The sequence below is a fragment of the Mus musculus genome, chromosome 7 (genome assembly GCF_000001635.26).
Source record: "Mus musculus strain C57BL/6J chromosome 7, GRCm38.p6 C57BL/6J".
Taxonomy (NCBI): domain Eukaryota; kingdom Metazoa; phylum Chordata; class Mammalia; order Rodentia; family Muridae; genus Mus; species Mus musculus.
Window position 1 is genome coordinate 39106945 of NC_000073.6, and position 121896 is coordinate 39228840.

At 41.4% G+C, this 121896-nt stretch overlaps 2 protein-coding genes, 1 long non-coding RNA gene and 1 pseudogene across 7 annotated transcripts; 1 reads left to right on the forward strand and 3 right to left on the reverse strand.

Moving 5' to 3' along the window:
- Positions 1 to 30896: 30896 nt before the first annotated feature.
- Positions 30897 to 32853, reverse strand: Gm1982 (annotated as a pseudogene).
- A 6690-nt stretch (positions 32854 to 39543) lies between these two features.
- Positions 39544 to 98946, forward strand: Gm33067. Of its 4 annotated transcripts, none has more exons than XR_882041.1 (5): positions 39544 to 39563; positions 49288 to 49486; positions 73466 to 73612; positions 81466 to 81674; positions 98530 to 98946. It is a non-coding gene; the product is annotated as a predicted gene, 33067 (long non-coding RNA). The 4 variants fall into 4 exon arrangements; XR_391374.1 differs by lacking the exon at positions 39544 to 39563 and adding an exon at positions 44699 to 44792; XR_391373.3 differs by lacking the exons at positions 39544 to 39563; positions 49288 to 49486 and adding an exon at positions 72984 to 73152.
- On the reverse strand, positions 63093 to 72853 carry Gm1988 (predicted gene 1988). Of its 2 annotated transcripts, XM_006541325.2 has the most exons (4): positions 72703 to 72853; positions 66556 to 67311; positions 64245 to 65360; positions 63613 to 63829 (listed from the first exon to the last, which is right to left on the reverse strand). In XM_006541325.2, exons 1-4 carry the CDS (start codon positions 72707 to 72709, stop codon positions 63678 to 63680), a joined length of 2031 nt encoding a protein of 676 aa, XP_006541388.1. In that variant the 5' UTR covers positions 72710 to 72853; the 3' UTR covers positions 63613 to 63677. The 2 variants fall into 2 exon arrangements, with proteins under 2 accessions (XP_001472012.1, XP_006541388.1); XM_001471962.4 differs by having other exon boundaries at positions 63093 to 65360.
- Positions 98947 to 112228: 13282 nt separating the features above from the next.
- Gm6124 (predicted gene 6124) lies at positions 112229 to 118027 on the reverse strand. The gene is made up of 3 exons (XM_001472000.4): positions 117818 to 118027; positions 115466 to 116227; positions 112229 to 114241 (listed from the first exon to the last, which is right to left on the reverse strand). The coding sequence occupies exons 1-3, from the start codon at positions 117822 to 117824 to the stop codon at positions 112428 to 112430; spliced, it is 2583 nt and encodes an 860-aa protein (XP_001472050.1). The 5' UTR covers positions 117825 to 118027; the 3' UTR covers positions 112229 to 112427.
- Between the last annotated feature and the right edge of the window lie 3869 nt (positions 118028 to 121896).

The following is a 121896-nucleotide window of genomic DNA, read 5'->3' on the forward strand; positions in this document are numbered from 1 at the left end:
ATTATTCCTCTTTTATAATGCTGTATTCCCCTGACAACACTCTTGCATTGGTTCTCCTTGCTTTCTTTCCTGATCTTCACTTACTGTGACTTGGTAGAGAAATGCACCGAAGGAACTTCTGGTGGTATTTTTGCTGCTGCTTGGTATGTATGTGGACTCTTGCTGATTTTCTGAGGCTTTCAGTTTTTTTCTGGATCAAGATCTTGGCATTTATTTGTGTTTGTTTGTTTGTTTGTTTGTTTGTTTGTTTGTGCTTGTCAAATGGACTGGAGTGCTGACAGTGAAGATTGGAATTGCCTCCCCAAAATATTTCTAAGCAGCCCCATAACCAGTTTCCTATTAACCATTAGTTCGTTTTACCTACCTCTTTTAGGTGGTGGGATAGGAGGCAGATTGAAGTGTTAAAGAACCATGCTTTAAAGTAGCCTTTGAAAACTCTAAGCCTACAGGTTTCATGTTTGTTGTTAGCATAGAATTGATAGTCTCCCCCATTTTCTTTTTTTTTCTTTCCAGTTTTTTATTAGGTATTTAGCTCATTTACATTTCCAATGCTATACCAAAAGTCCCCCATACCCACCCACCCCCACTCCCCTACCCGCCCACTCCCCCTTTTTGGCCCTGGCGTTCCCCTGTTCTGGGGCATATAAAGTTTGTGTGTCCAATGGGCCTCTCTTTCCAGTGATGGCCGACTAGGCCATCTTTTGATACATATGCAGCTAGAGTCAAGAGCTCCGGGGTACTGGTTAGTTCATAATGTTGATCCACCTATAGGGTTGCAGATCCCTTTAGCTCCTTGGGTACTTTCTCTAGCTCCTCCATTGGGAGCCCTGTGATCCATCCATTAGCTGACTGTGGGCATCCACTTCTGTGTTTGCTAGGCCCCGGCATAGTCTCACAAGAGACAGCTACATCTGGGTCCTTTCGATAAAATCTTGCTAGTGTATGCAATGGTGTCAGCGTTTGGATGCTGATTATGGGGTGGATCCCTGGATAAGGCAGTCTCTACATGGTCCATCCTTTCATCTCAGCTCCAAACTTTGTCTCTGTAACTCCTTCCAAGGGTGTTTTGTTCCCACTTCTAAGGAGGGGCATAGTGTCCACACTTCAGTCTTCATTTTTCTTGAGTTTCATGTGTTTAGGAAATTGTATCTTATATCTTGGGTATCCTAGGTTTTGGGCTAATATCCACTTATCAGTGAGTACATATTGTGTGAGTTCCTTTGTGAATGTGTTACCTCACTCAGGATGATGCCCTCCAGGTCCATCCATTTGGCTAGTAATTTCATAAATTCATTCTTTTTAATAGCTGAGTAGTACTCCATTGTGTAGATGTACCACATTTTCTGTATCCATTCCTCTGTTGAGGGGCATCTGGGTTCTTTCCAGATTCTGGCTATTATAAATAAGGCTGCTATGAACATAGTGGAGCATGTGTCCTTCTTACCAGTTGGGGCATCTTCTGGATATATGCCCAGGAGAGGTATTGCTGGATCCTCCGGTAGTACTATGTCCAATTTTCTGAGGAACCGCCAGACTGATTTCCAGAGTGGTTGTACAAGCCTGCAATCCCACCAACAAAGGAGGAGTGTTCCTCTTTCTCCACATCCACGCCAGCATCTGCTGTCACCTGAATTTTTGATCTTAGACATTCTGACTGGTGTGAGGTGGAATCTCAGGGTTGTTTTGATTTGCATTTCCCTGATGATTAAGGATGTTGAACATTTTTTCAGGTGCTTCTCTGCCATTCGGTATTCCTCAGGTGAGAATTCTTTGTTCAGTTCTGAGCCCCATTTTTTAATGGGGTTATTTGATTTTCTGAAGTCCACCTTCTTGAGTTCTTTATATATGTTGGATATTAGTCCCCTATCTGATTTAGGATAGGTAAAGATCCTTTCCCAATCTGTTGGTGGTCTCTTTGTCTTATTGACGGTGTCTTTTGCCTTGCAGAAACTTTGGAGTTTCATTAGGTCCCATTTGTCAATTCTCGATCTTACAGCACAAGCCATTGCTGTTCTGTTCAGGAATTTTTCCCCTGTGCCCATATCTTCAAGGCTTTTCCCCACTTTCTCCTCTATAAGTTTCAGTGTCTCTGGTTTTATGTGAAGTTCTTTGATCCATTTAGATTTGACCTTAGTACAAGGAGATAAGTATGGATCGATTCGAATTCTTCTACATGATAACAACCAGTTGTGCCAGCACCATTTGTTGAAAATGCTGTCTTTCTTCCACTGGATGGTTTTAGCTCCCTTGTCGAAGATCAAGTGACCATAGGTGTGTGGGTTAATTTCTGGGTCTTCAATTCTATTCCATTGGTCTACTTCTCTGTCTCTATACCAGTACCATGCAGTTTTTACCACAATTGCTCTCTAGTAAAGCTTTAGGTCAGACATGGTGATTCCACCAGAGGTTCTTTTATCCTTGAGAAGAGTTTTGCTATCCTAGGTTTTTTGTTATTCCAGATGAATTTGCAAGTTGCTCCTTCTAATTCTTTGAAGAATTGAGTTGGAATTTTGATGGGGATTGCATTGAATCTGTAGATTGCTTTTGGCAAGATAGCCATTTTTACAATATTGATCCTGCCAATCCATGAGCATGGGAGATCTTTCCATCTTCTGAGATCTTCTTTAATTTCTTTCTTCAGAGACTTGAAGTTTTTATCATACAGATCTTTCACTTCCTTAGTTAGAGTCACGCCGAGATATTTTATATTATTTGTGACTATTGAGAAGGGTGTTGTTTCCCTAATTTCTTTCTCAGCCTGTTTATTCTTTGTGTAGAGAAAGGCCATTGACTTGCTTGAGTTAATTTTATATCCAGCTACTTCACCGAAGCTGTTTATCAGGTTTAGGAGTTCTCTGGTGGAATTTTTAGGGTCACTTATATATACTATCATATCATCTGCAAAAAGTGATATTTTGACTTCCTCCTTTCCAATTTGTATCCCCTTGATCTCCTTTTGTTGTCGAATTGCTCTGGCTAATACTTCAAGTACTATGTTGAAAAGGTAGGGAGAAAGTGGGCAGCCTTGTCTAGTCCCTGATTTAAGTGGGATTGCTTCCAGCTTCTCTCCATTTACTTTGATGTTGGCTCCTGGTTTGCTGTAGATTGCTTTTATCATGTTTAGGTATGGGCTTTGAATTCCTGATCTTTCCAAAACTTTTATCATGAATGGGTGTTGGATCTTGTCAAATGCTTTTTCTGCATCTAACGAGATGATCATGTGGTTTTTGTCTTTGAGTTTGTTTATATAATGGATTACATTGATGGATTTTCGTATATTAAACCATCCCTGCATCCCTGGAATAAAACCTACTTGGTCAGGATGGATGATTGCTTTAATGTGTTCTTGGATTCGGTTAGCGAGAATTTTATTGAGGATTTTTGCATCGATATTCATAAGAGAAATTGGTCTGAAGTTCTCTATCTTTGTTGGATCTTTCTGTGGTTTAGGTATCAGAGTAATAGTGGCTTCATAAAATGAGTTGGGTAGAGTACTTTCTACTTCTATCTTGTGAAAAAGTTTGTGCAGAACTGGAATTAGATCTTCTTTGAAGGTCTGATAGAACTCTGCACTAAACCCGTCTGGTCCTGGGCTTTTTTTGGCTGGGAGACTATTTATAACTGCTTCTATTTCTTTAGGGGATATGGGACTGTTTAGAAGGTCAACTTGATCCTGATTCAACTTTGGTACCTGGTATCTGTCCAGAAATTTGTCCGTTTCGTCCAGGTTTTCCAGTTTTGTTGAGTATAGCCTTTTGTAGAAGGATCTGATGGTGTTTTGGATTTCTTCAGGATCTGTTGTTATGTCTCCCTTTTCAGTTCTGATTTTGTTAATTAGGATTTTGTCTCTGTGCCCTCTAGTGAGTCTAGCTAAGGGTTTATCTATCTTGTTGATTTTCTCAAAGAACCAACTCCTCGTTTGGTTAATTCTTTGAATAGTTCTTCTTGTTTCCACTTGGTTGATTTCACCCCTGAGTTTGATTATTTCCTGCCGTCTACTCCTCTTGGGTGAATTTGCTTCCTTTTTTTCTAGAGCTTTTAAATGTGTTGTCAAGCTGCTAGTATGTGCTCTCTCCCGTTTCTTCATGGAGGCACTCAGAGCTATGATTTTCCCTCTTAGAAATGCTTTCATTGTGTCCCAAAGGTTTGGGTACGTTGTGGCTTCATTTTCATTAAACTCTAAAAAGTCTTTAATTTCTTTCTTTATTCCTTCCTTGACCAAGGTATCATTGAGAAGAGTGTTGTTCAGTTTCCACGTGAGTGTTGGCTTTCTGTTATTTTTTTTTGTTATTGAAGATCAGCCTTAGTGCATGGTGATCTGGTAGGATACATGGGACAATTTCAATATTTTTGAATCTGTTGAGGCCTGTTTTGTGACCTATTATGTGGTCAATTTTGGAGAAGGTACCATGAGGTGCTGAGAAGAAGGTATATCCTTTTGTTTTAGGATAAAATGTTCTGTAGATATCTGTCAGATCCATTTGTTTCATCACTTCTGTTAGTTTCAGTGTGTCCCTGTTTAGTTTCTGTTTCCATGATCTGTCCATTGGTGAAAGTGGTGTGTTGAAGTCTCCCACTATTATTGTGTGAGGTGCAATGTGTGCTTTGAGCTTTACTAAAGTTTCTTTAATGAATGTGGCTGCCCTTGTATTTGGAGCATAGATATTCAGAATTGAGAATTCCTCTTGGAGGATTTTACCTTTGATGAGAACGAAGTGCCCCTCCTTGTCTTTTTTGATGACTTTGGGTTGGAAGTCAATCTTATCAGATATTAGGATGGCTACTCCAGCTTGTTTCTTCATACCATTTGCTTGGAAAATTGTTTTCCAGCCTTTTATTCTGAGGTAGTGTCTATCTTTTTCTCTGAGATGAGTTTCCTGTAAGCAGCAAAATGTTGGGTCTTGTTTGTGTAGCCAGTTTGTTAGTCTATGTCTTTTTATTGGGGAGTTGAGACCATTGATGTTAAGAGATATTAAGGAAAAGTAATTGTTGCTTTCTGTTATTTCTGTTGTTAAAGTTGGCATTCTGTTCTTGTGGCTGTCTTCTTTTAGGTTTGTTGAGGGATTACCTTCTTGTTTTTTCTAGGGCATTGTTCCCGTTCTTGTATTGGTTTTTTTCTGTTATTAACCTTTGAAGGGCTGGATTCGTGGAGAGATAATGTGAGAATTTGGTTTTGTCGTGGAATACTTTGGTTTCTCCATCTATGGCAATTGAGAGTTTGGCTGGGTATAGTAGCCTGGGCTGGAATTTGTGTTCTCTTAGTGTCTGTATAACATCTGTCCAGGCTCTTCTGGCTTTCATAGTCTCTGGTGAAAAATCTGGTGTAATTCTGATAGGCTTGCCTTTGTATGTTACTTGACCTTTTTCCCTTACCGCTTTTAGTATTCTATCTTTATTTAGTGCATTTGTTGTTCTGATTATTATGTGTCGGGAGGAATTTCTTTTCTGGTCCAGTCTATTTGGAGTTCTGTAGGCTTCTTGTATGTTCATAGGTATCTCTTTCTTTATATTTGGGAAGTTTTCTTCAATAATTTTGTTGAAGATGTTTGCTGGTCCTTTGAGTTGAAAATCTTCATTCTCATCCACTCCTATTATCCGTAGGTTTGGTCTTCTCATTGTGTCCTGGATTTCCTGGATATTTTGAGTTAGGATCTTTTTGCATTTTCCATTTTCTTTGATTGTTGTGCCAATGTTATCTATGGAATCTTCTGCACCTGAGATTCTCTCTTCCATCTCTTGTATTCTGTTGCTGATGCTCAAATCTATGGTTCCAGATTTCTTTCCTAGGGTTTCTATCTCCAGTGTTGCCTCACTTTGAGTTTTCTTTATTGTTTCTACTTCCCTTTTTAGGTCTAGTATGGTTTTGTTCATTTCCATCACCTGTTTGTATGTTTTTTCCTCTTTTTCTGTAAGGACTTCTACCTGTTTGATTGTGTTTTCCTGTTTTTCTTTAAGGACTTGTAACTCTTTAGCAGTGTTCTCCTGTATTTCTTTAAGTGATTTATTAAAGTCCTTCTTGATGTCCTCTACCATCATCGTGAGATATGCTTTTAAATCTAGGTCTAGGTTTTTGGGTGTGTTGGGGTGCCCTGGACTGGGCGAAGTGGGCGTTCTGGGTTCTGGTGATGGTGAGTGGTCTTGGTTCCTATTAGTAGGATTCCTATGTTTACCTTTCGCCATCTGGTAATCTCTGGAGTTAGTAGTTATAGTTGACTCTGTTTAGAGATTGTTCTTCTGGTGATTCTGTTACCGTCTCTCAGCAGACCTGGGAGACAGATTCTCTCCTCTGAGTTTCAGTGCTCAGAGCACTCTCTGCTGGCAAGCTCTCTTACAGGGAATGTGCGCAGATATCTTGTTTTTGGACCTCCTCCTGGTCGAAGAAGAAGGCCCAAAACAGGGCCTCTCTCAGAAGCTGTGTTGCTTTGGCAGTTCCCAGAAGCTGTCAGCTTCTGTGGTGCAGACTCTCACCTGTGCAGACTAAATTCCTAAGTTCCAGGGAGTCCTGGAACCAAGATGGCGACCGCTGCTGCTGAGGCTGAGGCCGCCTCCCAAGCCAGGCGGACACCTGTCCTCTGGTCCGGACAGTGGCCGGCTGTCTGCGGCCCGCCAAGGGTGCTGCCTCAGCGGCTCTGTGCTCTGTGCTTCTGCCTGTCCCAGAAGCTGTCCGGTTCTATGGCGCACCCTCTAACCTGTTCAGACTAATTTCCTAGGTCCCGCGGAGTCCCAGAACCCAGATGGCAACCTCTGCTGCTGAGGCAGAGGCCGCCTCCCAAGCCAGGCGGACACCTGTCCTCTGGTCCGGATGGTGGCCGGCTGTCTGCGGCCCGCCAAGGGTGCTGCCTCAGTGGCTCTTTGCTTCCGCCCGTCCCAGAAGCTGTCCGGTTCTCTGGCGCACCCTCTAACCTGTTCAGACTAATTTCCTAGGTCCTGCGGAGTCCCGGAACCCAGATGGCGACCCCTCCCCCATTTTCTTAATGTAGTCACTCATTACTACGAACTTCCCTCTTAGCACTGCTTTGTGTCCCACAAGTTTGTAAGTACTGTTTATCATTTTTTCTTAAATTCTAGTAAATCTTTAATTTCTTTCTCCCTGTCTTGAAATAATTTTTTCATTCAATAAAGGTGTGTTGAGTTTCCATTAGTTTTTAAGCTCCCTGTTGTTTCTGTTGTTTAAATCTGGATTTAATCTATGGTGGTCCAGTGGGATGCATGGTGTTATTTCAATGTTCTTGTGTCTGTTGGTTCCTGCTTTGAGTCTGCTATGTGACTAAGTTTAGAGAAAGAACTATGTGTTACAACAATGAGGGCATATAATTATGTGTTTGGAAGCAATGTTCTGTAAATGTATGTTAGTGTAAAATCTTAATACCTGAGGTTAATTCTAATATATTGCCTCAACCTTCATTTTGTAGCTTATGATCTTAATGTGTCCTAATGTTTCTGCCCTGACCATAAAGTCTTATTGTTGTTCTTTGTCACAGAGCCTGGTGGACTCTGGAAATTTCTTATCCTCACCACCTCTAGACCCACCCAATCAGCTTTAATGGCAGATAACACTACTTTGTTTAGATAGCTTAAATGTTGCAAATGTACCTGTTTATAATTTTCCTATGTAAAAACTGGCCCTGATAAGTAACTGCCAATGGTTGCATCTTGTTCCCTATTCCTGGCTGTGTTATTGATTAATCTGTCTTGAATATGTGATCAATAAACGAAACATATCTGACTGAGATCATTGCCTGGGTCGTTTCTGGGACTAATGCTGAACCTCACTCAGCACTTGGTGGTGTGTTGTCCAGAAAAGTGTCAAACCATCTACTACCCCTCAGTCAGTATCAATGAGCACCGACAAGCCAGTTGGCCCTTCTGAACCTAGGTAGGTGATTTTTTTTTTTTTTTTTTTTGGGCAGGAGGGGATTGGTTTTTTTCTAGTGATTTATACCCTTTGTTGGATTAAAGAAGAGAAACTGAAAGCAATATTGGGATGCCTTAATTCTCCATTAGGTAGAAGGGCTCATATCTCCATCTCCATCTTTGCACTTGGGAGGGAAACCCGACCAGGTCCTTTGCTTAACTCCCATTTCTGCCACAGCTTCTGCCTTGCTTTCCCATTGTTTCTTAGTCCTGTTATTCTCTAATTCATTTTTCAATCTCTTCTTCATCGTGCTATTCTTCTTCACTCCTCATTATGGGCCAGTCTTCCTCAACTCCTGACATCCTTGTTGAAGCTTTTCTGGGCCATTTCAAAAATTTTCAAAAGGTCATTGCTGTTTTAGATACCCAAGTTTTTCCTGGGAGGCTCCATACTCTCTATGAGCTCAAATGGCCATCTTTTGTACTGGTTGTCCCCCAGAGGGCTGATTTGACTCTGCTCTTCTTCTTACCATACAAGCTCTAGTTCTCCACCACGCCGGGAGACCCTGATCAGATCAACTATGTCATGGCCTGGCATTTTCTTCTCTTTGACCCACAGAGGAGGAGAAGGCATCTGCACTTTCTGGGAATTTTCAAGACCAGATCGGACAGACAATGGCGATTATCGAAGCCATTAAGGAGGCTGTCCAAGACTGCATCAAATGAGGTTCTCCAATCCTAACCCTATTGGGTGACAAAGATCCCATGCTTCCTCCTTACTGAGTACTCTAAGAAGCTTCACACCTCTGCCAGGCCACTTCTCTTCCCTCAGCTCTCCCTTCCCTTCCTCACTTGACTGTCTCCTTCCATACTAGGTCAGGCACTTCCTTCCATCCCTCAGTGGAAGCACCTTCCCTGCACATCATAGCACTTCAATCTGCTTCACATGAGAGACCTTTTATGGTCTACCAGTCCTTCTCCACCTGTGATATTCATAACTGGAAGGCTGATAATCCCACTTTTTCTGAGAAACCTCAAGTTCGATTTCTCTTCTTGAGACTATATTTCTCACTCACCATCCTTCTTGGGAGGGCATCTAACAATTCCTTCAGATGCTGTTTACTACAGAGAAACAGGATCACATTGTGTGGGACCCACAAGTTGGTCCCAGAAAAGGACAGCAGATGTTCCAAGAATCCAGTAGGAAGTTGATGCTGCCTTCTCTAAGACCATTCCTGCCTGGGACTCCAATTCAGCTGAAGGTAAGGAAGCACTTAAAAGTTTTAACAAGATTCTTATGAGAGTTATCCAGGTGACAGCCAGGCCCACTACAAATTTATTAAAGGTGGGTGAAATAGTACAGAGCCCCCAGTCAACTTCCTGGAGTGACTCATGGATGCCTACAGAACTTACACATTGATTGACCCAGATGTGACATATAATCAACAGGCCATCAATGTGGACTTTGTAGGTAACTTGGTTCCAGATATCCACAAGAAGATCTAGAAGATTTAAAGCTTTGAAGGTAAGAATTTGTCTGAAATCATGGAGATTGTTCAAAAGACGTTAACAACTGGGGATGTCCAGTGGACAAGTAAGCTAAGAAATTGTCATGGATGTGGGTGGCAGCCAAGGGACAACAGGGAGGATGGTGAAAGGCTTCTACTGACACTAGGTCAGCTCAAATAAGCCTGGTTATTCACCACATTCAAAGATCCTTAGAGACCAATGTGTATCCTGCAAGTAAATGGGGCACTGGAAGGATCAATGCCACCAGAATCCTGTGAACTTCTAGGAGTTAAAGCCTATTCTGGTACTCTCTGACTAGTAGAATTGGGAGTTGAAATCCCCTCCATAGCCCAAGGTAAACTTAGAAAGATGACAGTGCCCAGTGAACACTCTGTTGGATACTGAGTCTCAATATCCAGTCTTCTAGAGGCCTCTGTGACTCATGATGACCCAAACTACCCTCAATCAAGGTTCTATGGGTACCTACACTATCAAGCAGTGTGTAGACTTGGGCAAAAAGACTATTATTCACTTTTCCTGGTGATTCTGGAATGCACTTATCCCCTGTTAGTGAGAAACCTCCTGACTAAAACGGGAGCTCAAATTCACTTTTATCCTGGAGGCAAGAAAATGGACCAGGAAAACCCACCTCTGTTCTGTGTCTTTTCTTTGAAGAATGAATACCTGCAGCGGCCAAAGAAAAGTAATGGAGCCCTTTGCCATCCCCCCCAGAATAATATATTGCCCTGATACCTCTAACCTCGCTTCTCACCTATGCCCAGTTGTGGTATATCTGAATGTTATGATACCTCTGTAAGAATAAGCAAGTACCTTTGTTCACTGGAAGCCCTTCAGGGTTTCTAGCCCCTTATTAATTGACTTCAAGAGTGTAGAATCCTCATTCCATGTCAGTCTTATAGAATATACCCCTGATATAGATGTCTCTTGTGAAACTAGGCCGGGGCTTAGCAAACACATAAGTGGATCCTCACAGTCAGCTATTGGATGGATCACAGGGCCCCCAATGGAGGAGCTAGAGAAAGTATCCAAGGAGCAAAAGAGATCTTCAACCCTGTAGGTGCAACAACATTATGAACTAAGCAGTACCCCAGAGCACTTGACTCTAGCTGCATATGTATCTAAAGATGACCTAGTCGGCCATCACTGGAAAGAGAGGCAGATTGGACATGCAAAATTTATATGCCCCAGTACAGGGGAACGCCAGGGCCAAAAAGTGGGAATGGGTGGGTAGGGGAGTCGGCGGAGGGTATGAGGGACTTTTGGGATAGCATTGGAAATGTAATTGAGGAAAATACATAATAAAAAAAACTTTAAACAGGGGTGAAAAAAGCATGGAGGGAAAGACTGTAGATCAATCAAGACCTGAGGTAGGTGAATAAGATGGTAGGAGACATTCATCCAACAGTCCTGAATCCTTGTTCACTTCTGAGTTCCTTACCACCTGTAGTGGCTATTCCTGGTTGTCAACTTGACTATATTTGGAATGAACTTCAATCCAGAATTAGAAGGCTCACCAGTGACCCTTATCTGGAGGCTTGGAGATCCTTATCTGGATCTTGGTTTGGAGATCTTGAGCCATAGTGGCTATGGATTCCAGAAGATTGAATCTCCGAGTTTAAGGAACACACCTTTAATCTGGGCTACACCTTTCATCTGGGATTAAAGGTGTGGTGGAACACACCTTTAATCTGGGCGACACCTTCTGGAGACAATATAAGGACATTGGAAGAAGGGAGTCTACCTCTTGCTCTTGCTCCTTTGCCTGCTTGCTGCGTGAGACTGAGTAACTGCTAGATCCTTGGACTTCCATTCACAGCTGCGACTGAAGCATTGTTGGGAATTGGGCTGCTGACTGTAAGTCATCAATAAATTCCTTTACTATCTAGAGACTATCCATAAGTTCTGTGACTCTAGAGAACCCTGACTAATACACCACCCAACAGGCACATTTACAAAGACTTGGACTTAAATGGTACCTTCTTTAATATTCCCCTAGATAAAACAACCAACCACTTTTCACCTTCAAGTAGCAAGATATGGAAAACAGGTTCACTGTACAGCTAATCTGGACAAGACTTCTGCAAGGATTTAAGAACTTGCCCACCATCTTTGACAAAGCTCTCCATCAGGACTTATGTGAGTATTGACAGGCCATGCCCCATATTTACTTCAATATGTAAATGATTTTTTTCTGACTGCCACTGATACAGACTCTCACATGAAGGCAACTAAAGTCCTCTTAAACATTACACTATGATTGGGATATAGAGTCTCAACGGAAAGAACACAGATTTGCATAACTGAAGTAATCTACTTAGGGTTCAATTCAAGGGTTGGGGGCAAAGAAGCCTGCCCCAAGTCTGTAAGGGTACCATCCTAGACATCCTGACAAAGACTCAATGCCTAGTGTGAGAATTCTTGGCATCAGGTGGATTTTGAATGCTCTGGATCCCCAGCTTTGCTGAAATAGCTAAGCCACTCTATGAGGCTACCAGAGTAAAGGGTCTGTAACACTCTCCATGACTAGTATCATGTATAGATTCATTTTATTATGTTCATGGCTAAGACGTACAGAGCATTCAGTATTGGAGATTTCATAATTGAATCTTGGGGTAATGTAAAATAATCATGATTTTGGAGGTGTTTTGCATTCGAATAAAAACATTTTACATTATGAGATAAACATAAGCTATTGCTGGCTACATAAAAAAGGTATGAATTGACTAAGTATCTGCCAGAAGCTCTTGTGCTTGAAAATTGATTATGAGAACATGGTGCTACTAATGGGTCTTAGTGTAAGAGGTGACGAAGTTAGTCTGAGACATTTATGTCATTGAGTGTGTGCCCAATGTGTGGGATCTCGGGTACCATTTCTTTTATATGAAATTACCTCTTCATGCTTATGCTTTATGTATGCTTTTTCTAGATTATGACACTCTTTTGGAAGGTTTTAGAATCTTTATAAGATGGGTTCTAGGTTGTCAAAATAAACTACTGAACATATTACTTTTAGAGAGATAGTTATTTTTGGAGTTGATTTCTGTTGATCCTTGCTTCTATCAGTATATCCCAAAATAATGAAATGTTTGTGTCTTAGTTAGGGTTTTACTGCTGTGAAAACATACCATGACCAAGGCAATTCTTATAAGGACAGTGTCTAATTGGGACTGGCTTGCAGGTTCAGGGGTACAATTCATTATCCTCAAGATGGTAGCTTAGAAACATCCAGGCAGGCATGGTGCAGGAGGAGCTGAAAGTTCTACATCTTCATCTGAAGGCTGCTAGCAGAATAGTGGGTGCCAAGCAACTAGGGTGAGGGTCTTAAAGCCCATACCCACAGTGACTTCCTACAACAGGGCTATACCTTCTAATAATGCCAATCCATTGACTGAGCATATAGAAACCATCACATTCCACTTCTTGAACCCCATAGGTTTATCCAAACATATTAGTCTATAAGAGCCATACCTAAACATAGCACAATTCAAAATACATTTAGTCCAACTTCTAAAGTCCCCAGAGTCTATAATAGTCTGAACAATGTTAAAAGTTAAAAGTCTTTTCTGAGATTCATACAATCACATATCTGTAATCCCCAAAGCAAGACAGGAGGTCATCTGGGCACACTCCAGACTCTACATCTCCATGGCTGATGTCAAAGCAGTCTTCAGATCTCCAACTCCTTTTTCATCTTTGTTGACTGCAATAAACTTCTTTCTCCTGGGCTGGTTTCACTCCCTACTAGCAGATTTCCTCAGCAGAAAGTCAATGGCTTGATGGCTCTGGAATCTTGAACATCTTGGGGTCTCCAAGGCAACTTCAATGTTACAGCTTCCTGTTTCAATGTCTGTGATCCATACATGATGTTCTGGGCTCTGCCAAAGGGTTGGGGCCATTTCTCCAGCTCTTCCCTCTGTAGCATTCTAAGCCCAGGTTGATCTACTCTACTGCCACTGCTGTTCTTGGTGATCTATCCAATGGTACTGGCATCTCCAATATACTGGATTCTTCTACTGCAACTAGCTTCACCAGTAGTCTCTTATGTGCTCTCTTTATGGGGCCAAGCTTCAACTCCTTTGTATGACCCCTTCAGTCCTGGGCCATCAACTGCAACTGAGGCTGTACCTTCACAATGGCTTCCCATTGACTCAGAGTTACTTTCCAATTAACTTCCTGATGCCCCTTTAATACTCAAACCATATATTTTACATTTTACTTTTCTCAGTTTGCTATACTTGTTTAAAATGTTCTTCATGAAATTTAACCAGAGAACAAAGTTTATGATGGGTGGTTCTGAGACTTCCTTTGTCAATGCATTTAATCTGAGTCTCTTCCCCTTAGTCTCAGACTCTTCAAACAATGGCAAAAAGTAGCCACAATCTTTTTCAAAATACCACAAAAACTGTCTCTAGGCCACATACTGAAGTTCTTTTCCACTGAAACCTCTTAGGCCAGGTCTGCATAGTTCAGATCACTCACAGCAACAAAGTCTTCCATATTCCTACTAGGATAGTTCATTAATCCCCATGTTAAATATTCGATGACTTTCTAAATCCAAAGTCCCCAAGTCCCTATTCTTCCAAACAAACACATGGTCAGACCTATCACAGCAATACACTAGTCGCAGGTACAAATTTCTGTCTTAGTTAGGGTATTACTGATGTGAACAGATACCATTACCAAGGCAATTCTTATAAGGACAACATTTAATTGGGGCTTGTTTATAAGTTCAGAGATTCACCCAGTATGATCAAGGCATGAGCATAGCAACATCCAGGCAGTCATGGTACAGGAGGTGAGAGTTTTACATCTTCATTTGAAGATGGATAGCAGAATACTGGCTGCCAGGCAGCTAGGGTGAGGTTCTTAAAGCCCACACCCACAGTGACACACTACAACAGAGCCACACATTCTAATAGTGCCACTTCTTGGGCTGAGCATATACAAACTATCACAGTTTGATACATATTCTTGCATACAATAACAAAGTGCTAATTCTGCAATTTATAGAAAATTGGTAAGACAGTGTAATATTAAAATTGAATTGGTGACGAGGTCATATTTCCTCAAATTCATCTTGTTGATTTCTCCCGATAAATATGTGGGCTAATTATCAGCTTTTTCTCTGAGAACTGTGAGGAAGAAGGGGAGCAGGAAAAGAGAATGAGTGGGAGTAGTGGAAAGATTTTCTCATACATCTGTAGGGTAAAACATAATTTCTACTAGTTAGTTCCAAACTACTGTGGACAAAGTAAACATAATCCTTAAGGAGGAAAAGCTTATTTGGTTTAGTCTCCAAGAGTGAGCAACGTGTGGTTAATCAATAGTGGTGAGAGTTTGTACTGGATACTCCCTAGTATTTGGTGGACCGGTATTAAGAGTGTGGGACCAGTATGAGGAGAAAGATATAACCTTCAATATACTATCCAATATCTATTTTATTTCCTATTCTGAGAAAGATTCAAAATCCTCCCTTAGGCCCTCCGTGTTATGGAGCTTCTTTGAGTACTGGATTGTAGCTGTCCTGTATTTTGTGGCTAATACACACTTATAAGTGAGTACATACTATGTGTGACTTTCTGGTGTTTAGTTAACTTACACAGGATTTATTTTCTAATTCCATCTGTATGCCTGCAAATTTCATGATATCCCTGTTTTAATAGCTGAGTAGAATTCCATTGTGTTAGATATACCACATTTTCTTTATCCATTGTTCAGAAGAGGATCATCCAGGTTGTTTCCAGTTCCTGGATATTATGAATAGAGCTGCAATATACATAGTTGAGCAAGTGTCCTTGTTTATAGTGGGATATCTTTTGTGTATATATCCAGGGGTGGAATAGCTAGGTCTTGACGTTTCTGAGAAACCAGCAAATTGATTTCCAGAGTGATTTCAAAAGTTTTCCCCCACACCTGAAATTGAAGAGTGTTCCCTTTGTTCCACATCCTCTTAAGCATGAACAATCACTTGAGATTTTATCTTAGCCATTCTGACAGGTGTATGATGAAATTTCAGAGCCACTTTGATTTGCATTTCTCTGTTGACTTAGGATGTTGAACATTTCTTTTTAAGGCATTTTTATTAGATATTTTCTTCATTTACATTCAAATGCTATCCCCAAAAATATGGTACAGAGCTAAACAGAGAATTTACAACAGAGGAATCTCTAATGGCTGAGAAGCACTTGAAGATGGCCTAGATGGCCATCAATACAGGAGAGACCCTTGGTATTGCGAAGATCATATGCCCCAGTACAGGGGAATGCCAGGTCCAGGAAGCAGGAATGGTTGGGTTGGGGAGCAAACAGAAGAAGAAAACAACAACAACAAAAATAGTGGCCTGTTCCTTCACTATCTGATGACAACATTCTCTTCTTCAAATTCCACTCAAGGAAGTGCTGGTTCTCCAAAAAAGAAATCTCCTAATTCTCCTCCACTTGTTTGGCTTTTGTCTACAACAACCCAGCCTCCCCATACACGGCAACTCAGAAGTCGTTCTACAAAATCTTTTTTTTTTAATTTTTTAATTAGATATTTTCTTCATTTACATTTTAAATGCTATCCCAAAAGTCCCCCAGATCCTCCTCCCACCCCACTTCCCTTACCCACCCACCCCACTTCTTGGCCTTGGCGTTCCCCCATACTGAGACATATAAAGTTTGCAAGACCAAGTGGCTTCTCTTCCCAATGATGGCGGACTAGGCCATCTTCTAATTCATATGCAGCTAGAGACATGAGCTCCATGGGTACCGGTTAGATCATATTGTTGTTCCACATGTAGAGTTGCAGACATCTTTAGCTCCTTGGGTGCTTTCTCTAGCTCCGCCATTGGGGGCCCTGTGTTCCATCCAATAGCTGACTGTGAATATCCACTTCTGTGTTTGCTAGGCCCCAGCATAGCCTCACAAGTGACAGGTATATCAGGGTCCTTTCAGCAAAATCTTGCTGGTGTATGCAATGGTGTCAGCGTTTGGAAGCTGATTATGGGATGGATCCCTGGGTATAGCAGTCTCTAGATGGTCCATCCTTTCATGTCAGCTCCAAACTTTGTCTCTGTAAGTCCTTCCATGGGTGTTTTGTTCCCACTTCTAAGAAGGGGCAAATTGTCCACGTTTTGGTCTTCATTCTTCTTGAGTTTCATGTGTTTTGCAAATTGTATTTTGTATTTTGGGTATTCTATGTTTATAGGCTAATATCCACTTATCAGTGAGTACATATCATGTGAGTTCTTTTGTGATTGGGTTACCTCACTCTGGATGATGCCCTCCAGGTCCATCCATTTGCCTAGGAATTACATAAATTCATTTTTTTAATGGCTGAGTAGCACTCCATTGTGTAAATGTACCACATTTTTTTGTATCCACTCCTCTGTTGAGTGTCATCTGGGTTCTTTCCAGCTTCTGGCTATTATAAATAAGGCAGCTATGAATATAGTGGAGCATGTGTCCTTCTTACCAGTTGGAACATCTTCTGGATATATGCCCAGGAGGGGTATTGCGGGATCCTCCGGTAGTACTATATCCAATTTTCTGAGGAACCGCCAGACTGATTTCCAGAGTGGTTGTATAAGCTTGCAATTCCACCAACAATGGAGGAGTGTTCCTCTTTCTCCACATTCTTGACAGCATCAGCTGTCACCTGATTTTTTTTTTTACCTTAGCCATTCTGACTGGTGTGAGGTGGAATCTCAGGGTTGTTTTGATTTGCATTTCCCTGATGATTAAGGATGCTGAACATTTTTTTCAGGTGTTTCTCAGCCATTCGGTATTCCTCAGGTGAGAATTCTTTGTTTAGCTCTGAGCCCCAGTTTTTAATGGGGTTATTTGATTTTCTGGAGTCCACCTTCTTGAGTTCTTTATATATATATATTGGATAATAGTCCCCTATCTGATTTAGGATTGGTAAAGATTCTTTCCAAATCTGTTGGTGGCCTTTTTGTCTTATAGATAGTGTCTTTTGCCTTAAAGGAGCTTTGTCATTTTATGAGGTCCCATTTGTCGATTCTCCATCTTACAGCACAAGCCGTTGCTGTTCTATTCATGAACTTTTACCCTGTGTCCATATCTTTGAGGCTTTTCCCGTCTGTACCCTATTTTAAGTTGGGTTATTTGCTTTGGTGGTGTCTATTTTTTTGAGTTTGTTATATATTTTGGATGTTAGTCCACTATTGGTCCTAGGGCTGATGGCTTTTTTCCTATCTTTAGGCTGCCTTTTTGTCCTATTGATGGTGTCCTTTGCTTTACATGGCTTTTCAGTTTCAAGAGGTCCAATTTAGTCCTTATTGATCTTAGTGTCTAAGCTTTTGGTGCTCTGTTGAGGAAGTTATCTCCTGTACCAATGCATTCATGTCTATTTTCCAATTTCTCTTCTATCAGGTTGAGTGTGCCACTTTTTATGTTGAGGTTTTTGGTCCACTTAGACTTGAGTGAGTGTTGTGCAGGGTGATAAATATGGATCTATTTGCATTCTTCTACATGTAGACATCCAGTTAGACTTGTACCATTTGCTGAAGATGCTTTCTTTTTGCTGTGTATGTTTTGGGCTTCTTTGTCAAAATTCAAGTGTCCTTATGTATGTGTGTTAATTTGTTGACTTTGATTTGATTCTATTATCAACCTGTCTTTTTCTATACCAGTAACATGCAGTTTTTAATACTACTGTTCTGCATACAGCTTTGAATCAGAGATGGTGATGCTTCTGGGTATTCCTATATTGTACAGGATTGTTTTTACTATCCTGGGCTCTTTGTTTTTCCATATGAAGTTGAGAATTGCCCCATCAAGTCCTATAAAGAATTGCATTGGAATTTGAATGGATTTGTACTGTACATGTAGATTGCATTTGGTAAAATGACCATTTTTTACTATGTTATTCCTACCAATCCATGAGCATGAGAGATCTTTCCATCTTTTGATATCTTCCTAAATTTCTTCCTTCAAAGACTTCATATTGGTTTTTCACATGCTTCGTGAGAGTTACCTCAAGGTATTTTGTGTCCTACTGTAAAGGATGTTTTACAAATTTCTTTCTCAGCCTGTTTATGGTTTGTATACAGGACGGCTACTGATATTTTTTTTTAGTTAATTTTGTATCCAGTGGCTTTGCTGAAAAGATGAAGTAGAAATTTCTGGTTTCTTTGGAAACAAAGTTGTGACATGAAATGCTGTTTTGTGGAAGTTGTCTTATGAGAAGATGTGACATGTGAAAGGATGTTTTGCTAGGCAGACATGCATGAGGATGTTTTGCTGAGGCACACACATGAGAGGCTGTGTGATGTCTGAAAAGAGTGTAAGCACAACCCAATAGGCCCTGAACAGTACTCTTGCATTGGTTTGCCTTGCAAAGCTTTGCTGGTTTTTGCTGATCTTCATTTCTCATGACTTCATAGAGAGAAACGCACAAAAGAACTTTGAGTTGCATTCTATTCTACTTCAGTGAAATGGACAAGTAGTGATTTGGTGGACCCTTGCAGGTTCTTCTGGATCAAACTGTTGCTACTAATAAATATTTGGTCTTTGCCTATTGGACAAGGTCAATGCTACTGATTTATCTTTGATATTTAGGACTGTACTGCTGATATACTGACAATGAAGATTGGAATCATCTAAAACAAGTACTTCTAAATAGGTGTACCAATGGGCTAGAAATGAGGTTTGAAGCATTTAAGAACGCTAACTAAAGTCAGTTTTGAAAAATCTAAGCCATCAAAGGGTAACACATTTTCTTTAACCATTTTTCTCAGTTCCCCTCAACTGAACATTTAGGTTGTTTCCAGATTTTGACTATTACAAAGAATGCTACTATGAACATAGTTGCGGAAGTGTACTTGAGGCATGGTGGAGCATCCTTAGGGTATATGCCCAGGAGTGGTAGAACTGAGTCTTGAGGTAGATCCATTCCCAATTTCCTTAGAAACTACCAAATTGATTTCCAAAGTGACTTTATAAGTTTTCTCTTCCACCAGCAATGTAGGAGTTTTCCCTTCGTTCCACATCCTCAACAGCATGATCTGTTCCTTGAGATTTTACCATGGCAAATCTTATCATTGTAAGATGTAATCTCAGAGTAGTTTGACTTGCATTGTCCTGATTGCTAGGGATTTTGAATGATTATTTAGCTGCTTCTTGCCCATATGAGATTTCTTTGTCAAAAATTCTCTGCTTAGATCTATACCCCATTTTTTTCTTGTTGTTTCATACATCTTTTTCTTTTTCTTTTCATTTATTTATTCACTTCACATCAGAATATTACTTTCCTCTCTACCCATTTCCCCCTTACTCTCTACTCCAAGAAGGAGTTGTCTCCATCCAAGGCACCACTACAGTCTGGCACATCAAGTCACTGCAGAACCAAGCACATCCTACCTAACTTAGGCTAGACAAGGCAGCCCAGCCAGGGAGATAGGAACCATAGGGGAGCAACAGGTTAAAAGGCTGGCCCTGCTTTACTAGTTGGGGGACCAACATAAAGACCAAACCCCACATCTGCTACATATGTGTGGTGGACCCATGCCTAGCCCATGCTCCCTCTTTGGTTGGTGGTTCAGTCTCTGGGAGCCCCCAAGTATCTAGGAGAGTTGACTCTTGGTCTTCCTATAGAGCTCCCATTCTCCTTGGGTCTTCTCAGTCCTTCCTCCAACCCTTCCACAAGACTCTCTGAGCTTATTCTAATGCTTAGTTATGTGTCTCTGCATTGGTTTCCATTGCCTGCTGGATGGAGCCTGTCGATATATCCTTGATTTCTTAACTGGGTTATTTGATTTGTTAGTGTCTGGTTCCTTGAATTCTTATTTTGAGTTATGTATTTTGGATATCAGGCTTCTGTTGGATGGAGTGTTATTGTAGATCTTGTCCCATTCTTCAGGCTGCCATTTTGTCTTTTGATAGTGCCTTACAAAAGATTTTTTAGTTTCATGAGGTCCCATGAGGTTAATTTATTATGAATTAAAAATGATTTCTTATTGATCTTAATTCTTGAGTTCTTGCTGTTCTGTTTAAAAAGTTGTCCTCTCTGGATATATGTGTGTGTGTGTGTGTGTGTGTGTGTGTGTGTGTGTGTGTGTGTGTGTGTGTGTGTGTTTGTGTGTGTGTGTATATCCCACTTTCTCTTTCATCATATTTAGTATATCTGGTTTTATGTTGAAGTCTTTAATCTATGGAGATTTTAGTTTGGGAAAAGGAGATGAATATAGATGTATTTGCATTCTTCTACAAGCAGATATCCAGTTTGATCAACACTATTTGTTGAAGATGCTTTCCTATTTTCTACTGTCTAATTTTGGCTACTTTGTCAAAAATAAGTATGTGGATTTATTTCTTGGCCTTCAATTCAATTCCATTGTTCAACCTGTCTGTTTTTATGTGAATGCTAGGTAGTTTAATTACTATTGCTCTGTAGTACAGCTTGGTGTCAGGAAGGATGATAACTCCATAAGTTCTTTTATTGTACAGCGTTGTTGTAGATATTATATGTGATTTTTGTTTTTCTATATAAAGTTAAGTAGTGTTCTTTCAAGGTCTGTAAAGAAGTGTGTCAAAATTTTGCTTGGAATTGCATTGAATCTGCACATTACTTTTGGTAAGATGGCCATTTTTTACTGTTTTAATCCTACTGATCACTGGGCATGGAGATCTTTCCATCTTCTTCAATTTTTTTCTTCAAAACTTGAAAGTTCTTGTCATTTGGATCTTCATTTGCTTTATTAGAGATACTGCATATTATTTATAGCTATTGTGAAGGGTGTTGTTTCCCTAATTTGTTCTCAACCTATTCATTGGTTGTATATAGGAGAGTTACTGTTTTGTTTTTTAGTGAATTTTGTATTCAGATATGGCACTGAAGGTATTTGTCAACTGTAGGATTTCCCTGGTAGAATTTTTGGGATCACTTGTGCATACTATCATATTCTGCAAGGAACAACACTTTGACTCCTTCATTTCCAGTTTGTATACACTTGATCTCTTCTAGTTGTCTTATTGCTCTTACAAAGACTTCATGTATTATATTGAGTCAAAATCATCGTCTAGTGAGATGATAATTTTTTTCTATTTCAGATAGTCTATATCGTGTTTACATTGATATATTTGTATGTTGAAGCATCCCTACATCTCTCCTTTGACTCTGACAGGGTGTTTCCCCCACCCCCTCACACATCCACTGCTAACTCACTTGCCCAGCATCCTCATTCCTTGGAGCATCAAGTATCTATAAGATTAGGGGCAACCTCTTCCACTCAGGCCAAGCAAGGCAGTCTACTGCTACATATGTGCCTTGGGCATGGAACTGCCTGTATATGTTCTTTGGTTGTGGCTTTGTCTTATCCCAGAAGGCCAGGAGGATTAATGGAAATATGCAGCTTCAGGGGGTTAGGGGTCACCTCTAGAAAGTCCCAGAGTTGGATGTGGGAGGCTCCCAGGACACAATGGGGATGACCTTTTCCAAAGTGCTCAGCAGTGTTGGAATGTAACCTGAAGAGACCACCTTCAGTAGTTAGACACTGCCCTCAGTGGAGAGATGGGAACACCAACCCACCTTCATATTTTTTGACCCAGAATTATTCTGTCTAAAAGAAATGCAGGAACAAAAATGGAACAGAGACTAAAGGAAAGGGTGACCAGTCACTGCTCTACCTGGAATCCATTCATGGGCCAGCACCAAACCCTGACACTATTACTGATGCTATTTTGTACATGCAAGTAACAGCTTAATATGGCTGTCCTCTGAAAGGCTCTACCAGCAGCTGACTTTAAACCAACCACTGGGCTGAGATCAGGGACTCTTATGGAACAGTTATGAGAAGGATCAAAGGAGCTGAAGGGTGTGCCAACCCCAAAGGAAAAACAACAGTATCAACTAACCAGGACCCCTCAGAACTCAGTATAATTTTTTATACCCACACTCTTGTGTCTGATTTTGTGAGTTTTGATATTCTCTCCCCACTGTTTACTTAGTTTGCATAAGTGTTTGCTTATCTTGCTAATTTTCTCAATGAATCGCCTGTGATTCATTGATTCTTGGTTTGTTCTTTATATTGGTTTCACTGATTTCATCACAAAAAGTGATTATTTCTTACAGTCCCTCTTGGATGTGACTTCTTTTTCTTGTAGAGATTTCTTGTGTGCTGTTAAGTTGCTAGTGTCAAATAGTTCTACTTTATTTATAAAGGCACTTGGTGCTATGAAATTTCCTCTTAGTACTCTTTTCATTGTGTCCCACAAGTTTGAAAATGCTGTTTATTCATTTTCATTGAAAGTCTTTAATTTCTTTTTTTGCCTGGCCCATTTTTCATCCAGTAGAGAACTGTTCAGTTTCCATAATACTTTAAGCTCTCTGTACTTTCTGTTGTTTATATCTAGCTTTAATCAGTGGTGATCTGGTAGCATATAGAGGATTATTTCAACATTCGTGTATCTGTAGGGAGTTGCTTGCTCTCTCAGAGTATGTGGCCAGGTACTAGTATTCTGCTTTATGTGGTAGGATGGAAGAAAGAGGAAGAGGCTATGTGAGTCAGTTTTTACATACCCTCCTTTTGAAGAAACCACTTATTACCTACACAATTCTAATGCATATGAGATTTCCTGGTTTGCCAGGTATGCCTCTAAACTAAGTTATACAAAGGCTCTGAGAATCCTTCAAAGGGACAACTCCATAAAATCTCAAATAACAATCACTGAAGAGGGCTACTTTGAAGCCTATAGGTCATCACTCTGGAATTCATGCCACATATGATGGCTCTTCTAAAATTCTGCTACATTTCCCCCTTTTGTCTAAGCTATGCTTAATTATGTTGAGGAGATTATTGTTTAGCTGGTGAGTTTCCTTACCTGGCTCTGCACTTGGACTGCTAGTATAGTTTGGTCTTGAATTTATTTTAGATTGTACACTATTTAATATTCTTTTAGAAATGACTTTCCATTGGCATTGTTTTACAGGTTGGGTATTAGTATAAGTAAACACCATGAAAGCAAATTTCTCTGTATCTTGTTCCTTTAAAAGGATAGTGAAAGAAATAATCATGAAAAAATAACCATAATAGGCAAATCTTTAGGTAATAAAGAAAGTAAATGTATCCCATGCTATAAAGACAAACTTGATTGAATTACTTTGTTTACAGCTCTCAAATCAGTTGACAGTCTTGATTTTCCAGATTTCTTTTTTATTATAAATTCAGAAGAATTGAAAGACTAGAAGTTTCCTCTAAATGATTAGCTTCTAACTGTTCTTTTATTAGCTGTTCAAACATATATAATTTCTTGTTAGTCAAGGGTCATTGGTCTACCTAAACAGGCTTACAAGTTAACGATTTTAAAGGGAGGGCAGTTGGTATGTGAATCATGGCTCCTACTCTAAATTTGGGAAGCCAATTCCTATTTTTTTCTGCTGTTGGACAAACTGTGTAGGCTGTGATATTTTGATAATTTTTATTTTTAAGGAATGTATCCCATTTTTTATCATTTTATGAGTTGTTTCTGAAATTGAAGGTGTGATTTAAGCCTCAGATTCCACATGCAAAAGATCTGATGTGGAAGGGTAATTCAGGGGATGGGATATGCAGAGGCTGTCTCTGAGTGTGGGTGAAAGGAAAAGAGAACAAGAAAAAGAGGCACTGGCTTTTTATAAGGTGAGTAGTACATGTGATTGGGAGGATACATGACTCATGGTGACAGTGAAAATGTGTCACATCTTGGCCACTAGTGATAATGTATCCTGCTGTCACTAGGTCCCTGAGAGCAGGCTGGTAGAAATGCCTGCTAACATCCCTATTTTTGTTTATTATTTTACAAAATGTAGAATCTGAGACGGGTGATGTTAAGGCAGGGAATGAGAGTGCTGTGCTCCTTATACTACTTCCTGCTGTCATCTTCAGGGCAATGTTGATCCTCACCATCAGAGAATATTCAAGACAAATTCAGTAATCATGTGCCTCCAGCTGTTACAGGATATTTGAACCTGTTTTAAAAGTTAGGGTGTACTTACCTCTTAGCACATAACTTTAGTCACTCTGACAGCAATACACATAAACCCTTAGAAATTACCTTTAATCCCAAATAATGAAGGAAGTAACCATATTTGAAAATGAAGCGTGAATAGCAGGAAAAATGATGAATCAGTGAAAGGTTTGATAGAATAGGACACACCCAACTCTCATGGGAAGAGAGACGAGGGAAGCTACTTAAGGGAGAGACATATAGTACAGGAAAAGAGAGCACAATAGAGGAATACTGTAAAATTCATGAAGAACAGTTGATTTGAGAGGTAGAGAACAGAGCAGCACAGACATGAGGAAGAAGGCAGTCTTACCAGTAGAGTTTTAAGGAGACAGATTGAAGAGAGAACAAGCTAGATAAAGGTAACCAAAGAACAAGCAAAAGAAAGGGAAGGAGCCAAAAGATTAAAAAAAAAGATTTTTAGAATTTTTGAAGTCAAGCAAAGCAATTCAAAGGAGGAGAAAAAAGGCCAGATTTGTAATTCAGCTGGGAGATGAGTTTGAGCTAGAACACATGAGTTAAATCAGCCAGTCAGAAATCAAAATGTCTCAGAGGCTGAAAATGTTCTAGGCCTAGATGAGATTTTACAGAGGCTAGAAGCTTTTAGGACTAGACCAAGATTAGCTGATAGAGGCAGTAAACCTTGTAGAAAACACAACAGGAAAATAAATGTTAATATTACGTCCAGCTCTGCCTAGTGTTTGGTAGTTGTATAATTATAACTGATTGTTTAGGGATTTGTTTTTAATTAGTCATTGGAAAATGTAGAGAAGAAATTTCTAAAGCATGGTTTGATTAGTAAAAGCAGAAAAATGAGAAGGGTCAGGAAAAGAAGTGTTCACTTACATATAGGGTCCTCAAATGTCCAGGGCCTGGACGGATTGAGTTGTGCCTTACCTTTTTAGAGGTTTGTTTGTTTGTTTGTTTGTTATTTTGTTTTTACTAAACCTGATTGGTTAACATGGAAGCAGCATTTCTCAGGGAGGAAGAGACAAAGGCCATCTTTTTCAGCTATGAGAAGATCTAATCCCCTTTAGTTTTTGGAATACCTCTGTAGCCAGGGATTCAATTTGTCCTTGAAAGTGAGTATGGTTTGGCCCACCTGTTACAGTTCCTAGATGCACTGGGAAGAAAACAAATGATACATTATCCACAAAATGGACAGTCCTGCTGTCCATGTGACAACACATGCAGTTATTTCTATGACAGCCAGGAGAAGCAAGATTTAAGCTGCCTTTTTATTATGTCATGCATCAATTGAGTCCAGGACGGGAAGTGGTACAGCCTCTTCTCCATTTATCCCCCCCCCCCAATTTGGGGAAGATAAATAGTATGATGCAACAAACTAGCAGCGCAATAATAAACTTGAGTACCATAACAATCAAGGTATTATGGACTGTAGGGCACTGGGGATAATAAGGTATCAAGAGTTAAAGTTTTATGTAGTCTAGAAGATTTAATGTCCCTACAAAGTGTGTCCTGAATGCCTTGAAGCAGGTTGCCATGCCAAAGAGGGTAAATTGAAAAAGGTAAGGAGTCATGACAACATAGGGATCAGGGAAGTTGGTGAATGGTAAGGTAAAGAGTTATAGAAGAAGCTTTAAGTGACAGTTGTGAGCTTGTTTCAGGAGGAACAGATTGCCAGAAATCTCCAAATTGGCAAGGTTGTATGACATTAAGGAGCCAGTAGGCCAAGATTAGAGTCAAAAGCAGGAGATAAAATGACGGGTTTATATTATTTATGATAAAGTGTTAAAGAGGTAATAACCTTGGTAGTATGTATAATTATGTCTTCTACTCCTATATTCATGGGTTGAGTAATTAGGATATTCTCTGGATATTGATCATGCTTACTGGATCCCAAATGTTGAAGAAACAGTAGAGTTTACCAGCAATACCTGTTTCCTACTTAGGATTGTATTGGTCTTGGATATAGAGGTAGAGAGTACCCTCTTTTCAACAGAGGAGGGAATCAGAGTGAGGATGCACATGTGACAAATAGTATTGACAAGACCACTGTGGGAAGCCTCTACTCTGTCTGGCTATTCTTTAAAATAACTATTTGTCTGGTCACAGAGGACAAAGACAGAAAAGTCATTAAATGAAGGAAGGGGCATGGATACAGGAATAATGGGAATTCTAATTGTTCTATAGAAAAATTCCCAAGACCTATTTGGAAGTACTTTTTATTATAAGTGAGGGATTTTCAATCCTCAGATCTTAATATGTAACAGTTACCCTAGACAGATGCAAACGGGGGGTGGAGGGGAATCTATGGCCAATCCAGTAGAGTTGAGCATAGCTTATAGAGTAAAGCCTCATTTTTCTGGAACTGGGGAAAAGGCGTTTGATCTTGGTGTCCTCTGAGACATAAGGGAGTAGGGAAATTATCTTGAGATGGAAAGAGATCACATGGCGAGAGTACATGGCCTGAGAAGAGGTAGCAGCAGGTTTACCCAACTAGGGTGAAGTTCTTGGGACAGTTTGACAAAGATTATTTTAAAGAAGGAGATAGTTTGTTCTGCCTTTACAAGGTACTGGGGATGTCAAGATATGTTAAAGGATTTAGATAAGTTTTGAGAAATATGAGAAGTGAATTCAGGGCCATTCCAGTACCTACTACAACAGGAACATTCAGGGATCAAAGCCATCCAGATGATTAAAGTCCCTTGAAATGACATAATCCATAAAAGCCAGAGCAATATGATATCTTCAGAGCCTAGCTACCCTACTATGGCAAGCCCAGAATATACTAACACAAACAAAGCACAAGAAAATGACCTTAAATCAAATTTTACCTAAAATATGTAAAATAGGTGTTAAGACAACCTTTGTTACAATATGGAGTCACACACACATACACACTAACACCACCACCCTCAAAATAACAGCAAATCACAATGGACATTAATATTTCTCAACATCATAGACTCAATTCCCCAATAAGAATATATAGACTAATAGAATGGATGCAAAATACAAGATCCATTATTTTCCTCCATACAAGAAAGACACCTCAGTAATAGACATAAACATTGCCTCAGAGAAAAGGTCTAGAAAAAGTTTTTCAAGCAAAGGAACCAAAGAAGCAAGCTGGAGTTACCACTCTAGACTTTCAACCAAAATTAATCAAAGAGAGGTAGGGATGCACACATTGTACTCATCAAAGAAAAAGTATATCAGGATAATATCTCAATTCTCAATATCTATGCCTCAAACACGAGTCAACCCACATTTGTAAAAGAAACATTGCTAAATCTTAAACAATATATCAAACCCCACATAATAATGGGAGACTTCAACACCCCACTCTCACCAATTGACAGATCATCTAGACAAAAGCTAAACAGAAAGAATGGAACTAACAGTCATTATGAATCAACTGAACCTAATAAACTTTTACAGAATATTTCACCTAAACACACACACACACAAATGTGCCTTCTTCTCAGCACCTCATGGATCCTTCTCTAAAATTGACCATATATTTGGTCACAAACCTCAACAGACACAAGAAAAGTGAAATAAGACCTTGTATCTTATCATACTACCATGGATTAACGTTGGACTTCAACAAAAACAAAACATCAGTCCTGGAAACAGTCATGGAAATTAAACAACTCTCTCCTCAATAAGCAGAGGAAGGAATAAATAAAGAAATTGAAGACTTTATGGAGTTCAGTGAAAATGAAGGATAACATACCCAAATTTATGGGACACAATGAAAGCAGTGGTATGAGGAAACCATAAAGAGATTAGAAAGTTTCATACCAGCAATTTAAATGTACACCTGAAAGCTCTAGAGAGAGAATAAAGCAATTACACTAAAGAGAAATAGAAGTCAGGGAGTAACCAAACTCAGGCCTGCAATCAGTTAGAAATAAAACAATACAAAGTGTCAATGATACCAAGAGCTTGTCTTTGAGAAAATCAACAAGATAGACAAACCCTTAACCAAAATACAGAGGGACACTATTCAAATAAATTCAAATGAAAAGAGAGACATAACAAACACTGAGGAAATTCAAAGAATTATGTGCTCTTACATCAAAAGCACCGGGGTACCATGCCAGTGCCCATAACTGGAGTTAAAGCAGCACATAAGAAATGATATAATTAAAGATCTCCCTAATTTATGGCTTTCCATCATTCTCTTCTACCAAAATTTTCCCTTATGAGGATAATGTGTTCAAGTGGTGGGATCTTTAATGTTGTCCTTGTTAATGTTCCCTCCAAGGGTTGCTCTGGACAGCAAATATCTCTTGTTATACTGGACAGGATTGGGCCTTCACAGATGTTGTCAATTTGATATTTTGAAAATACCTAATCTATGAAAATCTATCAAAGTTTGGATACAATCAGCCAGTAAAATTCCAATGTCATTTTTCCCAGAAGAAAAGCAATCAGCACTAACAGAAAGTGCAAAATATCCTGGATAGAAAACTGGCACCCCATATGAAGTCATTTTGTCACTGCCATGGTAAGTAGGACAGCCTACTAATGGCATAAAAGAGATTTTAGATAAATGTATCTGAGTTGACTTCCAGTTGTAAATACATTAGTTAAATCTCTTGTTTTTTAGATAGATAAAAAATGCATTTTGGCTAAAATATTACCTCTTTCTCAAATGATGTGAAAATTGGATATTCTTATATAAAGAAAGAAACGTGATTCTGCATGGCATGGTGGAGTATTCCTTTAGCTCCAGCCCTCTGGAGATAGAAGTACAGGCCATGTTAGGCACAGAAGGAGGCAGATTCCTCTATGTTCAATACTATCCTGGTCTACATAGTTAGTTCTAGGACATCTAGTGCTATGGAGAGATACTATATTTCAAGAAACTAAAAGGAAACCAAATTTTATAAATATAGCTATAATTAGCTTGATGAAATATCACCCTGATAAAGGCCAATGCCATATGCATCAGAGCCCTTAATGTAACAAGTGTGAAACTGTCAGAGCACAGAGTAGCACATAGACTTCAAGGTACAGGGATAGGCAAGGATGTAGAAGAACCCCAGCCATGCAAGAAATCCTGACAGTTCACAAACTGTTCCTCAGGGTAAGTAAAGGGATCCTTCCCAGCTAAGAAAGGAGTTAATATGGCCTCAAGTACAGAGGCAAATATTTTCTATAGATATCTTAGAAGATTAGTATTTATATTATTTACAATTAGAAAAATATCAGCATCATAAGAAGAAAGGCAACTCACTTTGTTGAAAGCAAATAATTTCCCCAGACTCAGGAAGAATCAGAATTGTACAGTGAAACTTCAGGAAATGTCATCCAAAGTCCCTCTGAGGGAATGCACAGGAAGCTATGAGCTGTTGGTGGTGATGTGAAGTATTCCAGCCTGTTTGGATGTCAATTTGGAGGGTTCTCCAAAAGCCAAAACCTGGCCTACCAAATGGTTAAAGTATACCATTCTAAAGAACTCAACATATTGGAGAGGTCCTTGTGCATCAGTGCTGACTGCAGCCATATCTGCAATAAATTAGGGAATCAAGCTTGGTGTCCTGGAGAGATCCTTGTGCATCATTGCTGACTGCAGCCATTTCTGCAATAAATTGCAAAAGAAAAAAAAAACCAAGCTTGGTGTTCAAAAGCCTCATCATGGGTGAGGAAAACATGTTGGGCATAGATAAAGATGTATTTTCAGCCATAAAGAAAATGAAATTATGTTATTTACACAAATCTGCATTCTGCCTGGGCCAGGTGAGATGTCTCAGTATACACAACCGCATATTGTTCTTGGAGAAACCCCAGTCTGAGTTACTAGCTGTCTCATGGTGCCTTTCAACCTTCTTCAATTCCAGAACCAGAGTTCTGACACGCTTATCTTGCCTTTGTTGGAACTACACACACATGTTGCCAAAGAATATATATAGAGGAGACACACACTTTAAAATAAAGTATTTTCAGAAATGGATACAACTTGAGACAAATACATTTATCTAATTCAGTACATTTCAGAAACATATTCGTCCTGATAATATTTTTCTCGTGTATGAGTGCTAGGTTATATATAAATGAAAGCCTGTATTTCATCTCACAAAATACCAGGAAGCGTTCTGTTACAGAATAATGAGTAAGAGCTGGGGTGAGAGGAACTGGTAACAGCTCGAGTGTCTTCAGGTTACAGTATAAATTTTAGAGAACAAACCATGTCCAGTGATTAGTACAATGAAAATAAGCTCAAGGAGAATAAATTTATTACCACTATAGCTAGTGATGAATTGCTTTAATATTAAATTTTATCAGAATTTTATATCATATGATATAATATGTAATATATATCACTTGAGCAACCTAGATTTTTAAAAATTAAAGTCATGAGAATAAAAACAAATCCAGTATATACCATGAATTAAAGGATTGACTTAAATTTCTCCAGTCAATTTTACTGTTCAAATATTTACAAGTATGATAGAAAATTTGTCTGTCAATTTCTATAAACAAACATTTACATAACACAGATGTACCCATGTCACTACTACACATTCATATAATACTCATGTATACGTATGTATCAGTGTCTACATTTATCCTTGTCCACACTGAAAGATCTGGGCAGCTCTTACATTGCATAGCCATAGTGTCGGGAAATTTCCATATTTTATCCCTCTGGAGAAAAAGCTGCAGTTTCCCAGGAGAGGTGTACTTGGCAGCATTCTCTCGCTCCTGTTGAGCCCTCCTCTTCATGGCCTCCCTCTCTGGCCTCTGCTCTTTTGTGATGGGCTGTGAGACAACTGGTCCCACAATGTCAACTTTTCTCCATGGAATGGGTTGGCGGCTGAAGTCTTGCAACAGATATTGAATTTGAGGTTCAAGTGGTGCTGACACGTTGTTCTTGTCAGCAGAAAGAAGCTCCCTCTGGAGGGAAGTCTGAGATGGTTCTATATAGGATGTAGGCCTCAAGGTGCCTGACTGAGGCACAGTGCTAAAGTGGATAATGTTGGTTACATTAGATCGTGTGGCACTGGAAGAAATTGGCAGAGCTGACTTGGCAGAAGCCATCAAAGATTTGCTGATAGAAGGTGGTTGGGATGGCTTGAGTGTGGTAAGCTGAGCTGAGTGAAAATGACACCTCTCAGAGTAAGCTGTAGTGGGCCTGTGTGAAGCCAGATTGAGGGGCTTTCTAGAAACAGGTCTGGTTTGAGGCTGTTCTTGGGTTGGGAAAGGCAGAGCTACTAACCTGACCATCCCAGCTGGGGGCAGCTCATACTGAGATGGACAGTCCTTGAGAGCACTGCTCTCTGCTCTCTGAACCTTGCCTGGAGTTTTGTCAGGGCCCTGGCACTCATGTGGCATATCCTGTAGTACTGTTGTGGCTGGGCCTGGCTTGGGATATTTGTTGTTGCTAGAAGTTCCTAGAGCCTGGGAAGAAGTGGTGGCAGGTTTCTTCTCACTCTTCTTCCCCAGAGGGTGGAAGACCTGCACAGACTCCAGCATGTGCATGCCAAGGTGGGTTCTAGGCTTTTTAAAGCTGTTGTGGCTAAGCTCAGGTAGATCACTCTTTATCTTGTTCTTGGGGATGGTGGGCTTCTCTTGAGCTTTGACTCTGTTCCTTGACTTCTTGAACTCCTCTGTTTTCTTGGAATTATTTTCTCTGGTCCATTTGGTCTTGTCTTGCCCTTGTCCCCTAGCTCTGCTTGGGCATTATGGGTGACAATTTGGGAGTTTTGCCCTCCAAGTCCTTAGCCATGTTGTCAATAGCCCTGTCAATGACCCAAACACTGGCCATAGCCCCTTCTCCCTCCATCAGATCCCAGATTTGGATTTTGGCATGAGGAGCTCCATCAATCAACTCAGAGGTGGTATGGTCTTTCTTTCTCAGCTATTCAGAGAACCCACTGATGACTCTGGAGTTTTCCTGGGCCTGATCCCTCCAGATGACTGTGGAGTCTTTGGATTCAGTTACTGTTGAATCTTGGTATTGATCTAGGCCTGTGAGGAAGTTGAAGAGTTGGGGAAGGTGAATATCTGCCACCAATGTAGTGATATCTGCAAAGTCAATAGTGGACACCATCAAACTGTCCAGTGTTCCTTTCTCTTCCAGACCCAGGTGGATGCCTCCCAAGCTGGCATTGTCAGAAGCAGATGTCTGTCTTATTCTCCCAGTGTCAGTGCAGTGCAGAGTCTGCTGCAAGTCAGGGTGTGATAAAGGGAGGAATGGCGGGTCTTGGTTTTCTTTAGTACCCTCATAGGCATCCCCAGGCATCAAATGCTCAATTTCCATCTCATGCATGTTTTTAATCTCTGTTCGTTCAGAGCTTGGAGCTGCAGGCAAGGCGAGGAATTTTGCATGGCTAGGGATAGGTGTTGTTAATGGCCCATCCCCATCAACAGATGGTGTCTTCCTCTGGGAAACTGGGTTGCAAGTGATGTAGAACTCTGGACTCTGCAGCAGACAAATTATTTGGCCCCTAGATGACAATCCCAGGGATGAATCCAGTTCCACCACTGCAAAAGAGTCAAGGAAAAAAGTCAGTACATGGTAAACATGATTTTCTCCTTTTGTAGCATTACAGGAAAATTGGTACCAGCCTAGTGGGGTATTCCTGTGACAATCTGACCATATTAGTGGAAGGACTTAGGAACTTAGGCTAAAAGATCCATTTGGTGTTAAGAGCTCTGTGGGATGTCGTGTAGGAGCTTGGAAGACACTGTTGAGAACAATGCAGAAGATGGAGGCCTGACTTGTGAAATTTCAGTTTTGATTTCCTGGGACTGGATAATCACCTGTGATTTACAAGATACCAGAACCACTAAAGTGAATCTTTGTGTTACTGGGAGTATTGATGCTGGTTAGCTGGAGCCAAGAAATTATCGGTGATTAAACGGAGACCAACGGATCACGGGCACAAGCCCCTTACGGTCCCTGACAGCACCGGGGTAGCTTGGGCGCCGAGTCTGAAGACACCCGCAAGGTATACACAGGACCCTCCACGGGATATTAAGACCTCTGTGAGTGGATCACAACTTCTGCCAATAGGCAGGTTCGAACACCAGATATCTGGGCACCTTCCCTGCAAGAGAAGAGCTTATCTGCAGAGAGTACTCTGAACACTGAAACTCAGGAGAGAGCTAGTCTCCCAGGTCTGCTGATAGAGGCTAACATAGACACCTGAGGAAAAAGATCTAACCAAAGACAACTACAACAACGAAATCCAGAGATTACCAGATGGCAAAAGGCAAACATAAGAATCTTACTAACAAAAACCAAGACCACTCACCATCATCAGAACGCAGCACTCCCACCCCACCCAGTCCTGGGCACTCCAACACACCAGAAAAGCTAGACCCGGATTTAAAAGCATATCTCATGATGATGGTAGAGGACATCAAGAAAGACTTTAATAACTCACTTAAAGAAACACGGGAAAACACTGCAAAACAGGTAGAAGACCTTAAAGAGGAAGCACAAAAATCCCTTAAAAATTGCAGGAAAACACAAGGAAACAGGTGATGGAATTGAATAATACCATCCAAGACCTGAAAAGGGAAGTAGACACAATAAATAAAACCCAAAGTGAGGCAACGCTGGAGATAGAAACCCTAGGAAAGAAATCTAGAACCATAGATGCGAGCATCAGCAACAGAATACAAGAGATGGAAGAGAGAATGTCAGGTACAGAAGATTCCATAGAGAACATCAGCACAATCAAAGAAAATGGAAAATTAAAAAAGATCCTAACTCAAAACATCCAAAAAATCCAGGACACAATGAGAAGACCAAACCTTAGGATAATAGGAGTAGATGAGAATGAAAATTTTCGATTCTCCTTGTATCTCTGCTGTCTTGTGGTCGGGAAGTCCTGGGGAGAGACCAGTGCCTAGTATTTGCGGAAATAGAAAAACTTCCTTAAGCTGCAGTTGTTGTACTGGCCTCGTAGGACCTTCAACAGCTGGTCCTGTCACCTTCCAGGTGTTCGCCCGTCCCTGGAGGGCTTTCCCTCATCATTGGCTCAAGGCATCTTGGTTCCAGGACTCCGCTGAAAATAGTCTTCACAGGTGAGAGTGTGCACTACAGAAGCTAACAGTTTCTGGGAGAGGCGGGAGCCACAGAGGTTCTAAGGCAGCGCCCTTATCGGGCTCTAGACATCTGGCCATTTTCCTGAACAGGAAAGGTGTCTGCCCGACCCAGGTGGGCTGTCCCTCAGCATCTTCGGGAGTCATCTTGGTTCCGGGACTCCACCGAAAGTAATCTGCACATGTGAGAGTGTGCACTACAGAAACTAATAGTTTCTGGGACAGGCCAAAGCAACACAGCCTCTGGGAAAGGTCCTGTTTTGGGCCTTCATCTTCTACCAGGAGGGAGGTTTGAACGCCAGATATCTGTGCACCTTCCCTGTAAGAGGAGAGCTTGCCTGCAGAGAGTGCTCTGACCACTGAAACTCAGAGGAGAGAGCTTGTCTCGCAAATCTGCTGATAGAGGGTAACAGAATTACCAGAGGAACAATCTCTAAACAGAGACAACTATAACAACTAACTCCAGAGATCAACAGAGGGCGAAAGGTAAATGTAGAAACTATCTAACAGAAACCAAGACCACTCACCATCATCAGAACCCAGCACTCCCACTTATCCAGTCCAGGGCACCCCAACACACCCAAAAAGCTAGACCCGGATTTAAAACATATCTCATGATGATGGTAGAGGACATCAAGAAGGACTTTAAAAACTCACTTAAAGAAATACAGGAGAACACCTCTAAACAGGTAGAAGACATTAAAGAGGAAGCAAAAAATCCCTTAAAGAATTGCAGGAAAACACAACCAAACAGGTGAGGGAATTGAATAAATCCATCCAAGACCTAAAAAGGGAAGAAGACACAATAAATAAAACCCAAAGTGAGGCAACGCTGGAGATAGAAACCCTAGAAAGAAATCTGGAACCATAGAAGCAAGCATCAGCAACAGAATAGAAGAGATGGAAGAGAGAATCTCAGGTGCAGAAGATTCCATAGAGAACATTGGCACAACAATCAAAAAACAAAATGGAAAATGCAAAAAGATCCTAACTCAAAACATCCAGGAAATCCAGGACACAATGAGAAGACCAAACCTTATGATAATAGGAGTTTATGAGAATGAAGATTTTCAATTCAAAAGACTGGCAAATATCTTCAACAAAATTATGGAAGAAAACTTCCTAAACCTAAAGAAAGTGATGCCCATGAACATACAAGAAGCCTACAGAAGTCCAAATAGACTGGACCAGAAAAGAAATTCCTCCCAACACATAATAATCAGAACAACAAACACACTAAATAAAGATAGAATATTAAAAGCAGTAAGGGAAAAAGGTCAATTAACATATAAAGGCAAGCCTATCAGAATTACACCAGATTTTTCACCAGAGACTATGAAAGCCAGAAGAGCCTGGACAGATTTTATACAGAAACTAAGAGAACACAAATGTCAGCCCAGGCCACTATACCCAGCCAAACTCTCAATTACCATAGATGGAGAAAACAAAGTATTCCACGACAAAACCAAATTCACAGATTATCTTTCCACCAATCTAGCCCTTCAAAGGATAATAACAGAAAAAACCAATACAAGGGCAGAAACCACGTCCTAGAAAAAGCAATAAGGTAATCCCTCAAAAAAACCTAAGAGAAGACAGCCACAAGAACAGAATGCCAACTTTAGCAACAAAAATAACAGGAAGCAATAATTATTTTTCCTTAATATCTCTTAATATTAATTGACTCAAGTCCCCAATAAAAAGACATAGACTAAGAGACTGGCTACACAAACGGGACCCAACAGTTTGCTGCTTACAGGAAACTCATCTCAGAGAAAAAGATAGACACTACCTTAGAATGAAAGGCTGGAAAACAATTTTCCAAGCAAATGGTCTGAAGAAACAAGCTGGAGTAGCCATTCTAATATCTAATAAAATCGACTTCCAACCCCAAGTCATCAAAAAAGACAAGGAGTGACACTTCATACTCATCAAAGGTAAAATCCTCTAAGCGGAACTTTCAATTCTGAATATCTATGCTCCAAATACAAGGTCAGCCACATTCATTAAAGAAACTTTAGTAAAGCTCAAAGCACACATTGCACCTCACACAATAATAGTGGGAGACTTCCATACACCACTTTCACCAACAGACAGATCATGGAAACAGAAACTAAACAGGAACACAGTGAAACTAACAGAAGTTATGAACCAAATGGATCCAACAGATATCTACAGAACATTTTATCCTAAAACAAAAGGATATACCTTCTTCTTAGCACCTCATGGTACCGTCTCCAAAATTGACCACATAATTGGTCACAAAAAAAGCCTCAACATATACAAAAATATTAAAATTGTTCCGTGCATCCTATCAGATCACCATGGACTAAAGCTCATCTTCAATAACAATATAAATAATAGAAAGCCAACATTCATGTGGAAAGGGAACAACACTCTTCTCAACGATGCCTTGGTCAAGGAACGAATGAAGAAAGAAATTAAGGACTTTTTGGAGTGTAATGAAAATGAAGCCACAACATACCCAAACTTATGGGACAGAATGAAAGCATTTCTAAGAGGAAAACTCATAGCTCTGAGTGCCTCCAAAAAGAAACTAGAGAGAACACACATTAGCAGCTTGACAACACACCTAAAAGCTCTAGAACAAAAGGAAGCAAATTCAGCCAAGTGGAGTAGATGGCAGGAAATAATCAAACTCAGGTCCGAAATCAACCAAGTGGAAACAAGAAGAACTACTCAAAGAATCAACCAAACGAGGAGCTGGTTCTTTGAGAAAATCAACAAGATAGATAAACCCTTAGCCAGACTCACTTAGGGCACTGGGAAGACATCCTAATTAACAGAATCAGAAATGAAAGGAGACATAACAACAGATCATGAAGAAATCTAAAACACCACGAGATCCTTCTACAAAAGGCTATACTCAACAAAACTGGAGAACCTGCATGAAATGGACATGTTTCTAGACAGATACCAGGTACCAAAGTTGAATCAAGATCAGTTTAATGATCTAAACAGTCCTATATACCCTAAAGATATAGAAGCAGTCATTAATAGTCTCCCAACCAAAAAAAGCCCTGGACCAGATGGGTTTAGTGCAGAGTTCTATCAGACCTTCAAAGAAGATCTAATCACAGTTCTTCACAAACTATTCCACAAAATAGAAACAGAAGATACTCTACCCAACTTGTTCTATGATGCCACAATTACTCTGATAACTGAACCACAAAAAGACCCAACAAAGATAGAGAACTTCAGACCAATTTCCCTTATGAATATCAATGCAAAAATCCTCAATAAACTTCTCACTAATGGAATCCAAGAACACATTCAAATAATCATCCATTCTGACCAAGTAGGTTTCATCCCAGGGATGCAGGGGTGGTTCAATATACGGAAATCCATCAACGTAATCCAGGATATAAAAAAACTCAAAGACAAAAACCACATGATCATCTCGATAGATGCAGAAAAAGCATTTGACAAAATCCAACACCCATTCATGATAAAAGTCTTGGAAAGATCAGGAATACAAAGTCCATACATAACCATGATAAAAGCAATCTACAGCAAACCAGTAGCCAACATCAAAGTAAATGGTGAGAAGCTGGAAGGAATCCCTCTAAAATCAGGAACTAGACAAGGCTGTCCACTCTCTCTGTACCTATTCAACATTATGCTTGAAGTCCTAGCCAGAACAATTAGACAATAAAAGAAGATCAAGGGGATACAAATTGGAAAGGAAGAAGTCAAAATATCCCTTTTTGCAGATGATATGATAGTATATATAAATGACCCTAAAAATTCCACCAGAGAACTCCTAAGCCTGATAAACAGCTTCAATGAAGTAGCTGGATATAAAATTAACTCAAACAAGTCAATGGCCTTTCTGTACACAAAGGATAAACAGGCTGAGAAAGAAATTAGGGAAAAAACACCCTTCTCAATAGTCACAAATAATATAAAACACCTTGGCGTGACTCTAACTAAGGAAGTGAAAGATCTGTATGATAAAAACTTCAAGTCTCTGAAGAAAGAAATTAAAGAAGATCTCAGAAAATGGAAAGATCTTCCATGCTCATGGATTGGCAGGATCAACATTGTAAAAATGGTTATCTTGACAAAAGCAATCTACAGATTCAATGCAATCCCCGTCAAATTCCAACTCAATTCTTCAATGAATTAGAAAGGGCAATCAGCAGATTCATCTGGAATAACAAAAAACCTAGGATATCAAAAACTCTTCTCAAGGATAAAAGAACCTGTGGTGTTATCACCATGCCTGACCTAAAGCTGTACTACAGACCAATTGTGATAAAAACTGCATGGTACTGGTATAGAAACAGACAAGTAGACCAATGGAATAGAATTGAAGACCCAGAAATGAACCCACACACCTATGGTCACTTGATCTTCGACAAGGGAGCTAAAACCATCCAGTGGAAAACAGGCAGCATTTTCTTTTTTTTTTTTTGTTTGTTTGTTTGTTTGTTTGTTTGTTTGTTTTTCCATTTTTTATTAGGTATTTAACTCATTTACATTTCCAATGCTATACCAAAAGTCCCCCATATCCACCCACCCCCACTCCCCTGCCCACCCACTCCCCCCCTTTTTTGGCCCTGGTGTTCCCCTGTACTGGGGCATATAAAGTTTGCAAGTCCAATGGGCCTCTCTTTCCAGTGATGGCCGACTAGGCCATCTTTTGATATATATGCAGCTAGAGTCAAGAGCTCCGGGGTACTGGTTAGCTCATAATGTTGTTCCACCTATAGGGTTGCAGATCCCTTTAGCTCCTTGGCTACTTTCTCTAGCTCCTCCGTTGGGAGCCCTATGATCCATCCATTAGCTGACTGTGAGCATCCACTTCTGTGTTTGCTGGGCCCCGGTATAGTCTCACAAGAGACAGCTACATCTGCGTCCTTTCAATAAAATCTTGCTAGTGTATGCAATGGTGTCAGCGTTTGGATGCTGATTATGGGGTGGATCCCTGGATATGGCAGTCTCTACATGGTCCATCCTTTCATCTCAGCTCCAAACTCCGTCTCTGTAACTCCTTCCATGGGTGTTTTGTTCCCAAATCTAAGGAGGGGCATAGTGTCCACACTTCAGTCTTCATTCTTCTTGAGTTTCATGTGTTTAGCAAATTATATCTTATATCTTGGGTATCCTAGGTTTGGGGCTAATATCCACTTATCAGTGAATACATATTGTGTGAGTTTCTTTGTGAATGTGTTACCTCACTCAGGATGATGCCCTCCAGGTCCATCCATTTGGCTAGGAATTTCATAAATTCATTCTTTTTAATAGCTGAGTAGTACTCCATTGTGTAGATGTACCACATTTTCTGTATCCATTCCTCTGTTGAGGGGCATCTAGGTTCTTTCCAGCTTCTGGCTATTATAAATAAGGCTGCTATGAACATAGTGGAGCATGTGTCCTTCTTACCTGTTGGGGCATCTTCTGGATATATGCCCAGGAGAGGTATTGCTGGATCCTCCGGTAGTACTATGTCCAGTTTTCTGAGGAACCGCCAGACTGATTTCCAGAGTGGTTGTACAAGCCTGCACTCCCACCAACAATGGAGGAGTGTTCCTCTTTCTCCACATCCTCACCAGCATCTGCTGTCACCTGAATTTTTGATCTTAGCCATTCTGACTGGTGTGAGGTGGAATCTCAGGGTTGTTTTGATTTGCATTTCCCTGATGATTAAGGATGTTGAACATTTTTCAAGTGCTTCTCCAGGCAGCATTTTCAACAAATGGTGCTGGCACAACTGGTGGTTATCATGTCGAAGAATGCGAATTGATCCATTCGTATCTCCTTGTACTAAGGTCAAATCTACGTGGATTAAGGAACTCCACATAAAACCATAGACACTGAAACTTATAGAGGAGAAAGCAGGGAAAACCCTCGAAGATATGGGTACAGGGGAAAAATTCCTGAATAGAACAGCAATGGCTTGTGCTGTAAGATTGAGAATCGATAAATGGGACTTCATAAAGTTCCAAAGCTTCTGCAAGGCAATAGACACCGTCAATAAGACAAAAGACCACCAACAGATTGGGAAAGGATCTTTACCTAAAAGATAAATCAGATACGGGACTAATATCCAATATATATAAAGAACTCAAGAAGGTCGACTCCAGAAAATCAAATAACCCCATTAAAAATGGGGCTCAAAACTGAACAAAGAATTCTCACTTGAGGAATACCAACTGGCAGAGAAGCACCTAAAAAATTTTCAACATCCTTAATCATCAGGGAAATGCAAATCAAAACAACCCTGAGATTCCACCTCACACCAGTCAGAATGGCTAAGATCAAAAATTCAGGAGACAGCAGATGCTGGTGAGGATGTGGAGAAAGAGGAATACTCCTCCATTGTTGGTGGGATTCCAAGCTTGTACAACCACTCTGGAAATCAGTCTGGTGGTTCCTCAGAAAATTGGACATAGTACTACTGGAGGATCCCGCAATACCTCTCCTTGGCATATTTCCAGATGTCCAAACCGGTCAGAAGGACACATGCTCCCCTATGTTCATAGCAGCCTTATTTATAATAGCCAGAAGCTAGAAAGAACCCAGATGCCCCTCAACAGAGGAATGAATACAGAAATTGTGGTACATTTACACAATGGAGTACCACTCAACTATTAAAAAGAATGAATTTTTGAAATTCCTAGGCAAATGGATGGACCTGGAGAACATTATCCTGAGTGAGCTAACCCAATCAAAAAAGAACTCAAATGATATGTACTCACTGATAAGTGGATATTAGCCCAGAAAGTAGAATTCCCAAGATATAAGACACAATTTATGAAACACATGAAACTCTAGAAGAATGAAGACCAAAGTGAGGACACTTTGCCTCTTCTTAGAATTGGGACAAAGCACCCATGGAAGGAGTTACAGAGAGAGAGTTTGGAGCAGAGACAAAATGGTGGACCATCTAGAGACTGCCATATTCAGGGATCCATCCCATGATTAGCCTCCAAACGCTGACACCATTGCATACACCAGCAAGATTTTGCTGAAAGGACCCTGATATAACTGTCTCTTGTGAGACGATGCCGGAGCCTAGCAAAGACAGAAGTGGATGCTCACAGTCATCTATTAGATGGATCACAGGGCCCCCAATGGAGGAACTAGAGAAAGTACCCAAGGAGCTAAAGGAATCTGCAATCCTATTTGTGGAACAACAATATGAACTAACCAGTTCCCCGAGCTCTTGTCTCTAGCTGCATATCTATCAAAAAAAGGCCTCGTCGGCCATCAGTGGAATGAGAGGCCCATTGGTCATGCAAACTTTATATGCCTCAGTACAGGGGAATGCCAGGGCCAAAAAGTGGGAGTGGGTGGGTAAGGAAGTGGGGGGAGGTTATGGGGGACTTTTGGAAAATCATTGGAAATGTAAATAAGGAAAATACCTAATCAAAATATTAAAAAAAGAGGAAGGAAGAATGTCCAGTGAGACAGGTCTGATTGGGATCCATCCTATTGGCTATTACCAAAACCGGACACTGTTACTGATGCCATGTTGTACTTTCACACAGGAGCCTACTATGGCTGCCCTCTTAGAGCTTCTACCAGCATTTGACTGAGACAGATGCATACAACCAACAAGTAAACTGAAATCAGAGACCACTATGAAAGAGTTAATGGAAGGATTTAAGGAGCTGAAGGGAATGGTAGCCTCATAGGAAGACCAACAGTATCAACTAACACATATAACCCTCAGAGCTCCCAGAAGATAAGCCACCAACCAAAGAGCATACATGGCTGTTCCATGGCTCCAGACACATATGTAGCAGAGGACTGCCTTGTCTGGCCTCAGTGGGAGAGGATGCATCCAGTCCTGCAGAAACTTGATGTCCCAGGGGAGAGGGAAGTAGGTGTGGGTTAGGTGGGAGTTGGTGGGTGAGTAGGTGAGTGGAGAAGTACCCCCTCATAGGCAACATTTGGAATGTAAGTAAGTAAAAAATATATATATAGTTTCGAGATAAAAAATGGGGGAAGGACATGATTCCTCTATTCTAGAAACCTAAAAGAAAAATATCCTGTTGCTATGGGCAACAGATTCACATGTTTTTAAAGGCTAGGACAGATGCTAAATGATTAGAGTCCTTAGTCCAACCAATGTCTGCCTTTTAGAGGCCAAGACCATATACAAGGCAATTGGAAGGGAGAGGCTGCTCCTTTGTGGCAGAAGGCAGAGCCCCTGAGACTAAGTAGACATGGATGTCCAGTGAGTCCTGGACTCCCCAGTCCACATTCTGATCAGGAAGACTATGCAATAGTGGATGGCAAGACCTTTGGGAAATATTGGCATACCTCTGTTGCTCTGCTTTAATGTCAAAGAGCAGCATGTCTCTCCTCTGGCAGAGAAGCCTTTGGAATTTTTCTTCTGCATTGGCTTCTGACAATTATAAAATTCCAAGATCACAGCCTTGTGCTGCATATGGCTTTACAGTCTTGTTGGCTCCAGTCCAGTATGCTGCTTCAGGAATGCTCAAACAAAGGGCCTAGCCTACTAGATTCCCAGTTCCTGCTAAGAGATGTGGTAGTGTGGTTCACAGTTCTGCTCTTAGATCAGGGCCCTCATATTCCATTCCAGAGAGCCAATATTTTTGATGATTCATCTGCCTACCTACTGAGGCTCTTAAGTCTCTTCTGCCAAGTGTTTGCTATACCCAACTGACAAGATGTAAAAGAAACACTCACATGCTAATTGTGACAGTGTCCGACACTGCAGCCAGGTCAAACACTGACATCCTGTCCTGCTTCTTTGAGGATCCTCTACTGAGGATTCAAAATCATTTGTAATGCAAGATTTTTCTAAGCCTTGTAGGAAGGAATCTTGAGATATGGATGATATGGGTTATTTAATCAGTCAAAACCAGCTTAAAGGGGAAGGGAGCTGGAGATCTTAGGGAAATGAGCCACTCCAGCAATAGAGGAAAGGGGTTTCCAGGAAAGTCAAGTCCTTTGAGGAGGAATTCTGGCAGTGAGCTTCAAAGTCCTCTTTTCTTGGTTTTCAGCCCTGTGGACTCTGTGTGACTGCTCTTGGAGAGGTCTGCCCAACCCCATTTGTAGGCAAAAAGTGTGAAGTTTATCTTGGGAGCTACTCACTTTCAGCAACAGACACAGCAATGTCAAGTTACCTGGATTTCCAGGGAAGACTGGACAAAAACACTTCACAGTTGCATCCTGTCCTGAAAACACTCTAGTTTCCCTTCCTCTTGAGTTGGAGCAGGTACCTCACTGGGCAACAGGTACCTCAATTGTCCTTCATCTGCTGCAGCCCTCTTTCCTGAGGCCCAGTCTCTTCCCTGGGCCATTTGCTGGGTTCTTTTTGCACTATCCAGATAGTAAGGACAAGTCTGAGTCTAACTGCCAACTTTAGGATAATGTATCAATAGTGGACGGATACCTTCTCTGTGATAATATCAGGGAATCCAAATACAGAACATAATCTTTGCGGTAGTTTGAAGGCACAGATGGCTGAAAGAACCATCACTGATATCAGCACAATTTGTTTTTAAAAAATATATACGTGTTCTCTCATTTATGCGGAAGTAAAGTTAAAGATGAAAGTGGCCTTTTAAAATTTAGATTTTAAGAATATGTTGTCTTATGAGCCACAGGCAGAGGCTCTTCCCAACTGACAAAGCATAGCTGAAAACTCCAAATAGAATTTGTAACATCCATTTATGAAATGGGCTGGTAGTGAGAAGGACAGAGAAGCAGCATCAAGACCTGGTTTCAGGTGGGCACAGGCTGTCATTCCCTACACACTCTGATCCTTGATTTCTTTTGTGTACTTTTTTAAAAAACTTTTTATTTATTTATTTTTTATTTTTTAGTTACTTATTTTTTATATAATTTTTTAAAATTTGGTATTTTCTTCATTTACATTTCAAATGCTATCCCGAAAGTCCTGTGGAAGATGTCTTAGGACTATGTTGAGACAGGATCTCTGATCCATTTCACAGACCAGCTTCTAGTTCCCATCGCTCTATACTCTCATCTGGGCCCATTCTGAATCTCTCAACCCATTTATCCTTTATTATTGGCTAGCTTCTGGAGTACCCTGATGGCATCCGTCTTTTTCAAGGCTCGCTCGTTTTTTTGTCCCCCTACCCCTTTCTTTGCTTTGTCAGCAACTTTCTTGTTTACATTTCCTTTGGAAAAATTCAATATGTCCAAGAAACAAGGTACGCACAGCATCAATGAATTGCGACTGGATTTCAGATATGGCGCCTTACTGACGCCATTGACATGACGCCATCAATGTGTGTCTGTCTCTGGCAGCACATGCGCCTTGAGGTTACCTCCGGAGCTGATAGAGACCTGCGCTTTGACGAGTGGCAGCTGTTCTATGTGGGCAGTTTGCAACTGTCTCTTGCTGGAGCAGAAGGGCTGCAGGTCAGAAATAATTAAATATAGTGAGGCAGGCTGGCATAGGGAGGACGCAAGGGAGATGGGGACGAGGGAGGGCAACAGTGGGCCTGTGATATCTGCAGTAACGGCTGTAGTGAGGTCTTCGGATTCTTTTTTTTCCCCCTAGCAAGAGTGTGACACTGGGTGGCCTAGAATTTACTTTGAAATTATTATTCACACTTTGTTATGGTGGTAGGGGATTTAGTTCTATTTCTTCTACTAAATACTTTTTATGATTTTCTTTAAAGTTTACTTTACAATGGTAAAAAGAAAGAGTAGGTTTAGTTGGTGTTGCTAGCCAGAAGGTAGATGTGGATTAATAGTGTAGCTAGAAAAAGTTTATTTTGTTATGCTGAGGGTCTTTACACAAGGTTTACACCCTAAATTCTTAACTACAGTCCTAAGCCCATCTCTCCAAGGCTACTTGCCTGTATCATTTATCTTAGCTGAAGGTCAGGTCCAGACTCTAGTAGAAGTCTTTGACTCAAGGGTCAGGATCCTGAGGGAGATTCTCCAGTTTCAGGGCAGATCAAGGAGGCATCTCTCCAGATATGCAAAGCAGAGCATATCTTGGTCTCTTCTTATACACTGCCCAGTGGGTGTCATGGGATTCTAGGAATATGTCTTGTTATCTTGAGTGAGTGATGAAACTGGATACTGGTTAACAGTTTCAGCCATAGTTGTGTGCAGTGGGAGTCCTTGACTAAACTGTTTTCAAATGTCTAAAAGGCATTTGTTTACTGTGCTCACTACAGGTGGCATTGATGGTTCCAGCTCTTCTAAATTTATTAATTTTTTTCACTCTAAAGACAAAGTCTCCTTGTGTCAACCCCAACAACTGCTATGTAGTCGAGGCTGAGCTTGAAAGTGTAATATTCCTGTCTGAGCTTTACAATTTACAGTCTTTCCTACTGCACCTAACCCAGAAAGCATTCTTGAGACTCAGGACACTAGTTCTATCATGATAAATGGCAAAAAGTTATTCTAATAACTATACATCTGGGACACAAAGGCCAGCCTTTTCTCTAGCCCAGTTATTAGAGTCTCTTAATGGACCCTTTTAAAATATCTAGCTTAGCTTTGCGTGTCTGTCATTGTGCTCTGTGATTCTCAGGTGGGTTCCTTAGAGCAATAGTGACACCACAGTTGCCTGTTTGCTAAAATCTTTGCTTTTTAACAAGGATACAGGCTCACTTTGTCATTCCCAAAAATCAGTGTATGAAGAAAGATACCTATTAGAATTTTTGTGATTCTTGTTTATGAGAGCAAAGTACTGGGAACAATATTTGACAGAGATAGACTGAACAAATGAAGTATGCACTGCTTTATTTGATAAATTTATCGTGAGGGTGATAGTGTGCACACCTATAATCCAGCACTCATGAGGCTTGTACAGGATGACAGTTTGAGGCCCTGTTAGCATCCACATCAAGACCCTGTCTGAAAAGGCAGTCAAATGAAAGGTTTCAAATTTTTGATTCCTAGGCATCTCTTAGGAGAGTTACCTAGCATAAGAGTCCCCAGAATCTACATATTTTTAAAATTTATTATATGTCTTTGTTGTTTTGCCTGCATGTATATATTTATAAGGAGTCAGAATCTCTGAAACTGGGTTACACAAGTGTAAACTGCCATGTGAGTTCTGGGAAATAGAACCTGGGTCCTGTGGAAGAGTAACCAGCATTCTCAAACTCCAAGTCTTTCCAGTCTCAGAAATGGTTTTCTTTGAGAGAGAGAGTGTGTGTGTGTGTGTGTGTGTGTGAGCGCACATGTGTGTGTCACGTATCCATAGAGGTCAAAAGAGAACTCGGTTGGATCTGAAGTTACAAGTGGTTTGGTACCACGCAGTGTAGGGGCTGGAACCTCTGGATAAACAAGTTCACTTGTCACTTGAACCATCGTCTCAGTCCCCAGGAACTCTAATTTTCAATCACGTAATTTTATTTATTTATTTATTTATTATTTATTTATTTATTTATTTATTTATTTATTTATTTATTTATTTATTTATTTTACATCTTGGTCTCAGGCCCCCTTTCTCCCTCCTCCCAGCCCCACCCTCACAAATCCCTCCCACCATTATAACCTCCTCTTCTCCTCAGATAAGGCAAAGCCTCCCTGGGATATCAGCCTGCTCTGGAACATCAGGTCCAAGCACTGCTAAGTAGATTCTCCTCATCGAGATCTGATCAGGCAGTCTAGCTAGAGGGAAGGGATGCAATGGCAGGCAACAGAGTCAGAGACAGCCCTGTTCCAATTGTTAGGGAACCCACATGAAGTCCAAGCTCACATTTGCTACAAATATGTAGGGGAGGGCCTAGGCCCAGCCTATATATACTCTTTGGTTGATGGTTCAGTCTCTGTTAGTCCTCATGGATCCAGGCTGGTGTTCTTGTGGTATACTTGACATCTCCAGCTTGCTCACTCCTATCCCTGACTTCCACAAGACTCCTTGAACTCTGCCTGATGTTTGGCTGTGGTCTCTGCATCTGTTTCTGTCAGCTGCTGAATGAAGCCTCTCAGGAGACAGTTATGCCAGGTGCCTGTGTGCAAGTATGGCAGAGTAACAGATAACTTGGATTAGTTTATTGCTTCTCTAGTTATTATGGGAGTCTGTACGCCTGTGTGTATCACAGCATATGTGTGAAGGTCTAAGGACAGCTGCAGCAGTCGATGCTCTCTCTTCAGTATGTATGCCCTTGAACCTGAGCTTTTGTCATTAGGCCTGCCAGCAAGCACATTGCCCACTGCTTTAGCTAGGGTTTCTGTACTGTGATGAAGCACCACGACCAAAAGCAACCTGGGGAGAAAAGTATCCCTCTCACATATCCTGAGTCACAGTCCTTTGAGGGAAGCCAAGGCAGGGACTCAAACTGGAAAAGAATCTGGAGGTAGTAGTGGATACAGAGCCCATTGCTTTTTTCATCCTCTTTTCTTTTTAAAGTTTTAGTTAGATATTTTATGTGTGTGAGTGTTCTTAATGCACACGTGAAGAAAGAATCATATCCCATTACAGATAGTTATGAGCCACTATATGGTTGCTGGGATCTGAACCTAGGACCTGTAGAAGTCCTCTTAACCATGGAGCCATGTCACCAGCCAAACTCAGCCTGTTTGATTACAGACCCTAGTTCCATCAGCTCAGGAGTGGCACCACCTACAATGGACTGGGCCACCACATCCATCACTAATTAAGAAAATACCTTGCAAGTTTGCCTTCAGCCCAATCTCATTGAGGCATTCTCTCAGTTGCTATTCCCTGATCTCAGAAGACTTTTAGCTTGTCCCAAGTTGACACAAATGTAGCCAGAAAGCTCACTGAAACATCTTGCCAGCCCCTTAGTTTTTTTCTTGCTCCTGTGACTCAATGTCTGGCAGAAAAAAAAATGGAGCAAAGGTTTATTTTGACTCATGTTCAGAGATCTGCAGTGTATCATAGCACAGCAGGCATGGTGGAGCTGCTCCCTCAATGGCAGTGTTGTATGTGAGAGTGACTGCTCATGTTATGACTGACCAGGCAAAACAGAATGGCTTGAATCATATCTGGAACCTTAAAGGCCACTCCTAATTATCCACTTTTATCAGGACAGCTGTTCTTTATCAAGTTTCCACAAGCCTTCCTAAATAGCACCACTAACTAGGGAACAAGTGCACTATACAGGAGCCTCTAGGAAACATTGTAGATTCAAACCATGTGTTCCTGTAGTGAATGAGATCCATTCATGTAACAATGGATCTCCTAGTGATGGTGGGAGTAACTTTCTGTAGCACTCTCCTTCATTTTTGCATAAGGAAAATATTTCTACTGGATTCCTTGTCACTGCTATACATAAACATAAACATAAACATATACATATACATATACATAATCATATACATATACATATACATACACACACATACACACACATACACACACATACACACACATACACACACATACACATATATGTGTGTGTTTGAAATTCTCTCCAAGCATGCAATAACAACGAGAATGCATTGTTAATCATCAGAATTATAATCTGCTACATTTCATTACTTTATTATTTCATCTTTTCTATGAAATATGTATACACACATGCATACATGTGCCTCAGCCTGCCCAATGACAGGCAACAGATCCTCACCAGCATGCCCCATTCTGCATTCTGTTTCTTTTAAATGGTTGTATGTATGTGAGAGAAATGTATGTGAGAGAGACAGGCATTTTTGAGCTTTCACTCAAGAAAGGCTTGTGTGTAACAGCTTGAGAATAACAACAGGTGAGTATTGCTTATCCAAAATAGTTTGGACCAAAAGTGTTTCATACTTTGGCATTTCCTGTACTTTGAGGATACTTAGGCATTAATTTGATGTTAGGATAATCTTAATCTGAAAACTTAAAGCTGGAAATTGATCTGAAATATAAAGGTTTTGCAAGATATTTTAGGCTCTGGGTTACTTTGTATGTTGGACTGGGTATTCTGTGCTTGCTCCATAGGTTGGCTTGGAGACAGCACTGCTTGACAGAAGATACCTGCTTTCCTAATGCCCGCAAAAGTACAAGGCCCAAGAGTATGAACTTCTTGGAGCTGCTTTGCACTTGATGCAATCCTGGCCTCAGTAGAGAAGCCTGTCAAGTGGAGCTGGAGGTCTCTGATAGAGGAGAACATGGACACCGTGGTGCCAGCATTCCTCAGGTTGGTTGGTAATTTATAGTGTTTGTATGTATGCGTGTGTGTGTTCACCGTGCCGTGTGTGTGGAGGTCAGAAGACAACTTACAGTAGTTACGTCGTTCCTTCCATTATGTGAGTTTAGATCACTGAACTCACGTTGTCAGACTTGAGAGCAAGCTCCTTGACTCACTGATCCAGTTTGATGGCCACATTCTTCCACTTAATAGTGTCTCCTGAAGGCAAAAGAGAATCAAAAGACTAACACTGGACCTTACTTATCTATATATATTTTGTTATGCCACACAATGCTGAGGTTAGAACCCAGATTTACTACTTGCTAGGCAACTGCTCTACTACTGAGCTCTCCCAAAGTTCAATGTTGGGCATTTCTGCTGGGCAAACCCTTTGCCATATTGAATAAATAAACACATAGGCAATAGAAATTTCACGTCTGATCAAATTCATCCTCCTACTCAGGAGGTGGCACTGTACTATAATATTTTGAGTATCAGTAGAAGCTATGACACATGTCACATGTAGCCCAGCATCAGTTTTTTTAAGCTCAATTCCCTAGTCTTTCAACCTGTGAAAGTCACTATTGAAGGATATTTTGACTCCATGTTGTATACAGTAGAGCTTCAATACATTCTCTTTTCAAGGACAGGGTCTCACTCTAGGTCTGACTGTCCTGAAAGTCATGTAGATCAGACTTCTCTTATACTCAAAGAGATCCACGTGCCTTCTCTTAAGTGATGTGATTAAAGGCGTGAACCACTATACCAGGTTGTCAGTAGGTTCTTTAAGTTAGCAGAACTGTCTTGCTGTGAGCTGACCCCCTTGAGTAAAGCTTGTTTGTGTGTGTGTGTGTGTGTGTGTGTGTGTAAGGGGTCACACGAATTTGAGCCTGTTTGGATTGGGAGGGATTCTAGACCCTCGAGGGGTTCCCAGGGCCCTCTCTGTAGGCTGCATGGGCACTCACTCAGTTCACACTTGTACTCCTCTTTCTGAGAAATCCAGTCTCAGAGAAGTAGCTGCTGGCTTAGGTCTCAGATTTTCCTGTGCAGCTTCCATGCTGGTTTATAACGCTGGGAAGTGAGAGAGAAGTGAAGTCAAAACGTAGAGTTTGGCTGTGTTGATGGTGTCCTAAGCCCTGGTTGGAAGGAAGAGACCAAACTTCCAATCAAGCCACCATGGACCTGGGGCTATTTAAGTCTAGTTCTTTGAAGAAGAGTGCCCCCCCCAGCATAGCTGCTTACAACAGTTTATTAAAAGGCATGTAACTTCTGAGAGGTGGAAATACTTTTAGCTTATCCTGCCTCATTTGTCCTTTACTGTGCAGCATGCAGCTCAAAATTTAAAAACAGTATAGAGGAATATATGCAAAAGAAATGTAGAAGGAAAATATGCAGAAGCAAGAAACTGCAGGTGAAACCAGGAGAGAATAGACCCATCAGACACAGGAAACTGCATGTGAGGCCAGAAGGGGACAGAGCTGTGGATGTCCCAGACACCTGAACTGGAAGAAAGAGCCATCAGATACTATGACAAACATAAAGTAAATTAGAGGAAAAGATGAATTGAATAAATGAACAACTGATACACAAAAATGCTAAAGACTGCTCATTGTTCATGATGGTGGCTGAGTGTGTAAAGTTAACACAGTAATAATTAGCAAGCATAAATGTACCTCAAGATCATAGACACACTACAGCTTACACCTGCTAGGCAAGTGTTCTGTGGGAAGCCGCCCTCACATTCGCCGTTGCAAGATGGCGCTGACATCCTGTGTTCTAAGTGGTAAACAAATAATCTGCGCATGTGCCAAGGGTAGTTCTCCACCCCATGTGCTCTGCCTTCCCCTTGACGACAACTCGGCCGATGGGCTGCAGCCAATCAGGGAGTGACACATCCTAGGCGGAGGATAATTCTCCTTAAAGGGGACGGGGTTTCGCCATTCTCTCTCTTGCACTCTTGCGCTCTTGCTCTCTGGCTCCTAAAGATGTAAGCAATAGAGCTCTTGCACTCTTGCACTCTTGCTCTGGCTCTTGCACTCTTGCACTCTTGCACTCTTGCTCTGGCTCTTGCTTCTTGCTCCTGAAGATGTAAGCAATAAAGCTCTTGCGCTCTTGCGCTCTTGCCCTCGCTCTTGCTCTCTTGCTCTCTCGCTCCTGAAGATGTAAGCAATAAAGCTTTGCCGCAGAAGATTCCGGTTTGTTGCGTTCTTCCTGGCCGGTCGAGAGAACGCGTGTAAGAGTGTTCTGCAACCGAGATCAATCCGTACCGAGGTTTCTCTGTAGCCCTGGCTGTCCTGGAACTTACTTTGTAGACCAGGCTGGACTCAAACTCAGAAATCTTCCTAGCAAGTGCTGGGATTCAAGGCCTGTGCCACCTTGCCCGGCTTGTACCTTCCTTTTATATGTGTGTGTGTTTTATTTTGAGCCCAGGGCCCCTTGCTGAGGCTAGCTTTGAAGCTGTGATCTCCCTGGTTTAGCTTCTGAAGTAGGACAACAGGTTTGAACCATGAGGCCTAGCAACAATTCTGCATGCTCTGAGATCTCTCCCTGGAGATCTTGGACATGGAAGTGGTCAGCTTTGAAAAATACCAGCACTCAATACTGCAGAAGTCTTCTGCAGTTAGGTGTCCACTAGAATGTCAGTGAGCTTCAGGAATGAAATAGAGCTGGGTCTTCCAGAGTCAGGGAGTGATTTCCCTCCCTGCCTGGTAAAAATCAGGTTTCCCCAGGATGTCTGAGGATCCCAGCTGGTCCTTGTGAGTAGGAACCCAGAGCAGTCAGGATCAGTTATTTCTCTGTAAACAATGAAGCTGGAATGGGATTTCCCACCTCAACAGAGCCAGGTAGCTTCAAGGAGACAGAGGTTAAGAGAAGAGAGAAAGGAGGAGAAGAGGCATGGGTGCAGATGATACTCATGAACTGGTGGCTGCTCAAGGGGGTAGAAAGGCAGGAGTTTACCCCTCCTAGAGGACAGGATGGCAGGTAGATTTCCAACATTGGGCTGCTCCTATGAATGTAAGGGGATTGACTTGTCACTCTGTCTTTGTCTTGTTTATTTTCATTTTATTTTTAAAGGGAACCCTCTCCCCTTTTCTATAATAGAATTTTCTGCCCATTGACTTTGCAAATTGGACAACTAGACTAACTCCATATGTTGCTCCCACTTCTTCCCTCTTAACTGTAGATGAGTTAGCATCCCCTCTGACTAGGTCAGTACATGGGGGCTTGACTTAGCTCAGCTGGATCTAACTAGGGACAAGTTGTTTATTTCCTTTCATTTTGGCAATGGTGTCAGTGGACTGGACTGTGCCCACCAAGGGTGTCCTTAAAGGGCTGCAGGAAGGCAGTGTGTGTGGGGGGACACAGTGTGGGGAGCTCACCCCTGCTTACCACCTCCATGAAATGGCCTCTTTCACTTGCCAGACTGAGGCAGGCCTGCTGAGTTCTGTCTGGTCTTAGCTGAGTTCTCTGTTCCAAGCACTGTACTTTCAGAGTGTTTCCCTCCCTTCCCTGGAGATGCACACACTCTCTTCTGGAGTCACATATGGATATGTTTTATAAAATGACAGAGTGTTGCAGGGGGAGGGGATGCCTTACGAGGCCCATGCAGAGGCATCCTCTCTGAGGTATCAGCCGTAGGACAGGTCTATTATGAAATAAAGTTTATTTGGGATATTGTAGGGGGCTCTGGGGAAGGGAAAAGAGGCAGATATGCCAGGTGACACAGATTCACCTAGTATTGCTAAGGCAAACTCACATGTTGTTTTTTTGACCTATGGGAGACATGTGATGTTTGGACAGAGCATAACTGAACTCAAAGGACAGTGATGGATGCTTGCATAGCTAGCTTTGCAATGCTTTGTCTCAAGTCTTCGTCTTCACTTATCTTCTCTTCATTGAGAGAAGCATGGAAGAGAACTTCTCCTGGTGTCCAGGCTGGTCCTGGCCTCTTCTGCTTACTCATGTCACCTCAGTGGAGGCTGTTTCTGCTGGATCAGGGCACCACTGCTGATTTGTTTTTTGGTATCCTGACACTGCTGAACTGGACTCTCAGTTTCCTGAAAAGGAGAGATTGGAATCGCCCCAAAGAACTACTTTTTTTTTTAATGGTTTTTCGAGACAGGATTTCTCTGTGTAGCCTGGCTGTCCTGGAATGCACTTTGTAGACCAGGCTCAGAAATCCACCTGCCGCTGCCTCCTGAGTGCTGGGATTAAAGGCGGGCACCACCATGCCCGGCTATGTGTGTATGTGTTTAAATAATTTATATATATATATCAAAAAGGATCAAATATATATATATTTGGAAGAACTACTAACATTTGCACATCCCTCATCCTATATACCATCTTTTCTCCCCTACATTTGCAAGGTGGGTTAACAGGGGATTTGACACATTTGAGAACTCGTATTAAAAGTATGTTTTTAAAAAATTGAAGTAAAAGACAGAGAGGAGAGAGGGAGTAGAGAGAGGAGAGGAAGAGAGAAAGAGAGAGAGAGAGAGAGAGAGAGAGAGAGAGAGAGAGAGAGAGAGAGAGAGAGAGAGGGAGACTATGAAGAGGTCCTGCTGAGGCAGGAATGAAGTCTTCTCTTCTTTAAGCTCCTTCCTGCTGACCTTGGGGCAATGGTTTTGTCTTTGAGGAACCTAAGAAGATTGGGATGGGGATGCTGGTCAAGAACTGAGTGAGCTGGCTCTTTCATTGCTGTCCTGGGTCTGTGGAACCATCTGCTGGTAGGAAAGTGCTGGTCCAGTAGAAGCATCTGTGAGAGTAGACCGGAGCTGTCCTGGATATAGGCTGGAGTAAACACCTGGACTTGGCAAGATGCTGAAACACACACACACACACACACACACACACACACACACACACACACACACACACACACACACACACATTAGAGGCAGTTAAGTAGACTTTAGGCAGCAAATGGGTGGCAGGGATAGTTATCTTGGAATCTATTTGGTCCATGAGGTAGATTTGAGTGGGTTTTCTGGAGCTTATAAGAATCTTTTTAAGTTTACAAAAGAGATAATTTTTTTTAACAGCATGAAGTCTTTAAGGTGAGTTTAGGGAAGACATAAACCCTTTTGTAGAGAAGAGGCAAAGGGGCTTTTTTTTCTATTCAGAAGACTGAATTATATAATGTACATAATTATAGTATAATAAGAAACATTTTATGTTTATATTTAAAGGATAATTAACGGAAACTCACATATTTGAATTTGTGAATTTGATAGTTGAACATATAGATTTAGCATGAGAATACCTTAAGTCTATAGCTAAAGAAAACCAAAGGAAACTCAAATTTTGAACTGTGATTAGGAACGTGGATTGTATAGTGGTATATTTATTAGAGTTAGGCTAAATTATCAGAATTACAATGATTACTGTAAATAATCTGAACTCTTGAAGTTTTGATATAACAGTAGCATATTGAGGGGAATAAATCCGAAGCATTTTTATCTTAAATTATTTTCTATCATCATCCAAATGTGTATGCCCTCCAAGCTTTATATGTTATGATTACTGATCTCAAAACATCTTTCTAGACTCTCAAATTTTTTTTATATATTCACAACTTGAGCTTATATCCTCAGACCTTGCCTGAAGTTTCTATCTTTTTTATTTAATCATTTGCCATGGGACATAGGTGGTTGATCATTGGAGAACAGTCATTGAAAACTGATTTTTTGGTAAGGGATTAGAAAAAGGTTATCTTCAAAAGGTTACCGCTGAAAATTGTGTATCTTTTATCATGAAGCCTGCTAGCAAGGCAAAGCTGTCTCTTTTCATAAGAGATCTGTTAGTCTTCTAGTGTTAAGGCCTAGGTAAAATATTAAGGACTGTCTTAGTTAAGGTTTTTTTTATTTTTTAAAATTTATATAGTTATTACATTTAAGTACACTGTAGCTGTCTTCAGACACTCCAGAAAAGTATGCTAGATCTCCTTACAGATAGTTGTGAGCCACCATGTGTTTGCTGGGATTTGAACTCAGGACCTTCAGAAGAACAGTCAGTGTGTTTAACTGCTGAGCCATCTCTCCAGCCCCTTAGTTAAGGTTTCTATTCCTGCACAAACATCATGACCAAGAAGCAAGTTGGGGAGGAAAGGGTTTATTCAGCTTATACTTTCACATTGCTGTTCATCACCAAATGAAGTCAGGACTGGAACTCAAGCAGGTCACGAAATAGGAGCTGATGCAGAGGCCATGGAAGGATGTTACTTACTGGCTTGCTCAGCCTGCTTTCTTATAAAACCCAGGACTACCAGCTCAGGGATGGCACACCCTACAATTGATCCTCCCAGCTTTGATCTCTAATTGAGAAAATGCCTTACAGCTGGATCTCATGGAGGCATTTACTCAAGAAAGCTTCATTTCACTGTGATAACTTCAGCCTGTGTCAAGTTGACAGAGAAAATGAGCCAGCACAAGGCCTAGATGGAACGCTAAGGCCTAAGAGGTTCCTTGCTCAGCAGTCCTGATGGAGGCTGGCTAGACAGTCAGGTTGCCTGTTCTTCATTTGCTCTCTTTCCTGTGTTAGGTCTTGAACAGTTTTATTTTTCACCTTCCAGGCTTTGTTTGTGATTTCAGAGATTTATTCCAAGTTTTGTTTGTTGTTTTTCCTGGGTTTTATTTTTTATTAGATATTTTCTTTATTTACATTTTAAATGTTATCCCCTTTTCTAGTTTTCCCTCTGAAAATCCCCTAACCCTCCCCCTCCCTCTGCCTAACCAACCCACCCACTCCCATTCCTGGTCCTGGCATTCCCCTATACTGGGGCATAGAACCTTCATAGGACCAAGGGCCTCCACTAGGCTGTCCACTGCTACATATGCACCTAGCGCCACAAGTTCCACCATGTGTTTTCTATGATTGGTGGTATAGTTCCAAGGAGCTCGGGGGTACTGGTTAGTTCATATTGATGTTCCTCCTATGGGGCTTCAGTCCCCTTCAGCTCCCTAGGTATATTTCTGGCTCCTTCACTGGGGACCTTGTGCTCCATCCAATGGATGACTGTGAGCATCCACTTCTGTATTTGCCAGGCACTGTCAGAGCCTTGCAGGAGACAGCTATATAAGGTTCCTGTCAACAGTCTCTTGTTGGCATCTCCCTAGTGACTTGGTTGTTTATGGGGTGAATTCCTGAGTAGAGCAATCTCTGGATGGTCCCTCCTTCCGTCTCAGCTCCAAACATTGACTCTGTAACTCCCTCCATGGGTATTTTGTTCCTCATTCTAAGGAGTAACAAAGTCTCCACACTTTGGTCTTCCTTCTTCTTTTCATGTGTTCTGCAAATAATATCTTGGGTATTCTAAGTTTCTGGGCTAATATCCACATATCAGTGAGTGCATACCATGTGAATTCTATTGTGATTGGTTACCTCACTCAGGATGATGTGCTCCTGATCTATCCATTTGCCTAAGAATTTCATAAATTCCTTGTTTTTAATATCTGAGTAGTAATCCACTGTGAAAATGTACCACAATTTCTGTATCTATTCCACTGTTGAGGGACATCTGGGTTCTTTCCAGCTTCTGGCTATTATAAATAAGGCTGTTAGGAACATAGTGGAGCTTGTGTCCTTATTACAAGTTGGAACTTCTTCTGGGTATATGCCCAGGAGAGGTATTGCTGACCTGGTTTACAGAGTGAGTTCCAGGACAGCCAGGGATACACAGAGAAACCCTGTCTTGTCTCTGCCAAATTAAGTGCATCCTCTCCCACTGAGGCCAGAAAAGGCAGTCCTGTTGGGGAATGGATACCTCAGACATGGATGTCATAGAACAAGCTGCATGGAACAAAAGGAATGGGCCTCTCCATTCCCTTATAAACACTGTGTTTATGCCCATATTAGTGCAGATGTTAGTGCTGCTGTAACTGCTTCAGTCTGCCTATTGGGTGGACACGTCCTTCCAGTGGTGTTCTTTGCTGATGGAGAGAGTTGCAATTGTTCAGGCTGCTAAGACTCAGTGGCTGTTGTTGTGGTGAGAGGGCAGCCTATTATCCAGAAATGCACAAATCAGTCCTTGCAAGACTCAGGGATGGTCAGGCAATGCAGATTGCCAAAGATGGTGAGAATTGGAGCAAAGGCATACAGTACTATAGCTTAGCGTTTCTACTCCATAATACAATAGACAGCCCTCTGACATATTTTAGCAGCAGATACCTTGGATGAATGGAGACTGTAAGAAGTAATTGAGCAGGACTGTGCAGTAATGGCTAGGTCTATGGCAGTGGACATAACAGTCCAGAGTTCAAGGAGCCATGGAGAGGCCTGAAACTTTGACTTTGCATCCCAGCCTTTTCTCACTTCAGAACCTCATAGCATGTGATGTTTCTAGATGCTAGAGAATATAAGAAGTGGAGCTTTAACTGAAAGTAGGGGACTCCCATGTAACAATTTTATCAAGTAGTAAAGTACATTTCCCTGTCTGCACTTCGTGTGGAGTTTTTTCCTTTTAAAGATTGATTTATTTTATTTATATGAGTATACTGTAGCTGTCTTCAGACACACCAGAAGAGGGAATCAGATCCCATTATAGATGGTTGTGAGCCACCATATAGTGGCTGGGAATTGAACTCAGGAACTCTGGAAGAGCAGTAAGTGCTCTTAACCGCTGAGCCATCTCTCCAGCCCCCATATGGAGTTTCTTTAAATAAGAAAACGATGACTATTACATATCCCATGCATACTTTTCTAATTGAATGAATTAGTGATTTGTACATCAGTGTAGACTGTAGCATTGTCAACAATATCTATGTTAGGGCTAGATGTTGATGTCCAACAAGAGAAGAAAGAGGGGATGAGAAATATGTGGTATCTACAACATGGGAACTATTTTCAGCTAAAAAGGTGAAGAAAGTCACAATGTTTGCAGGAGATTGTGTGTAACTGGACACAATAATATTGTGGCCAAATGTATCTAGGCCCAGAAAAAAAAATCTTGTGTTTTCTGAAATATGTTGATCCTCCATAATACATATAGAGCTATTTATGATTTGTAGGCAACATTTTATAGAAGATGACTCAGGGTTGTGGTGAGATTTGAGAAATGGACAGGTCTTGGTAACAGAGTTAGTGTTCTTAGTATCCAATATAGTTCAATGAGAATTAAAATCAATAAACATAATTGTAATATGAGAATAAAGTTTTGTTAATTGCTTTAGTAATCAAAATTCTTTTCCTAAACTTCATTTTATGTTACATTAGTCCGTGGTTCTTAATATGGAAAAATAAAAATTCAATTTAGAGTATCAAAATGAAGAGATATGCACCCAAACCTTTCATGTCATTCCTAGGATGGAAAGTGACGGCAATGGTCCCATCACCATGCTTCTCTCTGGAGTTAATGCAGCCCATGGGAAGTGCTATAACCAGAGAGCTCCATCAGCTACTGCTTCATGGCATTTCCTCATACTAGCTCGTCCTTCTGTGGTTCATTTGATTCAGGGGTTGGGGTATTTCATGCTTGCCTTTTTAGCTTTGTCTAGATGGGTGACCGTGGGCAGCAAAAAGCCCATGTGAGGGTGGAGATTATTGACTCTTGCTAGATGTTGGTCTATACCATGAATATCTATCTGCAAGCTGGAGTCAATCATCCAAAAAACCCCATGAAAAGGGGTTTTCATTCCTTTCAAAAGTAGAAATGCATCTTAACATTACTAAGGAAGCACAAAATATTCTGGATACCTTAAACACACCTCATATGAGGTTAGCGATTCACAGCCATATTACCTACTATGTAATATGTAGTCTAGTATAGCCTACTTCTGTCACTAAACAGACGTTTAGATAATTGAATCTGAATTGAGTTCCAGTTAAAAAATATATGCAGTTAAATCCCACTGGGTTTTAGAAAGATTAAAAATGTACCCTGACTAAAACGTGGCCTATTCATCAGATGATGAGGGGAAACCTGAATATCTTTATGTAGAGAAGAAACTTTCCACCTGGGGTAGCAGAGTATGCTTGTACTCCCTAAACTCAGGCAAGAGAAGTTTGAACAAGCATAGCAAGCGTATAAAAGAAAAAAAATAGATGGTTTGAATATTAAAGGGGTACCAGGAAGTGAAATGGAGCAAAATCCTGTGTTCTAAGAGATAAAAAGGATTAAGGGAGTAGGAACTTGGGGCAAGATCCTACCCAGCTAAATTTAGATCCAGGCATGGTGTAACACACTTTTAATCCCAGGAGATAAGCATGCTGATCTCTGCGTTCAAGGCCAATCTACAGAGCAAGACCCAGCATAGCCATGCTTAGGCAGTGAAGGATTTGGAAAACAGGAAGCCATTGACAATGTAATAATAGAAGGGGGTCATGTTCTAATTCCTGCCAACAGCAGAACTCCTTAGCAGCTTTAGCCATGTGATTCTGGCTCTAGAGTTAAGAATGGAAAGAACGACTGGGACAATTGATGCTGGTTAGCTGGAGCTAAGAAATAAACAGTGATTATGAAGAAACCAGCATCACTGAGGTGAAAGTTTCTGGGAAGTGTTTTCTGGGAGCACAAAGAAGCTGTTTTACAGAGAGAGCCAAGCTGCAAGCTGGACTTGGTAATGTGTAATAATCACCCAGGTGGTACTGGTTTTGAAGGCATGAAGGTGTCATGAAGAACAGCTGAGCTTGGCACTGTGAGGGGTCATGGAAGGCCATTGGAGAAGGTATAGCCTCAGCTGTAGTTGATGGCCCAGGACTGAAGGGGTCATGCAAAGGATTTGAGGGTTGGCACCATGAAGAGAGGGTATGAGAGGCTATTGGTGAAGCCTAGTTTGAGTGGCATACCCCAGTGTATTGGAGATGTTAGTACCATGGGATGATCACCAAGAAAAGCAGCCATAGTGGCATGGATCAACCTGAGCAAAGAGTTGTACAGAGGGCAGAGATGGAGAAGTGATGCCAGCCCTTAGGAAGAGTCCAAAAGATTAAGTGGAATCCCAGTCACTGGAACAAGAATTTGTAACATTGAAATTGCTTTGGAGACTCAAAGACGTTAAAGATGCTAGAGCCATGGTATACATGCTGAGGAAAGCTGCTAACAGGAAGTGGAACTAGCCCAGGAGAAAGCAGTTTGTTGCAGTCAACGAAGATGAAAAATGAATGGAGACCACTTTGACATCAGCCATGGTGATGTAGAGTTTGGAATTTGCCCAGCTGGTTTCCTGCCTTGCTTTGGGGATTACAGTTAATTAGTTGGATGAATCTCAGAAGAGACCTTGAACTTTGGATTTTTTAACATTGTTGAGACTACTATAGACTATGAGGACTTTAAAAGTTTGACTAAATGCATTTTGCTATGTTTACGTATGCCCCCCCCCCACATAGACTCATGTGCTTGAACAAGTCTATGGGGGCCAGGGAATGGAATGTAATGGTTTGTATATTCTTGGGCCTGGGAGTGGCACTATTTGGAGTTGTGACCAAGTTGGAGTAGGTGTGCCTCTGTGGGTGTGGGCTTAAGATCCTCACCCTAGTTGACTAGGAGTGAATCTTCCACTAGCAGCCTTTGGATGAAGACATAGAACTCTCAGCTCCTCCTGCACCATGCCTCCCTGGATGTTGCCATGCTCCCACGTTGATGATAAAGGACTGAACCTCTGAACCTGTAAGCCAGTCCCAATTAAATGTTGTTTTTATAAGAATTGCTTTGGTCATGGTGTCTGTTCACAGCAGTAAAACCCTGACTAAGAAAGGGGGTAGGATGAGGGTAGGGGCGCTGGTAGGCAGAGGTGGTGGTGGTGGCTGGGAGGTAGGGGGGACAGAAGCATGAGCACAGGCAGAAACAGAGAGCAGAGAAAGAAGAGCAGTGGAACAGAGGCTCAGAGGGGCAGAGAGGCAGAAAGGTAGAGATAGAGATGAAGAGAGGCACAGAGGGAGAGGCAGGGGCAGATGGAGGCAGATCCCTGTGAGTTCAAGGATATCTCTGTCTATAGTGTTAGATCTAGGACAACCAGGGCTATGTAGTGAGACCCTGTGTCAAGACACTAAAGGGTATACACACACACACACACACACACACACACACACACACACACACACACACACAATCAAGCAAACAGATCAACAAATACAGTTCAAGGTACAGGGACAGGCAAAGGTATAGAGCCACCCAAGGCATCCTGGCAGAAGTTGACAGATCGTTTCTCAGGTAAGCAAAGTGGCCCTTCCCAGCAAAGGAAGCAGTTACTTGAGGGTATGGTTTAGAGAGCAAGAGGCAGTCGTTGCTATTATTACTGCAGATGGATTAATGTGTAGATTATTTGCAATTAAAATATCTAAGTCATGTGAAACAAGACAACCCAGTTTGTAAATGATAAATAAACTGGCAGTCCTCAAAGATTTAATACAGAGCATGAATACATTACAAAAGCATGTGTATCCAGGAGTTGGAGCAATGTGTAGTGAAACTTCAGGAGATGCCAACGTCAATCAGAGAAGGAATGACAAACATCTCTGTGGGAGTGCACAAGAAGGAATGCTGTGCTCTGCTGGTGGGGTGTGACATGTTTCTGCCCGTTTGGGTGTCCCAATAATGGGACCTCCTAAAGCCAAAACCTGGCCTACCACATGGCTCAAGCAAACCATTCCAAAACTGGACATATTAGAAAGACACTTGCCATCAGTGTTGATTTTAGCAGTGTCTCCAGTACATTAGGGAAACAAGTTGGTATCCAACAGCATTTTCATGGGTGAGAAAAACGTGATGGACATAGGGAGGAAAGCATTAAGTCATAAAGAAAGTGAAGCTATGCTGTTACAGGACCTGGACTCATTCTGGGCCATGTGAGATAGCTCTATAGAGAACACTTGTTGTTCTTACAGAGTCCTCAGGCTGAGTTCCTAGCAGCCTGTCAACCTTCCTCAATTCCACATCCACATGTCTGATGTCATCCTCTGGCCTGTGTGGGCACTGCACACACGTGTTGTTCCAGAATGTATACAGGGGAGACATACATGCAAAATAAATATTAAATGAATATTTTCTGAAATGGATCCAACGTGAGATAGGCATACTAATCAAATTAAACCCATCTCAGAAAGTTAGTCATCCTGATATGTTTTCTGTCATATCTGGGTTCTAGATCATGTATGTATACATGTGTACATGAAAGCCTGTTTTTCATTTCATGAAGCATTAGGAAGTGCTCTGTCCCATGCAAATTATAATTAAGGGCTGGGGTGAGAGGTGTGAAATGGGAAGAACCATGGGAAGAACAGGAGTGTGTTAAGTTGACAGGAAAACCTTTAGGAAACAGCCCATAATCAGTGACCAGTAGAGTGAAAATAAAAGCCAAGGAGAATAATTTTATTACCACCAGAGCTATGATGAATTGCTTTAATAGTAAATATATATTACTAGAGTTTATATAATATGATGTAGTTATGTAACATATACTATTTTGTCGATCAAAATTAGCAATATTAAAGTTATGAGAGCAATAAGAAAGACCTCTCATATATGGATTAAAGATTAAAGAACTGACATAAATAACAAAGGCCTCTGTATATGCTATGGATTAAAGAAATGACTTAAATAACAAAGGCCTCTGTATATGCTAAGGATTAAAAACTGACATAAATAACAAAGGCCTCTGTATATACTATGGATTAAAGAACTGACATAAATACCAAAGGCCTCTGTATATGCTATGGATTAAAGAACTGACATAAATAACAAAGGCCTCTGTATATGCTATGGATTAAAGAAATGACTTAAATAACAAAGGACTCTGTATATGCTATGGATTAAAGAAATGACTTAAATAACAAAGGCCTCTGTATATGTATGGATTAAAGAACTGACTTAAATAACAAAGCCCTGTATAAACTATGGATTAAAGAACTGACTTAAATTACTCCAGTTAGTTTTACTGACTTCAAATATTTACAATTATTATAGAAAATTTGTCTGTTCATTTATATAAGCACAAATATCTACATATTCATCTACATAGCTACATATTTACTTATGCATCTACACACTTATATGACCCTTGAAGTTCAATGTATATATCTGTATCTGTGTACCTGTCATTATACACATCACAAGTACTATGTTACAAAGATCTGGCCAGCTCCTACATTGCATAGCCATAATATTGAGAAGTTTCCATATCAGTTTCCCTGTGAAGGAAAATCTGTAGTTTCCCAGGAGAGCTACACTTGGCAGCATTCTCACGCTCCTGTTGAGCACGACTCTTCATGGCCTCCCTCTCTGGCCTCTGCTCTTTTGTGATGGGCTGTGAGATGACTGGTCCCAGAATGTCGACTTTCCTCCATGGAATTGATTGGCAGCTGAAGTCTTGCAGTCGATGTTGGGTTTGAGGTTTGGGTAGTGATGGTGCCTTCTTCCTGCCAGAAGAAATAAGCTCTCTCTGGAATGAAGTATGAGAGGATGCTCTGTAGGGTACAAGCCTCATGTGGGCCAACTGAGGCATAGCACTAGACTGACTGGTGTTGGCTGCATTAGGTTGTGTAGCACTGGGGGAAATTGGAGGAGCTGAATTGGCAGAGGCCATCAGAGATGTGCTGACAGGAGCTGGTTGGGATGGATGAGCTGAGTGGGGATGAAGCCTCACAGGGTAAGCTGCAGTGGGCCTGTGTGAAGCCAGGGTTAGAGGCTTTCTAGAAGCAGGTCTGGCTTGAGGCTGGTCCAGTGTTGGGAAAGGCAAAGGTACTAACTTGACCTTCCCAGGCAGGGGCAGCTCGCACTGGGATGGAGATGTACACTCCTTGTGAGCACTGATCTTCACTCTCTGAGCTTTACCTGGGATTCTGTCAGGACCCCGGCCCTCAGGTGGCATATCTAGCAGTGCTGGGGTGGCTGGGCCTGGGCCTCGATCTTTGTTGTTGGTGGAGGTTCTCAGACCCCCGAAGGAAGAGATGCCAGTTTTCTTCTCAATCTTCTTCCCGAGTGGGTGGAAGACCTGCACGGACTCCAGCATGTGCATGCCAAGGTGGGTTCGAGGCTTCTTGAAGCTGTTTTGACTGAGCTCAGGTGGGTTCGTCTTCCTCTTGGTCTTGGGGATGGTGGGCTTCTCTTCTGCTTTGACTCTGTCCCTTGACTGCTTAAGCTCCTGTGTTTTCTTGGAGTTGTTCTCTGGCCCACTTGGTCTTTCTTGCCCCTGTTTTCTACCTCTTCTGTGCCTGCTGGGTGCCTCTTTGGGAGCTTTGCCCTCCAGATGCTTTGAGATGTTGTCAATAGCTCTTTCCTTGTCCTTTGCACAGCCCCCACTGCCCTCTACCCTGACCAGGTCCTGGTGCTGGATTTTAGCCTGAGGAGCTCCATCGAGCAGGTCAGAGGTTTTTAGGTCATTCTCTGTCACCTTTTCAGAGGAGCTGCTCATGACTCTCCAGCTCTGAAGGGGAGGGCCCCAGTCTATGTCTTTGAGGGTTTTGAAGAACTGAGGAAGGTGATCACCTGTTCCCAGTGTAGTGATGTCGTCAAAGTTGTTTCTGGATCCAGTCTCATTCTCCAGATTCTCTTGCTCTTCCAGACCTACACTAATGCCTTCCATGGTGGCATTGTCAGAAGCAGATTTCGGTCTTAGACTTCTTGTATCAGTGCAGTCAGGGTGCAGTAAAGGAAGGTGTGATGGTCCTTGGTTTTCTTTAGTGCCTTCATAGGCATCCCGAGGCATTGACAGCTCAGCTTTCATCTCAAGCATGTTTTCATTCTCTCTTTGTTCCAGGATTGGAGCTAGAGGCAAGGTCAGGAATTTTGAAGAACTGTACACGGGGGCTGTTAATAACCTGTCCCCATTGACAGGTGTTTTCCTCATCTGGAAAACCTCGGTGGAAATATTGCAGAGTTCTGGACTGTGCAACAGACTGACTGTCTGGCCCGAGGGTAGCAATCCTTGGGATGTCTCCATGTGCACCACTGGAAAAGAGTCAAGGAAGAAGTCAGTGCTGATGAGTGAGATGCTCCTTACCCTACCCCAATTTCATAGCACTACAGCACCCAGCCTCTACAGGAGGATAGACTATTCCTATGAGCTGTGCTTGAGCATCCCAGACAGCAGCTCTTTTGATAGACAGATGGTGACTGCTCTGTTTTTGCTGCCCATGCCATGTCATGGTTTCTTAGATACTTTTGTGTTCCTTCGGGTTTGTGTGGTACTTGAGGCTTAGAGTTTATGGTTAGGCTACAAAATTTTCTTGATATATGCTCCTCATTTGCCTTCTCTTTTCCAATCATACAGTGATTCCCATTTTTGGGGCTTTGTTATTAGGTAGGTTATCTGGGCCATAATTTTTAAGAAACCACCTGACTCTGACAACTTCTTTCAGTTTAAGGAATTACTCAAAACCCCAGAAGCCTGGCTTTTTATGTTGGTTTATGTATCCAAACCTAGCTGGGCCCTCCTTTGAGACAAGCATTTGAACAAAAGAGCTTTCTTCTACCCCTGTATCTCACAGACCTACTGTAAGCAATATGCAAATTGACATAGAAAAATGAAATATTTGGGCTTGGTTATGATTCTCCATTAGAGAAAACATCTACATGATCTTATATTGTTGTCAATGGGTCACCTCTGAAGTACTACAACAGAAGGAAAAAGAAGGAAAGTAGCCTTGGCTTCCTTAGCAATGGTACATGGTCTGTACCCTACTCTATAATTTTAAGTGTAAGAAAATGCCAGAACAGTTGCTGGGATCTGGGAGGAATTCTTCCTCCAGGACAGATTCTGAGTTGCATTTCTCTGGAGAGAGTTTTCAACTGACAGAAAAATCCCAGGTTTCCAAAACAAAAAGTCCTCATTGTCATCTGTACCCCAGAGCAATAGTTCAAGGAGTTAGTAACAGTGTGCAGGGATGTGATAGTGACTAACTTATGCTGTCACATATGTGAGTGTGGTATGCTCCTGACACCACTGAATGCAGGATGGATACCACTCACTGTGGCCTTGCTTTCTCTATCATTATTCAGTCTGAAGATGGGGATGAAAAGCAGAGCTCTATTTAACCTGTAAACACTCATAATCTCTGGCTGTGTGGAATATCCACTATGAAAAGTAGACTTGAGCATCTTGGACTCTTGATCACGTGCCTTTCCCTCCTGAGTTTGTACTTACCCTGAAGACTGATGTCTGGCATATTTTGACCAGATGTGGAATAGGAGAAGCCAGAGGTGGAGATTGGTATTTGGACATTCCTTGGCTGAATCTCCTTTCCCACCATCAGCATCTCTGGTTGAGGGGCAGACCCCTTGCTCACAGGGTAGGACACAGAGCTGTAGGACTGCAAACACTGTCCTAGTTCTCCGGGTATCAGACGGTCCAGGCTGTTGTGGTTGTAGTAGTACACCTGGCTGCCATCCTGGTAGGAAGGTGCCAGGCTGTATCCTTGATCTGGTACCTGTGGTGGTGTAACTTGGACAAAACTGGTTAAAAGTGATGGATGGAAAGGGGCTATGGTATTGGGATCTAAAATTTTATTACACTGGGATGTCACAGACAGGGAGGAGAGTCCAGTGTCTTGGTTAGTGATGGTCATATTGAATTCCTGGATTGCATCTCCCCTATCTTTGCTTTCTGCGAGTTCCCACTTGAGAACACCTGGATAGAAGAGTGCAGAGGTTGAGTTCTGGCTCTGTTCAGTAAGCTCCACCAGCATGGTCTTGCCAGCATGTGGGTTAAGGTAGGCTCTGCCTGTGATCACCTGGACAGAAGTGTTGGTGCTTGGTGGTAGGATCCATGCTAAACTCACAGCTGGGGTGGAAACACTGGAGGTGTTGCACACCCTTCCTGAGTGTGTAGAGTTGCTCATCACAGGCAGAGAGGGCTGAAGAGCACTTTCTGTCCCAAAGAAAGGTGAACTTTGGAAGTTTTCTGTTGAGAGGAAAAGGACAGCAGGAAAATAGGTTGATGCTTTCTAGGTTCCTGTGGGGAGCAATGCTATCTCTAGTTTTTACTGGCTGGGATTGTCTAAGACTGAAGTTCTCTCCAACATCCAAAGTTGAAAATGAATCAATAGTACTTGATTCTTGGTAATCTTCAGGATGACACTCATTTGATGAGCTGCCTGTTCTTTCTCTGTGGGCAGAGAATTCCTAATTGATCTCATTCAACTTTTGCTCCAATCTGAGCACAGTCCTTCTTTGCCCTGGTTTGTCTTGCTCCCATACCTATGATACTATCTCATTACTTTTTCCCAGAGCAGAAATGTTTAGAGGCAAGAGAGCCATAGACTTCTTAGGCCTCTTGCTTTGCCCTGTCCTATGCAGATCTCACTTTCTGTAGAGAGACAGGGTCTCTCTACTATATAACGATGGACCTGCCCCTGCCTCTGGAGTGCTGCTGTCTTAAGGGAGTCCCAGCTCCACTAGGATTGTCTATAATCTATGATTAAAAAAAATAATGGCCGGGGGGTTGTGGCACAGGCCTTTAATCCCAGTGCTTGGGAGGCAGAGGCAGGAGGATTTCTGAGTTTGAGTCTAGCCTGTTCTACAGAGTGAGTTCCAGAACAGGCAGGGCTACACAGAGAAACCTTGTCTTGAAAAAACAAAACACATAAAGAAAGAAAGAAAGATAGAAAGAAAGAAAGAAAGAAAGAAAGAAAGAAAGAAAGAAAGAAAGAAAGAAAGAAAGAAAGAAAGAAAGAAAGAAAGAGAAAGATAGAGATGCTCACAGCCAACCATTGCACTGATCACGGGGTCTCCAATGGAGGAGTTAGAGAGAGGACTGAAGTAGCTGAAGGGGTTTGGAGCCCCATTGGAAGAACAACAATGTCAAACAACCAGAGCTTCCAGGTTCTAAACCACCAACCAAGGAGTAGACATGGAGGGATCCATGGCTCATACTGCATATTTAGCAGAGGATGGCCTTGTCAGGCATCAATGGGAGAAGAGGCCCTTGGTCCCATGAAAGCTCAGTGCCCCAGTAAAGTAGAATGCAAGGGCACAGATGCAGGAGTGTGTGGGTGGTTGGGAGCAGTACCATTATAGAAGCAGGAGGAGAGGGGGTGGGGTAGGCAGTTTCTGGGGAGGGATTTGGAAAGGAGGTAACATTTGAAATGTAAATAAATAAAATATCAAATAAAAATGATGCATACAGGATTTTGTGTATGAGTACTGTATTTAGCTAATTCTTTTCCCTTCTAAATCCTCCTGTGTCCCTCACACTTCTTTTATGATTGAGGCCTTCTTATGATTTAAGTATAAGTCTTAAATACTATGTGTATATCACTTTATAAATACTACCTGGTGATAAATTTTCATGTAGGTTGTACATATTTAAGCCTGACTTATTAGGATTTGCAAACTTATTAGAAGGCTTTTTCATGAATAAGATTGTTTCTACCTTTGTTACCTTTGTTAATTGTAATTCTTACAGAATGGGACCCTTGATTTTCCATGAATAAGATTGTTTCTTCCCTTGTTCCCTGTGTTAATTGTAACTCTTATATAGTGGGAGCCTTGATAATATCCAACATAGCCAGTGTATACAAGAACCAAGGAACTCTTTCCTGTCTGGGCCAGTGCCCTGAGCAGACATTGGGTGTGAATTCTGCAGCCAGAACCACAACGCCCAGAAGAAGCTCCACTCCCAGGTGCTCTAACACACCCAGGACCAGAAGATCCCAGGATCCCAGGATCCTAGGAGCTTGGTCACAACAGGATCTCAGGGTGCCAGGGGCAGCTTGAATCCCAAGAGCTCTGACACACCCAGGATCTTAGGATCACAGGATCACAGGATCACAGGACCACAGAGACAGCTGAACTCTGAGGACTTCTGACACAACCAGGAACAAAAGAAGGACAGGTTCCAGTCAAATATTTTGAGGACAGGCAGCTCTACAGATAACCAGATGATGGGAGGCAATCCCAGCAGGCAATCGGATTTCTGAGTCAAGGCCAGCTTGGTCTACAAAGTGGGTTCCATAACAGCCAGGGCTATACAGAGAAACCCTGTCTCAAAAAACCAAATGTGTGTGTGTGTGTATATATATATATATATATATATATATATATATATATATATATGCGCAACAAGCCGGGCAGTGGTGGTACACTCTTTTAATCCCAGCACTTGGGAGGCAAAGACACGCAGATTTCTGAGTTCGAGGCCAGCCTGGCCTACCAAGTGAGTTTCAGGACAGCCAAAGAGACATGGCATTATCAGAACCCAATTCTCAGACCATAGCAAGTCCTGGATACACCATCACACTGGAAAAAAGCAAGATTCTGATCTAAAATCAATTCTCATAATGGTGATTGAGGACTTTGAGAAGGACATAAATAACTCCCTTAAAGAAATACAGGAGAACTCAAGTGAACAGCTAGAAGCCCTTTAAAAGGAAACACAAAAATCCCTTAAAGAATTACAGGAAAACACAATCAAACAGGAGAAGGAAATGAACAAAACCATCCAAGATCTAAAAGTGGAAATAGAAACAGTAAAGAAATCACAAAGGGAGACAGCCCTGGAGTTAGAAAACCTAGGAAAGAGATCAGGCGTCATAGATGCAAGCATCACCAAGAGAATACAAGAGATAGAAGAGAGAATCTCAGGTACAGAAGATACCATAGCAATCATTGACACAATAGTCAAAGAAAAGCAAAATTCAAAAAGATCCTAACTCAAAACATCCAGGAAATCTAGGACCCAATGAGAAAAACAAATCTAAGGAAAATTGGTATAGATGAGAATGAAGATTTTCAACTTAAAGGGCCAGTAAATATCTTCAACAAAAATATAGAAGAAAACTTCCCTAACCTAACCTAACCTAACCTAACCTAACCTAACCTAACCTAACCTAACCTGACCTAACCTAACCTAAAAATTATAGAAGAAAACTCCCCTAACCTAAAGAACCCATGAACAAACAAGAAGCCTACAGAACTCCAAATAGACTGGACCAGAAAAGAAATTCCTCCTGTCACCTAATAATCAAAACAACAAATGCACTAAACAAAGAAAGAATATTAAAAGCAGTAAGGGAAAAAGGTCAAGTAACAAATAAAAGCAGACCTATCAAAATTACACCAGACTTTTCACCAGAGACTATGAAAGTTAGAAGATCCTAGGCAGATGTCATATGGACCTTAAGAGAACACAAATGCCAGCCTAGGCTATTATACCTAGCAAAACTCTCAATTACTATAGACGGAGAAACCAAGATATTCCATGACAAAGCCAAATTTACACAGTATCTTTCCATAAAATCCAGCCCTACAAAGGATAATAGACAGAAAAGACCAACACAGTGAAGGAAATTTTACTTCAGAAAAATCAAGAGATTAATCTGTCAACAAACCTAAAAGAAGATAGCCACACAAACATAATTCCACCTCTAACAACCAAAATAACAGAAAACAATCACTTTTCCTTAATATCTCTTTACATCAGTGGACTCAATTCCCAAGAGACATAGACTAACAGAATGGACCAAACATTTTGCTGCATACAGGAAATGTGCCTCAGTGACAAAGACAGATACTACCTCAGAGAAAAAGGTTGGGCAACAATTTTCCAATCAAATGGTCCCAAGAAACAAGCTGGAGTAGTCATTCTGATATCGAATAAAATTGAGTTTCAACCTAAACTTCTCAAAACAGATAAGGAAGGACACTTCATATTGGTCAAAGGAAAAATCTACTAAGATGAACTCTCAATTATCAACATCTATGCTCCAAGTGCAAGGCAAACCACATTCATTAAAGAAACTTTACTAAAGCTCAAAGGACACATTGTACCTCACACAATAATAGTGGGAGACTTCAACAGCCCACTCTCATCAATGGACAGATCCTGAAAACAGAAACTAAACAGAGACACAGTGTAACTAATAGAAATTATGAAACAACAAACGGATTTAACAGATATCCATAGATCATTTCATCCTAAAACAAAAGGATATACCTTCTTCTCAGGACCTCATGTTACCTTCTCCAAAACTGACCATATAATGGGTCACAAAACAGGCCTCAACAAATACAAGAAGATAGCAATAATCCCATGCACCCTATCAGATCATCGTGGACTCAGGCTGGTCTTAAATACCAACAGAAACAACACAATGATATGCAAGACTTTCGAGTGTTGATCAATGAATACAGCCCTTTGTTTGATCTTCTTGTGGACCTGGATGGACACTGCCCTCCCCACACCACAGGCAAGGTAGTTACATATGTGTGCTAGATGTGCCCATGAGTGCTTTACAGCTAGGTTTTCAGGGGTGAAATGTCTCTTGTAATCGTTTAAGTTAGTAGTGATTTTTGTTTCTGGATTATGAACTTCCGGCTATCAGTATGCATCTGTGATTTCTTTCTCATGCATTACATTGACTGTAGAATTCCAGCAATGTCTGTACACGTGGATAACCATGTACAACTCACAGCTCTGACGGGGCAGCCTCAGCTAAGCCACTCTGAACTGAATGTAGACATTAAACTGCTACTTCAAAGACTTGGCCTCAACATATTTAGTGACTTGGTATAAATATTGAAATGTATAAATATAGCAAAAGCTATTTTTTAATTCATGTGATTTTATATATTTAGTAATAGAAATATATTCAAAAGCTATTCTTTAAAAAAATATAAAAATAGAGGAACTCTGCACAAAATGAATGTGACAGATGGTACGAGTCAGGGTACAGACTGGGGTAGTGCCCTCTCTTTATGACAGGGAACCTGTGCCCAGGCTAATCTCAAAGGTGCAGTTGCCAAAATAAGGCTCAGGAAAGGACAAATCCTTAGGCCCTTTGATTTGAAACCTGTACCTCTCTGCAGCATTCGATCCTAAACTACCTGTCAATCAACTGTACACTTTTGACTTCTTTTATTTCTTTATTTTCTAGCCCCTCATCTTTATATTTTGGATTTTTTTTCCTTTTCCCAGTTCCCACTGCTCTGTCTTTAATGTAACAGCCTCAATATTTCTACAGTAACTGCTTCCTCAGAGTCAAGTCCCCTCTTAGTCTCTACCACATTTACTTGCCTCTTAAGACTCAACAGTTCAGAGCCCAGAGCATAGTGACACTCTAATCCCCCTGAGATGGATGAAGAAGCACTTGAGAGTAAACTGTTGTGTCCAGAGTCACATTCTTAGTAAAAACCAAAGCTAAACATTCAATTTGATATATTCATTCAAATTGACATTCAATTTGTATGAATATCAATACCTATGGTATCCCTCACTAGTCCCGTATGGATTTGAAACATACATTAAAAATCACAAAAGTTGGATCAAAACCAATTTTAAAGTTTTCTTACTTACCTGACATGATGTATGAGAGAGAATAACAGTAATTCACACATGAACCAATCAGGAAAAATGTTTGTCTTTCTCTGATCTGCTGACCAAACCAGAGAGTGTGTTCAGTACCAGACAGCTCACTGGTCACTGGTCACAGGTTACCTGTGATGATCCAAATTTGGTTACAGGCAGCTCCATGGTAACCCCAGGATTCTACTAGGTGCTGATAGGCTGGGAGGGAGAATGATGTCATAAATCAAGCAGTAGCCAATTGGAAGGTCATATTCTGAGCTCTAAGACAGGATTGGGTGGAGAAGATGCATGCCAGAAGATCAGCTTCATCCATGAAGTCTGAGTTGTGTGCTGATCAAAGAGTTAATCTTGGCATGGCAGCCCTCCTTGACATGACTTTTAGCCTCTGAGTTTATGGCAGTGCTTTTGATAAGGCTCATTGATGAAGGTCTTTCTAATGTACATGTTATGTAATACATTTCAGAAGATTTTATCCCTTCAGTGCCCATTGTATACTCAGACAGAACCCTTCATCAGGAAGGAGAGGAGCATATAGGTTGGGGCAACTTAGTTGAGAAGCCATTTCAGTTAATCTGAGTTGTGTGCTGTTAGCATCTCTCTATGACCAAAGGAAGAGATCAAGAGCTCCATTTTAGCTGTGTTGAAGGGCAGGGTTGTAGAGATTATGAATGCTTCAGTTTCTTCTCCAGGAGTCCTTTCTTCTGTTGTGCTGACCCTGGTTGACCTCACATCTCTCTTCTCTCCTCTGTAGGCTTTGATCCTTGGACCAGCTTGATCCTGCATTCTTACATTAGTGGGTGATAGCACTGAACTTCCAGAAGCAGTGGTCTTCATTTCATGTGGCAAATGCTTGTAAAGTGGGTTCTGCCCTTATAAGTAAAGAACAGAGGAGCGAAAGGTAAGGCTGGCTGCATGTGTTCCCTTATTCAGACTTTCTTGCTCTTCTCCTGCCCATATTCTGCTATTTCTGGGTATTTTTCTCTCCTCTTTTTTTGTTTTTCCAAGTTAGGATTTCCTCTCTAGCTCATGTTCTGGATCTCACTGTACATCACTCTCTGCCCTCGGACTCAATGGACATTCTTGTTGTCTTTGTCTCCCTGTTTTTAGTATCATGGTTGTGTACTACCCAGGCTGGCTGCCTTCTCTCTTTGTCACCACCCTAAAGGAGTGTGACAGTTTCTGTACCGTTGTCCTTCTCGTAACAGCCTCTGTAGAATTCTGGGTTTCTGCCATGCTTGAGTCTAAGACCCACATAAATAGAGAGGGAGAGGAGAAAGAAAGAGGTGGAAAAAGAAAGAAGTCCTTAATTGGTACAAGATGTTGGGTTACATTAAAAAAATGTAGGTATTTTTGTTTATTTGTGAATAAAGGACCAATTTTTCCCTTTTTTGGTGTATCCTCACAAACCTGAATGGGGTTTTAACCTTTTTTTAGAAATATATGCAAATCTCGTGTCTCTCTCTTTCTCTCTCTCTCTCTCCCTTCCCCGTCCCTCCCTCTCTCCCTCCCTCTCTCTCACTCTCTCTCTCTCTTTCTTTCTTTCTTCCTTTGCTACTTTTCTCTTATTTTGTGTTGTATCTCCAATTTCTGTGATTCCCTGGTAGGTTCATAGACTATATATGGATCATGGCATGGGTCTTGTACATGTTCATATGCCATCTATAGTCTAAGTATGCCTTAAAGCACTAACTCATGTGACTGTACCTAGACGTCTTTACTCAAAATGACCCTAGAGCCACTTACGCTGTCCTCCAGCAACCCTATGAGGTATTACAACAATCACTGTGGAGCTTTCATACTGAGCTAGTGCTCTAGCTTATAGCCATACATCTGGCTCCATAGAATTGTCCCTCCATGCAGACAGTGCCATGTTGTGTAGTTCTGGGCAAATCTCTGCTGGAAAAATGTCCTTTTTCACATGGCAACCAAAATAGGAGCCCTCCTGACACATCAGTTTTCAGATACTGGCACACATTTGCCAAGGCTATGCCTGAAAGTAAACTCCTACTAGTGGATATTTCAGAAACCAACACTGTCCTACTGTGGCACTATAGACCCAAGGTGAGTAGACCATTGATTGCCAGGACTGAGAGGAGGATCCCTCTGGAGAGAGAGAGAGAGAGAGAGAGAGAGAGAGAGAGAGAGAGAGAGAGAGAGAGAGAGAGAGAGAGAGAGAGAAAGAGAGAGCGAGAGAGAGAGAGAGAGAGAGAGAGGAGAGAGAGAGAAGAAAATGACTGTTATTTGTATTTTCTTTTGTAATCCCATAATTTCTGTATATTGTTTTAGTATTTTTCAATTAATTTATTTACTTTTTTATTGAAACTAGATTATGTTTTCATAGATATATCATGATGTTAGTTCCCCCCCACCCTCTCGTCTGTCTTGCCCATCCCCAATCCCCCTGTCATCAGTATCTATTCCCTGTCTTTCAGTAGAAAAGAACATACTTCTGAGAGACAACAACCAAACAATTCCAAAGAAAATAAAGAGAGATGAAGCAAATCTCTCATCCCCAAGTTGACGATGGTTACTGATGGGAGGAAAAGATCCAAAAGTCAACGTTTTTTTGTTTGTTTGTTTGTTTTTTTGTTTTGTTTTGTTTTAGCATCCACTGAGTTGATTGAATGTTTTGTACCAGTTTATTTATGTGGTTGATTACATTGATAGATTTTTGTATATTGAACCATCACTGCAGCCCTGAGCTGAAGTCTACATGATCATGGTGGAATTTTGTTTTTGATATACTAGTTGATTTGGTTTGAAACAGTTTACTGATTATTTTTGCATCAATGTTTATAAGGGAAATTGGTCTGAAATTCTTTCTTTTTTGAATCCTTTCTGGCAAAGATCTTTCTAGTTTCTTTATGAATGCATGCACACTATGATCTTTCCTCTTAGCAGTTCTTTCATTGTTTCCACTACATATGTTGTGCCTTCATCTTCATCCAATATTAGAAAGTCTTTAATTTCTTTCTTTATTCCTTTCTGGCCCAGTAGTCATTCATTGAGGTGCAAATTGTTTGGTTTTCAAGAGTTCACAGGCTTTCTCTTTTCTCTATTGTTGAAGTTCAGTTTTAATTAATGGTGATCATATAAGATGCAAGGAGTTGTTTCAAATATCTTGTATCTGGTGAGGCTTGCTTTGTGATATGGTCAGTTTTGGACCCCGAACCCCACACAGGTCCCATTCTCCTTACCGATCCTACCCAGGTCTCTACATCTTTTCTAAGAGAATTTTCAGCATCCTTACATGGGCCTTCCTTCTTGTTTATCTATTTTCGAATCTGTGGACTATAATGCAGGTATCCTGTATTTATGGGTTATATCCATTTATAAGTGAGTGGATGTCCTTTTGGATCTGGGTTACCTCATTCATAATATTTTCTAGTTCCATTTGTCAGAAAAATTCATGATGTCCTTGTTCTTATTGGTGTAGTGGTATTCCGTTGTGTAAATGAACCACATGTTCTGTATCCATTCTTCAGTTGAGGGACATGTGGTGTAAGGTAGAATCTCAGGGTCATTTGATTAATATTTCCCTGATGACTAAGGACTTTGAACATTTCAAATATCTAGCATAGCTTTGGATATATGCCAGTGTTCCCTGTGATTCTCAGATTACAGTAGGGTGTGGGGTTTTATTGTTTTTTGTTTTTTGTGTTTTGTTTTTTCAGAGTAACAGTGACACCACAGATGGCATGCTTACTAATTTTTTTTCTTTTTAAGAAGGAGCGATTCTAACTTTGTCATCCTCAGAAAACCACATGAAAAAAGATACCTACTAGAGTTTTTGTGATTGTTGTTTATGATAGTAAAGTACTGGAGGGAGTAGTTGACAGTGATGGACTGAGCAAATGAAGTGTGTACTGATGTATGTGGTCAATTAAGTTTATCACAAGAGTGCAGAGTCAGCAGGCTGGGACCAGAGGATAGAGAGGTTGAGGCCCTCTTAGCATACACATGGAGACCTTGTCTGAATAAGCAGACAAGTGAAGGGTTTCAAAAATCAGAGTTACCTAGCAGAAGGGTGCCCAGAATCTCTATACTTTTAAATTTTAGTGTATGTTCATTGGTGTTTTCCCTGCAGTTATGTCAATGTGAGGTGTCAAGAAGACCTGTAAGGAGAGTTACAGACAGGTGTGAACTGCCATGTGGGTGGTGGGAGATAGAACACAGGTTCTCTGGAAGAGTAGCAACAGCAGGTGCTCTTCCACGGTGAGTCCTTCCAGCCCCAAGAATCTATCTATCTATATATACTTTTAAAAAGATTTCTTTGAATGTACCTCTCCCTTTCTTCCCCTCCCCCCCACCTCTGTGTGTAATGAATTATCCATAGGCGTCAGAAGAGAACTCCATTGGACCTGAAGTTATTGGTAGTTAGGAGCCACCTAGTGTGGGAGCTGGAAACTTTGGAAATGCAACAAGCGCTCTTGATACCTGAACATCTTCCCAGCTCCGAGAATCTATTTTTTTGATCATATCACATTTTTCATTTATTTATTCACTTTAAATCCTGTCTGCTGCTCCCCCTCTCCTTCCCCAGTCCCACCCTCATATATTCTCATATATCCCTCCCCCATCACCCTGTCTTCCTCTCAGCAGAGGCAAAGCCCCTCCCCACTCCCCTACCCTGCCTGCCCTGGGACATCAAGCCACAGCAGGACTAAGTGTATTCTCTCCCACTAAGGCCCAGCCAGGCAGTCCAGCTAAGGGACAGGGTGGGGGCACTTCCAGTGGCAGTCAACAGTGTCAGAAACAGCCTTCACTCCAATTGCTAGGGGACCCACATGAAGACCAAGCTACACAACTGCTACAAATATGTAGAGGGCCTACGTCCAGCCCCTGTGTGTTCTTTTGTTGGTTTAGTCTCTGTCAGTCCCCATGGGCCTAGGTTGTTTACTTTGTTGGTATTTTTGTGGTGTCCTTGACCCCTCCAGCTTGCTCAAGCCCATTCACAACTTTCCCACAAGACTCCCTAAGCTCTGCCTGATGTTTGGCTGTGGGTTTCTACATCTGTTTTCATCCACTGATGGATGAAGTCTCTTAGGAAGCAGTTATGCTAGGTTCCTGTCCACAAGAATAGCAGAATATCATCAATAATGTCAGGGGTTGGCTTTCTCCCATGGAATTGGCTCAGGTTGAGCCAGCCAATGGTTGGTCATTCCCTCATTCTCTGCTCCATCTTTATACCTTAACATCTTGTAGGTAGTAAAAATTTTGGGTTCAAGGTTTTGTGATTATATTGGAGTCCCACTCTCTTCACTGGAAGTCCTGCCTGTCTACAGGATGTGGCCACTTCAGTCTCACTATACCTCACTGGTAGGAGTCTCAGCTAGAGTCAACCTCATAAACTCCCTGGATTCTCCCTTTTCCCATGTCTCCAGATAGTCCCACAGATGTCCCCCATCAATATCTGTTCTCTCTCCTGGCCCTCTCCTGCCCCATTCCCATATCTTATCCCCATCCCTATTCCCCTCCACACACCCCTCCTACCCAATCTCCTCCCTCCATCCACATCTGAATTCTATTTTAATTCCACTTTTGAGTGAGACTCCACATTCTCCCTTGGGTCCTTCTTATTTCCAAGTTTCTCTGGTTCTGTGGATTTCAGCATGATTATCCTGTACTTTGTGGCTAATATTTACTTAGAAGTGATACCATGTGTATCTTTCTGTCTCTGGGTTACCTCATTCAAGATGGAAGTTCCTAGTTCTATACATTTACCTGCAACTTTCATGATGTCTTTGTTTTTAATAGCTGAGTAGAATATCATTTTTAAATGTACCACATTTTCTCTATTCATTCTTCATTTGAGGGACATCTAGGTCGTTCCCAGTGTCTGGATATTATGAGTAACATTGCTATGAGCATAGGTGAACAAGTGTCCATGTGATATAGTGGAGCATTTTTGGGTATATGCCCAGGAGTAGTATATTTGGGTCTTGAGGTTAGAACTCTTCCCAATTTTCTGAAAAACCACCAAATTAATTTCCCAAGTGTTTGTACTAGTATCCACTCTCACCAGCAATGAACGAGTGTTCCCCTTGTTCTACACCCTCGACAGCATATGTTGTCACATGAGTCAGAGTGGTTTTGATTTGCAGCTGATGACTAAGGACATTGAAAGCTTCTTTAAGTGCTTCTTGGCCATTAGGATTTCTTTGTTGAGAAGCCTACAGAATGGGAAAAGATCTTTACCAACCCACTATACTAGGGAGGAATATATCTACATATCTATATATCTCTTATTATATCTAAAATATGTAAAGATTTCAAGAAATTAGACTCTAACAAACCAAGCAAAACAATTATAAAATCAGGCAGAGAAGGTAACAATGTTTTGAAGAATGTTCTCAGGTGAGGTGTTTTTATGTAAGTGTGGGGTTCCCTTACTTGTTAGGTAGTCACAATTTATAGGATGATTATAAAAATATTAGTAAAGGAACTCAAATTTGAATAGAAAAATATGCAAATACATTAAAAGCTTTTACAAATGGGTGGGGAAATAATTTTGTTTTGCTTATTTAAAAAAAAAACTTTTTGAGGACAATTACACCTCAATTTTTTTATAGCAATCAACAGTAAACTTCACTTCATGAAATGCATGTATTTTTCTATGAGTGAATCTGAAAGTTCTTTGATAATTTGAAGTAAAATGACACAGTGGTGACTCCACCTATGTCTAGCAACTTATCTATGGGAAACTTGAAGTAGCATTTAGTGAGATGGCTCAGCAGGTAATGGTGTTTGCCACCCAAATCTGACCACCTGAATCTCATCACCTCGTTCCACCGTGACAGAGAAGGGCTGACTTCAGAGAGTTGACCTCAGACCTCCAGACTCATGCTGTAGCATGTGTGTGCCAGCATTTACACATGCATGCCCACTCCAGTCAGTAGGAGTATGCTTCTAGATCTAATATGTTGGTATATTTGTGCAAGTTCTCTCCCTTTACAATGTGTGTCCCTGATACTGAACACTTGTAGTCAGGCCTGGGGGCAAGCACATTTACCCACTGTTTTAGTTAAGGTTTCTGTGCTGTGATGAAACACCATGACCAAACATGACATAGGGAGAAAGGGATTTATTACTCTTAAGTATCCTGAGTCACAGTTTATGCAAGGAAGCCAATGCAGGGACTCAAAATTGGGAAGGAATCTGGAGGCAAGAGCTGATGCAGAGACCACTGCTTTCCTAGCCCATTTTCTATTCTTATTAAAAGAGTTATTTATATATTTTTTATATTTGAGTGCTTTTTAAAAAATATTTCTTTATTTTATGTATATGAGGTACACTGTCAGTCTCTTCAGACACACCAGAGGAGGGCATCAGATCCCATTACAGATTGTTGTGATCCACCATATGGCTGAGATCTTAGCTCAGGACCTCTGGAAGAGCAGCCAGTGCTCTTAACTGCTGAGCCATCTCTCCAGCCAAGTTCAGCCTGTTTTCCTATAGACCCTAGGTCCACCTGCCCAGGGACTGGACCATCTAAAATGGACTGGGCCCTCCCATATCAATCACTAATTAAGGAAATGCCCTGGAGGTTTTCCTTCAGGTGGATCTTCTGGAGGCATTTACTCAATTGAGACTCCCTGCTCTCAGATGACTTCAGCTTGTTTCAAGTTGATACAAAAGTAGCACACACAGCCACAGAACCATTTTGCCAGCCCCTTAGTTTTTCTCTTGCTCCTGAGACACCATACCTGGCAGAGACAAGTGAGGAAATGAATATTTTGGTTGGTGTTCAGAGATCTGCATTGTATAGCAGCAGGCACGTACCGCTGAGTTGAGTTGGTGGAAGCTTGGTGTGTGGCAGTGGGTGCTCATATCATGGCTGACCAGGAAAAACAGAATGGGGAGAACCATGTCTGGACTAAAACCTAAAAGGCCACTCCTAACTATCCACTTCTGTCAGGGAGGACACTTCCTAAAGTGTCCATAGTATTCCCAAATAGCATCACCAGCTAGGGAACAGTTGTTCAAAACAGCAGCCTCTGGGAGACCTTGCAGATTCAAACCATGGGTTCCATAAGTGAGTGAGGTCAATTTATCTAATGACTCCTATTGTCACTACTGACAGTGCACGTTACTTTCAGAAGCCCACTTTTCACTTTTGGACAAGAAAAATCATTTCTTCGGGATTCCTGATCTAGACTTTAAAAAAATTCAGGATTTAAAAGAAATTATCTCCAAGCATGCAATAATAATCAGAATGCCTTGTTATCATGAGAATTGCAGTCTACTAAGTTTTACTCCTCTTTTATTTCATTGCTTATATGAAATATGGATATACACACGTGCGTACTCGTGCCTCAGCCTGCCTACTGACAGGCAATGAATCATCACCACCATACCCCATTCTGTTTCTTTTTAATGGTTGTGTGTATGTATGTGTGTTTCTCTGTGTGTTTGTGTGTGTGTGAGAGAGAGAGTGAGAAAGAGAGAGAGAGAGAAAGAGAGAGAGAGAGAGAGGGAGATTTTTGTGTCTTCATTCAAGAAATCCTTGTGTGTAACAGCTTTTGAACAACAGCATATGAGTATTTCTCATTCAAAATGTATGGAACAAGAAGTGTCTCGCACTTCAGAGTCTTCTAGATGCTTTGAATATCAGCATGGATTTTTTGATTGGACAATCCTAATCTGAAAACTTAAAGGTGGAAATTGATATGAAATATAAATGTTTTTCAAGATATTTAAACTCTGGGTTACTTTGTATGTTGGACTGGGTATTCTGTGCTTGCTCCATAGGTTGGCTTGGAGTACTCGGAGACAGCACTGCTTGACAGAAGATACCCTGCTATCCTAATGTCCTCAAAAGTACAACACCCAAGAGTATGAACTTCCTGGAGCTGCTTTGCACTTGATGCAATCCTGGTCTCAGTAGAGAGGCCTTGCAAGTGGAGCTGGAGGTCTCGGGTAGAGGAGAACATGGAGTCGGTGGTGCCAGCATTCCCCAGGTTGGTTGACTATGTGTTGTGTTTGTGTGTATGCACGTGTGTGTGTTCAACATGCCGTGTGTGTGGATGTCAGAGGACAACAGTAGCTACATCATGGAAATTATGTGAGTTTAGAATATTGAACTCAGGTTGTCAGGCTTTAGAGCCAGCTCCTTGACTCATTGATCCATTTTGCTGGCCCCATTCTTCACCTTAATAGTGTCTCCCAAAGCCACAAGAAAATCAAGAGACTATCACCCGACCTTAAATCCCTCCATTTTTGTTGTTATGTTCCACAATGGTGGGGATAGATCCCAGGTTTACCACTTACTATTCAACAGTTCCACTGTGGAACTTGCCCCAGCTCAACACTGGGCATTTTTCCTAGGAACCCCTTTCCCACATTGAATAAGCAGATACATTGGTAATAGAAATTGCAGGTCTGATCACATGTCCACCCATGCACCAGAGGTGGCACCATAGGTTAATACTTAGAATTGTCAACAGTAAAGACCTTGACACATACATGTATAGCCCAACATCAGTTTTTCAATTGCAATCTGAACCTTTCAACCTATGAAAATTACTCTTGAAGGCTATTTTCACCCTGTACTCTATACAGTAACACTTTAGTAAATTTTCTTTTCCAGGACAGGGACTCTGTACCTCTGAATGTCCTGGAACTCATTATGTAGACCAGGCTGCTCTTGACCTCCAAGAGTTATGTCTGCCTCTAACTTTTGAGTGCTGGGATTAAAGATGTGAACCACATTCCGGGTTTTCAGTAGGTTCTTTAGGATAACTGAATTGTCTTGCTGTGGGCTGACCTCATTGAGGAATGTTTTTGGTAAAGCTTCAAACCCAATAAGCCCGTGCAATAAAACACTACTCAATTAATATGAGCTCAAGCTGTACACATAGATTGGGTAGATCTATCACTATACTACTATATTACCCAGCTATGTGTTTTACAGCACAATGCCTACATGAGAGTAACTCTTGAAGGTTATTTTCACCCTGTACTCTATACAGTAACACTTTAGTAAATTTTCTTTTCCAGGACAGGGACTCTGTACCTCTGGCTGTCCTGGAACTCATTATGAAGACCAGGCTGGTCTTGACCTCCAAGAGTTATGTCTGCCTCCAACTTTTGAGTGCTGGGATTAAAGATGTGAACCACATTCCGGGTTTTCAGTAGGTTCTTTAGGATAACTGAATTGTCTTGCTGTGGACTGACCTCATTGAGGAATATTTTGGTAAAGCTTCAAACCCAATAAGCCCGTGCAATTAAACACTACTCAATTAATATGAGTTCAAGCTGTACACATAGATTGGGTAGATCTATCATTATACTACTGTATTACCCAGCTATGTGTTGTACAGCAAAATGCCTACATGAGAGTAACAATATTAATCCCAATTTTTATGTCAATAATTTCATACCATTGAAAACCTTACATTTGTGTCAAATAAATTCTATACCAATGGAAAGAGATTATAAACTTCAACTTTTTATCAATTATAAAGATTTCTACCAATGTAAGATATAGGTATGTAATGTTTTAAGAGTAAATTTGATAACCTATCCCTATTTTTCTATTTCTCTAACTTCGATGACATTTCTCTATTCCCCTTTTCTCTTCTATCCACTTCCCCTTTACCTGAGAAGGAAGGATAGAGAAGAGGAAAGGAAAGGTAGAAATCCCTGATTTTAAGCTCTCTAGTTCCCTCCCTGTCCAAATCTACATTTATAAAGTACCCCTTAAAAGGACAACATATCTATAATTCATAAAAAAGGCAGAACCATGCCCCCCAACATAAGGAAGTGGGACAACAATCTGCTTTTGTCTGCTTCCAGCTGAATTGGGGAGAAGAATCTTTTTCTGGGGGCTCAAAGGGAAATAGGAAAGTTGGCTTTGTCCAAGGAGAGCTCGCTGGCATCATTTGTCTTCCAGTTGCTCTGTACTGAGAAAGTGCATTGCTTAGGTGGCATCCTGACTATGACAGTCTGAAAGGCTGGATAGGCAAGCTAGCTGCTTTAGAAAAGTTCTGGAAGCAAGTCTTTAAAAGAAGCAGCTTCGATGTAGTTGAGGCAGAATCCTTCACCGAGTAGCTGGTCTGTGGAAATCTCTCTATTTTGTCATGCTCTCTTCCTCGCCTCTTCTCTCCACCAGGAGAACCATTGAAAATGTGTGGCAGGTTCTTGTATTGCTCTTGCCATATCTTCCCAGTCTTGGGGGATTAGTCTATTTTTAATAGTCCAAGAAGTCAGGATTTGTTTTACAGTTGGCAAATGCATTCCAAAATTAGTGACACTTTCCTTAGATTTCCTCAGTTCTAACAGACCCACAGGTTGCCATTCAAATTCCTGATAAACTTCTGGATGATCACTGTCTGGAGGTCGTTATTGTACATGAACTGGATAGACTAAAGTTTGCTTTCTAACAGCCTTTGTTTGGCTTTTTCTAAATTTATCTTCTGTTTCTACCTGAGTATTTTCCTTAATTGAAGTTTCATATTCTCCCCTTAAGGTCTGTGCACATGCTTCATAGCTCTCCCTTTGACTCCTCCTGTTCCTTGGGCTCCTGTATTCTCTGCTCAAGGTTCTGCCTCCACATTTTGATTTTGTTTTTATATTGCAATTCTGATACTCTGCTGTCCATTTTATTTTGATTGATTAATTTTAAAGTGTTGTTCTCCAAGTTTTGCTTCCAATCCTTATTATCTTCCCTTTGCTTTTCAGTATGATCTTGGAGCTGTTGTATCTTTTGATCTAGCATCTTTTCCAGCTCCTGTCTCCCATCTTCATCTTTCTGTCTCTTTTTCTGACCCATAATTTTCCATGTCTTCAACTCTAGTGTTTCCTCTAGGCCACTTTGCCAAGTCTTAAATTTCTCTTTCTGTTGTTCATGCTGCTCTATAATTTCCTGTATTTTCTGTTCTAGGCCTTGATTCTAGAATCTTACTTCTCTTTCAGTTGTCATTCTGATATTGCAGCATCTGCCTTGTTTTGATTTGCTAGGTTTAGTAAATTATCCTCTAGCCTTTGCTTACCTTGACCTATAAAATCCTGAACTTTAGTTCTAGTGTTACCTGTAATCTCTTTTCCAAGGCAAAGAATTTCTTATCTAGGGCCCTGTCTTTTGAGAAGACATAATAAATCAAGAGAATATATATTGCAATACTGGTAAATGACAAAAGGGCTATTTCCTTTAAATTTGTCCATGTCAAATCATTCAAAATATCATCCCATAAAAGTTATTTATTTTGTTTCTCGTCTTTAAGTATCAAAAAAGTTATATTTCTCTCTTTGTTATCGATGTATTACCTGATCTGAAGCCCTTAGTACCAGTGTCTCCCTCTGCTGTTCAATTTGGAACAGTGCAGTTCTGTCTGATTCTTTATTCACAGGGAGGGGATGACTGTAGAAAGACTGAGGCTTCTGTGCTTCTGTTTGGGTTGCAGCTGGCAGCCTGTGCTTGTGTGTGGATCTCAGGAAGCCTGTAGGTCAAACAAGCAGTCAGGAGATCCAGTCTGGCTATCCCTTTCCTGTGTAGACTGGATAGGAGGGTGGGTAGGGGGAATTGAACAAAGACTCTCCCGGGCATAGATGCCCCAATCAGTTCACTGTGTCTGTCCAAAAACTACCTCCCAGGCAGTTAAGCTCAAGGGACTCCTGTCCCTCCCTGAGATTCTTACAGGGCAGTGCCTAGGTCCAGTTCCAGCCTGGGGTGTTGCCCCTGGACATAGCTCTCTGCCTGGGGGTTAGGGTAAAGAGGCTCTCTGCAGTTCTCTGTAGGCCCCTCAGACACACCCAGTCAGTTTTCAATCCACACACTGCTGCAGCCTAGATCGCTGGTCCAGCTGTGTATTCAGGGGTGTGGTTGGTGGGCAGTGAGCTTTTATCTCAGGTTAGTTGAGTTCTAATCAATATGATGGGCGCCAATTTGTTGCAGTAAAGCTCCAAGTCCCATAAGCCAATGCAATGAAAACACAACTCAATATGAATGTAAGCTGGGCACCTAGATTGGGCAGATTTACCACTGCACTGTTCCCCAGCTATGAGATCGCTTATAACTTGACGTTTCTCTAGACCACCTGCTTTTGCTCCATTTCCCTTCCATCTTCTCGTCTTCAGTTTTCCTCTCCTTGTCTCTCCCTCCTCTTTTCTCTCCCTCTCTCTCTCTAAAATTTTTTGCTTCCACTGCCCAATCACCAGCTCTAGCCTTTATCTTACAAGTTAAAATGGGGAGGAGGTTCACATGAAGTCACTGAGTGTGAGATTCACTTCTCTTCTGAGGCAGCCTCTCCTGGGGATTCAGAATTAGCATCAAAATACAAACAGCATCAGTACAATCCACAACAGAGTCTATGTATCTATGTATCTATGTATCTATGTATCTATGTATCTATGTATCTATGTATCTATGTATCTATGTATCTATGTATCTATGTATCTATCTATCTATCTATCTATCTATCTATCTATCTATCTATCTATCTATCTATCTATCTATCTATCTACCTATTATAGGTTCACAGCAATTTGAGCTTGTTTGGATTGGGAGGGCTTCTAGACCCTGGAGGGTTTTCCAAGGCCCTCTCTGTAGGCTGCATGGGCACTCACTCAGTTCACACTTGCACTCGCCTTTCTGAGAAATCCAGACTTAGAGAAGTAGCTGCTGACTGTGGGTCTCAGATTTCCCTGTGCAGCTTCCATGCTGGTTTATAATTCTGGGAAATGAGAGAGAAGTGAAAGCAAAAGGTAGAGTTTGGCTGTGTTGATGGTGTCCTAAGCCCTGGTTAGAGGAAGAGAAGAGGCTTCCTTTCCAGCCACCATGGACCTGGGGCTACTTAAGCCTAGTTCTGTGAAGAAGAGAGCCCCCTCCAGCATAGCTGCTTCCAACAGTGTAAAAGGCATATGCTTTCTGAGAGGGGGAAATACTTTTAGCTTCTTCTGCCTCATCTGTCCTTTAATGTGCAACATGCAGCTTAAAAATTTAAACACAGTATAGAGGAATATGTGCAAAAGATATGTAGAAGGAAAATACGCAGAAGCAAGAAATTGCAGGTGAGACCAGGAGAGAACAGACCCATCAGACACAGGAAACTGCATGTGAGGCCAGGAGAGGGCAGAGCTGTGGATGTCCTCACTTGTGTGAACACCTGCTAGGCAACTGTTCTGCAACTGAGATCAGTCCGGACATTCGTTTTTTTCGAGACAGGGTTTCTCTCTGTAGCCCTGGCTCTCCTGGAACTCACTCTGTAGACCAGATACCTGACCTGGAAGAAAGAACCATCAGATACTATGACAAATACATAAAGTAGATTAGAGGAAAAGATGGAATGAATAAATGAACAACTGATACACAAAAATGCTAAAGACTGCTCATTGTTCATGATGGTGGCTGAGTGTGTAAAGTTAACACAGTAATAATTAGCAAGCATAAATCAACCTCAAAATCAGGACACACTACAGCTTACATGTGCTAAGCAACTGTTCTGCAACTCTTTGTACCTTCTTTTTTTTTTTTTTTTTTTTTTGGTTTTTCAGGACAGGGTTTCTCTGTGTAGCACTAGCCGTCCTGGAACTCACTCTGTAGACCAGGCTGTCCTGGAACTCAGAAATCCACCCGCCTCCTCCTCCAAGTGCTGGGATTAAAGGTGTATGCCACCACACCCGGATCGTACCTTCCTTTTTTTATGCCTGTGTGTTTTATTTTGAGCCCAGGGACCCTTGCTGAGGCTAGCTTTGAAGCTGTGATCTCCCTGGCTTAGCTTCTCTAGTGAGATGACAGGTTTGCACCATCAGACCTAGCAATAATTCTGCATGCTCTGAGATCTCTCCCTGTAGAGGTTTTACATGGAAGTGGTCAGCCTGGAAAAATACTAGCAATCAATTCTGCAGGAGTCTTCTGCAGTTAGGTGTCCACTAGATGTCAGTGAGCTTCAGGAATGAAAAAGAGCTGGGTCTTCCAGAGTCAGGGAGTGATTTCCCTCCCTGCCTGGTAAAAATCAGGTTTCCCCAGGATGTCTGAGCATCCCAGCTGGTCCTTGTGAGTAGGAACCTGGAGCAGTCAGGATCAGCTATTTCTCTGTAAACAATGAGGCTGGATTGGGATTTACCACCTCAACAGAGCCAGGTAGCTTCAAGGAGACAGAGGTTAAGAGAAGAGAGAAAGGAGGAGAAGAGGCATGGTTGCAGATGATACTCATGAACTGGTGGCTGCTCAAGGGGGTAGAAAGGCAGGAGTTTACCCCTCCTAGAGGACAGGATGGCAGGTAGATTTCCAACATTGGGCTGCTCCTATGAATGTAAGGGGATTGGCTTGTCACTCTGTCTCTGTCGTGTTTATTTTTCTTATTTTTGAAAGGAACCTTTCCCCTCTTTTCTATTCCTATCTGCAGCATCTTTGCATTGAACAGTATGTGTGTTTACCATTGAGCACTATATATGACCATGAGTTCATGAATTTAAACAGCACGTGTCATTATCCTATAACAGGCAGACAGATCAGACAGAGGGAGCTGAAGTCATTTAGGGACATTGATACCAAACTGAGATGATTTATCTATTTTGGCACTTAACGCCCGTATGATGACATTTCCTGGTGCCATCTAGGCTGTGATTGCACTCTTCCCTTGTCCTCAATATGGGTGACAAGTTCATGTAAGAGGGGATTAAGGCAGGAGGGATGTCTGGGCCCCTCAGTGCTGATGCAGGGTCCTGTGTTCATACAATGACTGAGCAGCTGGCCCAAGCTCAGGTAGCTTCCTAAGTGGTGCACTTCCAGGGAACAACATACAGTGCTAGATTCCATGTCTTTATCAGTGTGTTGACATGTAAGCTATGGTGTCAGGGAATTGCAGGATCCAAGATTCCAACAGCACGGAGGAGATTCCTTCCATCAGGAGAATTGCCAGGCTTTCCTCAGGGCTGTATTCTGAATAAGCAAATTATCTGGAGAGGGTAATAAATAAACCCTGACATATCACCAGGCAAATCTGTAGTCTGTGTCAGTGAAAGAGTCTGAGTGTGAAGGGAATAAGGGAGGTGGTAAAGATGCAAATTGGTCGACAACTAGACTAACTCTATATGCTGCTCCCACTTCTTCCCTCTTAACTGTAGATGAGTTAGCATCCCCTCTGTCTAGGTCAGTACATGGGGGCTTGACTTAGCTCAGCTGGATCTAACTAGGGACAAATTGTTTATTTCCTTTCATTTTGGCAATGGTGCCAGTGGACTGGACTCTGCCTACCAGGGGTCTTTTTAAAGGGCTGCAGGAAGGCAGTGTGTGTGGGGGGGACACTGTGTGGGGAGCTCACCCCTGCTTACCACCTCCCTGAAATGGCCTCTTTCACTTGCCAGACTGAGGCAGGCCTGCTGAGTTTTGTTTGTTCTTGGCTGAGTTCTCTGTTCCAAGCACTGTACTTTTCAGAGTGTTTCCCTCCCTTCCCTGGAGATGCAAGCACTCAATTCTGGAGTCATATAGTACACACGAATTCCTCACTGTTCTGTCAAGGTGATCCACTGTTATTGCTGAATGTCAAGCAGAGAACCAGCCTCAAGGGGTACGAGTGCTGCACAAAAATTCATTCTGATGGTAAGAAAGGCTGTTCTCTTTAATTAGAAAATAATAGCCAGAAGCTGGAAAGAACCCAGATGCCCCTCAACAGAGGAATGGATACAGAAAATGTGGTACATCTACACAATGGAGTACTACTCAGCTATTAAAAAGAATGAATTTATGAAATTACTAGCCAAATGGATGGACCTGGAGGGCATCATCCTGAGTGAGGTAACACATTCACAAAGGAACTCATACAATATGTACTCACTGATAAGTGGATATTAGCCCAAAACCTAGGATACCCAAGATATAAGATACAATTTCCTAAACACATGAAACTCAAGAAAAATGAAGACTGAAGTGTGGACACTATGCCCCTCCTTAGAAGTGGGAACAAAACACCCTTGGAAGGAGTTACAGAGACAAAGTTTGGAGCTGAGATGAAAGGATGGACCATGTAGAGACTGCCATATCCAGGGATCCACCCTATAATCAGCATCCAAACGCTGACACCATTGCATACACTAGCAAGATTTTATCAAAAGGATCCAGATGTAGCTGTCTCGTGTGAGACTATGCCGGGGCCTAGCAAACACAGAAGTGGATGCTCACAGTCAGCTAGTGGATGGATCACAGGGCTCCCAATGGAGGAGCTAGAGAAAGTACCCAAGGAGCTAAAGGGATCTGCAACCCTATAGGTGGATCAACATTATGAACTAACCAGTACCCCGGAGCTCTTGACTCTAGCTGCATATGTATCAAAAGATGGCCTAGTCGGCCATCACTGGAAAGAGAGGCCCATTGGACACACAAACTTTATATGCCCCAGAACAGGGGAACGCCAGGGCCAAAAAGGGGGAGTGGGCGGGTAGGGGAGTGGGGGTGGGTGGGTATGGGGGACTTTTGGTATAGCATTGAAAATGTAAATGAGCTAAATACCTAATAAAAAATGGAAAGAAAAAAATTGCTCCCCTGCCGAGGACCGGCCTCAGTCATTTTGGGGGTATCAAGTTGGATCAGTGTGACATCGTAGTTGCAGGCAATGATGCAGGTGCATGTGGACAGGGGACTCATTGTTCTGAACCTGTGCTTGGAGACAGCTTTCAGGTTTTCTCTCTGAGTTCACCTCAATCTTTTATTGATGACACACTTCCTTGTTAAAAAATAAAACAAAATCAAAAGGCTTTGTAAGTAGTTTTCCCCCAATATCCCTATGTAAATACGTCACCAGAAAGCACAGTGCATGCATAAATTCACAGTTCCGTGCCTGCAAAAGCAATTTGCACATTAACTTTAACTCTCAGAAAAGCCTGCAAATCATAGATCATCTGGGCATAAAACTTGCCATTACAGCACTGGCATGAAAACAGAAAGGTGCTAAACAGTTCAGTGAAATATTCATAGTTGTAGCATGTCTAAATTTGCTAAATCTCTCCTGCCAGTTTGTTAAGCTCATCCAAATATCTATTTGTATAGTGCTTTTCGAACTCTTTTCCATGTTCAATGTTAATTCCTCTGGCAGCTTCCCCCAGGGCTTCCTCACAAGACTGAATTCAATCTCTTAGAACTTGTACACTAATGTCCTTAGGCAGGGGATGCCAGGGGTTCAAATCAGTGTGTTCTCATCTTTCCAGGAAGGTCAGTTCCCTAATCCAACAGCTCCCGTGCAGGGTCTAAACCCATTTATCCATTATACATATATCTTCCCATTTTCCCCAATATTTCTGCATCAAACTTTCTGTTATTAGAGATCACTCCTTGTCGGGGTTCCACCATTGCTCACTAATTCAGGAGACCCAGCTATTCCTTCTTCTATCTTGTGCCTTGCAATTTCTGTGGACATCCCTGTCCTTAGTGACAAGGCCCAATGTTTATTTTCTTTCATTTTCGATGTTCAATTTTCTAAATTACTAAAGCTTCAGATTTCTTAAAAAACATTTCCCGCTTCAGATATTTCCTGGAAACTATGCAATCATCATGAGTTGGCTGAAGTTTCACAGAGAACAGTTAACACAGTCAGCCTCAGCATCCAGGGCTGCTTGTCCCGATATGCCTGGGTTGACTGCTTGAATGGCCAGCACCAAATAAGTCTGTTCTTTATAGACGTCGGAGCCATTTCCTTTCTCATAACACCCTCAATCCCTTTCCCAGAAATTTTTACCAGAGTTGTATTTGAGGACAAATATGGTAAAGAAAAAGGCAAAACAAACAAGCATACAAGACAGAGCAACACCGTCTTTCACCAGAAAGACAGAGATGCATTATTCAGGTTGACGGTGCTCCAGCAGCTAACACTGTGCCATGCAGTTGCATTTGCAGCCATGCTATACCTGACATTCCCCGATGACACATGAATGCCCATTTATGATCTTTGGGCTGTAGTGACAAGAAAATGACAGCAAAACTGACAGCAGCCACTGCCCCTTCTGTTTCAGATGGAAGCCACGTCCCCCCAACTCCCATTGTGCCTTTTCTGTCTCAAGCCCTACATTTTGTCCTCATTGTGAGAAAAAAAAAGTTGAGAGGTGACAATTGAAGTATCAAGTATACAAAGTCAGAAATAGTTCAACATTAAAGGTAGCAACAGGGTTTTACTTTGAGTGCTGACCAATTGTGGCTCTCTCTCTCTCTCTCTCTCTCTCTCTCTCTGTCTTGTCTAAGAGAGGCTTGAGGAATTGTCACTTTCATGAGAAATCCTTATAGGTTGAAGGGATACGTGCAATGTTTTGACAGCTGGTTGGGAAGTGGGTGGGAATGCTGAATGTTCAGGTGCAATCACCTGGTCTTAAATGGTCCTCTAAGCCCCATGTTAAAGGCTTGTTGGGAGGGCACTGCTGGGGGAATAGCCTATGAGGTAAGCAGTGCCTTTGTCTCTGCCACTCTGCACACCTATCATAAACCCAAAGTGAGGACCACGTCATCTGGAAATAGAACCTTCAGAATATTAAGCTAGAAAATGAACTTCTAAATTTTATGAAGTAGATTTCTGTCCCTTACCGAGTATAATACTCAAATACAAATGCACCTAAGATTTTAATATAATACTTGAAACTGTTGAAGAAAAAAAATTGAAGGAAGCTCTTCAAATATAGAGCAAAGCAAAGACTGAAAGGACCTCCTGCATTCAGGAGATGATGCCAGCCATTAACAAATGCAATCTCATGAACTCAAAAAGCTTCTACCAAGCAAGAGAAATATCAGTGAAGTGGCTGTCCACAGAATGGAATAAAGACTATATACTGTTACATCTGATAGAGAGGATTAATATCTAGAGTGGATGGAACTAAAAAAGTAACAAACAATGACCTAAATAGTAACTTGGATCACCAATTAAAAGCTTGTTTAAAAAAGATGAAAATCGACTGGCCAAAATAAAATGAAAAGCATGTTCAACCTCACTGTTCATCAAAGTACAAATAAAGGCTAAATTGAGATTCATTTTACCCAAGTCAGAATGGCACTACTTAAATTAAGACATGGCAAACTCTGTCAAGAAAATAAACTGAAGAAAAACCTCCTGCATCACTGCTGAGGATATAAGCTTTTTCATCATGTATAGAAGTTCAAATAAGTCCTCAGACATTTACATACCTGATTCCATGCTGGACCCCATGTGAACCTTAGAACCCGGCAGGTAGGCCCCCCAATATCTGCAAAATGGCAGCAAAGACCTAACCTGTTAAACACCTAGTCCACAGTTCCAGGATCCAGGAAAGTACCTGAATGTGCCAGCCTTGCCTTTCGGCTTCTATAGCTCTGCTTCTTAATAACTGTTCTAGCTAAGTGAAGTGTCACTCATGATATAGCTGTTGTACTTAAAAGTCTAAAGACAGTGAGAATTAGGGCTGTGCCATTTGCACAAGTTCCCCATGCAGCAGCTGGTTAGTAGTATAGTTTTTATTCACCTTTAAGAGACACCATGTGTTTTCATTGCTAGAATTACCACACAGTAGAATCATAATGTTGGTTCTTCAAACAACTAAAATTGAATCTACATTATCACCTATGCAATATCACTCCTGGGTATTTACAAAAAGGATTTTAATTCACTCTATTAGAGACATATTTCCCTGTCAGTTTTGATTGTAGCACACTTGTATTTGGCTCTCATATTGCTTAACCAGAATCTATTCAGGGTTTTCTAGAGGAATAGAACTGATAGAATGAATCTGACTGTGTGTCTTTCTGTCTATAGAAAGGAGGATGATTAGATTGGACTACCAGGCTATGGCTTAGCTCGTCCAAAAATGGCTGTCTAGCACCAGACAGTGAATGGAACAGCTGGAAAAACAAAGAAGGTATTAGCTGGTACAGGGTGCTGTCTTATATGAAAAATGCAATGTGGGTATTTTAGCTTATTTGTGAGTAAAAGACAAACTCTTTCCCTATCTCACTGTATTTTCACAGATAGGAATGTGTTTAGCATTTTGAAGAAATGTACGGAAATCTATCTTTCCTCATTTTGTTTTGTGTTATATCTCTAATTTCTATGTCTCCCCTGTGTGTTCCTAGACTATGGTTCACAGAATGGGTCTAGTATGCATTCACATATACTTCTTATTCCTACTAAGTCATAAAGCACTAACTCACATCGCAGTGTCCATTAGTGATTATTAAAATGACACTAGAGCCACTTAAGATGTCCTCTAGCAATTACATGAGAACTTTTTCTCCGGAGCTTTCACACTGAGCTAGTGCTGTTGCATGTAGCTGTATGACCAGCTCAGTAGAGATGCCCATCTATGCAGATAGTATAATGTCTTGTAGTTTTTGGAGAAATCTCAGTACTAAGTTTCCATTATCATATGTCACCAGAAATGAGATTTCTTCCTGACACATCACTTGTCAGATAATGTGCCACATTTGCCAAGAGCATGCCTGCCTGATTGTAGGTTCCCAGTTGGTTATATTTAAGAAACTAACATTGTCCTTGTCTTTGTCAGGGTTTCTATTCCTGCACAAACATCATGACCAAGAAGCAAGTTGGGGAGGAAAGGGTTTATTCAGTTTATACTTCCATACTGCTGTTCATCACCAAGGAAGTTAAGAGTGGAACTCAAGCAGGTCAGAAACAGGAGCAGATGCAGAAGCCATGGAGGGGTGTTCCTTACTGGCTTGCTTACCCTGGCTTGCACGGCCTACTCTCTTATAGAACTCAAGACTACCAGCCCAGAGATGGTCCCACCCACGGGGAGCCTTTCCCCCTTGATCACTAATTGAGAAAATGCCTTACAGTTTATCTCATGGAGGCATTTCCTCAACTGAAACCCCTTTCCCTGTGATAACTCTAGCTGTGTCAAGTTGACAAAAAACTAGCTAGTACAGTCCTATTGCAGCACCCAAAATGAGTAGACCATCACCAGGACTGGATGGACCACTCTGAGATGAGAGGGATAGAGAGAAGTATGGGAAAAGGAAAAAGGAGACAGAAAGAGAGGGGAAAAGGGAAAGATAATAGGGTGTGATTTGCATTTTATTTTGTATACCTTTTGTGCATTGTTTAAATTTTTGCACATTTGTTTATTTACTTTTCCTTTTGTTGAAAAAGGCTTGTTGGGCTGGAGACTGGCTCAGTTTTCAAGCAGAGGTCCTGAGTTCAATTCCCAGCAACCACAAGGTGGTTCACAACTATCTGTAATGGGATCCAATGCCTTTTTCTGATGTGTCTGAATATACTGTCAGTGTACTTATGTATATAAGTGAATTAATGTTGTATAAAAAAGAAAATAACTTCTTTTTTCATAGCCTATATCCCGAGTTTAGTGTCCCTTTTTCTACTCTCTCTTGGCCATCCAGTCATCAGTATCTATTCCCTTTCTGTCTTTCAGTAGAAAACAACAAGCTTCCAATAGAAAGGAACCAAATAGAACCAATTAAAATATACTGAGATGAAGCAAATCTGTTATTTCCAAGTTGAACATGCTTAACTGATGGTAGGAAAGGAGTCATAAATCAAAGGTTTGGCCAGCATCTCCTAAGATGCTCAAACACTTGTATTTCTTTCTGTTTGTTTATATAGTAGGTTATGTTGATGGTTTTATGTATATTGAACAATCCCTGTATTCCTGAGATGAAGCCAACTTGAACATGTTGGATGATGTTTTTGTGTGTGCTCAGATTTGGTTTGCTAGTATTTTATTGAGTATTTTTGCATCAATGTTCATAAGAGAAATTGACCTGAAATTATTTTTCTTTGTTGAATCCTTGTGTGATTTAGTATCAGGCTGACTGTGGCCCCATAGAAAGGGTGTAGCAATGTTCCTTCTGTTTCTATTTTCTGTAATAGGTGAGGAGTATTAATGTTAGGTCTTTCTTGAAAGTCTGGAGTAATTCTGCATTAAACCATCTGGGCCTTGACATTTTGTGATTAGGAGACTTTTATTGGCTGCTTCTATTAATGTAGGGATTATAAGACTGTTCAGATTGTTTACCTGGTCTTAATTTAACTTTGGTAAGTGGAATCATTCCAGAAAATTGTCCATTTCATTTAGATTTTCCAGTATTGTGGAGTACAAGTTTTGAGAATGACATAGTGATACTTTGGATTTCCTAAGTCTCTGTTGATATATTCTCCTTTTTGGATTTTGTTAATTTGGTTATTGTCTCTCTGCCTTTTAGTTAGTTTGGCTAATGGTTTGTTCATTTGCTGTTTTTCTCAAGGATCGAGATGTTGGTTTTGTTGCTTCTTTGAATTGTTGTTTTTGTTTCTAATATATTGATTTAAACCCTGAGTTTGATTATTTTGTGCTATCTACTCCTCTTGCCTGTTCTTGATTCATTTTGTACTATGGCATTCAGGTTTGCTATTATGAGATATCTCCAGTTTATTTTTCCAGCTCTATCTCTTGTATGCCCTTTGAACCACTAGGTCGGTCCCTGGGAGCCCCAAAGGGTCCAAGTAATTTGTTGATCTTCTTACCGAGTCCATATGCCCCTTGGATTCCTCCATCCCTTCCACAACCAACTCTTTCACAAGATTTCCCATGCTCCCTCTAACGTTTGGCTGTTGGATTTTGTGTCTGTTCCATCAACTGATGAGTGGAGTCTCTAAGAAGGCAGTGATGCTAGGTTATTCTATGCAAGCATAGCACAGTTTTTTTTTGCATTTTTATTTCTTTATTTTACTTTGTAAATGCTAAATTTATTTTTGTTGGATATTTTCTTTATTTATATTTCAAATGTTATCTCCTTTCCCGGTTTCCTTTCCTCCTGGAAACACCCTATCACATCGTCCCTTCCCCTGCTTCTATGATGGTGTTCCTACACCCACCCACCTCTTCACCCTCGATTCCTTTGCACTGGGGCATCTATCAAGCCTTCATAGGGCAAAGGACCTCTCCTTCCATTTATGCATACAAGGCCATCCTCTGCCACATATGCAGCTGGACCCATGTGTACTCCTTTTTTAATGGCTTATTCCCTGGGAGTTCTGGGGTGTCTGGTTGTTTGATATTAATGTTCTTCCTATGGGGTTGCAAAAGTCTTCAACTCCTTCAGTCCCTTCTCTCTCTCTCTCCATTGGGGACTGGTTGTTCCTCATAGAATGGATTGCAAGTTGGTTCAATTATAGACTGGCCATTCCTCCGCTCTCTGCTCCATCTTTGTCCCTATACTTTTTGTATGCAAGACAAATTTTGGGACAGATGTTTTGTCAGTGGGTTGGTCTGATTGTCCTTTCACAGGTAGTCCTCCCTGCTACAAGTCTCTTTCACTTTGAGAGCACTTGGTGCTATAGCTTTCCTCTTGGTTATGTTGTGCCTTCATATTCATTCAATTTTAGGAACCCGTTAATGTTTTCTTTACTTCTTCCTGTCCCAGTGGTCACTGAGTAGAAAGTTGTTCAGTTTCCATGAGTTTGTAGGCTGTCTGTTGTTTCTTTTCTTGTTGGAGTCCAGCTTTAATCCATGGTGATCTAATATGATATAAGGGATTATTTCAATCTTCTTTATCTGTTGACAAAGGCTTGCTTTATGACTAAGTATGTTGTCAGTTTTGGAGAAGGATCCATGAGGTGCTGAGAATAAGGTCCATTGTTTCGTACTGGGGTAAAATGTTCTATTAAATATCTGTTAGGTCCACATGATTCATAACCTGTTAGCTTCATTATTCTCTGTTGACTTTGTTTTCAGGATAACCTGTTAATTGTTAAGAGTGGGGTATTGAAGTCCCTCACTATTATTGTGTGGTGGTGTGATTTAAGCTTTAGCAATGTTTCTTTTATGACTGTAAATGCCCTTACATTTGGGGCATGTGTTTTCAGAATTGGATGAGTATGAAGCATCCTTCCCTGTATCTTTTGATTACTTTTGATTGGAAGTCTACTTTATCAGATGCTAGAATGGCTCTCCAGCTCATTTCTTGGGTCTGTTTGATTGAAAAATTGCTTTCCACTCTTTACACTGAGGTAATGTCCATCTTTGTTGCTAAGGCCTGTTTCTTTTGTGCAACAGAATGGTGGATCCTGTCTATGCATCCACTCTGTTAGCCTGTTTTTTTCTACTGGGGAATCATCTCCATTGATGTTGAGGGATATTAATAACCAATGATTGCTTCCTCATGTTATTTTGGTGCTGGCTGTCATAGTGTCTGTCTCTTTCCCTGTCACTCTCTCTGTATTTCTGTCTCTCTCTGTGTCTATGTCTCTGTCTTTGTCTCTGTGTCTCTTTCTCTCTCTATCTCTTTGTGTGTGTGTGTGTGTGTGTGTGTGTGTGTGAGAGAGAGAGAGAGAGAGAGAGAGAGAGAGAGAGAGAGAGAGAGAGAGAGACAGAGAGAGAGAGAGATTCTCCTCTTTTGGTTTTACTGGTGTGAATTTTCTGCCGCAAGTTTGGGGATGCTATGTCTTCATTTTTTTCCTTGAATTCTAGTAACCCTTTAATACCTTTCCTTGTTGCCTGTGCCCTGGACAGCTCTCCATGCAACTCTAACTGCTCTTGGGGGTTGGGGGCGATTGGCACAGAGCCAACAACACAGACTCCAGGAGAAGATGAGAAATGCTGCAGCAAGCTCATCTGAGCACTGCTGTAAGCTCCTTTAATACCCTCCACCCATGCCCCCTTTGGTCCCTAGAAAGTATCTATTCCAAACAGCAGTACCTGATTACCTGGCATTATTTGCACTAGCAGTGTTTACTCTCTCAGGTAGTCTTCAATTGGGTCCTTCTACAGGAATGCTGGTGCCACAGTCAGTCCTCAATTAGGTCCTCCTGCAGGAGATAGCTTTTTCAGCTGCATGGACCACACCATTTACATAGAAGCAGTCTTGCCATTCCTGATACATATCACCCTTTTGTTTTTATATTTTGACAGCCTAGTGGGAGCTGGTGTGCCACTGCCTTGACATTACTGACCCTACCTCAGAGGACTCCCAGCATACTGGACTGTACCTGTCTTAGGTTGTCCTATTTTCCAGGATTGACTTCCAGCCCTCAAAGAGATATCACTCCAGAGGCATGTCATACAAGGGGGAGATGAGGAACGGCCTACAGGATGGTCTCATGGATCTCTGCCATTCATGCTTTCATCACTTCCTTGGGGGAGGGGTTGTGCAATAAGGATTTTCAGGAGCCATCAGCACCTGGAAGGTCACCTTATTTATTGAATGCTGTCTTGAGATATGCTGTGTGAAACACTTAAAATAATAATTATTACACCATTCCTCCCACCATAACATAAGTGGCTATTCAAGAGGGATCAAACAGCTATTGTCTCACACTTTTCCAAGAATCTGGCATCAAGTGAAAGCAGAGATACACTGGTCATATTGAAACTGGCTATGTTCTCCCTTAACAGCACAGAATAGTTAAGGAATTCATTTGACCAAGTATCTTTAAGATATTGTTTTAGGACCTCAGTGGTATTATGTACCTAGTAAGGGGTTAGGCAGATTGTGTGAAACCTGGGGTCACATGCCAATAGAAACATGTCCCTAAAAAGGGCCAACTCTTCTGCCAGTGAGTCAATATGTTGTTGTAAAATGGGGATGGCTTGATAAAGATGTTGATTTAGTAACTCTTATGCCTGCAGTGCCTCAGCTGATTTAGAGACTATAGCATTGGTAGTCTCTGCTATAGTGGCTGTCTGGGTCAAAGCAACAGCAGCTGTTGTGGCCCCAGAAATACCTGCAATGATGGCTGCAATGATAATAGCTGTAATATCAAAATCCCACTTTCCCTGGTATAGCAGTTATAAGTGAGTCTGTGTCATCAGAGTGATGGCATGAAAGTGGGTGATATTTACCACATGCATCCAAATAGTGGCTTGTTCCCTCATCAGGATAGCTATTGTTGAATACCCCATCCAACAGGCAGTCAGGAGATATTTCTCATCGAATTAGTCAAGGCTGTCTCTGACAATGGAAGTATTAATGGCCAGAATGTAAAGGGGGAGGGTCAGACACAGACTGGGGTTTCTTTCCAGCCAACCTCATTCCCAATGATAGCATTCAGTGGGGTTGCCCCAGTCCACATTTTCGCCAACCAGTTTAAGTGGAAATATGTCCCACTAAAGTCCTACTAGACTTTGTAGGAGACTAAGGAAGCATAAATCAATCATATCAGAATCTAGTGGAATCGCTCTTAACATTGGGAGTAATATTGGAAGCATCATGTAAGGTAAACCTCCACATACCAAGTGTGAAGTTAGATGACAATATTGCATAGTCCCCAGCTAATTTTATACCAAGTTCAGCCTGACAGTGCTCCCAAGGGATAGGAAGTCCCATAAAAGTGGTCATTTGAGCGACCCTTGAACAGCAAGGCAGGGGTGGATATGATATGCTTGGGGGATCCTTTGGAGATCTGTAATCAGTAAGGCCAATGTGAAGTTCCACACCTAACATGGTACCATAAATTAGATTACAATGAAAGTACCCATGAATCACGCCATGGGTAAACTGGGGGTACTTCTAATGGGACCAGAGTGGAAGGACTAGTGAGTGAGGGACTTTGGATAGTAGCGCTAGGGAATGGTATGAATCCTGACAGCTGGAGAGCTGGAGCAGAGGCACCCTCATCCTTGTTGCTAAAATCAACCTGTTTGCTCGAGAAAGTGGGATGGGATCAGTAATTAAAAGGTGAATATTATCCTGATCCTGGCAGTGTTTGCTATAGGAAGCCATTGCTTCCTCTGGGAAGAATTCTTAAGACTGGTGATGACTGTAAGAAGGATGGGGACAAAGAACAAAGGAGGGATAATCCCAGACTGTACCTCATGCTTACAGGCAAGGAAGAGAACCCGAATCCAGGAAGCCAGGGTTCCACATGTTCTCCAGAGATATCCAAGCGGACAATATGGCAGCCTCTTCCCAAAATTGGTCCAGGTTGTAAGTCTTAACCTTGAGACCACAAGTAACCAGGAGAGTTTTCAGAGCCCCAATCAGGGGTTCCTTGGTGGTAAAGGGGGAGAACCCATGATGACAAGCACAAAAGAAACAAATGATGAACATATGTGACAAATATGACAGAAGAAGTGATGAAAGCCATGGTGTACTAAGCAGGGGCCTCCCTCAGGTGTAGCTCACAGGTCTTATGCCTAGATGGTGTACCCAAGGAAGGAAAAGGCATTTGGGAGCCAATCCCTGGTACCAAAACATGGAAAACCAGTTCCTATATCAGATACCAGGACAAATCCAGACCAAAAGTGAAAAACATTCAAAGACAAAGAAGACAGAAAAGATGGCACCACAGTAAGACCACGCAAAGACAAAGAAGGACAATAATGGCCACTGCACACTCACTGCATGCTGGCTACATGCTTGCCACAGCATGCTCACTCAAAAATGAAGAAAAACAAAAAGATGGCTACTGCAAAGCTTACTGCACGCTCACCTCACGTGCACCTCATGCTCCTCTCATGCTCACCTCACTCTTGTGTCACACTAGTTGCATGCTTACCTCATGCTCACTCTTGAACAGAACTGAGAACAAAGGCAAGATTACTTGGGTGGACAGAAAAGACAAAGAAGTCAGAAATGAGGTCCAAGCTCTCACCTTCACAGAACCCAGAACATAAAACACTAAGGGTACAACTCACTGAAGAAGCAACTGAAGGGAGCACAACACCAGCACAGCGAGAAGAGCAGATCAGGCCAAACCAAGAGCACAGTCCTTGCAGCAACAGGCAAAATGAGCCACCAGAAAAAGGAGGTTTGCAAGCAGCCACAAAATGAGAATAATGAAGTAGTCCATCGACCACGTTGGGTGCCAGATATGGCTTGTGCTCTGGACAGCTCTCTGACAGACCCTACCTGCTCTTGGGGTTTCAGGACGATTGGCACAGAATCAACAACATAGATTCCAGGAGAAGATGAGAAATGCTGCAGGAAGTTCATCTGAGCACTGTTGCAAGCTCCTTTAATACCCTCCACCCTAGCCCCCTTTGGTCCAAAGAAAGTATCTATACTAAACAGCAGTTCCTAATTGCCTGGCATTATTTTCCCCAGAAATCCTTGTTCTCTCAGGCAGTCCTCAATTAGGTCCTCCTGCAGGAATGCTGGTGTCACAGACAGTCCTTGATTGGGTCCTCCTGCAGGAGATGGCGTTTGAGCTGCAGAGTCCCCAGAGTTTACATAGGAGCAGACCTGCCATCCCTGCTACATTTCTTTCTTCCTGTTTTGATGAATTTTTTCATTCAGTTGAGAGGTGTTGAGTTTCCATGAGTTTTTAAGTTCTCTGTTGTTTCTGTTGTTCTTTATTTCTAACTTTAATCTGTGGCAGTCTGATGGGATACATAGGGTTCTTTGAGTTGCTCTGAGTCAGAGTATGTGGTTAAGTTTGAAAAATATTCCATGAGGTACAGAGAAGAAAGTATATCCTTTTCTGTTTTGGTGAAATGTCCCATAAATATATGTTGGATCCATTTCTTTTATCATATTTCTTATCTCCAACATTTCTCTATTTAGTTTTTGTCTGGGTGACTTTTGTAGTGATGAGTGGGGAATTAAACACCCCACTATTAGTATGTGAGGGTCAATATTTGATATAAGCTGCACTAGTCTTCCTTCCTTCCTTCCTTCCTTTTTTCCTTCCTTCCTTCCTCCCTCCCTCCCTCCCTCCCTCACACCCTCCCTCCCTTTCTCCCTTCTTCCTTCCCTCCTTTTCTTTTTTCCCTTCCTCCCTCCTTCCTTCCCTCCTTCCTTCCTTCCTTCCTTCCTTCCTTCCTTCCTTCCTTCCTTCCTTTCTTCCTTCCTTCCTTTTACATTTGGATTATGGCTCCTTGTCCCTTCCCTCTTTCAAGTCCCACCCTTACAGATCTCTCTATCCATCAACTCAGAGAAGGGGAAGCTCCTCCTGTGTACCATGAATCTTGGGGCATCTAATCCCAATAGGACAAAAAGAATCCTCTCTCAATGAGACCTGAGTAGGCAGTCTAGCTAGGGGAAGGATATTCGGCGGCAGGCAAGAGAGTCACAAACAGGCTCTGCTCCAATTGTTAGGGGATCTACATAAAGACCAACTTGTACATCTACTACAAATGTGTATGTAGCCTAAGTCTAGTTCCTGCATGTTCTTTTTTTTGAATTGTTTAGATGCTTTGAGCCCCCATGGGTCCAGGTTATTTAACTTTGTTGGTATTCTTGTGGTGGTTTTGACCCCTCTGGTTCACTCAATTCTATCCTCCACTCTGGCACAAGACTCCTGGTGCACCTTCCTATATTTGGATTAGTTCTTTGATTCTGCTACAGTCTGGTGCTGGATGAAGCCTCTCAGGAGACAGTTGTGCTATGCTCTTGCCTGCAAGCATATTAGAGTATCATTCATAGTATAACTGATTGGCTTTTTTTAATGGGATGGATCTCAATTTGAGTCAGTAATGTTCATCAATTCCCTCAATCTCTGCTCCAATTTAATTCATATATATTTGTATGCAGGGAAAATTTTGGAATGAAGCTTTTGTGGGTAGGTTTATGTCCCAATACCTTCACTGGATTTCCTACCAGGCTATAGGAGGTGGCCACTTCAGTCCCCATATCCCCTGTTGGTAAGAGTCTCATCTAGGATCACCTCCATAGACTCCCTGAACCTCCTCCATCCCAGGTCTCCAGCTGCTCCAGAGATGTCCATCAATTGCAGTTCTCACACATAGCCCTCCCCAACACCCTCTCTCCTCACAGCTGATCCCTGTCCACATTCCCACCTCCCCCTCTCTTCTACCCAGTCACCCATCCATCCATGATTATTTTGTTCCCCTTCTGAGTGAGATTCATTGGAATTTTTCTTTGGACGGTATTCCTTAGTTTCTTCAGTTCTGTGCTTTGTAGCATGGTTATCCTGTAATGTATGAATAATGTCCACTCAACAGTGAGTACATACCATACATGTTTTTTGTTGTTTTTGACTTTTTTTTTCTTTTCTTTTTTTTTTTTTTTTTTGGCCTGGGGGGTGGGTTTCGTCACTGAGGATTTTTTCTTTCTTTCTTTCTTTCTTCCTTTTTAATTGTGTACTCTATTTTTATTAGATATTCTCTTTATTTACATTTCAAATGTTTGCCCTTTCCTGATTTCCCCTTCCAAAAGCCCCCTATTCCATCCCCACTTCCCCTGCTCTTTAACCCACCCACTCCTGCTTCCCTTTCCTGGCATTCCCCTACACTGGGGCATCGAGCCTTAACAGGACCAAGGGCCTCTCCTCCCATTGATGACCAACAAGGCCATCCTCTGCTACATTTGTGGCTGCTGGAGTCATGAGTCCCTCTGTGTGTACTCCTTTGTTGGTGGTTAAGTTCCTGGGAGGTCTGGGGGTACTGGTTGGTTCATATTGTTGTTCCTCCTATGGGGCTGCAAAACCCTTCAGCTTCTTGGGTCCTATCTCTAGCTCCTCCACTGGGGACCCTGTTCTCAGTCCAGTGGTTGGCTGAGAGCATCCACCTCTATATTTGTTAGGTACTGGCACAGCCTCTCAGGAGACAGCTATATCAGGCTCCTTTCTGCAAGCACTTGTTGACATCCACAATAGTGTCTGAGTTTGGTGACACTATATTGGATGGATCCCCAGGTGAGGCAGTCCATGGATGGTCTTTCCTTCAGTTTCTGCTCTACACATTGTCTCTTTCTCTCTTCACATGGGTATTTTGTTCACCTCTTCTAAGAAGGACTGAACTATCCACATTTTGGTCTTTCTTCTTGAGCTTCATGTAGTCTGTGAATTGCATCTTGGGTATTCTGAGCTTCTGGAATAATATCCACTTATCAGTGAGTGCATACTATTTGTGTTCTTTTGTGATTGGGTTACCTCACTAAGGATGATGTACTCCATTGTGTAAATGTACCATATTTTCTGTATCCATTCCTCTGTTGAGGGACATCTGAGTTCTTTCCAGCTTCTGGCTATTATAAATAAAGCTGCTATGAACATAGTGGAGCATGTGTCCTTATTACACATTGCAGCATCTTCTGGGTGTATGCCTAGGAGTGGTATAGTTGGGGCCTCAGGTAGTAGCATGTCCAGTTTTCTGAGGAACCATCAGACTGATTTCCAGAGTGGTTTTACCAGCATGCAATCCCACCAGCAATACAGGAGTTTTCTTTCTCCACATCCTCTCCAGCATCTGATGTCACCTGAGTTTTTTATCTTAACCATTTTGACTGGTGTGAGGTGGAATCTCAGGGTTGTTTTGATTTGCATTTCCCTGATCAGTAAGGGCTTTAAATATTTCTTTAAGTGTCTCTGAGCCATTCGTGATTTCTGTTGTGAATTCTCTGTATAGTTCTATACCCCTTTTTTTTATTGGGTTGTTTGGTTTTTTGGAGGGACACCGGTACACCGTCGTAGTAAACAATGCAGGCGCTAGCCCGAATCTGGCGCCATCCCTCCCAAGCGGGTGCATACAAATCAAAGTGCCGGCAGACTGACCAATCCCAGGAGGACACATAGCTTTCCCCATTGCTGGGGTGTATATAAGCAGTCCTCCCTGGGTTTCCGGAGTTCCTGTAGCATCGACACATTCCAGGAATAAAGCTGTTGAGAAGAATCCATGTTGAGTTTTTCATTGCCAGACGAGATGGGCGCAACAATGCTCAAGTAACAACATAAAAACAGTACATAGACTTACTCTAGCCAGCCTCAATGGAACACAACCAGATTTCAGATATGGTACCTGGGAGTCATGCTATCAAGACACCCTAGATGTGTGTGTTTCTGACAGCACATGTACCTTAGGGTTAGCTTCAGACCTGAAGGAGGGCGGGCTATGCAGGCCTGCACTCTGTCAAGTGGCAACTGCTTTCTGAGGCCCCTTTACTTTGCAGGTCAGGATTAATGAAGTATAGGGAGGAGGCAATCTGGCATAGAGAGGACAAGAGGGAGATTGGGGACTAGGGAGGGCACAAGTGGGCCCGTGATATTGGCAGTAATGGCCTTTTGCATTCTGGGTTTGTTTATTTTTGTTTGTTGTGTTTTTGTTTTTGCATAAGGGGCTCACTGGGTGGCCCTGGGTGGCCTAGAATTCATTCCTGAGATTATTAGTCAAATCGTTTATGATGGGCCAGGATTTACTTCTATTTCTGCTACTAAGTACTTTTATGACCTCATTTAAGGCTTTCTTTCTTATGAGTAAAAAAGTATGTAGGTTTAGCTGGTGTTGAAGCAAGAAGGTAGATATGGGTAATTAGTATAATAAATTTTAAAAGTTGTATTTTATTATGCTGAAGGTCATTACACAAGGTTCCTACCCTAAGTTCCTAACTGCAGTACTAGTCGTACCTCCTGAAGGATACTAACACATGTGATTTATCTTAGCTGAAGGTCAGGTCCAGTCTCTAATAGAAGGGTTGAAATCTTGGGGGGAAACACTCCAGATGCAGTGCAGATCAAGGTGGCATCTTTCCAGGTTTGTAGAGCAGAGCACATTTTGGTCTCTATTTATAAACTTTCCAGTGGGCATCCTGGAGTTCTAGGATTGTGTCTGGTTATCTCCAGTGATGTTTCTGGGTTCTGGTTATCAGATGTAGCCTTGGGTGTTGTGGAGTTCCTTGACTAAGCTGTTCTACGTTTTTTAAATTTTTTTAAACTATGTTCATTACAGCTCACTCTGATGGTCTTGGAGTCTTTGGGGTTTTTTGTTGTTTTGATTTTTGATTTATTTTTTCACTCTGAAGACAGTCTCCCTATGTCTCCCAGATACTTGCTATGAAGTCTAGGTTGAGCTTGAAAGTGTAACATTCATGTCTGAGCTTCTGGAGCATTGGAATTTATAGTCTCTCTTATTGCATCCAATCCAGAAAGCACTCTAGGCATTTGGAACATTGGGTTCTATCACTGTATTAAAAGACAAAAATTTATTCCTGTGCCTGAAGATCTGGGACACAAAGGCCCAGCCCAGTCAGAAGCTAAGTCTATTTCACTTATTAGGAGTCTCTTAATTGTCTCTCTTCAAATATGTAGCATGACCTTGGTTATCTGCCAGTGTTTCCTGTGATTCTCAGATTACAGTATGATGGTGGGTTCCTCAGAGCAACAGTGATACGTCAGTTGCCTGATAACTGAAATTTTGCTTTTTACGGAAGATACACTCACATTGTCAGCTTCAGAAAGCAGTGTATGAATTATAATTCTTGTTTGCTAGAAAAGTACTGAGAACAATATTTGACACAGAGGGACTTAGCAAATGAAGTATATGTTGTTGCATTTGGTAAATTAAGTTTATCACATGGACAATAGAATGCATAATATAACCTCAGCAATCAGGAGGATAGAAAGCCTGAGGCCCTCTTAGCATACACATCAAGACCCTATCTGAAAAAGCTGACAAAGAAAAGGTTCAATTTTTTGATTCTTGGCATCTGTTAAGAGAGTTATCTTGGAGAAGGTTCCCCAGAATCTACATATTAATTTATTTATGTGTTCATTGATGTTCTGGGTTCATGTGTGATGCTTGTATAAGATGTCACAAGCCCTAGCCCTTGATTTACAGATAGATGTGAATTGTCATGTAGGTGCTGGGAAATTAATTTTGGTTCTCTGAAAGAGGAGCCAGAGGTCTTTAACCACTGACTCATATCTCCAGCTCCAGGAATCTACATGTTTTTAAAAAGGATTTTAAAAGTGTGTAAGTGTAAGTGTGTGTGTGTGTGTGTGTGTGTGTGTGTGTGTGTGTGTAAGTATCCATAGAGGCAGAAGAGAACTCCATTGGATCTGAAGTTACAGGTTTGGAGCCACCCACTGTGGGAGCTGGAAACTCTGGAAAAGCAACCAGTACTCTTGATCCCTGAAACATCTCTCTAAACCCAGAACCTGTATTTTTTTTTTGAGTTTCTATTTTTCATTCTAAATCTCTCTTAAAGTTTTCATGCCCAAAGTTGGCAAATATAGAAGTTTATACATACACACATTTACATATATACATCTTTTAAGTTTAGAGCTCAAACTTAATTGTTAAACTCTCTGTTAAAAAGAGGTTAAATGGCAAGAATACATATATAAGAATCAGGAAAAAATGAAATAACCCTAATGTATAACTCTTGCTTTTATGAACTACAACATTTTTGAAGCAAATCTCCTTGTTAAAGCTACTATAGCCTCGTATGATTACAAGGAAAGATCATATATTCTCTGTGGATTGACAAACTAGTTACGTTTTTATTAGGAACAGTCAATATCCAGTGGTTCAAATTCAGGTTAAAGGCATCCAGTTTACAGGATCATTAGAATCTGAAGCAAAGTCCTTCAGCTGTATGCCTTTAAACTGCTACTCAAACACATCACAGCAATGTTCGGGTTGTAGCTGAAGATTTTCCAGTGCACTGCTGGGGCTTGAACTCTATGCATTTTAGGTAAGCACACTAAAGTCAATTCGTTGTTGAGGCTACTGCCAAGAACATGGTCTGCTTGAAAACAGAATATATCACTGATCATCTCATGCTGGAATCCCCTCCTTGTGCAGATAATTACCGTGTATGCTAAGATGCTTCATTCTGTAATAATGAAGGTGGGCCTGGATTACCACAAAAGAGGAAAACTCCCGCAGAAAATGTTGTCAGAACCTGTATTCTTAAGGGATGTTCTCAGGTGAGGTGTTCCTATATAAGTGGAGTCCACTTATAGGTTAGATAGTCTTAGTTTTTAAGATGGTTATAGAAATATTAGTAAAAAAGAAACCCAAGTATATACAGAAAACATGCAAATATATTGAAAGTTTTTACAAATGGATGGGAAAACATCTTTTTGCTTACTTCAAAAATTATTTGATGAAAATGACATGTTGATTTTTTCCTTGTTATAGGAATCTACGGTAAAGTTCACAACTTGGAAATGCATTTTTCCATGAGTGAATCTATGAAAGTTGTTTCAGAATTTAAAGTTCAGTGACACAGTGGTTACTCAACGTACCTTTGGCAACTTGTTATGGAAAACTTGAAGGAGGACTGGCAAGATGGCTCAGCAGGTAAAGCTGTTTGCCATCCAAATCTGACCTCCTGTATTCGGTCATCAAATTTAACTGTGACACAGAAGGACTAACTTCAGAGAGTTGACCTCTGAACTTCCCACTCATGCTGTGGGTTTTGTGAGCCAACACTCACACACATAGCTGCCTACTTCAGTCAATGCCAGTGTGCTTTTAGAGCTAACATCTTGCTACATTTGTGAAGGATTCTTTTGTTTGCTGCCTTGAAGTCTTCAAGCTGTCTTATGGAAGACTGAAGAGCATTTTCATACAGAAATTCAAGAATAAGCTTCAGTTATTAAACAATGAATCTCTGAAAATCAGGACATGATTTGAATTAGGTACTTTCTCTTATGCCTTTTACAGTTATGTGTGTTTGTTGGCCTCTGCCACATCCACTGTCATCAGGTCTGACTGCAAGCACATTCACCAATTATTTTACATAGGGTGTCTATGTCACTAATTAAACACCATGACCAAAAGCAACCTGGGAAGAAAAAGGTTTATTAATTACTCTTAAGTATCCTGAGTCACAGTCCATTGAGGGAAACCAAGACAAGGACTCAAAATGGGAAGCGATCTGGAGGCAGGACCTGATGCAGAGGCCATGGATGAGTGATGTACACTGGTTCCTCAGCTTTTTTTAAAAAAAAATGATTTATGCATGTATTTTATATATGTGAATGCCTTTTTTATTTTTTATTAGATATTTTCTTCATTTACATTACAAATGTTATCCCCAAAGTCCCCTATACCCTCCCCTGGCCCTGCTCCTCAACCCACCGACTCCCGCTTCTTGGCCCTGGTGAATGCCTTTTTTAAATGCACACCAGAAAATGAAATCAGATCCCATTATAGATGGTTGTGAGCAACCATTTGGTTTCTGGGAATTGAACTCAGGACCTTGGAAGAATAGCCAGTGCTCTTAACCAATGAGCCATCTCTCCAGCCACACTCCACCAATTTTCTTAGGGGCTCTATGTCCATCAGCCTAGGAATGGCACCATGTAGAATGGAATGGGTCCTCCCATCTCAACAACTTATTAAGAAAATGCCCTGAAGTTTTGCTTTCAGCCTGAATTTCTGGAGGCATTTTTTCAATTGAGATTCCCTGGGCTCAGATATTTTTAGCTTGTTTCAAAGCTAAAGTTGACACAAAACTAGACAGCATACATTGAACACTCTCTACAGCCTTTTAGTTTCTTTCTTGCTGCACAATACCTGGCAGAAAAAAGGAGGGGAGGTTTATTTGCGTTCATGTTCAGAGATCTGTCCTGTATCACAGCAGGGCAGGCATGGTGGAATGGCAGAGTTAATAGCAGTGTGGTGTAGCAGTGGCTTCTCATGTCATGGCTGACCTGGAAAGAGAAAGGCCAGAACCACTTCTAGACTATAACCTTAAAGGACACTTCTAATTATCCACTTCTGCTAGGAAGGCTGTGTTTCCTGAAGGTTATGTAGCCTTCCCAATTACTACCACCAGCTAAAAACAAGTGATCAATGGCACTAATTGAGTCAAGAAATGGCAAACACTGTCAAGTTTGGAGAAAACTCTTCTGTATCACTGGTAAGGATATAAGATTTTACATCGTGTATAGGAGTTGTCACAGGCCCCAGAACTTAGCAAAACTGAGACCATGCTGGAAACACCATGCTGACCTTAGAATCCAGCATGTAGACCCCTACACTTGCGAAAAATGGCAACAAAGGCTTAACCGTCAAACACCTAGGACATAGTTCTTGGATCCAGGAAAAGCCCCTAAGTGTATTAGCCTTGCCTTTTTACTTCTATAGTTCTGCGTCTTGATAACTCTTACTGAAAACTGAAATGTGTCAGCTCAAGATATAGATTTTGTGCTTAAAACTCCAAAGTCGGGCAAGAAAGATAGCTCAGTGGTTAAGAGCAAAGAATGATCTTCCAGAGGTCCTGAGTTCATTTCCCAGCAAAATCATGGAGGCTCAAAACCATCTATAATGGAATTTGATACCTTCCTCTGGCATGCAGATGTACATGCAGATAGCATACTCATATACATAAAGTAAATAAATCTTTAAAGAATTGTCCAAAGTAGTGAGACTCAGGACTACATGATTTCCACAAGTTCCTGATGGAGCTGCTGACCAGAAGTACAGACTTTCTATTGACCTTTAAAAGTGTCCATGAAAGCAGGGCCTGGTGGTGCACGCCTTTAATCCCAGCACTCGGGAGGCAGAGGAAGGCGGATTTCTGAGTTCGAGGCAGGCCTGGTCTACAAAGTGAGTTCCAGAACAGCCAGGGCTATACAGAGAAACTCTGTCCCAAACAGAAAAAAAAAAGTGTGAGTGGTTGCTAGAATTACTACACAACAGAAACACAGTGGAGGGGAGGCTCTTCAAAAAATTAAAAATGAATCTAACTTATGGCCCAGGTAGTTCTACCCCTGGGTATTTACAAAAAGGAATTCAATTCACTATATTAGAGACATATTCGCCTGTCAGTGTTGATTGTAGCACACTTATACATGGCTCTCACTTTGCATAGCCAGAATATCTAGTTAGAGTTCCCTAGAGGAACAAAATTGATACAATGAATATCTATGGAGAATAGATCGATCTATCTATCTGTCTGTCTATCTATCTATCTATCTATCTATCTATCTATCTATCTATCTATCTATCTGAATGACTTGCAGGATGTGGTCTTGTATTACAGTAATAGTACAATAATGGCTGTCTAACACCAGTCCTGTAGTTATTCAATCCATGTGGCTATTTGAGCTGGTCTTCAGTATACATTGTCTGGAATCCTAAAGAATGAGGCTGTAATGCCAGTAGAGGAATGAACTGGATAGCAAGTGCAAGGACAAGCAAGCAAAGAACAAAATGCTTCCTAATCCACATTCTTTATATAGACTGACACAAGGAGGTTTGGCCAAATTAAAGGTAGATCTTCCCACCAAAGAAGATCCAGATTAATGTACAGTATGTGTACTTCAAATAAGTTAATAACTTTTAATTAAGAAAACCCCTCACAGGTGTACCAAATAAATTGAGTTTTAATTAATTACAATTGTAGTCAGGTTAAGACCAAAAACAGCTATTAATGTAGTCCACAGCAGCTACATTAGGGAAATAGCCTTAGTGTCAACAACAGAGAAGAGCATAAAGGAAATGTGCTGTGTAAACACAATGGGAAATTTATTCATAAAAATGAAATTATGTTGTCGACAGGAAAACAATTTAGTGGAGACTATCATGCCTTAACCAGGCTCAGTAAATTCTATTTTCTTCCATGTATGTGTCCTAGATCATACTTCTAGAAGTGAAATCCTGCATGAATATGATTCAGAAAATTGGAAGAAAATCCCTGTAGCATAAGATCGAATATGAGCTGTGTTGAGGGGTGAAAAATGTATAGGTTTATGGAAATGGAAGGAGTGTGTGCTCAATATTCAGTATGTAATTCAAGATATACCATGTCCAGTGAATGAAAAACTGGAAAATAATTTTAGCACAACTGTAGAATTTTCTAAATTGATTTAATGTTGAATAACTATTTCTTAAGTTTATATTCGTATGGAATATAATAAAAACAAAATCATCACAGTTAAGAGAAACAGGATAAACTAGCCAGCTTAACATTATATGGCAATTTTACTAACTATTAAAATTCATGTGGGTATGTTTTTGTCTATCTATCTATATACTTAGTCTTCTATATTCCTGCACATGTACTTATGTATATACATATTTACATATTTTTCTTTACTTTTATACATCTGCATCAGTGACTGTATCTCTTCAAGTAAATGTCGAAAAGCACTTTGTTGCATCAATCTGGCGAGCTCTTACATTGCATAGCCATAATATTGAGAAATTTCCATATCCCTCTCCCTCTGAAGGAAAATCTGCAGTTTCCCAGTAGAGGGGTTCTTGACAGCATTCTCACGCTCTTGTTGGGCTCTCCTCTTCATGGCCTCCCTCTCTGGCCTCTGCTCTTTTGTGATGGGTTGTGAGACAACTGGTCCCAGAATGTCGACTTTCTTCCATGGAATGGGTTGGCCGCTGAAGTCATGCAGCAGATATTGGGTTTGAGGTTTGGGAGGTGATGGTGCATTGTTCCTGGCAGCAGAAACAAGCTCTCTCTGGAATGATGTGTGAGATGATGCTCTGTATGGTACAGGCCTCGAGGTGGGCAACTGGGGCACAGCACTAGACTGGTTGGGGTTGCTTACATTAGGTCCAGTGAAACTGGAGGAAATTGGAGGAGCTGGCTTGGCAGAGGCTTTTAAAGATGAGCTCACTGGAGGTGGTTGGGCTGGCCTGAGAGTGGTAGGTTGAGCTGAGTGAGAGTGAGGCTGCACAGGGTAAACTGCAGTGGGCCTGCGTAAAGCCAGGGAAAGGGGCTTTCTAGAAGCAGGTCTGGATTGAGGCTTGTCCAGAGTTGGAAAAGGCAGAGGAACTAACTTGACCTTCCCAGCTGGGGGCAGCTCATACTGGGATGGAGATAGACAATCTTTGTTAACACTGCTCTCTGCTCTCTGAACTTTCCCTGGGCTTTTGGGAGGACCCTGGCCCTCACCTGGCATGTTTAACACTGTTGTAGTAATTGAGCCTGAGCCTGGACCTGAATCTTTGTTGCTGGTGAAGGTTCGCAGATCTCTGAAAGATGAGATGCCAGTTTTCTTCTCAGTCTTTTTCCCCAGTGGGTGGAAGACCTGCACAGACTCCAGCATGTGCATTGCAAGGTTGGTTCGAGGCTTCTTGAAGCTGTTTTGACTGAGCTCAGGTGGGTTACTCTTCCTCTTGGTCTTGGGGATGGAGGGCTTCTCTTGTGGTTTGACTCTCTTCCTTGACTGCTTAAGCTCCTCTGTTTTCTTGGACTTTTTCTCTGGTCCACTTGTTCTTTCTTGCCCCTGTTTTCTAGCTCTTCTGTTCTTGTTGGGGCGCCCTTTGGGAGCTTTTCCTTCTGGGTGCTTTGCCATGTTGTCAATAGCCATGTCACTGGCCCCAGCAACACCCACAGCCCCCTCTCCCTCCACCAGGTACCGGTGCTGGATTTTGGACTGAGGAGCCCCCTCAAGCAACTCAAAGGATTTATGTTTGTTCTTCCTCACCTGGTCAGATGGGCTACTGGTGACTCTCCAGTTTTCACAGGACTGATCTTGGTCTATGTCTGTGAGGGTGTTTAGGAGTTGGGGAAGTTGAATGTCTGCCCCAAACCTAGTGATGTCTTTAAAGTCGAAATTGGATCCAATCTCCTTCTCTAGCTCCACAAGCTCTTTCGGAACCATGAAGATGCATCCCAAATGGGCATTATCAGAATCAGGCTTCTGACTGAGGTTCTCAGTGTCAGTGCAGTGCAGAGGCTGCTGCAAGTCAGGGTGTTCCAAAGTCAGGATTGGTGTGTCTTGGTTTTCTTTTGTGCCCTCTTTTATCTCAGGCATGTTTTTGTCCTCTGGTTGTTCCAGGCTTGGAGCTGTAGGCAAGGCCAGGAACTGTGAAGGACTGTAGATGGGGGCTGTTAATGCCCTGTCCCCGTTGACAGCTGGTGGCCTTATCTGGGAAACCTGGACACTGGTGTTGCAGAGTTCTGGACTCTGCAGCTGACAGTGTGTCTGGCCTGAAGGTGGCAATCCCAGGGACGTCTCCATTTGAACCACTGGATAAGAGTGAAGGAAGAAGTCAGTGCCTCGGGTAAATGAGATGCTCCCCACCCCAACCCCATTTCATAGACCACGGCATTTGGCCCCTGCAGCAGTGGGAAGACATTCCTATGAGCTCTTGATGAAGAGCTTGGATGCTACCTCTGTGGGCAGACCGATGGTGACTGCTCTGTTTCTGCAGACCATTGCATGTCATGCTTTCTCAGAGATTATTCTTTTCCTTCCTGTTTGTGTGGTTTGTGGAGGAAAACCCTTATTAGGTCAGTTACCAAATTACCTGGACGTGTGCTCCTCACTTTCCTTTCCCTTGTCTTTATTAAGAGCGTCTCTCATGTTCGTGGAACTTTCCTACTAGGTAGGTTGTTTGGTCCATAATTTCCAAAAACTTACCTGACCCTTTGAATAATGTCCTTACTCACATGACCCCAGAATCTTGTTTTTTTATGTAGGTTTAGGTATCCAAACCCACCTAGGCACTCCTGCAAGGCAAGCATTTAAACAACCAACGATTTTCTCCCACCCCATGTCTCACAATCTTATAAGTGGAATGGAAAATGGAATGAGAATTTAAAATTGTTGGGCTTGGGTGAGACTCAGTATTAGAGAACATGTCTACATGATGTTATGTTCTTGGACATGGGTTACCTCTGCAGTACTACAGCAAAAGAAAAACAAAACAAAACAAACAAACAAATAAAAAATGAGCAGGCTTAGCCAAATTAGAAATCGTACCTTGACTATGCCATACTTTCTATAATTTTAAGTGTCAGAAATTTCCAGAACAGGCGCTGAGAATCTGGGAGGAATTCTTCCTCCAGGAGAGATTCTGAGCTACATTGCTCTGGAGGTTTTCAACTCATGGAATATCCCATGTTACCAAAACATTTCCTCAATGTCTTCTAGACACAAGGTCAATGATAGGTCAGGAAGGGGTCTATTGCAGTGTATTGGTGGATAAGACTGATTATTCTGTATAGTTAGTTACATGTGTGACTATGGTGTGCTCCACGGATATCATTTAATACAGGATGGATGCTACTCACTGTGGCCTTGCATTCTCTCTTTTGATAGAGTCTGAAGGTGGTGGTGGAAAGCCAGAGCTATACTTAACCTGTCAGGAGACTCATTCTCCCTCTGTGTGGACTGTCCACTACTAAAAGGTAGAGGTCAAATTCTTTGGCGTGCTGATCTCACTACTTCCCTCCTGGATCTGTACTCACCGGGAAGACTGTTGTCTGGCATGGATTGAGCAGATGTGGAATAGGAGAAGGCAGAGGTAAAAAGTGGTATTTGGATATTCCTTGGCTGAATCTCCTTTAGCACCATCAACATCTCTGGTTGGAGCACAGAGGTCTGACTCCCAGGGTAAGACACAGAGCCATGGGGCTGTAAACACTGCCCAAATTCTCCAGCTATCAGAGGACCTAGGATGTTGTGCTCATAGTAATAGACCTGGCTGCCTTCCTGGTAGGAAGGTGCCAGGCTGTATTCTTGACTTGGCATCTGCGGTGGTGTGATCTGGACAAAGCTGGCAGGCAGTGTTGGATAAAAAGGAACTATGACATTGGGATCTAAAATTTTATCACACTGGTTTGTCACAGCCAGGGAGGAGAGTGTATTGTCCTGGTCAATGAGGGTCATATTGAATTCCTGGAGTGCATCTTCCCTCCTATGTGTGCTTCCAGTGCAATCCCACTTGAGAGCACCTGGATAGGAGGGTGCCAAGGTGGAAATCTGGCTCTGCTCCGTTAGCACTGTCAGCATGGTAGTGCCAGCATGTGGGTTAAGATAGGCATTACCCATGAGCGGCTGGAAAGAAGTGCTGGATGCTGATGGTAGAAGCCATGCTGAACTCATATCTGGGGTGGAGACCCTGGAAAAGTTGTACACCGTTCCTGCAGGCTGCATGGAGTTGCTCAGCAGAGGCAGAGAAGGGTGCAGAGTGCTTTCTGTCCCAAAGAAAAGTGAACTTTGGGAACTTTCTGTAGAGAGGAAGAAGACAGTGGGAAAATGGTGAGGTTGATGTTTTCTAGGTTACTGTGGGGAACAGTGCTATATCCAGTTTGTACTGGCTGTGACTGACTAAGACTGAAGTTAGCTCCAGCATCCCAATTGCAATTGCTCATGTTGATTCTTGGCTCTAGCCATAATGACACTCCTTTGATGAGCTACCTGATCCTTCTCTGTGGGCATGGAATTCCTGGTTGATCTGGTTCAACCTTTGCTCCAACTTAGACATATTCCTTCTTTGCCCTGCTTTGTCTTGCTCTCATACCTGCTGTGACATTGCCTCAAAACTCTGTCCTACAGTAGCTGTGTTTAGAGGTAGGAGAGCCTTAGATAGCTTCTCAAGCTACTGCCTTTTCCCTGTCCTGTGCACATCTATGTAGAGAGACATGGACTCTTTACTTAAGAGTAGGCTGTACTTGAAATCACAAAAACCAACCTGCCTCTGGATCTGACATGCTGCTATTATAGTTGAGTGCCAGGAACACCGAGCCTATCTATACTCTGTTGGTATTTTTGTTTTTTAAAAATTACATATCAGGGAGTTTGTATATGAATATTCTATTTACTTAATTTACTTTGCTACCTCCTCCTTTGTCCCTCTCACTCCTGTAACTGATGATATCTTATATAACTCTTAAACACCTGTGTGTTTATGACTTTATGTATACAACCTACTGGTCACATTTCATGGTGTGTACTTGTGTTTACGGCTGACCCTTTGGGATTTGGTAACCTATTAGAAGGTTGGTCCATGAATAACATTTACTCTTCCTCTGTTCCTGTTAATTGCATGAAACTTTTGTACAGGGGAAGCCTTGTGAAGATTTTCCACCTGTGTCAGTTAGTGTTGTACAGAGAACAACTGAGTATGGAGTTCTCAGCCCCAACTGATAGTATCCAACACAAGCAGTGCATACAAGAATTAGAAAACTCTGCACAAGATGTGGTAAAATCTGGGAACCAGAGTGGGATAATATTTTCTATATATGACAGTGAACTTGTGCCGAGAGGAATCTTAACAATATGGTTGCCTAAACAAGGCTTGGGAAATGAAAATGCCTTGAGCCTTTTGATTTGAAATGTGTGATTCTCTGCAACATTCTGTCCCAAACTATCTTTGTGTTCTTTTAAGATCATCTCTCTAGGTTTGACTCCTTCTATTTCTCTGTTTTCTAGCCCTTCATCTTTAAACTTTGGATTTTTTTGTCCCCCAGTTCTTGTGAATCTGTCTTTCATGTAACAGCTGCAACATTTCTTTCACTAGAAGAACTACCTTCGCAGAGTCTAGCCCCCTCTTAGTCTCTCCCACATTCCTTCTCTTTTAAGATTCAACAGCACCGAGCACAGACCATAGTAACACTGTAATCTCTCTGAGGTGAATAAAGAATCCTTTGAGAGTAAACTGTGTCTCTAAAGTCACATTCTTAGTAAGAACAAAAGTTAGTATGACTTTCAACGTGAGATATCTATATCCATGTAATCCCTGGTATTCTAAAGATTTGAACATATTCTAAAAATTAGGAGAGTTGTGATCAAAAATATTTGAAAGTTGCTTTCCTTACCTGACATGTTTAGGGGGGGCTCTGTATGGGGAGTAACAGTACTCCACCCCACAATTGAACCAGATAAATGGTAGTCTTTGTCTGATATGCTGACCAAATCAGCGAGTGTGTCCAGTATCAAACAGAGCTCACTGGTCACTGGTCACAGGGTACCTGTAATGATCCAAATTTGTTTACAGGCAGTACCATGGAAACCCCAGGATTCTACTAGGTGCTGGTAGGCTAAGAGGGAGAATGATGTCATAAATCAGTCAGCAGCCAATGGGAAGGACAGATTCTGAGCTGCAAGAAAGGATTGAGTGAGCAAGATAATAGAGAAATAGTAGCCCTGAATGCTGAGATAGGTGCTGGTGAAAGGAGGTAATCTTCATGTGGCTGTTCCTTTTGCCTTGCCTTTTAGCTTAGGAAATCATGTCAGCGTTTCTTACCAGATTCATGGACTGGTATTAGTAATGTGCATATGATCTGTCACATTCCAACAAAATGTATCCCATCAACACACATTAAACATAGGGATAGTAGCCTTGTGCAGGAAGGAGAGGGTCACCTAGGTTGAGGCAACTAGGTTGAGCAACTGTTTTTGAGTTGTGAGCTGTCTGCATCTGTCCATGAACAAAGGAAGAGATCAAAGGGCTCCTTTGTGACTATGTTGAAGGGCAGGGCTGAGTGCATTGAAAGCACCTTGTAGGAGATTGTGAATCCCAAGACTGTGGCTCTTTTCCGGTTTCTTGTCCAGGAATCTTTTTTTTTTTTCTACTTCTTTATTTGGCTATTCTGGCCTAGGTTGAACTCAGATCCCGGTTCTCTCCTTTTCATCCCTGCTTTGTAGCCTTTGATCCTTGGACCAGCTTGCTCCTGCATCCTTACACTAGAGTGTGATAGCACAGTAAATTTCCCGACACAGTAGTCTTGATTTTGTCTGGCAGATGCATGTAACATGGGTTCTGCACTTATCAGCAAACTACAGAAGGACTGATGATGAGGCTGACTGCATGTGTTCCCTCTTTCAGCATTTGTTGCTGTTCTCCTGCCCACATTCTGCTTCCTCTGGATATTTTCTCTACTCTTCTTTCATTTTCCAGAGCAGGTTTTTCTCTTTAACTCATGTTGTTTTGGATCTGACTGTGTATCTCCCTCCAGCCTCAGACTCATGGACATTCTTTATGTCCATGGCTTTCTCTCTGTAGAATCATGATTGTGAGCTACCAAGTCTGGGTGTCTTAAAATGAGAGTGGTAGTTACATTAGCTTCTTCCTCCTTGCAACAGACTCTGTAGAATCTTGGGCTTCTAGCAATGTCTGCCCTTCTTGGATCTGAGATCTGCCTAATGCAGAGTCAGTGGAAGAGGTAGAGAACAAAAGAAGGCCTTAGTTTGTACAGGGTGTTGGACTAAATGGAAAAAGAAAGTAATGTAGGTATTTTGGTTTATTTTTCAATAAAGAACCAAACTTTTCACCATCTCAGGTACCTTCATGCACAGGAATGCACCTGGTATTTTGTTGATACACAGAGAATTCTGTGTCTTTCTTCATTTTATCCTATGTTGCACCTCCCATTTTTGTCACTCCCTGGTAAGTTCATAGACTGTTATTTGACATATGTCTAATATGAATTTATACACATTTTGTATTCTATCTACCTCACAAAGCATTAACTAATACAACAGTGTTGATTAGTTTTTTTATTAAAAATTATATTAGAGCCATTTTAACTGTCCTCCAGCAGTCACATGAGGTTCTAGAATGTTTACTCAGGGTCTTTTACTCTGAGCTAGTGCTGCTTCATGCAGCTGCATGTCTAGTTCTGTACAAATGTCCCTCCATATAGACAGTGGAAAGATGTTTAGTTCTAGACAAATTTCTGCAGTGAGAATCTCATTTTTTACATGATGTCAGAAATGAGATTCACTCCTCTTCTGTCAGCTGTTAAATAATTTCACACATTTGCCAAGATCATGCTTGAAAGTATGCTCCTGGTTGTAGATGGCACAGGGAAAAAACATTGCCCTTCTGTAGCCCTGTAGACCCAAGATGAGTATTGCCAGGACTCTGAAATTAAGTAGATTGAGAGAAGAGATAGATGGAGAAGAGGAGGGAGAGGAAGAAGGAAACAGAAAGAGAAACACAAGAAACACATGCTCACAGTGAGAAAAGAGGGGTAGATACAAAGAGAGAGAATGTAACTTGTACGTTTTAATCTCATAGTTTCTGTTTATTCATTTAAAATTTTGTACACTGATTCATTTACTTTTCCCTTTTAGAATGTATCCTGATTTTAGATTCATTCACCTCTACATTCTTGCTCATGCCCAACCCCTCACTCCTCAGTTTCCCTTCAGTTTGCATCTTTCATTAGGAAAGAACAGGCTTTACAAGGACAACAAACAAACAGAACCAAATAAAAATATACTGAGAAGGAGGAAATCTATAATTTCAAAGTATAATATGGCTAACTGATAGGAGTAAAAGAGGCCCACGTGCAGTCATCAAAAAAAGAGACCTACTTGTCCTCATAGCTACTGTTCCCATAAAAATACTAAACTAATATTGAGATGATATATATGCAAAGGACCTGTTCCAGACATATGTAAGGACTGTGCCTACCATTTTAGTGTCTCTCAGCTGGGAAGAACTTTTATTTTTTATTTTTTTTTTTTATTCAGAGGAGCTTGTTTACTTGTCTACCACACCACCTGGCTCATATATTCATTTCACTTGCTCAACTGTGTGCTTCACTTAGATCTGAGGGAAGGCATCTAATGGAGACCTATCCTTTAGAATTCCTCTCACATGATGTCTGGCTGTTACCTCAACTGCTTTCTAAGAATTTCTCTGATGGTGGAAGGTTAAGGCACTCAACTAAGAAGTATAGCAGAATATTATCAGGAGTCATTTAATTGATATATACTTTGGTTAAATGAGCAGGTTTTTTGTTTTACCCTATGTCTATAGGCTATCTAGTTTCTGGTTCTTGGTTACACAAGCATTGTTGACTATAGATTCATTCTTGTGGAGTAAGTCTTAAGTCAAATCAGAAGTTAATTGCCTACTTCCACAAGGTCATTGTTTCCATTGCCCTAGAACATTTTGTAGGGATGACAGGTTGTAGGCCAAGGGTTTTTTTGTTACTGGTTTCCATGTTTCTCTTTCAGTGTCCTATGCATCAGGAGTCCCTAAGCATTGCAAGGGCACTAAAATGTATTGGTGAAGGCTCCATGTTGCCACCCACCCAAACTCTTGATGTTCAGTGAGTGTGTGGATGTTATCTTCAGCCATGGGGCCTTCTCTGGTGATAGATAGCACCCTTTTGTCTAAGTAACAGCCTGGTTTGTTGAACTACATGGGACATATGGCCAAAACCTCAACAGAATTTTGTGAAGTTTTGCCGTTTGACGTCTTACCAGCACAAGAAATGGGATAAGACTTTATACCCACCATTAATAGAAGGCCTTATTTAGATGCCCTTGATCAATTTGTGGAATGTCCCCCTCAGTGGGTTCTCATATCACACCCAAAATAGCCTCCCTGTACCTGTGTTCACTTCCTGCACTCTCCTCATCTATCCCATATCCGAATCTACCATCTCAACCATAATTTCCATTCCCAAACAACACTTTATACCTTTAGAATCTACTCTGTTACTGTACAACCAAGAGACACATGTGTTCCTCCATCTGGACCCCTCTTCATTACCCAGCTTCTCAGGATCTCCTGATTGTAGTACATGCCTTCCACAGGTGTCTTTATGGGTTTTCATTACCTCACTCAGGATGGTTTGGTTTTTTCTAGTTCCATACATTTTCCTGCACATTGCATAATATATATTATTGTAATAGCTGAGCATGACTCCACTGTGCTAGCATGACTGTCCTTGTTGGATGCGTCATCCATTTCGGTATTTGACCAAGAGTGGTATGCCTGGATGTGCAGGTAAATCAGCTTCAACGTACTTTGGAACTATCTTTTTAATTTCAATAGTGGCTGTACAAGTTAGCATACTCGGTAGAAATGGAGTCTTTCCTCCGCTCCACATCCTCGCCAGCATGATTTGTTGTTTTACTGATCTTAGGCATTGTAACA

Excerpts from the sequence above, each read along its gene's own strand:
- Gm6124 (XM_001472000.4), bottom strand. Across the intron at positions 114,242-115,465 it reads GCCAGACAACAGTCTTCCCG|TGGTTCAAATGGAGACGTCC; the intron begins GTGAGTACAGAT and ends ACTCTTATCCAG.
- Gm1988 (XM_001471962.4), bottom strand. Across the intron at positions 65,361-66,555 it reads GCCAGACATCAGTCTTCAGG|TGGTGCACATGGAGACATCC; the intron begins GTAAGTACAAAC and ends ACTCTTTTCCAG.